This window comes from Crocodylus siamensis, chromosome 8, assembly GCF_052110815.1.
Source record: "Crocodylus siamensis isolate JL-2025a chromosome 8, ASM5211081v1, whole genome shotgun sequence".
Classification (NCBI taxonomy): Eukaryota; Metazoa; Chordata; order Crocodylia; family Crocodylidae; genus Crocodylus; species Crocodylus siamensis.
The window spans coordinates 1,718,678-1,862,856 of NC_143402.1; the positions used below are offsets into that span (position 1 = coordinate 1,718,678).

A 144,179-nucleotide genomic window follows, 5' to 3' on the forward strand; every position below is an offset into this window, starting at 1 on the left:
TATCAGGGGGAAAAAACAACAACTAGGAAGCTCCAGAGTGGCTCTTGCCCTGCTCCAGCCAGGCTGCATGTGGAGCCAGGTTTGCTTAGAGGCTAACAGGGAATGCTGGTGCTGCTGTCCCTGGCTGAGCCCAGCTCCACGTGGAGCCTGGCTGAAGTGGCTCTCGGGCTTTCCTCCTTCCCCAGTGCCCAGGGCATCGAGAAATAACAGCAGTAGTGGGTGGGAGAAAGAGGAGGGAAGGAAAGAGGAGGTCCCACTCAGCAAGGAGGGGAACGGAGAGACGGGATCTTCATTCGCTTCAGGGAATTAAAATGAAAAAGTCCCCACATACTGCTGCACCCATGCCTGGATCTCCCCTGGTCACCTACCACCACTGCTTTATGCTACTACCGTCTTCTCTTTGCCTCTGTAAATGGATCCCAGAAAAGAGAAAAAGATGAAGCAGTTTCAAAAGAAAAAGAGAGACTCAACTCCAGGGAGAGGTGCACGCTGTCGTAACGGTCAATTGGGACGTGCACGTGGTTTGCTATCATTGGGACGCTTTCTGCCCTGGCTCACACAACTGCAAGATGGAAACACGTTCGCATGACAGTGAGGGCAAAGCTCTGCACAGAAGCAACATGAAGGGCCAGAGCTGAAGCCCAGTATTGACTTGCCATCTGAAGGCATGTTTTAAAAAAAATGAAACGCTGGCATCTGAACACATCATCCATCACCTGTAGATGGAACAAGCACTAAACCTGAGGAAAGCATTACTGCTTCTGTGCAAATCACGGTGTTTTGTTAGTCAAAATGGTTGGGAGGGAGGGCCAGTGTTGCTGTGGGTTGTAACAAGCTGTCCCATTTTACCTTGACAACTTGTTTACAACCTGTTCCTGTCCATGGACAGCTGACAGATGCAATGCAATTAGCAGATGACGACAATATAAATGCAGCTGAGTGGGGAGCGAGGCGACAGGCTTGCAAACTGCTTCAGGTGTCTCCCAGCCTCCAACAGCCCTGCGAATGCTGCATCTGGGCATGGGCACGTGCAGGCATTGCCTCCACAGTCCCACAGAGAAGGGACTCCAAGCTCAGGGGAGCTGGACTCAGACTCGCTATGAACACAACCTGCACAGGGCTGATAACCAGGTCTCATGCCAGCCGTGGTGTGACATGTCTCAGTTGCACTCGGTGAAATCACTAAAACACCAAGGCAGTTTGTGCTGCATTTGTCCGGGGCCCGCCACAGCAGGAGCTTGCCCCTGACTGGTGCAACAAGGAGACATCTCAGCCAAGTCTGGCCTGCTGTGCATCACTGAGATGCCTCTCCAGTAGCTTGCTTACAGAAGCCCAGGTCCCACCGGTACACCATTATTCCTCATGGCACGTGCAATCACTGTATGTGGAGGTTCAGATCTACATGCAGCCAAGATGGATACTGCACATGAAGCTTGACTTGAAAACTCATCGTCTTTTGCTACTAGGAAACTAGGATTCAGGAGCAGGATGCCACACTAGCGAGAGACCAGCCCAGAAGTTGCACATCTGTAGCACTAAGAGATTACAGCCTTTCCCGAAAAGCCCCTAGAGACCTTTTGGTTACAGGACCCCCAAAGTTTGCAGTGACACATGATGCTTTTACAGGTACATGAAACAAAGCATCAGTGGGCCACAGAAACACAAGAACAGTGGGTAATGAGATCCTAGAGGGGTGTCAATGAAACAAACCTACCAGCAGCGATTCAGATGCACTAATATCCCCATCAACAGTTCCCAGTGAAGCCAGTCAGATCACCTGGCTGAAGCCCCCAGGTTGAGTAGACCACAGCTCCTTTGCCATGGGTTAAGCAGGTACAATCACTTTGTAGATGACCACAGGGGTGGTTTCAGTGGCAGGGTGATGCTGTAGCCAATGCTGCGCATAATGCTGAAGGGCAAGTGCAGTGCCTTGGCAGAGGCATTTCTTGGCAGAGACAAGCGCCGCTTGGCCGACAGCTCAGCTGGCTGAGATGCCTCTGCTTTTTTAAGGGGCACAACTGTTTCTAGAAAGACCATCCATCTTCATCCTTCACACAGTGCGGTGTTATTTCATCGTATGACTCAAAGCGTAAAATATCACAGAATAAAAGGCCTTTGCCAATTGTGTCTGCTCTTTGCCACCCGTTTGGACACACATTTGTGGAGCTGAAACCCAGAAGGGACCGTTCAATCTCCTAGTTCGAACTCCTGCATTAAATGAGCCATGCAATCCACTACCCTGGAGTCTGACAACTCCTGCGCTCTCAAGCCACGTTCCTGCACATGTAGAAAGCTTTTTTTTTTTTTTTTAAGGGGCTCTTCTCCTAGTACTTAGGAAGAGTCAGACACCTGCAGCTACTTGGTACAAATCACCACTACCAAAACTGAATGGGGCTAAGCCTAGCCATAAGGCAAAGTCCCTAGGGTCAGAAGAGATACCTGGAGTTCACACGCTAAGGTGACAGACCCCGGTAGTAAGGGTGCTGGAATATCAGGACCTAGGACCCCATTTATAAATCAATTTAGAGGGAGGATGGTGTTTGATATGCTGGTTCCCCCCATTTAGTGGCTGGAAGAGGACTAGGAGAGACCGCTAGAAACCCGTGGGAGCGCTGCACACAGCTGGAAAGGCTGCCCCTTCCTCTTATCTGCCCACAGGCTGGCAGGACTCCTTGCATTTCCCAAGCTGAAAGGAGGTGTTGCTGCAGAACGACTGTCCGGCTAGGATGTGACCCCAGGTGAGACGGTTGACTGGGCACTCGCTTTGCTTGCCAGCTTCATGAGGCTCAAGGGGGTTCCTTCACATGCAACCTGCCCGGGGCCCTAGTCCCCATGAAATTCAGTGAAGGAAAGCAGCATGGTTTTCCCCTTGAGGCTTCTTGTTTAAGCACTAACTCAATGGTATTCAGCTGCTCAATTCTTGCTCGTTCCCTGGGTGGGGTAGTAAGATGGCTGTCCGGCCTTCATGGAATAGCGCTAGAGGAATTACAAGCACGGGCCCATTAAGGGCCTGCAAGTGCAGCTGGTTCACTCACAAAGGGACTGATTTTTATGCAGTTTAGGAGGGCAACTATTGTTTCCTCTGCCTCCAGCCTGATGCAGCGCTTGTGCTAATGAAGCCAGAGCCGACCATGACTAGCGTGCAGCATAGGTCACTGCAGCCACATGACAGACCTTCACAGGAGATCTGTCAAGGGAGCCAAACTCCAAATAGCCAGTCTATTTTGGAAACAAATGAAATGGGATCCGTCAAGAATAACCCAAATTTTCTGCGGTAATGTCTTGCAGCCTAGGGGAACTGTGGACTGACCTGCACACCCCATGATGGAGTATAACACTGGGAACACACATATTGTGTCTTAATTTGGAACAGAGGTGGCATGTGATGCATCTTGTTAAAATACACCAAGCTTTGATTTTGCTTGAATTGCTCCTCGTACGTACCCGGTGGAGCTGGAACACAGCCTGTCCCTGTCTGGTGTCAAGCCTAAACTCATAAAATACCTGGACGGAGCTATTTAAGGCACTGAGGGAATTGAAGGCAGATGTTCAAAGAGAGACATAAAAAAATCTAGAGAAGTGTCAAAATTAAGAATCTGCCTCTGGACAAGAAACACTCTTGGGAAGAGCTCCACAGAACAACAAAACGTCCAGCTCAAGTTTAAGCCTGTTGTTTGGGACAGGAGTCCATCATTTCTCTGAGAAAAAGAATAATCAGACAGAGCAGTGTTTCTCAAACTTTTAGGAAGCCAATACCCCTTAACTTCTGAAAATTTTAATAAGTACCCTAGCACTCAATTTCCAGGGGATTTTATATTTACAGACTAAGGTATGCTATATGTTGGAAGGAGAGCTGTGTATATAAGGCCACGATATGACACATGTCTGATCTGGTGCAGCTAGGGTTGCCACCTTTTACACCAGAGGTGCACAACTCAAGTATGTATCTGGGTTAGAGGGGATGTAGGGAAAGTTCAGAGGGCTGAACACCAAATTATTACTGGGGAATTTCATTTTTTAAATTACGCCAAATTTTTTGCCATATTTTGAGGGTGAGAGTGTGTTGGGGTACCTGCATACCCCAGGTTGAGAAACTATGAGATAGAGGAAAAAGCCTTGTTTTGCTCTGATAGAAACAAAGAAGGCTGCCTGCACCCCGCATCCGCTCCACGGCACCTCATTCACACCACTCACTTAGAACAGAGCTACAGAAAAGTGCAAATGTAAAACAGCCTCAGCTGGCAGCGGGGTTTAATGCACTAATGCTTCCTGCCCTGACCTTCAGGTCCCGACACTCTCAGCTAGTCTCCGCTGGGGAATCGGAGGCGATGCAACACTGTCATCGGCATTAGGATGCTCTTCTCACCAAAGGGGACGACACGTCTCCTGGAGCCAGGTGCACTGACGTGGAGGGGAAGTTCTGCCTCACTGGCATCAAGTCCATGCTGTTATTCTGGAGCCCGCAGCCATTGCCCTGGGAGGATTTTGGAGGGGTCCGATTTCCTCCCCGTCTCAACACTGCACTGCTGCAAGCCAAATGGAAGCATCGTCGGGTTTAAAACAAGATAGATCTGAGATACAGAAATCATATAACCGCACCAAGTGGCTTACAATGGACACAGATCTGTGTGAAATGCTTCCTGGCCCCTTTCCCGCAGTGAATATAAAGAGAGAGAGAAACCATTGTACCTCCAAAAATACCGTACAGGAAGCAGAGGCTCCACACTAAAAAACCCACGACAAGCCACGCGTTAATGCTACCATCCCGTCGCTTTGTCCGACAGCTTCACTAACTGCACCTGGCCTATAATATCCACAGGTGTAATGAGCTTTAAAATGGCAACAAAAATATGGAAAACAAATGGTACCCACCAACGTTTTAAATGTAGCAGTAATATTATCCATGAAGGAAGCACGAGATTGTTTCACAGCAACTCGGTAAACACAGCGTTTTGGAGCAAATATTGCTCATGTAAATACACCAGGAAAACACACAAACAAACAGGTGCCTTCTGCTGGCAAGCACTCGGGAGATTTCCGACTACATTGTTGTCAAGGCATTTAATAGGGTTCCACACTGATACAGAAGTAATCCGGTTTGGTCGCTATGGATACAGAACATGCCTGATTGGACAGATCTCCTAAAATGTTCTCATTTACCCTAACGAGGAGGTTTCATTTGCTAATCCCCTCAACTGGTGCTAAGCCCAACTAGGGCACACTTGACCAAGGACATCAGAGAGACCCGACCAGTTAGCTTGCAAAGAAGCTTGAGTAAATACATGAATGGAGACATAAGCACTTACATCCAAGTTACTCAGTCCTCTCTTATCAGGATAAAGTAGCAGAAATTCAAAAAGCAAATTTAAGAAGCAATGGATGGCAGTGTTACTTTCATAAGATACGGGTGAGCTTAGTACCCTGCTTAGCAAATGCCTTCACAAAGGACTCTTCACAGCGTAAAAGGTAACTGCATGATGCCTCGTTGAGTAACACTACGTTTACACTGTCTTCAGAAAAGGGGCATATAGGAAAGTCGGACTGGAAAGGACCCCACAAAGTCATCTAGCCCAGCCCCTGCTCAAGGCAGGATCATCCCTGACTAAACCATCCCAGCCAAGTGTCTGGTTCAACTGATTTTCAATTTTTCCAAGCATGGAGATCCCCTAGGTAGCCAGTTTTAATGCCTGACCACCCTCAGAGTCAGGAACTTCCTCACCTCCAGCTTCAGGGGTGTAGGCTGTAGTTGTGTTGGTCTAAGGACATTTGGGTAAAAAGCCTTGTCCGCCCATCTCCAGCTTAAATTTCCCCCGCTGCATCTTGACTCCGTTGTTCCTGGTCCTGTCCCCCATGGCCACAGAGAAAAGTCCATCTCTATCTTATAATCATCCTTCAGCGATTTGAAGACCGCAGTCAAATCCCTCCTCAGGTTTCTCTTCTCCAGGCTCAATAACCCTAGCTCTTTTTGCCTTTCCTTATCAGTCCAGTCTCCCAGGCCCCTGAACACTTTTGTTGCCCTACGCTAGACTATTTCCAAGCAGTGTCCATGTCTTTCTTGAAGTGAGGGCCCAATATATAATTAGGCACCAGTGGGTTTAGGACATTCTTCACCACTAATCATGGCAAGACCATTAATAAACACTTTGGGGCCTATCTTGAGTATCTGGCACTGGTCATATGCTGTTTGTTGAACAGAGGGCTTTCCACCATGGTATATATGCTATGCTCCCACCCCAGGAACTCTACTCTTAGCGCAGCTGTTCTGCATTTTGGAGCTCTCTCCTTCCCTGAGATGGGATGGGAGATTTTATATCGCTACTGCTGCTGTGAAAGAAATGCACTTGATCCTATGAAAGCCGAGGGTTTCAGCTGCCAACGGAAGCTCTCCAGAGCCAAAGGGCAGGCAGAGAACTGTCTCCAGCTCTCACAAGTCTCCTCCTTTCAGCTGACAGCCCCATTACTCCAGACGAATGAAGCCAATTGGAGAGACAGCTTAGCCCCTTCTGCTAACACCTCCAATATTAAGAACGAGAATCTGAGATGTAGCATGGCTTTCCAGGGGAGGCGTAAGTAAATAAAGCATCACAGGTTCTCTGCTTACGTTGCATCAACCTGAAATAGCTGCATTTTTCATCCATAGTTGTTGCTGTTCCCAAGCACACTGCAATAGCTGGGCCCAGAATTTAAACGTGTGGCTTACAGTGCCATGTCCAGGAGGGTATGATGCTATCCCATCATTTGTTAACGGGACAAAGCAATAACAGCAGCTGCTGTTTGGAAACCAAGGAAGAAGAGTCCAGATGAATGCTGTGAATGTAAATACCCTTAATTGCTGGAAGGCAGGCACCTGCCACTCTTAAAGGGGAAAAGTGGGCAGCTGCAAAAGCCATTACAATATCCCTCCCCATCTTACCCAGGTTAGGCTTCAACTAGCAGCTTGTTATTGAACATTGTTCTCACTGAAGTACTTGGGCAACAATTGACGGGAAAGACAAACCAAGCCAGGCATCCGCATATTGCCACACCACCTCACAATCATCTCATAAAGCCAACCTGGCTGAAAAACAAAGGCTTACTATCCTTCCCCTGAAAGCAAGCCGCAGAAATCTAGATTCACAGCTGCTGTTGTCCGCAGGGTCTTCAAAGCTCCTCTCCAACTGTGGTAAGCAGCCCTGAACTTATTTTCAAGTGTGAATCTTTCAGGTCACAAACATAATGGGAGAGAATTCCAGATGCCAGTAAACCCTTTCATTTAAAGACCATCTAATCTACCGTGTTGGGCGTCCAGCATCGCGCAGAACTACAAAATGATCACAGTCCAATTTAAGAATTACAGCTGCCATTCATCAGTTAAAGGAACCCATCACAGTTGAACGAGCAGTTCTTTTCCTGCTACCTGGGCACTTTCGATGTTCAGACAAGAAAGCTGCTAGGAATCTTTAATCCGATTTTGTTAAAGGCACTGTCTGCTATTAGCATCTTCAGAACGTAACGGTATCAGAGACAAGATGCGACTTCAGAAAATGGCACCTATGGATTCAGAAACTAAAATGTGTTTGATGCTTCTGAAAAATACTTGCAACTTCTCTTTCTCGAGAAAGATTACCTTTCCAGTGCTGATGTGACTGCCAGGCAGCTCTCAGGGGTTTAGAGATGGCACTGTCCACTAAGACTGACGATCGGCCTCAGCAAAAGTGTGCTATACATCTGAGCAAGCAAGAGCAATGGTTTCACGTCTTCAGGCTCCCATGAATTTAAAAAAAATACCCCACCAAACGGTGACAACCTATTTGATCTCAGATGGCTCGAATATGTTCCAAAAGGATTTATTCCGAATTGTACACAATATCATCTGTAATACACTGACACAGCTAGCCAGAGCAAGCGCACATTTTTTAGCCAAAGTGATGAAATACGAAACTTTGACAGAAGTAAATCTGAGCAACAAGTGAAGTAGATTTGGCCAAGTTATTCCGTCAAAGGAAACAAATGCTAACAGGTAAAACTGTGGTTAAAACATCATTACGTTGCCAACAGGGACCACCTATTAATAACTTTGTTGAGAACATTATCAGGGTTTACATGGTTGCTGGTAATAGGGACCATAACAAAGCATACACTTTTTTCTGCCACCGGGATTGTATTAATTAATACCAAATTCCTGTGGCTTAGGCTGGGAACGCCAACGTAATTATGCAAGCATAAGGTTTATGTAAGCATTCTAAATTAACATTGTTAAGAATCGTAATGGATTTTCATTCGATATAAAACAAGTGCTTGGAAAAAAAATACAGTCAGTAGCAATTTGTTATGCTAGAATAGGCAAAGCAGAGCTTACTCTGTCGTACACTTGAACCGCGGAGCATTTAAGCGAGAGCTCACTATGAGCCACTGTTCAGATGCAATTTCTGCATTTTCAGTTCTTAAAACTAAAATGGACATGTCTGGCCAGAGTGGTTTCCTGAAAGTAGGTCAAAGTACCCATTCAAGATCACTTGTGCATTGGTTTCCTAGCAAATTAATCTACCCACACAGATATATGCAACATGTCTCCTGGCAACAGAGAGGCATAAGAAGAAAGCTAAATACATTAATGAGGTAGCTTAGACCGAGTAACTGCAGTTAAAAGTTTTATTGAACAAAAGAAGGTAAAACATGGTAGTCTGAGTTCACTGAGCAAAAAGCAGCTCTCCCGCTGAAGCTGCACTTTGTGCTAAATAACCTTATTAACTGAGACTATACAGAGGACATGGAATATGCAAGTTCTCAACAGCAAAGGAGAAAAGGTAGATTAAATTTCATCTGATGGAACAATTTGATCAAATTTAGTGGCTTACATTAATGTCTCTAGCCCTTATCTATCCCAATTCAGTACAGGAGTACAACTGGATATACAGCTGTATTGAATTCCCATTTGTTAATCGTTTATGCTCCCCTTACAAGTGGAAGCAAATACCAGGGGTGAGAAAAAACAATGAACTAAAAAACATTAAGTCATCTGTCTGAATCGAGTCGGGGGAAAAAAAAGCCTTTGATGTTATAAAAAATCCTGGTCTGCACAGGGTCCACTCATACAGCATTAATATTTTTAAAATGATGATTTGATTTCTCCTGTCTGCCTAAGAAACTCCATAAGCTCTGAACACACCCACAGAGAAGGGCAGGTGCACAGATATGTCAAAAATACTCTGTGAAAAGAGAGGGAGGTAGCTCAGGCCTCTTGGCAACCTTTTCTCCTCATTCGCGCGGGTGCAGGCTGCCTCCCTTTAGTATCTGCAGTTGAAGGTGAAAGGAAGAAAGACGCCGGGATCTGAAGTTGGGCAAACAGTTCCGTGTTGGTTACAGTCCCTGCCAATTTGATTTATTGGACTTCCTAATGTAAGTGGTAAGGTACCTCACACCCAGCACACAACACTGAAAACGTACATAGTTCATACATTTTATGCAGACGAGCTCTCATTTCTCATTGTGTTAGACATTTGGCTCTGTGGAGTACATTGTGGTGTTTTTGTCTTAACCACTTGATAAACGTTGTAGGCCAAATAGACAGCACGGGTAACGTCCAAGTCCTGTGTTTTTCCCAGTCACTGTACCACTGGCTGTAGGCTAAGCCTAACAGATACTACTGAAGGAACATAATAGACTCCATGATGCAGTGCAAAGGTATTACTACAACGTCGTAAGTCAACAGATGTTTTTAAGGTGCTGAAAGAGGAGATTCTCTAGACGGTGACCCTGTGTTGTCCTCTGGGGGAAAAACAGTAAGAGTGCAGGCTCGAATACCGCCAAGTGATTCGGGCAGATCAAAGACCTTGTGCCACTCATCCTTTTCTGGGTCGTATTTCTGGACTATTTCCACCATACAGCGATTATTCCATGAGTATCCTCCAACAACGTAGATTTTATTTTCAAAGACGGCAACTCCAACATCACTCTGCCCACGGAGCATAGCAGCAATTGGAGTCCACTGGTCTAGGGTTGGTGAATAATATTCACAGCTTAGAACATCATCATAATCACTGGTCCCTCTAAAGTGATTTCCACCGATAACATAAAGCTTGTCTCCTACAGTACACATGCAATGCAGGCCTCTGACCGTGGTCATCGGAGCCTTCTGAGTCCATTTATCCGTGTCAGGGTCAAAGCACATGAGTTCCTTTTGGAAAGTATCATGGGTAATTCCCCCTAAAGAAACAGACATTAGTCAGTGATCCTGACCTTTGAATAAACAGTCACTGCAAAAATGCAAGCTCTGTCCAACTGAAATGTGTATAACTGCTGAAGCGATGAGCTACTTTAGGAAGAAGCATGCCAAGCGTAGGACTTTAAAAAGCAGGAAGAAGGCACTGGGGGGTGGTGAAGTACTCCCAGACCCCGCCGGCAGGGACCCTGCTTGGAGTGGCTGCACTGGGAAGGCCATGACACTGCTCAAGCACACACAAAACACAGCCCATGGCCTCATCCCCATGCTCTTCACTCGTATCGATTGTCAGCCAGCATCCATCTGTCTGCAGAACCGGCACTGCAGGGACCTGTACAGGGGATGGCAGAGGTCCTAAGATGCCGCTGAACCCTCCCTATGAACTGAGCTGAAGAAACACACGTTCAGACGATCCCCCTTTATTCATGCATCTGAAGGAGGCAATCTGGGCCTCGAACAACGCTACATAGGTAAGGTTGATTTTCAGAAGACAGAAAATAACTGCCTTCCTACCTGACTCTGTGCTTCCTGAACTGGCCATCTCCTTCCCATTTAATTGGGTTGCCGGGGTTAAGATTAAAGAGCCAGCCACAGCTTGGAGAAATGCAGGTGCATTTCACTGCTCACCATCCCAGCTACCACTGAGATGTGCACTAGTGTGTCTTTTACTTGCTTTTCCAACTGACAGGCAATGGCCAAGTGTGCCTGAGTGACCCCAGAAATCCAGGGGGTCCCATTACCATCACTTTGGCTGTGCTAGTGGACACAAAGAGACAGATAACTAAGATACCCTTCAAAGCATGCAGAAATGCGAGAGGCAGTCCATCTGCTCCTGATGCAGCTTCCTACAGAATGTATGAACTTATGTAAGCATGTAAAAATTAGTCTGAAACTCAACCGGTGAACACGAGTTTCCATTTCCATCCACTAGACAGATCAGCTGCTTTAAGATGATGCTTTCCCTTTGACTTGGGTATTATGTAACAACATCACAGGTATATAAGCAAAAACTCAAGTAGAGGGCTAAAACCTAATATTAATTTGATTTAAAAAATTATCTTGCAAAATGGCAAATCCCTTATTTTGGCCAACAGCCAAAAACTTCCAAAAATTAAGAAACTTCCTAATAATAACTCAACCTATTGAAGCCAGCCTTTCATGTCCAGGCTCAGTCTATGACTATCAAACCAAATGTCCCAAAACATCTCTCAAGTTTTTGGTCAAACAGCATTGTTAGAGTGGTTGTAGACAACACAGTGGACAAAATGCACAGGTTTCAGCTCCACGGTGGTCACAGGAAAGAATCGTGCTACTGAGGCCAATGGAAATTGTGACTCAAAGGTACACATTTAGAAGGAGCACAAGGCAAAAATCTGGGCACAGAGTCTAACGCACTGCACTACTTACAAAACACGTATGGGGTAAGAGGAGATCATGTAGGGACCATATACTGATTTGGCATGGAAACTTCTTCACTACAGAATAAATAACTGGGAGGTCTGACACCTTGCTATCTCAGGATATTTGCTGCTCCACTATTAATTAGAGGATGAAAGTTACTTAAAAAAATAGTAAAAGTAACATACTGTGGCTGACCTTAAAATATTTCCTGCTGTACCTAAGATCAGTAGATAATGCTGTCTCTTTATTCATAGCATTATCCCGACTTTCCAGCACTTACTGAGGTAATCAAGCCAAAATGGACAAGTTTTTAATAGCTTCTTCTGCATGACTGAACCATGTAGGTGTTTGAGCACAGCTGTCAGAAAAATCCTACTCTGAAGCTTAAAGCATGCAAAAGTCTGCAGTGCAATTCAAAGATGCTTAAAATGTGAGGATCTATTAACAGGGGTAACCATCTAAAACTCTTTTTTGGAGGGTGAGAAATATATGTTATTTCACCAGTTTTGTACGAAAGACATGCAGCATGCAGACATATGACATGCAAAGAATAATTCCTTTTGTTTTCCTTCTGCCTCTGTAGGAAGAAAAGCTGTGTAGCTGAGCACACCGCGTGGACACATTTTGTTCAAATACTTATAAGAATGATTTACCTGAAATATACATTAATCCCCCATACACTGTTCCTGCATGGCCATAGTGGGGCTCATTCATTTTTGCAACATAGCTCCATTCATTCATTCTTGGATTGTAACATTCCACTGTGGCTGTTTAAAAAAAACAAAAACCAGAAAGAATATAAAAAGCATTAGATTTGTGTGTCGCAATTTGATTTTGAGTTAACAATAGATGCTCATATAGTCATAAAAAGGCAGCATATCAGTGAAAACTGTTAAGGATGGAATAAAACTTCAAAGGTATGGTCAGATACTACGTCTAGTTAAAGGCATCACTAAACTTCAATATTTCTGTCCTGCAGGAGTAGCAGAAAAGAACTTTTACCCGTGTTTCGCAGTACAGGTGCAGCTTTATCTGCCACATCTCTCGGATATCTTGCTGAGGACACACATTCACGCGCACACACCCACAAACACACACACAGAGCAAAAAGAAAAAGGAAAAATAAAATTAGATGCAACTGCTTTTCTACTTCTTCCTCTGATGCCAGGCTCTTGTCCAACTAGAAATGGTGCAAACGTGAAACATGTCTGCTTATGAGAGGGGATTTGAAAAGATTAGAAAATCTTAAGCCCCTCTGTCAGTTTTTTTTTTCCCCAAACACATCTCCTCACCCATGCACAGATGATTTCAAAGCAGCTTGTTTCTTTCCAGCTCTGTATTAAAATGCTTTTATGCTACCCAGTGATCACCTGCAAGGACATTGGGCAGACTTGATTTACGAATTTAACATCCCCTTTGCAATGACAGTTACCTGCTACCGTTACAGCCATATCTTGCGGCATGGGGCCCTTCACAGACACAAGCCCAGATGGCTTTCAGGATTCAAGCTGTAGCAGGACACGGAGCAGACTCCTACTGATATCAGTGGGCAGCCACGTGGGTGAAGGCTACCCTCGGTGCCATCGTCTCTGGGGACTGAGGCCTAATGAAGCATTTCAATGGCGCAAGGATCAGGGCAACAATACAAATGCATGACTTGTGAATGTAATAGATGCTTGGGAGGACACTGCACTGTATGATAAAGAAACTACAATTGCGTTTCCAAGGAGAAATAAGCTTGGAGAAGATGCTGGCTGAAGACAAGCTGACTGGCTCAACAATGAAGTTCTAGATTTAGATGGCCAAGTAAAAGCCACAGAGGTGGGCCTAGGAGAAAGGCATGAAGGAAGTATTCAGAATAGCAGCCTGAGAAGAACAACAGGAGACATGCCCAGGTGCTTCTGGGTGTTACATATCCCTTAGTATCGTGATGCTGCAGCACAGGATGAAGATGCTGACAGCCCATGCTGATGCAGCCCTGAAGGAAAGTTATACCTCAGTATTACAGTCCCCTCTTACAAGTACCACTTTCAAAATTCACACGCATGGGAAAAGAAATACACCTGGTTGCCGAAAGGTATTACGCAAATCCAGGGTTTTGTTCAGATTTAGACAAGTGCTGAAAATCCCAGCCAGGTCTGTCTCTCCAGCCACCTGTGTGATACACAGCTATTAGGCTTGTGTGAAGCGGCTAGTATTTGCTTCGGATTCAGCCGATTCGGGAGGCAGCGATTCGATTCAGTGTCTCAAATCACTGTCTCAAATCAATTCTTAGTATTCATGGATAACTCAGTGCCATAACAATGAGTACAAGGACTATAAAAGACAGTTTTACAAGTACACAGACTTTTAAATAGACCAACCTATAAGACAAATATCTTTGTGAAAGCACCTGAGAACTGAAGGCCAGATTCTACTCATGTAAGGTCCCAATATACAGGACACGAGGCTCCCTAAATTGAAGTTAACCACTGCCGAATGAAGAGCCTCTCTCTCTACTCTTAGAGAACACGATGTGCCATTTTGTATCTCCAAGCAGTCACAACCCTCGCTCTATACAACATCAAAGATAAAACTTCCAGCACAACAGCATCTTGGACAAGTGATTCAGCTGAACTTAGGTGCAGAGACACATGGCTGTCTGAGGCAGGTGCTATTATATTCCCCGGCCTGCAAATACTGGTTTGCACTGAGCAAATGGTTATGTCGAAGGGAAGCTGACAGTGGTACTGGATGTAGGACACACATCCCAGCATAACTTTCTCCACTGCAAACTTATTTTGGACTGCCTTTGAAGTAATCTCATGCCAGGGAATAGCATTTCCTCTGCACATCCCATTTCAGCTCCATTTATCCTCTGAAGTAGATTATGAATACTCGAGATTAAGTGCGTTCTACATCCACGTTCTTAAAGGGTAATTTATCAGATATCCTTCCAATACCAGGTGCCTGATGCTTGCTGCAGCCCAGAGTCCTCTCTTACATTTCTCATGCAAGAAAAGACCAAGACTGATGGCTTAACTTACGAGTCTGAGAAGGATACAGGTCAGGAATCCATAGCTGCAGCATGCAAGATGCTCAGATTCACAGGTATGGTTTTGTAAGTCAATTTAGGTTTATGAAAATGATGAAATACCAGGAACCTTAGCCTAAAATTTTTGTTCTGGGGTTTGTTTGTTTTTAGCAAGAGTCCCCTAAATTAATTGCTGCCAATGGTACCAACTCTTTTTGAGGAACCTTGCAGGATGGAAAAAAGTGGACACCAAACTAATTTGTAAATGGAGGTAATTTATGTAAGCTGTAGCGTGCCTTGCCAAGTCTCCAGTATAGAAAAGGCAGCCTCAGATGATTATCTCCTAATACTCAAATGATTAAGATTCAAGTAAATCAATCCTTCATAAAAACAGCTCCATAATAAAAATCCTTACCTGCTGTTGTACCAAAATTAAACAACTCTGTGACTCTGTAAGCAGCATTTATAGACCATGAGTGCACACATGCTCTAGCACAACAGAGCCCAGCCTTTTGGGCAGGCTTGCCACAAATTAGCCCTGCACACTCCCATGCTGCTCTGATCCCCTTCTTCAGTCTGCTGCTCTGCTTTCTGCTCCCTAGCCTGGCTGCTACCATGCTTCCCTGTAGATCTGTTAAGTGCCACACATGGAAGCTGCCCGTGCCACTTATGGCACCCCTGCTCTAACAGGTTTCATTTTCATACGGCCCAAAAGAAATGACTCTGTTTCGTGATGGCGCTCACTTAGATGCACCAAGATTTATGAACTGTACACCACTGCCAGGAGACCCATCAGTCACCCGTGTCAATGCAAGCATCAAAGACGTGACTAAGCGTGAACACATTAGACTTGGCGCCAGGCGTGCAAGTGTCCTGGACAAAGATGGATAGGACTCTTTAATTCCTAAAACCACTGCTCTTCTCCTTCTGAGCAGAGCCACCACCCTTCCCCTGTCATTCCTCCACCAAGAAGGCACCCTGTTTCTGCCTATTTCTATGGAGACTACCGCCAGAAACAAGGTGTGCAAAAACTTCCAAGAGCAGGAAAAATGGGCCTGAGTTGTCAGTGAATAGAGTGGTCCTAGGTGTACACTGGTGGATGCCCCCTGCCTACCTTCGACTGGTGTGATCTAATTAGGCATGCCACAGTCAAACAATATACATTAGTCCTTATTTCCTTATATAAGCTAATGCATCTAGGTGCACAGGAACACCACCTTGGCCTTTCAGGATTACAACTTTAATAGTCGGGGGGTTTTTTCCTTTTAAGTACAAAATTCAGTTTTGCTCTTCCTAAAATATAAAACTTCGAAGGCTCTTGGGGAAATTTAAGTATTAGTAAGTGATATTTATTCAACCAGGTTCTTAAAGACTTTGCACTTCCCTATACAACTTAATTTCCATCTTATTTCCTCAAGTGCAGTTGATTTCTTGGGGTTCTGCCACAGTCATGTCAGCCTTATATTTATTGCACTTTGCATGACTAATTTCTAGCAGTTGTGCCAATATGAGTTATTTGTAAAATTTTCACTCAATTCTCTACCCAGACATTATAGAAAACACAATTTTCTCATTATGTCTCTTTATTTAAAGTTGTCATAGTTAATTTTCTTGTTAATAGGATTTTAGGTTGGTTAACTACTACAAGCCTTTGAAACAGAATTATCTGCTCAATGGATGAAGGCATCCCGAATTGGTAAGCATGGGATGGAAAGGGCATCGGTGACTAAACTGATACCATCTGGAGCCAAAAAACATTTTTTGTTCGTATGGTGCACACATTTACACTCTAGACTGCCATGCAGCAAAGTCCAACCCTACATGTTGCTAGGGTTATTCTTACAATTTGCCTACTTTTTAAATGGACAAGAAGGTAGCTTAACCATTTACCTTCCAATCAGCATATCAACAGCACCAAGTTTATCAGTCCAGTTAACTAAGTGAACAGTAAGTAGGGATTATCCCTTATAGTTTTCTCCCTGCATTTTCCTGCATGCTGGAGGGGGGAAATATTTTTTAAAAAAAGAGCAAAATTCTAGAAAATCATCAAGGACAAAAGTAGCCAATAATTTACACAAGATAGAAGCACAAGTAAAAATTCAGCTAGTTGCCCACCTCCCCTCGTTCTTTTTTCAACCCACACAGCAACAAGTCCCATAGGCGGAAGGGGAATGGGGTAGATTTAAGGCATAGAAGAACAGGTAATTTGTCAGGGAATGCCTTACAGAAACTACAGCCATAATCAGGTTATAAAACTTGAACTATTTGAGAAAGAACCATCCTCAGCTCGAGAATTCCAACTTTCTGGTGTGGTACTACACTTTCCGATCAACATTTACACAGTTCACGTTCATTTTGTGGGGAACACAAACATCTTGAAGATCACATCTGAAAACCTTGCATTGGCTCCCACTCAGATTTTTAAAATTAAGTTTTCTAAAAGATTCTTTTTTCACTTTAATTGGAGTGTAGTTACAGTCCTTGTTTTCCATGCATGCTGAGTCCATTACTGCCTCTCAAAGGTCCCCACAAGAAATTCAGATATTCTCCTCTCCTTACATTGCATCATGACTGGATATCAGTGTAGGCTGACACATCATCACACAGTACAATAATGCATATACAAGTAAGCCAAAATCCCAACTTTGTGGCAACACTACACACAAAATCATAGCGATGGGAGAACTCCAACTATGTGGGATTGGCATTTTTTTTGGATAAGCCAACAGAGCTTTCGGGGTACCTGACAGGCACCTCAATTTTTTTCTCCCCCTTCTTTCCATACCCTTTTTCTCACACTTTTTTCCAGGTCCATCTCTACCTCGTCCTATAGGACCAGCTCTCTCGAGCATGCTTTCATTCTGCTGTCCCTTCTCTACCCTTTCACCAGCCACATTCCACTTCCACGCATGGCCCAACTCCAATTAGGGGCACAACTGGGCACCGCCTGGGCTTTTGGCATTTAAAAAAAAAAAAAAAATCAAGTCCTTACAGAATCCCTTTGTAATTTTAGAGAAAGTGAGGTGTTAATGCCTTGACCAAATTCCAGTTCAAGGAACTTTCCCTGTGGGTTTCAAATGGGTTATTTTTCCCCACTCCGTGTGGATGTGCTATACTCTTCTTCCAGTGTTATGCATGTTAAATAGCTGCTACTTTACCACTGCTGAAACAGGCACATCTGGCTTGGAAAGCAACACCTACGCAGCTCTCAAATGTTAAAGCTTCTCAGAAGTGTTTTGAACGTGTTGGTTAAAGGACCCCAAAGCAGTGGTGTTTTTTGTTAAACTGGTACGGAAGGCTTTTTGACAAAAAAAGGACATTTATTTTAATAACTCTGACCCACAGGCCCTGGACCTGAAGTATCTGGAAAGTTATCCAGCCTAACAAGAGTAAGCTGAAAGAATTCAGTATCTCTGCAACTGGCAGCGAAAGTTGATTTTTATTTTTTTATTTTTTGGAAACTTGTTGTTAAGCTTTTACATTCATATCACATACAACAACTAAAAGGCTGAGATGAGTTTGAACCTAAGGGCAAATTCCATAATGCTGGCCCAATGCACATTCAACCTCTTATTTGAAAAGCTAAGTTTTTCATATTTCACAGGCTTGGGGAATTTAGCTAGATTTCATGCCTTTAAGCGGTCAGCTTTCGTGAAGGGAATAATGAAAGTGAAAAAAGCATGTTGTTTGGGCAATTCATGGGAGGAGAAAACAAATTGCTTCCAAATCAAAATCCTAGAGAGCCAGAAGAGCAAACACTTACACAGTGCTTTCCATGCAGAAAGAGCCAAAGCATTTTACCAGCTGCGTGGAAGTCTCATCACCAGTTTAACAATCTGGAGTATCTTTAAAAAATGTGTGAGAGCAGGTAAAGCACACTGCATGCAACTGAACTGCAGGGAAAATTTAGGGCAGGAGAGCCTCAAGTAAACTTGCAGGAGAACATCACACCTAAGGCCTGCCCTACACACAAAAAAACTGCACCAGCTTTGAGTAATGGTGTTATTGTACACCAGCTAAGCGTCACCACTTTGTGCAGTAGCAATCTTGTTTAACCCCGGCTTTTACAGGTTCCGCCGGCATTAAAAATATATCAGCACAAACTAAACTGATAGCTGATTTTTAAAGAAAGAGATCCCAAGCAAGCTGAAGTGATTTAGTTAAACTGATGCAAGTCAGGCTGGTAGTAGTGTGCAAACAAGCCTAGTCTTGCAGTTAAATGCCAAGCAACCTTGCACAATGAGTGACCAAGATGTTGGCATTAAGCACCCTCCAAAGTAAGCTGCCAATCCAATAACATCTGGCTCCTTCAAACCTCTGGTACAAGGTCCGAGTTACTCCCGAGGGTCATACACTGAATTCAAACCAACTCAGGAGGAAGCTACATGTTCTTTGTAGCAGCTCCCACGGACATGTCCGAGCGCTTTGCCTGAAAATACAATGAGACAGTGGGCCCCACTACCATTAAGGATTATTCAACTATCCCAGTATCCAGCTGACCCACGTTACAACTAGCAGTAGACACCCTCCCCCCACAAACGAAAAATCTAAAACGAGCAAAAAGCAGATGACAAAAGAGCTTAGCTTTTCCGGTGAAACAAACCAGCAGATAGAGATCAATCAAAAGATCATTTTGTATTTTAAACTTTGCCCCAAAAAACAATTTATACAGAACTCTTCAGTAAGGAGTGTAAGCATCCTATGGTCTTTTCAACATAGTCTATTTTCAAACTGGTGAACAAATTGCTCTTAGAGCTTTCGGTATTCCCCTTTAAAATTATAGGGAATTATTTTAAATTAACTGACCTTCAAGTACCTAGAAGTATGCTTGGGGTTATTCACAGAATAAATTAAACAGGTTTTAGTTTAATAACAGTAATCTCATGTATAAAATCTAATTAGTATATCAGATCCACCACTAAGACTGATGCTTTAGCTGACTCACAGGCAGAGATTGATGTTATGACTGCTGTTTGCATAGCAGACCAACAAGAGATATTTCCTGCCCATGGAAGATCACGATACAACAGTTTGTATAAAAGTCTAATTTTTTTAAGAACATTTTACTGGTCAACATAAACTGTTTCACCACCTTCACATCCAGCCTCTCCACCATCAGGACATAGTCGACTAGCACCTATTCCCATAGCCCATGATAAGCATGTGCTATGGGGGGGGACACAAAGAAAGAGGACACCTTTTTGCAAATTCACTCATTGTGGAAAAGAAAAACGTATACATTCCACAACTCCATCACAATGCAGATGTGTTTTTAACGCAGGAGGGAAATCAAAAACTGCCTCACGTGGCTGCCGGGACAACAACGTGACAAGTCACATGGACTGTCCTCTTGGAATGAGCCACCAGCAAGGAGCTTCTAGTGAAGATAAGCTGTTCTGACACTATTTACACAAGATAACAAATAAAAAAAGAGAAAGGACTACATTGTTTTTGCACAGTATGTGCACTTATAGAGCCTTAAGCTTTTACCATAGTTTGTATGAAGGTAGATAAAGCAACAAGTTGCTGAGCACTATCAATTTAGCCATAAATCATGGAACTGTTGTATAAGAAAGTCAAATTATTTTAAAGTTCATTTTATAATATATTTTAAAAGCCAAAGAAGCATTCTAAATGTCACACTTTATGCCTCATTGGACAAATCAATTCTACTACTCAAAACTGAGTTAGCTTCATTAAAATAACTGAAAGTCTAAAACTCTAGTTCTATATACTAGGGGTGTGTGAAACAGGCCCTATTAGATTCGGATTTGGCCCAAATCGGGGACAGCGATTCAATCCGTTGATTTGGATCACTGTCCCTACAGCAATTCGGCTGAATTCGAATCTGAAGATTTGATGCTGATTCAGAGAATCAGCGATTCAGACATAGACACAGCTTTAAAAGTTTTTTCTACATACCTTGAAGTACAAGGTGCAGCTTGTGAACACTGTGATGCTGGGGCAGATGGAGCATCCCACAGGGGCACAGGGGGCCCTCCACGTGCTCAGCAGCAATCCCAGAAGTGAACCAGAAGTACTTCCGTGGGGTTCAAAAAATATTTAAAGCTGTCTCTATGCCTGAATCACAAAATCTTTCTGAATCTCTCTGAATCGATTCAGAAGGTTCCAATTAGATTCGGAGAGATTAAGGGGTCCTCTGATTTGATTCAGATTCGGAGAGTCGGCCACCGAATCAAGCTGAATCTCCATCAAATTGAATCGGGGACCAAAGCTCTGCACAGCCCTACTAGATACCTCCCAAAACAGAAGTCTGTTGTATGAGTGGGAAGTGTGCTGCATATATACAGATCTGCAACATTCAGATAGTGAACAAAATAAAGATAAATAGATCCTGGATGACAAAACAATCAGTTAATTTATTCAGTTTAGTAACAAAGACGATACTTCAGGACACTGGCAAACCTACTGCAGTCTACTGAGTAAAAATAATTTTAAGATCTCACTACAAAGATGCATCTTGCTGCCCAGACTGTTGAGGATGGGGATGTAGGAAACAGAGATATTATTATGCAACTCAGAAGTGTGGAGCTCAATCCTGTATCTTACTGTATTGGTAATACACAGATAGACGTTAAAATTCAGTGATGGCAAGGATTTCTTTGGGTGGTAACTTTTATTGGACCAACTGTGTAGCTGGGATAAGACTTAGACAAGCTTTCAAATGCAAGACCTTCTTCAAAGTTCCTAAGAAATCCTTGCCGCTCATATAATCTCTGGATCATCACAGCTACACTGCTCTTCCGTTACCAATTCAGTAAACACACTCGGAACTCTTCATAAACTATGACCACCACTCATTTTTGGAGGAAACGCTAATTAACAGAGGTCTCACACCTTTGATGGACTAAAGCTGTGGCTAGAACATGTCTGAACTGCTGCAGCTGCACGCAGCCACGGCTTTCCAGCCAGAGGGTGCTGCAGGGAGCAGAGGATGTCTCCGGAGCAGGTGCGGGGACAGCCAGCAGCAGGAGTCTGATGCGATTCGGATGCTTCAGCCCCAGACTCTCCTACCTCTCTCTGGAGGGGAGAGGTAGGTCCCCCACCACCCCAGAGGGCTGGAGTAGGCAGGATCAGGGATTACAACTCAGAGGTTATTCAGCCTGCAGAGTGTCTTCCCATCCATTTTAGGGAAGGGAAGAGTAGATCACTGTGGGAAGCTGGAGGACCTATTTAGTTTTTGTTTTTTGGCTTAAGTAATTAAATTATGATTTTTGGCATGAAGAACAAAGGTGGGGGAGGAGAAAGAAGTGATGCAAAATCACCGATCATCATGAGAAGTAAGATGCTTAACCATGAGCCTGTAAATACACAACAGTCTAAATATGTTCTGACAATCTCCATCTCACTGATTATTTATTAGCCTGCCTTTAAACCACAAACACCTTTCAAAATACTGAAATTCCAAAGTAGCCACTGCAATTTCAGTATGAAATTCACATTTTTTAAGTTGCAACTTCACAGCTTTCCTTTAAATAAAAGTATTTCAAGGAACATCCTGATCTAAATAAAAATGCGTTGAATTATTTTTATTTTACACTGTAAAGGTTACTAAATCATGTGTTTATAAAGCAACTGCTATACATGGAAACAGCTGTTAAAAAGTTTATGTATATTGGCATGCTAACGCATCTTCAATCAAATGCAAAACCCTTTCTTAAAAAAAAGTTTTACAAACTCAGTCTAAGATTCCACAAGCATTTAGTGATAAGTTGTTTTAGATCTTATTAAAAGATAAGGATACTGGATACTACACAACTAAATTAATGTCACTTTTTCCTGTAAGTTATATTCTGCATACCTACAATTACTGAATTTCCATAGCTTACAATGGAAAGAAATATCTTGGAAATGAGATTTTTTGCTGACAAAAAAAAGGGTGCAGGGGAGGGAGGGAGCCAAACAGACAACCACTCATACATTCCAGGTAACACACACTTACCTAGTTCACCAGCTGCATTTCGACCACCAACTGCATATAAATGTCCTTTTAGGGCACTTAGGTGGAAGAAGGTGCGCTTTTCGTTTAAAGATGCAACTTGCATCCACTTATTATAACGAGGATCAAATCTGAAGACTGTGTCAACTGCTGTTTTTCCTTTTGTGTCATAATTGCTCTGACCACCAACTACATAAAGAAAGTTTCCAATCACAGCGATGCCATGCTGGTATCTTGGTGCATCCATGGGAGCTAACGATTTCCACTCGTGTGCCTTTTCATCGTACATCCGTAATTCTTTGCTGACAACCAGCTGCTGCCTTAAAACTCCCCCCAAAGTTACTAAGTGAGTACTATCTGATCGAATGGCAGTTCTCTCTGACTGCATAACCGGTTGCATGTATGGCATCATTTGGTAGTTGCTGGCTTCCAAAAGCAAATTCACACAGGTATTGTCAGTTCTCATGAAATCCACTGTTTGGACATAGTTAATAAGGTCCTGTGGGGTCATCAGTGGAAATCTGATGTTCTTCATTAGCTTTGCAGCATATTCCATTCGAGGCTCCTCATACCGTAGCCAGCGACACGCAGCCTTGAAGAGTTCGAGTTCAGTGCAGTGCTTAAGGCTATTACTTGAAAGCACAAAGGCAAGACGCTCAAAGGGGAGTTTCACAAATTCACCTGTACTTAATAATGCAGGGAAATTCTTCAGGATGAAGTTGTTAACGTACTTATCCACTTCCGTGAGATTGTACGTGTTGGCGATCCTCCCAACCTCAACACAATTTTCTAAAGAAACCTAATAAGTGAACGGAAAGATGAATCAAAACCACTTTCTCCTAATTTGACATCTGCATGATAATACACAATTTAATGAATGCTATAGAGAAACAATAGTCGCACCATCTTGCAATACTCAAAGTGATTCACAAGCAAAAAAATATTCAGACCAATGTGTACATGACTGTAGAAAGAGACACAGTAACTTATCTCCAGTTTGGAAGGAAGGAAGGAACGAGACAAGTAGCAAATGCATGTATTAAATACATCAGATGTGCTATAAAATGATGATACACTGTAGGTAAAATGCTCTAGAATAGTGAAGTGTTCTGTTAACACTTTTGTAGTTCAGAATTGGAAAATGTGGTAAAAGGAAAAGTGACTAATTCAAAAACTGAGTGAATCATCATGTGAATTGGCCTCAGGAACTCAACACAATCCAGTGCCCAGACTGCTACATTATAACTTACTCATTAATTTCCTTGGCTATAAAAACCCTTGCACTTGGTGAATTCTCCTCTATTCCTAACCTTCCTTTCAAAACCAGTACCCACGCCCACTCAACAATTATTATCCACTGTTCTTTAAGATATATTCATGTATGCATGATAATAACTGTTTAACCAGGAATAGATTAAATATTGTCGTTAAGAACTTGGTGATCAGACAGGGCACACCTTGTTCTGAAGCACAGACATATCTAACAATGCAAAATCGCCTCCTCAATATAAAGTGCCTACAGTAAAAGGAGATGCTGGCGAGGTCTACAATAGCGCACATTTGATGTAATCTATTTTTAACTGCTTAGATATATTCTTTATAAAATATTAATTATGCACCATAAGCAACGTATTCAGGATCAGTTCATTTTAAAACTTTCTAATAAAGAACATGTGGCAACTGGGAAAACTAATTATGCATATGATTGCAGCCATTCATTACCATGTAGTTTCCTTTCATAAAAGCCATCAACCAAAGGTGATGTTTTAACACAAAGCATCACACTGCAGTTTCACTTTCAATAAGTCGCTTAGTTTCATCTTCCCTACTTCCACTTCCCAATGCCTACTGTCAGCTCTGAAAATGGCTATTTGTCCACAATAGAAACAAGGAGCTGTCTTTGGACTTGGCTTATTCAGGGAAGGGCTCTTCATCTCTTTGCATCTACCTCTCCAAGCAACACCTGTGGCTTCTCAAACTGTCCCAATAAGCAAGTGAGTATGATGGCAGCCTAGTAGTTACAGTACCCACCTGGGACAGGGGTAAACTCAGATTCTAGCTCTGAAAGCACTTCCTGTGCGTTACATTAACAAACACAGATGATCCTGGCAGCACGGCCTGGAAGAAGCCCAGTATCCTCCTACCAAGTAAGTCTACTAACCACTTGGCTGGAGTCATGCCGACTCTTGCAGTCTCTGGCCAATGAGTCTTGCATCTTTTCTGCAGCGGTCCCATTTTGACTTGAAAAGGAGTGGTCAAAACTGCTCCCAATCCAGCATGACCTGGTGGTGAGTGTACTCCCCTGGGAAGTGGGAGCTGTGGGTTTGAAACCCCTCAAATCAAGGAAAGAATTAAGTCTGGGTCTCCCTTATCCTGGGCAAGCACTCTAACCATGAGACTAGGGCACCAGCACCCACTCCTCCACTCCTGTTTTAAACTAAAGGAGTGAACACTGCTCAGTCCTTTGCAAGAGAAAGCACAGGTAGGCACCTTTAGCACTGCCTCCCTGCATCCCTGAGGGAGAAGTGCAGATGTGGCAGATTTGTGACTCACATCCCTGTCCTCAGCATTTCCCAGATGATTAACTCAAGGTGTCTGCACAGCAAGCTTGCTGACTCTGCATGGCTCCCAGGACAGCACGCTGGCTGGTCCTCACCCCAGGGCTGGAGGAAGAAAACTTGGACACATCAGCAGCTTAAAAGACTTGGAAACAGGCCCACAAAGGCTGATATTTTGGAGCCTCACTCATCATTTCTGAATGCTTGGGGGTAGGAGGACTGCAATGCCCCAGGTGAGTCCCAGAGGACATGGGCTTTCTCCAGGACTCTCTTCCTGTCAATAATAAAAGAATTATATTGGGAACTTAGTTGCGTTTACTCTTCTCTTTTACTGTTTCAAGTGGAGGGGGGGTCTAACCAATGTGTAGGTTATTTCCAAGTTATAACACTGCCATTCAATTATCCAAAAACTCTGCAAGTCTAGTTGCTGCAGCGGTGATGGTAGCTTTTGTCCATTAGGATCCAGTTTAAGAATAATACATCAGTTCTCACGGGCCAGTGGGGAGTCACCAGATGATAACCTTCATTCATATGCCAGGATGCCTTCACAGAAGTGAAAGACTCCATAGTCTATTAGCCTCCAGGAATACACATCTCTGTAATCGCTTTTTAACTCTATAAATATGTGGCAAGCTGGCAGGATTTACACTAAATCATATATACATGGATGAAGTTTTTTGCAAGTCTTTGAAAAATGTATAAACTCCTTTATGTTAAAAATCAAGTATATTACTCTGTATATCTTGTAGACTCTGATGTTTAAAATTACAGCTCTAAATTGATTGATTACTTGGTCCAAATTGAATCTGTTGTAATGTCAGCATATGTCAGACTCTGGAGCATTTTGATCAGTTATTCCCAACCCACATTCATGGACTTGTGCAAATTTCTGTGCTTGGGTTGCTAGCAAATGAATTCCCTCATTCACTTCCATTCTGATTAAAACGTTAAATGTTTTCTTAAAAACTACTTTCCTTGCCAAAAGTGCAATTTTTGTCAATTTTACTGCACACTGAGATAGCTATCAAATTACCAGGCTACATTATACTGCCCAGAATAATCCTAGTTTGATTTACAATTATTGTTTTCTAAAATATAACTTGGCTTGAAGATGAAGAAAAATGGCTGACAAACAGCAAGAAATCTAATAATGACTAGCACAAAAATGTTCAAAAATTGGACAAGTTATGGTACAGAAACGTAATTTTTCAGATGTTGCTTAGATACAAAGAAAGATATTCTAGCATTTCATTTAAATGGTAATTTAAGTTGCTTTTCATTTTCTGCTGGTCTACTATACCTATGATACACACAAAACGTTAGTTCTGCATGACAGCGAAGAGCCTGACGCTCATTATCAGGCAAAGGAGTAGCCCCAGCAATAGTCCTAGCACCCCCTTTGGAGTTAATGGAAGAGCTGAAAGGCAAACAGCCTCCAACAAAGTGCAAGATCTCTTTTGCAGAAGAGCTTATTTCTAGCAAATATATCTTATGCTAAAGCAGATAAAGGCTATAATTGGGCAAACAGATAAGCAACCCCACTGAGAGGAGTGGAGGGACAGTTCATACCAAGTAAACATTTCTCACTTTTGAGGAGCACTGCTAACAGCAAAATAGTTTGTTTTATAATGTTAACTTCCTACCAAGGGGCTGAAACTTTCAGTAAACACTGGGAAGCACTTTTAAAAGGAGCACAGCAAGGTAGCGGCGGGTGAAGGGCTGCAATATGTTACTGAGAAAAGTAGTTAAAAGCTGGAGAAAGAAGTCTTCTCCCTTGCTAAAGTGGCAAGAAGATCCTTTCACAGTTGCATGGCTTAGAAAAGAGAAAAAATGGTAGAGAGCTCCAACAAGTACCAAAAAGGGGGCGGGGGGAGGGGGAAATCGTATCCAGGTATAGAAACTAAAGATGGACAAGGGAACAAAAGAACAGGTATGAGGGCTCTGGGGTTACTAAAGAACAATACGTGATAACTGGGGCATAAAAATCTTAAATCCTCAGGCCCAGATACTCAATGTACTTAATGACCAACTCCCACCTGTTACAATAGGGCAAAAAGCAGCTAAAACCCTTCGATGCGGTATACCTCTGCACTGAACTTAGGATCATGATCTCAAGGTCTTTTCCTCCCACTTTTTGTTGGGGCTGCCATGTAAAGGTGGTCTATCCTTAGCCAGATAGACCACTTACAACAGGCATTTCCATCCCCTAAGAGCTGTCAGCTTCAAAGACCACACGGTTTTGCTGTACGGCTCGCTCACCTGGCACAATGGTTAGATCTCACACTCCCACCAAACCACCCAACCATCCTGCTCCACTTCAGGCTTCCTCACCCCGCTCCAAGCAATCCTGAGAAGAAAAGCTCCTATCCAACTTTGAGACCTCCTTCCCTCATTGAAAGTACTTACTGCAATGCATAAAAGACCTATCATTTGTTTCATTGAAGGGAAGGCTAAGACGATAGTTTTCCTGGTTTGAGGAACACTCTGTTTAACTAGAGGATGATGCATCACCTGCTTTAATACAGCCTATGTTTGAGTAATGTAACTTTTTTAGCTAGATTTGTCATTTTGTGCTCTGATTCAAGCTGCAACAAAATTTGCCATGTGTACCCTGTCATTCAACTCAGCCCTGCAAAATACACTTTCGCAATTTTAACTGGCTATATACATTTAATTTTATATCTTTAACCAGCTCTAATTAGTTGCAACATTTCTAGAAAACTACAAGCAGTTAATACCAACACAAGAAATACTACAGACATCTTACTAAAGCTGTATTAAGGTTTTTCAGTGGGGAAAGGGACTGGCTTCTTACAGGATCTACAAACCTAAAAGGAAGCACTAAAAGAAAGCCTAAGTATCACAATTAAGGTATTTTTTTGTCATTAGCATACATTTATGATCATCCTTTTATTCAATGTGTGTTCCTTTTTCTTTTTTGTTCTCCCTTGCTCTTGGTAACCGAAAAGTTGATTTATTCTGGCTTGGGTTTGTCCAAGTCATACTGCAGTCACTGCAGCACAGACGTACCCCAAATAACTACAGGTTTGCCTTGGAGATCTCCTGCCTAAATATAGACATGCCAACCTTGCTCAGCTTATGAGATGTGGAAAAAGTCACAGGCCAAGACAGCTCTGCTGCAGAGCAGATCTACGCAGATTATTAGAACAGTGAGCTCCTTCGGTTGCTGACAAGTCCGATGTTACAGAGTAATCCTCAAAAGCAGATGTAAAAAAATAATTTTAAAAATTATTTGGCCATTGTTTATATTTGAGTTATTGCAATTTTAATTTCACCTTTAACAAACTTTAAATAATGCCCATACAGATCCCAAAAGGTATCCTGACATGGTATGTTTAATTGTGCCATTGGATCATTATTTTTAATCGATTTCATGGAATAACAAACTGTAGAACTGCCCGATCCACTTCCTAGTTAAAAAGGATTACGGACATCTCAGCTTGTAACAGTCTTGCCTTTGCTAGATCCACATTTCAGAAAACAGATGCAGGTCATAAAATGTTATATCTCACTGTTTTTACACAAAAATCAGCTCTCACATTATGTTTATACCTGGCTTTATAAACATTTATTACCATTTCCCTACACTGCGTTATGAAGGCATGTAGTTACTTCGTGCTTTGCATAAAGTGACTAATAATTAATACATCCTAGATCTGTTAAAAGAAAGGTATGTTTCCAACAAAGGTTAAGTCGGTGCTACTTTGCATGCCTCGCTCGACTCAAGAAAGAACAGCAGACTTATGAGAAGTGCAAGTTAAGAATGGAGTGAAACTGGTATAACGTGATGAACGTCAAAGTTAAAAGTGAAGTTTTGTCAAAAGTAATGTATTATGGGTAATCTTAGGAATGAAGAGTAACAAATACTCAACCACTGCTCTTTATGCAAATCCCTCTCCCTTTCATTCTAAATGCTTTTGGCTAGCTTTTGAGAAGTGTATGCAGACAATTAACATTAAGGCGGCAAACATGCTTAGGCAGTTTAATAAACTAACTAGACACAAAGGAAAAGAACCTGAACAAGGAAAAGCTTTTCTGAGAAAACATCCTAATAAGTTTAATTAGAGGACGAGACAGCCAGTTTAACAAGGGGGGAAGTAGAGTCACCCTGTCTCAGAACAGCATTTCTCTTGTTCAGCTACACTCAGAAAAAAACATCAGTTATCCCATCTTTCTTCCAGCAGAAGCCAAACCTGAACAGATTTACAAAGTTCCCAATTGTTAGGGTTTTTTTAAATAGTGTGGTAAGATGAGCGAGAAAGACAGAAACATTCAGCCTGCAAGCTGAAGGTCTTTCATTCATCTTTACATCAGGCACAGCCCGATACAGACAGCTTTCTACCAATTTAAACGTTTTATTTGAAGGTGCAATAAAGAGCATTTACTAAAGGAGTTAAATCAGTATATACAAGTTTATACTGGTATACAGTATCTGTATACATGGTATAGCTTGTCTCTAAATTAGGAGAGTAGTTCACAGCTGCACCACTGCACTCCACACTAAGTGTGCTGCTTTAACTGTTTCATGCATTGGCGGCCTCAGGATTAACGACACCAGTTTTTAACCAATGTGTAAAACAGTGCAGGCACCCTACAGGATCCAGGTCCGATTTGTAAATCTGGAAATGAGCAGAAGTGTTACACAGCAAAGCCCTGAGGTCTGCAGGATCAGTAAGAAACATTCAACATTAATCCTTTGGTTTTAAAGAACCTTACAAGAAACGTGCAGCTGAACTGCTCAAACTAAGTATCTGGAAAGATTAAAATGGGTAATTTAGATTCTAGAATAATGTAGGGAGCAAGCTAGAGCGAGATAAAAAGGAGAAGATATTTTCTTTATTTGTGTTCCTGGTTCGTGTGGTTTGTGTCCCTCCCCCCCATTAATCTTTTCCCTAAGGGCCCTTTCTCCAGCCCCACAGAGGGTTTCCAGAGAAACACAGTACAATATAAGCAGCATTTCTTTGAGTTAAGCTGAAGGATTCATTCAGCTCCCATCCTGCTGCTGTAGGGCAAAGACCTTTGTGGTTTAGAAGAAACCACGCCAGAGGTTCTGGAAAAGCAAAAGCAGGTAGTGGGACATCTTCTTACTCCAGCCAGCCCCCCCCAAAGACAAAGCAGGGGAGGAAGGCAAGGAAGGATGCCAATGCCTGGTTGAGTGAAAGAGCCAAATCCAAGAAAAAACCATCTCTTTTGCAGGGACATCTGTTATTCTGAGGAATGGATCCCCAAATTTATTTGAATACAGAAATGGGGAGCCAGCCTCTACAAGTGACATCTGGAGTAGGGGAGGACAGAAGGGGGTATGAACCTCTGAACCCCTCAGCTCTCCTGCTGTACTTGGAAGATGCAGTTCATATGTTTTAGTCTGCAGTGAAAAACAGCCACAAAACCAGTTATAATAAAAAAAAAAAAAGTGCTGCCTAGACTATAATGACGCCATTACATAGCAAGGTTGGTAACCACGCTCAATAACATTCAGGATGGATATAAAGTGTTATGCTAGCACATTCCTTAAAAAAAATAAAAAGCCTTCAAACTTATATACAAGCTCCAGGGTAGATAGGGTCATAATAGAAAAGAACCTAATAAAGTATCTACTTTCAGAGTTAAATCAATTTCTTGTGTCTAAATTCTGCAGGCAAGCATTCCTGTGAGTGTGTGTACACACACACACACACACACACCTCTATTGCCATAACTAAAAGGACAGACTGAAACACTAATATCTTTCCACTTAAATAGAAGCTTAGCAAGCAAATAAAAGCAGTATCTTGTGCATAATGTCGGTTATATGCTCATAAATCCTGACATAAAATAATTAACAGCTATGAGACAGGAGGGGATTGGATTGAGAATTAGCAGTATATTTTCAGGACTCTAGAATAAGACAATGCTTTCCCCTCAGTACCATGCATCAGAGATGGAGCCTTTACTATTTTAACAAGCTTGTATAGGCTGCTCCACTGAAGAGCTGGTGGTGGCTTTTTGTACCATTACAAACCAGTACAGAGAACAATGAAGAATATTTTAACTCAACAACATTTAAATATGGAAAAAACTCAAGGGCACATGCACACCCCTACAGGAAATTTGTCAATGCACTCTTAGCCACCAATGCTCTTCCTACTTGCTCACCATGCAAAACATCCACTTTTCCTTGGTTCGCAGTCGCTTGAGTAAGTTTCATCAGCAATGACCCTGTGCCTCATGGAAAAGAGAAACTCAATTCCAGTTAATGTCATTGTATTCCCCTTTGCTTAGTACGCTGTCAGAATTTGCACTATCATAACATGCCCTTAAGTACCAAATTATTCTTCTACCTAGCAGGACAATCAATGAGATTTTCCTGATGTTTGTTTCTGCCAATTTTGTGACGAGCCAATGTTTCAAATGCCAAATACTGGGGAGCAATCTGAAGGAAGGCATGGAAATCAACTTTGTGCTTTGTAGACATCACCTACATACACAGAATAGAGCAGGTCTCTGAGATATAAGATGCAAGAATTTGTCAAGTGAAGAACACGGGTCCTTACCCGACTAGCATGTCATCGATCAGGTCACAACACAGTCCAAAGAGCACCTCTGGATGAAACAGAATAAGCCCTCAAATATTTGTTTTGCACAACCTATCACCAGAGCTCCCTCCCTCAACTCCTGTAAAAAGGGATCTCGGAGCACGCCTGCGAAGTCCAGGCAGCAACTAGTCCTGCTCCTGCATAGCAATGGTGCCACTGGAACCTGATCAGACCCTCTGGGGATCAATGCAAAATAAGAGTTTTAATAAAAATCCCAGGCGCTGTTGGGCCAAGGATAAGCTGCAAACCCCTCCCCGAGGCAGTTCTGCCTGTTAGCCAGAAGACTGCTACCCTGAGACAGAAAGGTCCTTCAACTTCCGTATCCTTGTAGTCACAAAAAAGAGGTGTTTTGTTTTGGGGGGGTTTTGTAGATGTGCTAGTCAATGTAGCAAATCCCAGGCATGGGTCAGTAGAAGTTGTGGTCCCAACATGTTAACAGGTAGGGCAAAGCCTACCAGAGAGCCTGGGATTTACCTGAACTTAGCAATATGATCACCGTGGGATTTTAAGCAGGAGTAACGCCTGTTAAAGAGCAGCCTTTTCAGTGCAGAAATGGCCAATGTGTTTTCAGAGACATCTCATTTCCCAGCTGCAGACACAGCCTCTGCCTGCCTGGAGAAGAAAGCGTTTTAACTTTGAAACCCTTGCACTGTAGATTCTCCTGCCACAGGAGGTTTAAAGAACAGGGGCAACTAACATTTTGGGGGGGCTGTCCTAGGCATCCTTGACCCTGCTTCAGTGCAGGGAGATGAACTAAAGAGCCTGCCAAGATTTCTTCCAGCTTGGCAGTCCTACCATTCTCTGTTCCTCCCACCTCCCATTTTAAATAGTCTTCCTTTGTCTGTGCTGAGTGCTGGCAGTGTGAAAGTGCCTGCAATGTTTTAAACATGCCATTCACATTTCCACTGCAGACAAGCCCATGATGAAGGAACTTCAGGAAAAAGGGAAAAACCTTGCCTGTCTTGGGGCACCATGCATTTAGGGCTTTGTATTTAGCCATTAGTGCTGAGAACATACGTTCTATTGTATTTCACTTTTGTTATGGCAACTCCAACTAAATAAGAACACAGGATTACTTTGTAAGCTGCAAATATGCTGTACCTTGCTATATCTCCAGTGTACATGTGCACGAGCTATACTTTAATTAAAAACTTTAAAGGTGATCCTATGGGCTTAAGCTCTACATTTATCCCCATTTCAATAAGCCTTACTTGGTGGGAGAGGATGGAGTGTTACTAACTTCTATAAAGGTTCCTCTCTTATAAATTGTTATCAAGGTCACTACAGCAAAACATTCATCAGTGTAAATTCAGGGTAGATTTTGTTCCTTTATACTGTGAAAAGATACATGGTAGTCACCACTGAACTTCATCTAATTAGCATTATTACAGCATTCCCTAACTAGTTCCTGTACCCAATATACTATGCTTTGTTTAAAGGATAGTTGTATCTGCACTGATTCATAAAGGACAATGTTGTAAATGACCATGTCTAATTACATGCTTCATTCTCCACAAAAGATCTTATATAAAACACTTAAGTTAGTAGTTATTTCTTTGTATAACAAATAATTAATTACTGCAACTGAAATCAAGGTTTTTTATGCTAAGATACAAATACAAGAGCCCCAACTAAGCAATCCAGTAAGAAATTAATCAGCAATTGTGTGACTTCGATGTAAGTTTCTAGTTCACATTAAGCTTAAAAATGTTTGAATATGGTATACATGTAACCAAAGGCCTTCTTTGATTAGAGATATGTATTGAAGTTTTGTTTTCTGCAGCTCCTTTAAATTTAGAGTAATAATTAAATCCAAACACAAAGTTATCTGCAGGAATACACTTAAGTTCCTTATGCACAATTATAATACAATTGCTGTACCTTAAAAAAATATCAGAACTTTAAACATCAGATGAAATTTGTATCAGATCAAAATGTCTTACCCCAGATATAAGAAACACTTTACAGAAGTCCAAAACGGGTAAAATCTGCAAAAAACTGGCAGCTTCAAGAGTGTCCTGAAGGTTGTCCATGTTGAGAGAAAGTTTTGCAGTATAAATGAAATCAATAATCTTCTTTAAACCTATTTTGTTCACACCATGGAGCTTAATGCACATTAAATCTTGCTCCTTCATTCCACCTAAGAATGATAATGAGATAAATTAAAATGGGTATCCAGATTAGATAGTTTAATGAATTTCTGTTTGTAATATTAAAGAAGTTATATAAGCTTAACTTAAAAAAAATGTAACTCTTTAACTGAATTTAGTTATGATGATATTACCTACAACAGTGCGCAAAATTTAGGATGTAGTTTAAATACCGACTGGAATATTTAACAACCGGAAGTCCAAATTAGAATAATTTAAGAAATAACCATACATATGCAGGGTCGGATTAATGTATAGGCAACTAGGCACATGCCTAGAGTCCTGAGCTGCAGGGGGGCCCTGGTCACCCCATTTGCCTCTCTTCCCCTCCTCTCCACTGGCCTTGCCCCTGCTGCAGCTGCTTCCTAGCACCAGGGTAGGAAGGGAGGTCTGGACGGGCCCGGGGTCCATGAGTTTATTTGTTTAGGGCCCGCTAAAGAATTAATTAGGCCCTGTATATACATATGACAGGAATAAAAGCATTACCTGTGAACATAGCCTTGAAATAATCACTAGCTGATGCCATCATAGCTCTATGAACAGGAAAAACTTCATCACCATCTCCTGGTACTAATGTCACATCACAAAGCAAGCCTTCTATTCGCAGTTGGTCAAAACCCTACAAAACAAAATAGAAATTTGAACGGACTATTCAAACAGAAGTGACAGTACAGTAGGTTGTTGCGTTTGCTTTAAGTAAATTTATTTCATTTTCAATACTTACACTCCCTGGTAATTATTTGAAACATCAGATTAAGTTCTGGATTTCCATTCTATCACAATCTGATGTCCTTACATATACACAGAAGTACGCACAGACACTTTTTTATAATGAGGTAGGCATAGATTTTTTGGATCAGAATCATCTTTAAAAAATACTTATCTTAGACAAATGCAGGATGCATGTCTGTCCCAGGTATATTTTCTGTTCCATACTGGTCTTTTCAATGTACTGTACAGCCCAAGAGTGTGTGAGATGCTGCAACTTGAGGTTAGGGAAGGGAAGAAAGGGCGAGTTTTACCCAACTAGCATCTTGGTCAATTTTTATTATCAAGGTTTATAATGTAAATCTCCCCAGTGTATTAGTATTTCTGATGTAGGTCCCATTTGCTGAGAAGTCAGAGCGCCCAACAACAATAAACTGGATCTCAGATTATAATGACACCTTAAGAAAGGGTTTCTCAGGACAAACCAGCCTTGGGTATATTTAAAGATTAATCATCACTGGCTCCATTCATGCAGGGCAAGGACTAGCACCCTCTTCCTTTATCCCAACACAGCAATTTTTTAGAATTTATAAGGACAGAAGAATAAAATAAGGTATGTAAACAACCTTTACAAACTGGACCAATCTTTATTAAAAGTCTTGAAGTAATTTTTCATTTTTTAAACAAATGATTATATAATGCAAAAAGGCATGAAAAAGCTCAGTATTGGGAGATTCTCTTCTCCCCCCACCCAGAGAAGTGCTATAACCACTACGTTACAGAGCAATTTTTCTCTTTGCTTGCTTGATCTGGCCACATGATGCTGGCATGCACATCTGTCAAGAAGTCCAGCTTGAACAGAAGAGGTACCCAATGGTTAGCTGACTCTCCTGGGAAGTGGGAGATGCGGGCTCCAATCCCTTTGGAGTGAGGGAGGTGTAGAGCCAACGCCTGCCACTTCTTCGTGGGCAACTGCTCTAACTGGTCCCTACCAGGCAAAAGCAAAGCAGCACCACAACCACTCGCACGGTCAGCCTTCAGCTGCCTCCGGGTATGGCAGCGAGTTAGGCATATCTGAAGAACACCCAATGGAGCGGGTGAAGCTCTGTCTGGGAGCTTGGGGTCTTCCCATCTCCAAAACGGACCCAACAACTTGGGCAGGTCACAGAGGCACCAGGACATCTTTAAGCTCCAAACTATAAGCATGTAGTGTGATTTCTGACTCCCGAGGCAGGGTCAAACTGGACCACTTTTGCTGAGTTAGCATTTTGGACAATCCACTAATTATAAACCAGCCCTTCCACTACTTTCAACAACCAAATCAACGCATTTCAGTGAATCCCATGATGTGTCCCTGTAGCCTTTACACCAAACCTTCTGAAGCTAGCCCCTGGAGATAACAGACATTAAGGGTAGAAGATTCATTCTTTTAAGAGTAGAATCTAAAGGGGAAAAAGCTCTGCTAGTCTTCAAACAGAGCTACCTGCTGCAGTACTGGCTGCCATACTTGCAAATGAAGTAAAAGTCTCTCTGCTACAGAACTGATGACTGAAGTCACTTTCTGATAAAACTGGGAACTGAAGACACAGCAACCTGCACACCACCTTTCTGCTTCTCTGAGGGCCCTTTATAGCACTGAATCCACTGTCTGACTGTGGGGATCTTTATAGCTCAAGATGCCTTCCCATGGGAAGGTAATCAATTTACCCATGTCAGTAACCTTGGTTCTGCCTCGAGGGAAATCCTTCCAGGAGGTTAACTTTGGTTTTGTAAAAGCTTCAGGAAGAGGCGATTTTCCATCAAGTGACTCTATGGCACTGCCTTGCATCTCTTGGAGCTCACTAGAAACCCTTAAGAGACTTGGAAATAAAGTTTAGAACAGTTTGCTCTATCCCAAAGTGTGGAGGACAAGGAATACCAGATGGAGGAAAATGGCAACTACTGGTGCTCTCATTATAAGTCACAGAAAAGTCCTACTTCGGGTTTGTCTGAAAAAACCTTGTGAGCTATTTATCTGCACTATCAACAAATGTTAGAACAGAAGTGAATTCTTCAGGGAATCATCCCATGTGAGGCTATGAGAACACAAGCAAGTTGCTATGACTGGAGCCTCCGGTGCAAATTTATAACCCATTAACCACATACCCTGTCTTCTGCGGTAAATACAAGATAACTTATCCCAGTTCCACTGAGGAACAAGCTCTTCCACACAGGGCAAGAGCTCATGCATAAGCCATTACTCCCAAGTAGTTAAGATGTTAAATTACGCCCCCCTAGCCTGTTCATGTAGACATGCCCTGAGTAAATTTGTACTCAGAGACTGACAGGACTGTGTGGGTTTCGGGTTTGAATTCTAGCAGAAATCAGAACAAAGATGAGGCACTTTGTACAGTTTGGCACTTTAGAGCCTCAGGTGTCTGTGAGAGGATTAAACTTATCAGCCAAAGAGAAGTCATTACCATGGGAGTTTGGGTGACCTACCCGACAAAAGCAGAATTTAGTCCAAAGAAGGCAAGAGCCCAGGTTTAAAGAGTTGTCACCACCACAAGAGTTAGTTTTGGCCAAACCACTTCTCCAAGTGGAAGTAGATACAACGTGAGCACTTATTCTAGAGTTGTGTGTTTCAGTTTAATTCATTTACACCTTGCACCAAACTGTTCACTCCTACACATAATCACTGCAAAAAAACCTCTCCTACTTAAAAACAATCAGAGGTGATATGTTACCAATTCACAGCATCCCCAACAAGAAGTCTGTGGGTGTTTCAAAACATATGAGGGAGCAGCAGGCATGTGAAGATGCTGTACTCAGATTCCAAGATGCCAGAGGTACAGGCCAGGGTCTGTCTAGCAAACCCGCTTTATTGCAACCATAACAAATCAAAACAAGGGTTTACAATGAAGGAGTCTCTCATCTGTGGAGAAGGAGGAGGGAGAAGAGCCTTTACCCTGCCGGAAGTCGTTGAAATACAGGCATGTCTGACCCCTTCTTTGTTAGGGGGTAAGGATACTTCCAGTGATATTAGTGAAAGCACCTGACAAATGTACAACCCTGTCTAGGCAAGTTGACCTGAGACCTGCAACCCATCACCATCCTCTAGAGCTGCTGGGACTCAGAATTCTGCTCTAAGCACATACTCCAATTGCTGGAACAACTGAAGTGATTCTCCTCTCTGAAGCAAGGTTTCTAGGCTGGAAGGCTGGCAATAGGAAATGCAGGGCATGAAAAAGCTTACAAACTCCATACACTGCCTTATAATTACAGTTTCAGAAGGTTTTAATGTACATCAACCATTTTTTCTTCTTTACACTTAATTCTTGGGAGATCTTTTTTAAAAGTCTTTGAACACTGCTGTTGGTTATCCTACTGCAAACACTAACCCAAGTTCATAAAGCAATTAGCAAGTTTAACAGTAAGCGCACCAATCACTATCTGGTTGTGTAAATATTTGCAATAAGATAATCCTACACTTCAAGGTCAGTTTGCTTTAGATAGTAAGGAAAGGAAAGTCAAAGTGAACACTGCATATCTCAAGATAAACGTATTGCAGGTAAGACTGACAAGTTAAGACTACCAATGTATTCATCTTAAATTAGATCCCTTAGTTCTGAAGAATACACCCAAGAGACAAGTATATGTTAACAGTTGTGTTCATCTATAAGAAGGGAACAATTTTTGAAGGGTGCTTACTTCTGACATTTTAAAGTTAAAGCCAGTACACCCTGTACTGCATCAGGTACAGTTGGGTGTATAATGTGCAATGTACATACTGAAAACAATATGGTTTAAACCAAATAAGTGAATTTAATATAATTATTTTTCTGTAGCTGCACATGCCAGACAAGATAAACTAAAAGCCATTTCACACACATATGCCTGCAGAAGATAGGTGCAATGATTATTAAAAAAAATAAATGAGGTGGCATATTAACAGACCTCAGAGGATAATGGAAAAATCTTTGCACCTGGAGAAAGTGCAGGAATCCCAACAGTGACTTTATGCATGGGTCAAACACTGCATTGTCCAAAGCAAAGGGAAGGCACAGATTGCTGCTAAAACAGCATTAATGGAGAGCAGTGTGTGGATGGATTAAATAATGAAATTGTCCTGCCAACTGATACGCGTGAGCTATAGGAATGCAAGGAGAAGAACATGGAATTCTCCTTCTGATATCTTTAGCAAGGTTCAGAAAGGTGAGACTAAAAAAAGGCAGCTAAATAAAAACTGACTTTCATCAAAAGAAAGTGAAAGCCCAATTCTGTAAACTTCAACTTGGTAGATAAGGCTAACAGTGAAGAAGAATATAATTAGAGGAAAATGTCGGGTTGTCCCAACAGCTGATGTGGACCGAATTTTCAAATGGTAAAAGAAAAAAAACAAAAAAACAAAACTTTTTTCATGACAAAACGAGATTTCTTGTGTAGCAAAAACTCACTGGGATAGGCACGGGCGCACACGCAAGTTACCATGAGGTAAACTGGGACATGAACTGGGACACTTGTCAGCAACTGCCTGTGAAAATCCTACCACCCGTTCTCAGGACAGGTACAATACCACACGTGGCAATACACGGTGCTACTTACCTGTAGTACCACAGAACTGTGAGTGTTGCTGGTGAAAAATCTGGTGGTCCCTGTCTTCGAAGACTGTAGATGGGCAGACACGCCCATATCGCTGCTACCGAGAGACACTTTCATGTGAGGATCTTCCTCTTCCACCAGAGATCTAAAAAGATTTTAAAAAACCAACCTTAATTCACATCTGTTTCCATTAATCATTGGTACACACTGAAACCAGAGTGGGGGGAAAGTTCTTCTGATTTCGGGGCGAGTTGAATCATGTCCTTATGATTCCTGAAATCGACCCAAGGGGAACCTGATGCGTTTATGGGTTGTGGATAGTTTAAATACGTCAGTGTCCCTTTTCAGCTTTTCAATAAAGACCAGTAAGAGTTTTGATAAGCAGTCTAAAACAGAGCTAATTCAATTTTAAAAAGAAAAATATAGAATTGGATACTCCCCTACAAATTTATCTCCATTAGAATTTCAACTCAGTTTAAGATGCTTTGCACTCTCTCAGATTTGTGCATCAAATGGCCATTTGAAAATATTGATGCAAAAGGTATTCTTAGGGGTTTAAAAGATTAATTTTTACAGATTAAGCCATCTTGATTGATTATGGGAGAAAAAAAAGCGATAAGAGGTTTCTTATATAGAGTTGCACACAAGCTTCAGACCACATCTCAGGGACATGCAACTCAAAGGGGCTTTCTGGATCAACTAGTCCAGCCCCCTACTTCCCAGGCAAATGGATCAAACAGCCCTTTTCATACAGCGCGACGGTTCAGACCATCTGGGGACATTACTGCCTCTGAAAAAATATTTGCCAAATATTAAGTGGGAATTTCTTTTAAAAAAAACAGTGTTTTAAATTGCCACAATGCTGCTGGCTTGCTCCTTTCATCTTGTGATTTCACAAATTTATAAAAATGTGTCTGACATCCAAGATCTATACTTATATAAATGCTGTTTTATTTATATTTAAATAAAAATATACAAATGCAAGGGTCTAAGCACACAGTTTATATATAGTCCAAGAAACAACATATTTTGGTTTGTAAAATATCTGGGCATTACAACTTTAAACTACAATTAGCTAGTCTCAGTATCTGCTGATTTGTTTAATGTAATAAGTTATCAGAGCGCACACTGCAAGCTTCCATAGCAATCGGATGCACACTGCATGCTTCTACAGCAATTTGCAAGCCTATTATTAACTCACAGAACACAGGATGCAAAAAATCCCTTTCTTAAATCAAGCATTCATAATACATAACCAATGTGGATAAAATTGCTGCAAATCTCAGAAATAAAAGCAATATACAGATTATAACATGCAGGTAAAAACATTGGCCTCCAAACTAGTTTCAGAAATCACTTAAAATGTCATTGCCACAAGCCAAACTGAACTTTGAAGCTCCAACTTTTCATATTCCTCTTTCCTTGAGGAAGCCCAATTAAGAAAAGAAAAGGGCTTTTAACAAATTCTCATCAGCACAGCAGCTTCAGGTTGACTAATTAAAGCAGTTTCTGAAACTTCAGAATTTTTCTGATAGCATTAACATGTGTTCATTCAAACCCATGATTATTTTTTAGAACCAGCCATAAAGCAGATTCAGGACAAATCATTTTCATCACTAACAATGCACATGGGTTTGAAACAGAGAGATTTCATGTACACAGACGTAACACCACCACACACTGTAGGAACGCGGGCATGTTTAAAGTCAAATGCAGTAACCTAATAATTACACATTTGAACAAATTACAATAAGTGTGAAAGCATTTCTGCAAGGAAAACTGTACAGTCAGTTTACAATTAAGAGAAGTTAAGATTTAAATCCCACTGAAAAATTTCTTTAGAAATATAAAGCAATATTTCACATTGAGTATTTTGCTCAAAGTTACACTCCAAAGTTCATATTGGACATACAAACAGTTGAAACATTCAAGGGAAATGAGTGCAGCAGTTTCTAGTTTGGTGATCTGTAACATTTAACAAGACACTAAGTGAAACAGTTTTCAGTTCATGACTTGAACATTTTAACAAGAAACCAAGCAAACTGGCTCTGTCCTGTCTGATGAGACTGAGTGATAGGTGGCTTTATTTGCCAGCCATAACTTTCTATGCCACATTTCTCAAAAAGAATGGTCTTTTTTTGGTGTAGCAGGAAGGACAAAGGATCATGAAGATTCGATTTTAAATTACATTTCCTTTCACAGAAATGTAGCCATTTTTATTGGAAGCTGAAGATAACCATAGAAGCAGTGACTTTCAATCAACATTTCAACTCAAAGAAAGAAGGTTCACACCTCCCATACAAAATAACTAGAAAGACAGGTAGGAACACTTCCTTGCCAAAATTTTTAAAGGGCTTTTAAGATTTTGGCAATAATGCACCATGCTGAACCTAGACACTCAGACATATGCACTATGAGGTTTGCAACAAAGGTAAGGCCTTGCCCATGAAAGCCCTTTTTTTTCTCTTTTTCTGTCGTGATAGTAATAGTGGAAGCATAATTACTAACAGGGTGCTGGTGAGCATTACCACATTTTAATTACCAAGACATCCACATCCATTCTTCATAGGCTTTAAAACAGGCCATAACAACAGTTAACTGTTTCCACTAATCCTTCCACCATTGCTAGCACAGCTGCAAATTAAAAAAGCAAACCTAACCACAGTAACTCAACCAAGAGATACAATAATTTGCACCCAAGGTGTACTACTAGGGGATTTGCTTTCCCCCTCCCCAAGGTTTAAAGCATGCACTGTGTATTGACATGAACATAACAAATGAGAGCCGAGCTATACAAACAGTTTACTCTCTTTACAGCAAAATTCTCTTTCAAGCTGCAGAGATAAAGCAGAGCAGTCACTTCATTAACACTGGCTATATTGCTCTACTTTGATAAGGATTTATTTTATAAATTGAAAAAGTTATCTTTAGATTTTATCTGGAAACTTCTGCTTAACCATGTTCTGATCTTTGACCTTTGTCCAAATACTTATTTGAACAGCACACGGGGCATGCGTGAGTGCATGCGTGTTTAAGGGAGGGAGCTACAAGGATTTCATCTTTTTGCCTCCTAATTTTGAGATAATAGCCAAATATAGACAAAATAGAGATACAGAACAAAAAGCTCTCAGTTTAAGCTCTTCTGAAGACAAATGCCTTATTCTGTTATTCCACAGACCAGCATTCTCGCATGTTCATTTTATACAGATGCAGTTTGCAGTATGTCATTTTGTTCCTATCAGTCATCTCCCCCTCTCTCTCTCTCTCTCTCTCTCTCACACACACACACACAGAGTAAAATCTTAAATTATAAAATGTAAGCTTGAACACTAAAAAAATACAAAAGTCAAGGTTTTAATATCAGTTTTAACTTGGGCAGATCATGCTAATATGTACATATTACTCTGGCAGATCATGCTAATATGTACATATTACTCTTTGAGCTACATTACAGGACCCTAAATTTTTACCCTCTGGAAAGGCATTTGGTGACCTATTGGCACTACCAAATTACTTCCTAGAATATCTCTTGGATATTAAGGAAACAAAAAACACCAGCCAACCATAAGATATATTTTATTACTTCCCAAGCAAATCAAGCTCATTCAATCAGAACTGTATCTTAGTCAACACTTTCTATCTTCATATAGTTTCACCTGAACTTCCAGCCAGTCATTTAGAGTTTCAAAAGTTAGCTCTCTCTGAGCTCCTATTCGATAGCCCCTTCCCGTAGCCTCACACCAGAAAGGGGAGGAGGCACTTGAGGCACCTCTTGCAAAAAGACCTTAAATGCTTCAGAAAGAATAAGTGCTCTCTCCATTGTATAGACAGTGCCAATAAAAAACTGGAATATGCCCAAGGTCTAAAAGTAAGTTAATACCAGGGACTGGAAACAGGCCCCTGATATCCTCATCCACAGTGCTCATTGAAAAATGCTGCTTCCAAATGACCAAGTCCCCAGCCCCAACCCTGACAGCAGCAAGTCTTTTTATTAACATGGCATTAAAAACTCATCTCTGCACACGGTGATAATGCTCATTTCCTAAATGTTTTCAGTACCGATATGAGTACACAAAGTAAAGGCAAAAGACACGTGCCATAAGGAAAGAAACATTTAGTTTCTTTTTTGTTTCAGATCGAGTCAAAATTGAAACTGACTTTAAATTATGTCCATTAACCAGGTTTTCATGAAAGTGATTTTTTTGCTACTCATTCCTGAAACACATGACTCATCCAACATTATAGAACACTGAACTGGTAAAAAATATGAGGTATATATAGTTCAGGCACTGTTACCAAAAGCATTTTATTTGTATTCATTAACACTGGCCTGCCAAGCCCTATAATTAATTAGGTAATAATGAATGTAAATATATTGACTGGCGCTTTATAGTAAGTACAGTATATCACGATTAGGCACAGTAGCAAAGGAGAAAGCCAATTCATTTTCTAATTAATTCTATTGTTCTGATCAATAGAAGTCATTAAATAAGAAGTACAGTAATAGCATTCTTTGATCAGGATAAAAAAGTTGATACAGGCAAAGCTAGAGCAACTGCAATAACGTACAACAACAATTTCACAACAAGTTGTTACAAATGTGAATATTAACACTACTTTAAATTAAATAGAAGTAGTCGGGGCGGGGGGGACACGACGACACACCAGGCAGTTTTCTTCAATTATTAAAAGATTAGGAGAATGCTGTGGTTAGATATGGAATGAATCTAGGAAGTACCACAGCAGATGAAATCAGTGCTTCATTATTTAACAGCTTGACCCAGCAGGAAGGTACCGATAACTGTGTACGAACCAGCTCACAATTACCTGCTTTGGGGCATGACTTCTTAAAAAGCAGGGTTTGGTCCCAGCTAATATAACTGAGGACGTTCATATTTTATGTAAACATCTAGCCTTTCTATCTCTTCTAATGGTTATATTCTAAGTCATACTCTGCTTTTCAACATAATTCGATGTCACCTTGCTTTTACAGCAGGGGTGCTCATGTCCTCTCTCAATTTGCCTTGTCTGTACCATTCACTTTTGGTACCTTTATCATGTTTCCTTTCACTCGTCTCCTCTCAATCTCAAATCCTTTCGATCTCATCCACCTGCCAAAGATTACATGGAAACCCTTTTAGAAGCACGAGTGGAACCGCAACCAGCCAAGTTCTGAAATTTCTCTCTAAAGAACATTTAAGGAACAGAGCAGTTGAACAGTGATGGGGAAAAAAATCAGTTCCCCTTCATCAGTTTGGAGGGTAATACTGCAGTAGTCTTTTGACAATACTGAAGCACCCTAGAAAAAGCAATCAAATTCAAATATAAGGAAGAGAAAGTTAAAAGTAGCTATTTAGACTGTCATTCAACACCTATCTTGTCATTGTTTGAAAGACATAATAAAACTCAATGGCTCTTAACTATCAGTTAGATGGTTCAACATACAATTCCTTTAAATCAAGCCATAATGCCCTGTACAAATGTAGCTAAAGGAACTACAAGTACATTTAAGACTCGACTTAATTGGTAGAAATAAAAAAAAAAAGTGCCCAGTGTCCCAGTGAGAGGATGTAATGAATTTCCAGTTTTATCATCACCACCTCCAGATTCATATGCTGTCACCCCCTAGCACAAGACTTGGGGAGAGGTTATAGTTTCAAACAATCCAACCATCAGAGTACAGGATTTGAGATACAGTCTGAAAAAAAAAAAGACACGTTCATCCTCCAGGCAGACCCGTGGGTTTTGCAGGTCTACTCCCTACCTTAACACCATACAACACCTCTTCTGCAAGGATCCTTGCCACTTGCCTTTTCTGATCACACTTTCTACCTGCCCTTACTAGGAGACAGCTCCCCTTAGCTGTCTGTTTTAACAGCAATGGCATGAATATTCAAAAGGAAAGTCTAATCTCAACCATCAACCAAGAGTTTAAATTTCCTAAAAAGCATTTGTGGGTTGACTATGCCCCACTTTATCCTTTCTTAATCTTTTCTTCACTGAACTACAAAATCTTCTGCTCTTCACATGTATTACCATAGTTTGCACGTCTACCTTTCCTAACAGATAGCAAATCAAGTGATAAAAATGTTACCCATTTCTCCACCTACCTATTCACTGCAACTGGACATGGAACTAAATTGGTCTGAGTTCCCAGTGCTGCGTAAGACATTTCTAGAGTATCTGACCTCGCACTAAAAGTATCTGCATTTGCAGTAGCATTATTACCTTACCTTTACTCAACAAACTCGACGACACTAAGATACAGCAAAATCTTAGCTTAGGTGCCACTGGATAGCAAACGTATCTTCTGTATCATTACACATTGGAGTAAGAAGTCCCATGGAACAGTGAAGCACTCCCTCCTTGAATTGCCTAGGATCTGGACAAAACCCAGGCTACATTTTCTGATCTCCTATCCTCCTGTCTCTTGGTGAGTGCCCTTGCTGCCAGGCTACTGGCTCTGTTTGGACAGGTCTCAATCTTCTGTTTGGAGCCACTCCTCTTAAAATAATTAAACACTCAATGAAGCGAGGGCATGAACCAGGTGAGTGCACTGGCAGCTAAATTAGTTTGATGCCAGACATGCATGATTACATGCAGGTGCAAGGCACTGAGTACCTAACCCTACCAACAGCCAAGTGGTCAGGATGTACTTGACCCAGGATGCGGAAACAGATCTGGGCACTTATCTGGCCCAATTCAGACCAAGGACCTTGTTCTCCCTGTCCCCAGGATTTGAATACCAGAATAGTCTCTACTTTTGCTGAATCTGGTACACTTCCATACAGTCTGTTTCAACAATATGGCACTTCCTAAGAAAAAACACTCTGACCAAAATAAACACATAAAATCCTGAATCGGCTTCAGCTTGGCTTGTAGTTTCCAAGGGTGGATCATACAGCATGTGCTCGATGCCAAATGCTGAATTCACAATGACCATTTTGAAGACTTCTCAAAATTAGTTCTGTGGAGAGAGAGCACATCAGACTAAGATATTCTGCCATCTGGCTTACAGGCATGTATTTGGTTGTCATGGGTAAGTGAAATTCAGTTTTTATTGCTTTCATCATAATCTGCTGTAGTACAATTAATCCTGGGTATTGACAGCTCAGCATGTTAAAGTTAGAGTGAAGATGCAACTTTGCCTCCTGTCTCCAGTTTCCTTAAAAAAAAATAAAAAGGGTGCATGACTAGAGCATAGAAGTTGATTCTTCATTAAATAATTACTAAGTATGGATACTTGAAGGTGCACAGGTGACAAATGTGCGCTTCCCTGCAAGTACAGCACGTTCGACAGCCACTTGAATATCCGGGAAGGTGGTCTGGGGAGGAGGGGAGGTTAACAACCCTGTGAAAACATGCCCAATTTTCACCATCGAGTTGTAGAGCTATGCAAGTGCCATTTGCACAGATTCTGTACAGATGCATCAGAACCTGGTAAGTAGTCTCAAAAACTCCCCCTGTTCTGAGCATGCTGCATCCCACATCGTTCTCAACAGCCAGTCGGAGATACAGGCACCATCCCAACAGTGGCCTTCATCCCAAGACTGGGCAAGATTTTTCCTGCAACTGGAGTCCCTGGGAGCCACAGCAGCACTTAGCCTTCTTGCTGTGCACTGCTGCTCTCTAGCATCTGACTGTGAAGGGTTAGCCAAACATCCTCCCTGCCTCACAATCAGGCAGGGGGGCTGTGGGAAAAGCAGAATGTGATCATGTAGTTAGATTGCACCAAAATGCACGCAAATAAAAGGGAATTACAACTAAAGGTGGCTGAAACAACCTTAAACCTGAGATTTCCTCAATATCTGAATTCTTGACTTGAAATACTAATGTTCTACCGACATGTGTTAGATACTTAAACTATACTTTTAATACAAGTAATTCTAAAAGGTGGATTTCTGCATGGTTTACGGATTTTTGGTCCATCCAGAAAGCACATGCAATGCATGGCATACTAATTAAAAATGTAGTAGAAAGTACTGATGGTTTTCTGAAGTGGGTAGTTGCAATTCTTATGCCGCCCTCACTGTGGCAACAACAATTATTTCCTTATGTCTTGTTCTTCCTATGAAATTATGTTCACTCAAATTCCACATCACCAAGGTAACTATTAGATTTGTTAATTTGTACATTCTGGTAGCTAAACTGCATTTATTTTAGAATACAATACATGCTTTTTCTGACACCAACTGCTGAAATCTTAACAAATTATCTGTATCACTGTTCCCCTCATATGAATGTGCATATTCTTCAGTTCATTTTTAAATCATGATTTTTGATAGTATATAGCATAAACTTTCCAAAACACTACACAAATAGCATGTTCTTAACTTTGTACAGCTCTGTATCTTGTTTTTGGAAGGATTATAACCTTATTTTCTTTGTCAAATTACTCTCCAATGAACCGTGACGCCAAGCGTTGCGGTCAATGGTAAATGGCATCTTCTGAAATTACTCCTGGCATGTGCCAGCACTATGGCATTCATCAGCAAAAAGAACTGAATTTCAGTCTCATATGAAGCTCTTCCTATCACAACACCAATCTTTATTATTTTATGATCTAACCAAAAAGGCTGGTATATTAAGGGCCTACATTATGTATAGCTCAGCAGATGTTTAGCTAATGAAACTATTAACTTAATGAAAAGGCTGATTTAAATATAATGAACCTTTCATTTATTATAAGAAAATACAGCAATATTTTACTTGCTGCCCTTAGCCTGCCAAAAATGATTTTTAAGTATTGAGTATTGTAATGTCTTCCCATTATGAATAGGTGTTTTAAACTTCATGACTAATGAATTTAGGAACTCCCCTATAAATTAGATGGCTACCTAAAAGTTGAGTTAGTTTATCTGTTATAGGGTCAGCATTGTAAAATTAATATTTTATCATTCTGATGTTAAGGGGTTTAATAGTGGTATAACAAGGCATAGAGATGAACCATGTTACACAGTGCACTGCACTTCAGGATTGTTTTTTTTCTTTTTATGTCCCCATTCCCTACCCATGTAATTTAAGGAAACATTTTACCCAGGCAAGTTACTAGACTAAATATATTCTACAAATTATTCCTCCTGCCACTTCCAAAATAATGAAGTCCTGTCTGTTTATTAATATTATTAAATTGGAGTTTCTGTAACAATTCTTCTGTAGCAAATGAACTCCAATTAAAATGGCTGGCATTATGGTTTGCTAAAATGCCTCTTTATAATGAGAAAAAAAATCTTACCAATTTGTAGAAGAAATAAAGGCTTTCTGGCACAAATATACGAGTGATTTCATCTAGAAAAAGCTAATTCTTCTCTGACACGAAAGAGCTCTGACAGGCTGACAGAGCAAGTCTAACTCAACTTTAACAGATCAACTGAAACTGTTAGCTAATAAGCACTTGATACTTCCAGCTTTGTTTTTGGGGCCCACTTGCGCTGGCTTGTAGCCTAAGAGGCGGCTCCCCCAACATCTCCCCCCATTGTTGAACCTGCAGAATTAGGATGAACAGAAGAAGCATTACATGACCGGAAATCATGTAGAGCGACCCATGATATTAAAATGTCAATGAAAACAGACATGCATACTTACAACGCATTTCTGATGAAGTTCCCATAAATCAAAGGTACTCCGTTTCAAGCATTCCACGTAGTTCTGATTGAATACTTTAAAAAGAAATGTTAACCACTTCTATAAGCGCACAACAGGGCCCCGATAAGTCAAAGAGTTCTGCGAGACTCATACACAGGACACTGTTGTATGTCACCAGTTATAGAGCATGGCCCTGGTATTTGCCCAGCTCCTCAAGTACAATTCCTTCCTCTTCCTACCTAGACAAAAACAGGCAAGTAGTGCCGTGGTGATGTTTAATTACTTGAGGAGCTTCCCAATGCCCAGCAACTTGCTAAGCAGTTATGAGTTATCTGAAACTTCACTGACAGATCACCGCTCTTACTTTGCCTAGAATTTTTCAAAGGATCCCAACAGCTCTGTGCAAAAATCCCATTCACTCAGAACAGGATTTGTGAGTTCACTTACCCAAAAAAGGCCAGCTTTTTTTTTTTAAGTAGATACTGCTTGGGGACTCCATTGGGCTCACCAAAAAAAGAATGTGTGTGTACTCATACTAACTAGCAGTAGAGTGATTCACTCGTTAGTACTCATACTAACAAGGGAGCGATTCACTCCTGAATCCATGAAAGACCAGTTTACACAAAACAAGAAATCCCCAGACAAATGAAAAGGCAAATACATAAAATCCAGTTGTTTTAGTTCTTACGCTAATTAAAACTTTCAATGATGTTCCAATTCCCTCTCCTGATTGAAGTGAGGGGTATTGATCTGTGGGAGAAGCAGCAAAGAGGTAACCCAAGGAGCGCAGTGAAGAGTTGTGGTTTCTGCTACCAGGGAAATGAGTAACCTGAGAGAGAGAGAGTAAGAACAGGGGAGCTGGCATGCACAGGAAAAGGTCCCTAGGTACTCAGATGCGAAGGGACAGGACACACTAGCAGCAGCCTTGCCAATTCTGATCTTAAAAAAAAGGAGCAGAAAAAAGTCTTAACCAGCACTGGCCCAACTCCTCCTTTGCTTCCGCCCCTAACTGAAACAGTTCCTCCTGGCTTTCACAATAGAAAACGTGGCAGAAAAGTCTGTTAAGTGAGTAATCTGTTTAGAGCTGAAATTAAAAGTGCTATAAACATCACTTAATATTGCTTATCACAGGGCTCACAGATGAACCTTGGTTTTCCCTACTCCTCACTTATGGGGCAGGAGGGAATTCATACAGGGTCCAGCTCTCGGCTATTACCTAAGTGACCTGCAGAATAGGAGTCGTGGGCATGTTAGTAAAACCCAGGCGATAATGCACAACCTTTATAAACCCACAAAAGAAGGAAGTCAACAGAATTTAGAGAGGCTTACAGAAGTGCACAGAGGTTTAGAGAAAGAACTGATAGGAGAAAGACTGGCTAGCCAACACCACCACCCGACAGGCTCTCTGACCAGCACAGACCACTCCCCGCCTCCAGTCTGGGTCTTATAGTAGTCGGCCCCGCCCCTTCCGGTCAGCTGACTCACCAGGTGTGGGCCCTTAGCTCCTCCTGGTCGCCCCTAGCAACCAGCACCTGAGCCCATGCTGCTGCTTTTCAAGTAGCAGGCACCTTAGTGCCCTGCTACAATGGCCTAGGGGTCACTGTAGCAGGGCACTAAGGGGTGCCTAGAAAAAGGACAGGCACCAATTGTTCCACCCCACCGATGAAGGCAGAACAAGCAAACAGGGTTTGTGCTGCAGCAGTGACATTTCAGTTTAAATACTGGGAAGCACACTTTAAGGACTTCTTAAAATGAGGTTATGCAGAAGAGATTTGTTTGAGGATTTTCCGAAAAATCTCCGTAACAGGCCACGTGCTGGGTTTCCTCACTGGAAGAGCAAGGTTCACAGTCCCGCCCAGGAACACTACTTGCGTTTGGTTCCCGAAATAATGATAGTGTCAAACTCTGATAGCGCCAAGTGACCGATACTCCACTCCTCTAACCTGGTCTGCAGTTCAGCAAGAACGTAGTCTCAACTCAAGACTGCTTCTCTCTGATACGGCCCCTTGTGACCAGCACCTCTCCCAGGACCACACAGTGTGCGTGCACACCGCGGCAGGGGAAGAACTGCTGGGGGGAATTGGATAGGATGCTGAAGAAGCTGGAGGGCATGTGCACACACAAAGGAGATAGACAAGTGAAAGCAAGGACTGGAGACAGCCATCCTGCAGGAAAAGAGAGAGGCCAGATCCTGGAAGGCAGAGGGAAATCTCACTGGGACAGCCCTATTGTATTGCTAGATTTATTATCCAGAGTTTATTGGCATTGCAGCCGTGTTCTCGGTAGCTATGTAACAGTGGGAATACCCAAGCAATGAGGCAGGCTGCTTTTGGAAGTTGTGAAATCCTCATCACTGGAGACAGTCAGGGCTGCCCATCGTCAGCACTAGTGCAGACATAACGATATGCTCAGATAGCAGCTGGAATGACTCAGGTTTCCTGCCTTAATGCCAGCAGATTCAGGTCCAGAAACGACTGCCGTGAAAACAGAGGGAACAAACTGCAGTGGATAATTCAGTGATTCTCAACCAGGATGATGCAGCATGAAGGGGTGCTGCCAGACCTTTTGAAGCAAGCAGTGAGGAGATGGTGATAAGAAGAGGTTCAGATGTGTCCTTGCCTGGCCAACCCCCAGTCCTTCTGCAAGGAAGGAAGTGCCACTCTGTTCACAAAAGCTGGGTGAAATGCTTCAAGTCCAATGCAGGTGCCTTGAGTCCAAAATGGTTGAGAAGCATTGGGCTACTTCATTTAAAGAGAAAGGTTTAGACTTTTGGAGGAAGGCGTTATTAGGCAGTTTTCTTCCCATTTGCAGGGGTGGGGGGGAAGCTTTGGGGCAGCCACTTGTTTAAACATCCCACAATTTAAATGGAAACAAAGAAAAAATGGACAATGCAAAAGGAAGGAAATGAGTGAGGCTCCAAATGGTGATGGGGTTTAGAGGAGAAGCATTAAGCAGCAGGAGGTCACTGCCTCCCTCTTGCATTTTGTGCACGATAGCTCTATTATGCAACAAAACTAGCGCAGAAATCAGCTGCCACAAACCAGGCATGGCCACATAAGGAATGAACCTCTGGAGAAGTAGTGCTGCCTCATGAGCCTGTGTAGATGCAATCTCTGAAAGCAAGTGCAAAGCAACAGTGCTCCTCGGGTTTCTCTCGAACACAAGCACCAAACCCAGAGGCTGGAGACTAGGACCAGAGGGTGAATCTGCTCCAAAGATCAAAGCACCTTTTGTCCACACAAACAAAGCAAACGCTGACTTCAAACCGGTTTTACACACTTCATAGTTTTTCACCCACTTACGAATACTTAACTTGACTTCAGGAGCCCCGTGCCACCTCTTGATTCTTGTCTCCTACAAACCTAAACTGACTTAGACATTTTTGCCTTATGTCTAGATATTCAGATTACTGCATGCTATTGTGTTTTAAGAACAGTGAGCTCAAATAACATTTTGTTAAACTTATAATTAGACTACTGACCTTGCTGGAGATGAACAATACTGAAAGCAAAGCGAATGCATAAGCTTTATAGCTTCTCTACCAGATCTCATCCATTTTATTACCCTTCATATAAAAAAAAAAAATGAAAGTCACTCAACAGCTCCACTTTTTAGATTAAAAGGTCAGCAGAATTTGCTGCGTCAGTCTATTTTTGGCCTTAACTGCTCTGAAGGCAACTCTAGCATTTGTATTTAGGCAGTAGAATTACAACACCATCTGGGAGAACGTCTCACATCCATGGCGATTCCAAACCTACCAGTTATGAGACTTGGAGAAATGATTAACTTCATAGAGTCAACAAAATGGAAGAGAGGAAACAGTTCTTGTAATCTTTAATATTTAACAAATAACCATTAAAATCTTCCCGTGTCTGTCTAAAGCTGCTTACATAAGTGTCATATTTGGCCATACAGATACTCCATGATAAATTTAGAAATCACTCTTTCCTTCCTTGCTCTCCTTTTTTGTCTCAGATCATTCCCATTCTTTCTACCAGTGTCTACATGGACAACAGCTTGTTGAACCCTCGCTACTTCTTGCCAGCTGGGTTTTATAAGAGCAGTTGCTTTATCATTTCTCAGCCACAGCCTGTTAGGCTTTTCTAAATAACATATTCAGGATTTTCAAATATTTTCCACAAAATCATAAAGAGTTGAAAATGTAGCCCACTGGAGAGTGGAAGTAAGTTACTTGCAATGCCTTGAACACCATGCTTCTGCATGTTAAATACTGCAAATCTCTGACCAGCTGTTTAGATAAAATAGTCGAGTGATAATGAACTTGTTTGGTGAAGTCCACTGATAGTTTAGTAATACACCCACAAAATATGAGAACAACTGCAGTTCCCAGTGCAGCTGCCTATGGGTTTGGTCCCCACAATTAAAACTTCCCAATGTTGGCCAAGTGTTACATTGCCCCGCTTAAGTTTAGGGAAAGCCTGCATACACTAATTTCAGACAGTTTTGTAGGAAGAGCTGGACACAGACAGACCTTCGTAGATTTGCACACAGTCAGCGCACAACATTTTTCTTGATTCTAAGCAAATGCCAAATCTAAACTTATCTGCAAAAAGGACAGCACAGCAGCTGTGACTACAGCCATTTACCAGAATAAAACTACCATCTTTTCAAGGCAATTCCATGAAGTTGCTCTGGGATGTACCAAAAGAGCATCACACTGCACAGCAACATCACAACGTGCAACAGGATTCAGATGTTTTGAGAACATCGATACATAGAATAACCGGTCAAAATATGCCCCTAAATATCACTAGCACCAGCAAGCTTCAAGGCATCAGCGATTCAGAGTTTTATTGCATGTTATCACTATAAAGTTTTATTTTACATTTTTCAAGCTTCCAAAACAAAATCATCCACAGACGCTGAAAAGAAAGTTAAGACTTCTTTTTTGTTTTTTTGGGGGCCGGGGGGGGGGGGGGGGATAGGACAAGACATGAGCACAAATAAAAAGGCTAAACAAAAACCACCATGAAGAGGTGGAGAATTGCCCTTTATCCTTTATTCCAAAAGGAGTTTGATCTAGTATCTCACGATGCCCTTGCAAGAAAATTGGAGGATTGTAGACTTAACTCTGAGACAGTCAGATGGGTGAGAAACTGGCTGCAGGATAGGACCCAGAGACTCATAGTGAAAGGATCTGTGTCGTCCTGGCAAGAAGTGGGAAATGGTGTCCTGCAGGGATCGACGCTGGGTCCAGTACTTTTCAACAGCTTTCTTAACGATTGGGATGTGGGGGAAGAGCTCACTGGCCAAGTTCGCAGATGACACCACATTATGAGGAAGCACAGTCACGCTTGAAGATAGGCTACAGGTAAACGTGGACCCTAGACAGGCTGGCAAGTTGGGCGGATCACAACCTGATGAAGTTCAATGTCAAGAAATGTAAAGCACTCCACCTCGGGACGAGCAACCTCCAACACACCTACAGGCTTGGTGGCACCAAACTGACCAGCACCACGAATGAAAGGGACTTCAGGTAATAATAGACCACAGTATGAATATGAGCTGGCAGTGCGATGCTGTAGCCAGCAGGGCAAATAATACCCTGGCGTGCATCAACAGATGCATCTCCAGCAAAGCCAAGAAGTTGATTCTTCTGCTCTGCTCTGCTCAGCGTTGGTGAGACCACAGCTGGAGGACTGCATCCAGTCCTGGGCACCGCACTTCAGCAAGGACGTGGGCAAGCTTGAGAGAGTTCAAAGAAGAGTCTTACACAGCATGCCATGGAAGGAAAGGCTGAGGGATCTGGGACTCCTCAGCCTGAGGACGAGAAGGCTGAGAGGGGACTTGGTAGCAGCTTACCAATACATTAGGGGAGTGCATCAAGGACTCGGTGAGCAACTGTTCACCAGGGCACCCGAGGGGAGAACCGGGAGTAATGGACATGAACTCCTGGAAGACCGATTCAGGCTCAACATTAGGAAAAACTCCTGAGGCAATGCAATCACCTACCCTGGAAATCTTCAACTGGACATTAGACAGTCACCTTGCTGGGGTCAGCTGACCCCAGTTATCTTTACTGCCTGGTGCAGGGAGCTGGACCCGATGATCTCCCGAGGTCCTTTCCAGCCTTACAATCTATGAATCTTTAAATAATATATACTATTTTTTTCATATTTCAGTTGATTTAAGTATTCTACTTATTGTTATCATGAATTTCTGGATGGATTTTCCCCCTAACCACCCATATGCTAATTTTTAGCTGAAATCCTAAAACTAGACAGAAAATCATTGCTTAAAAGGGAAACCCTAGCAAAATTCACAGAAGAGTAGCTGCTGTGGTGTGAATATAGGGTGACCCGTCTTAAACAGTCAGCAGGCCATCAAAATTGTTACTTACTGGACATGATTTTCTAACACAGATGGCACGGAAGAAGGTCTCTTTAGAAAGAGCTAACTTGAAGAACTAGTTAGGGAACTGAGGAACTAGTCAGGGAACTTCTGGAGAGACTGGATGTATTCAAATCAGCTGGTCTGGACGATCTCCACCCCCAAGTGCTGAGAGAATTGGCTGCGGTCATGGTGGGGCCCCTGGCACGGCTGTACGAGCACTCGTGGTGCTCAGTGCAGTGCTGGAGGACTGGAAGAGGCCAACGTGGTTCCCATCTTCAAAAAAGGGGAGGAAGGAGGACCCAGGGAACTATAGGCCAGTTAGTCTTGCCTCGGTCCTGGGGAAGCTTTTTGAGAGAGTTATCCTGGCGCATGTCCACGAGGGGCCGGGGGGAGGTTATGCTTAGGGGCAACCAACACGGGTTCACTAGCAGCAGGTCCTGTCAGACCAACCTGGTGGCCTCTACGACCAGGTCACCAAATTGCTGGATGCAGGGGTAGCAGTGCACATCGTCTTCCTGGACTTTCGGAGGCCTTCGACACTGTCTCTCACCCCGTTCTCATTAAGAAACTGGGGGCTGTGGTGTCGACACCCACAGTGAGACGTGTCGCCAACTGGCTGGAGGGCCGCACCCCGAGAGCTGTGGTGGACAGATCATTTTCCACCTGGAGGGACGTGGGCAGTGGGGTCCCCCGGGGCTTGGTCCTCAGGCCTGCACTGTTCAACATCTTCACCAGTGACTTGGACGAGGGGGTAAATAGCACCCTGTTCAAATCTGCTGATGATACTAAGATGTGGGGGATGTGGGCACGCTAGACAGGAGGAATAGGCTGCAATTGGACCTAGACAGGTTACAGGGGTGAGTGGATGAGAATAGCATGGGATTCAACACCAATAAGTGCAAGGTGCTGCACCTGGGGAGGAACAACCAGCACCATACCTACAGGCTGGGGAACTCCCTTCTCATCAGTGCAGAGGCAGAAAAGGATCTTGGAGTCATCATTGATGCCAAGGTGAACACGGGCCGGCAGTGTGGGGATGCAGTCAGGAAGGCCAACCATACCTTGCCATGCATCCACAGATGCATCTCGAGCAGGCCCAGGGAGGCGATCCTCCCCCTCTATGCGGCACTGGTCAGGCCACAGCTGGAGGACTGCGTCCAGTTCTGGGTGCCGCATTTCAGGAGTGATGTGGACAACATGGAGAGGGTCCAGAGGAGACCACTCGCATGATCAGGGGGCAGCAGGGCAGGCCCTACGAGGAGAGGCGACAGGACCTGAACCTGTTCAGCCCCCACAAGAGAGGGCTGAGGGGGGATCTTGTGGCCTGTTACAAACTAGTCAGGGGGGATCAGCAGGCATTGGGGGGGTCCCTGTTCCCCCGAGCACCGCCAGGAGTGACCAGGAATAACGGTCACAAGCTGGCAGAGGGTAGATTTAAGCTAGCTATCAGGAGGTGCGACTTCACGATCAGGGCAGCTAGGGTCTGGGACCAACTTCCAAGAGAAGTGGTGCTGGCTCCTACCCTGGGGGGCTTTAAGACGAGGCTTGACAATCACCTTGCTGGGGTCATCTGACCCCAGTACTCTTTCCTGCCATGGCAGGGGGTCGGACTCTATGATCTGCTCGGGTCCCTTCCGACCCGACCAACTATGAAACTATATGGGTGATCTCCGGTACACTGATTACTTTACATAAGCAAACCCTTTTCATTTATATTTCCACTTCAAATTTAAACATATGTATCTTGTATAGTATAAATTACACCCAACATCTCTAATAGTGTAATTAATGGCTTGATAGGATACAACTAACCAAAACAAGAAAATACACCAAAAACAGCTGAAAACTAACACTGAATTACTCTTCATTCTGCTTTTCTATATGGTAAATGACTTCCATTTCTCCACTGCAATTTCCTGACTCCAGACAAAAATATATATGACTTGCATGAGCTACACTAATTTGTACACCTTTTGATGACAAGGTATTTGCATAATCATTTAAGCTACTTTATTTCTCTTAATGCTACCCAGTCCACCATCAAAACCAAACTGAAGGGCTCATTTTTACCAAAAGAAAAAAAAAGTCAACAAATCTCTGTAAAACATAAGAAAGCCAGAAGGCACTAATTTTATAAACTGGATATTTTTCAAGTTTTTTAATATGACTTATTTTTAACCAAGACATATTGAAGAATTATTCATTCAGTTAAGTGCGTTCATTTTTGCAGAACAGGTTGCAACCCTTCTGGTAACCAATTAAGATGTGCCAAGATAAAAAAAATCCTCTACTGAAAGCATCTTCGTGATTTCTAGTTAAAAGCAAAACTGACTGATTGATTGGTTTTACTGTTACTGATGACAAGCAGTTCTTTTCAGAGATGCAGTGTGGTACTTGACTCTCTCCAGTTGGTCTCCCTACATGTCAAAGGGAGATTTGCATAAGTTGGGAGAGAAGAATATAATGGTTTATTGGCTTTGGGGAAACTTCTTTTGCAACATCCCAATAGAAACTAATTTAAGTGACGAAGGAACCTAAGAAACATTTAACCAACCAGACCACTCAGTCAGCACCAATATATCTCCCCCAAAACAGTATTTTGTGAGCAAATTAACACTGTCTAGCAAGTAGGATCCCCACTCCAATGCATTCATTTTAAATAGACTCAATGTCTCTGCACGTAAATATTTTATTGCATTTTTCAAGGCATCCCTAAACACTAAGAAACATCCTGTTCTTCATCTATAGCTGTATTCCTTTCTCTGTGGCTCTCATGAAAACTGCTTATATGACCAGACTAATACTACCTGATGCATACTGCCAAGAGCAGTCAACATAGAACAAGCAAGTTTAAACCTATGTTCCACAAATAAGATTACTGGCTTGCTTCAACAGCTCTAGTCTTCAGATTTTAGCACAAGTCTATGTTATCCCCTTTGATGCTTGGAGAGCAAGACTAGAGGCATGAAGTTAAAAGTAATTTTAAATAACTCCCCTCCCCCACATACACACACACATGCATCTGTAGTTCTTTTAATTCGTGCACTGAAGTCAAGTGGTTTTGCATGTAAAAATGCCGCTCATGTGACAGCATCCCAGTTCTCATTCTACCAGATTTTAATTGCGATACATATGCCAAAAGGACGGCTCACTGAAAAACCTCCAACTCTTTGTCTGGTTCAACAAAAGGGCCAATAAGTTACTCAGGTATATCTTCATCAAATGATATTTGGACCTTCATCTGACAGTTTGAACAATTTGCTCCTCCTGTTCTACATGAGTTGAAAATATTTATACAGATTGCGTGCTGGTTCTGCTTTAACGATTAGCGACAGAAGCATCCATAGCATCACCAGGCGGCAAGTCGGGGTCATGAAACGTGGTACACGCTCTCCTTTCCAGTACCAAGGAAGCAGCATTTTGTCCCTGAAAAAGTCCCAACTAGCGTCCCTAAAGAGCACAGAGCTCTGCCTACCCCAGGTTACAAATCACAGGCTCAACTTGAAAAAACAACTTCACAACGCACGCGCTGCTCCTTACCACCTCTATGCAAACCGATTCCAGCCGGGGGCTCCCTTAAATTGCTCTCTTTATACTGCTCCTGCAGCCTTTCAAACTAGTGTCAAACCAAGTCACAAATAAATCTGCTCTAAACTGACCCAGACAGAATATACAGGGCTTTTCTGGGTGGCAATAACAGTGATCCCTTTTTACTCGCATGGCAACTTTCGATCAAAACGTTGTATGTGCTCATAAGCTTTAGACTCCATGTTTTTAACTACAACAGAATATGGTGTAACAAGCCCATTTTACATTGATCTGGAAACCAAGGCAGGAGTTAAGTGCCTTGCCCTTAGCAAGGAGTCAAAAAATATAATGAACTATAGGTGCACTAACCCCCTTTCTTTTGCTCTAGCTACTTGGTAGGCCATTTGGAAACCAGAAACAGGATGAAATATTTGGAGTCAAAGTTAACCGTTCTAGAACAACTGAAATGTGGGATATTACACTTCACCAATTAGAAAAAAATATTTTAAAAACCTTAAAGTAGGCAGCATATTTACCTTTTTGTTATAAAGTTAATATAAATTAGGATTATCACTTCACTAGATGTCAGAGTTAACCAGTTAGAGAAATGCGGGTTTGTTCAGATTATACCTGACTGCAAGTAGTATTTAGGAAACATGGAACTATATTTCTAAGAACAATAAGGAGTCATTTTAAGTCAGAGGATGCTTACATTACCAATACTTATGTTTCTACTCTCTGCTTATTCTTTGGCATGGTATCGGAAAAGGTTAGGTCTGCTTACACATACACAGTACTGCATGTAAAAGAAAAATGCAAGCATGGAGATGTAGACAAATATGTCATAATATCTTTCCAACGAACATGAGTTTCTATCACCTTTGTATCCTTACAACTGGATCAGGATGCTATTTTTGGAATCGGACATATCGTCTGATCAAACTGGTTCCATTTTGTAATGCTGCTCTCCGTCTTTTTAACGTGCATAGATTTATATTACATGTAAGAGTCCTGCTAATGCCAGCATTGTACCAGTGTAGAAACATGTGGGCTTAGACAGTTAAACGCTAGCAGTACAATACTGTGAAAGCTGCTGTTCTCATATCCCACATGCTTCAGACACGCCTGCTGTAAGAATAGTGAAGTGTTTTTACCAATTTGCTCCAAATATTTTGAATACATTGGTCCAGCCAACACCACATACCAATGCAAGATGCTGGAGCACACAGCCAGCAAGGGGAACAAATCAGAGCAGACACATGAAGTACGTTAACTTACTCTGCACGAGCAGCAGGGACCTCTGAACAGTTTAATTTTTGAAGTCTTACCGTCCCTTAAATCTCATGATTTTGAAAATCCACCAAGATGAATACCAGACAACACTTAACGACAGTTTTCCCAAAATTGATTTAAAGGCCTCAAAACTACTACTTTTTTTTTTTTTTTTTTTGGGTGGGGGGGAGGCACAAAGAAGGAATGGGAATTGCACTACTGTCTTGGACAATGTCTCTCTCATTTAGAGCCTCTAATTAACTGAAATAACATTGCTTTGAGGTAACACTACAAGCTTGGTGGAAGTCTGATAAAACATCTGCAGTACATGCAGGAAAATACACTTCAAATGAAGAGACTATATATTGTGTGTCATCTCTCACCACGTTACTTCTCAAACAAGAACAATAGGAATTAGACGTACTTTGCCTCTTACGAATAGTGACTGACCCCACAAGAGAAAAAATATTTATAGTACCTATAAACACATCTAGGCATCATAATATATCCCCTTAGCAGATAAAGGCAACAACTATATACAATAAGGTTTGAGACAAGATTTTTTTAAAATCCAAATATAGACCCAAAGCATTAACACGATAGCTAAGGCACTACTGAAGCTAAGAATACTACTGAAAAGTCAGCTGTTTTTATTACGGTGATTTTTTTTTTTTTTTTTTTTTTTTTACATACCATACTGTCTGCAATATGAAATGCACTTCAATATGAAAATAAGCATTCCCAGTGTAAAGAAAATTTTGTGACTGTACCCTTCAAAAACCAAAACAATGAAAAAAATGGTGTATTTGATATTTGGCTTTATTTCATGCTTCTAAAGAAAAAGCCACCTGTATACACCAATACAAAACTTAAAGCAAGAATGCAAAGTTGAAATAGAAGCTCTGCCTAAACAAATTCAGACAGGCATTTTATGCATGTTGAAATACATGTACATGTATAAAAACCCTATGGTACATATACGAACTGCATAAACAAATATACGTGTCACACAAAAGGTAAGTTCAATGATGCTCATTTACTGTCTTCCATATTAAGAAAACAAAGATTGAAACAAGCTTCATCATTCAAGAAGTAAAATACCTACCAAAGTACACAACAATAAATCAGGTGGGTCCATGTCTGATATCTACGTGTAAAAAAGCAGGGGGGAGTTATCCTTTCCTATGAATGAAGCCTGCCTAGACACTTAGACTTCTTAATCCGAGATCTGTGTCACAAATTGACGATAACATGAACTTTCCAATGAACATTTATATATATTTGGGAACATGGTTCAGGCTGCACAATCTCTCTGCATTTCAACGAAAAAGGAAAGACTCGACACAAAACATCCATCATGGGAAAAAGAAAACAGGGTAAAAACTAGAGGTTCTATACAAAAAGGGAAAAAAGAAGATCAAATTCTGAGTGCCAATGTCATTAAAGATAGAACAGGGTATTTTGCCACAGGGGAGTCTCACGAAAGCAATCCCACCTTATTATCCTCATTTCTCTCACTTACATGTATGCTGGAGAAAGTGGCGATGACCTGGATGTTTTAAGCACAGGAACTGGGAATTTCCAGATAGCAGGAGAGCTCGTTTTCCATTTCAATGGCATGTTGTCACCACGGTACTACAATAACAGTAAACAGCGTTTCCATAACAGACTACCAACTAGGACTTCCATTCCACACTCCTGACACAGCAGTGGCTGCTGCTAGGAACAAGCAAACGATTCTGCCAATGCCCTTAAACCGATGCTTCCAATCTGTAAAATAGGGCTGTGAGGCATCTCCTTTTAAATCCTGCTGTCCCCTAAAGCAATATGATGATTCTATCCTTCTAACTCAACAATAGTGCCACCTCGTTAGGGAAGCGTTGACTGCAGTATATGTTTAAAAAAAAAAGAAAGAAAGAAAAAAAAAAAGACTGCACTGAGAACACCAGCACAATGCAGCTTTATTTAATAAAAGCAGCTAATTTTTAAAGAGCTTTTGTAATACTATTGTTCTACCTTAAAACAGGGACACTGCAGCATTGTGCTACATTCTGCTCTTATTAACCTGATTTCTGACCAATGGTAGCAGGAAAAAAAAAATGGGTTTCATATGAAAATGAAACAACATACCTACTCAGAATACACTTGTCATCCTCTGAACATTCTTCTTTTGAGCTGCAACAATACAAATGGGATATAAATCTCAGCATAGCCTTAGGCCACGGCTAATAGAGATCAGTGACTAAATTCAGCAGCCTGTTTTCCTCCTGTGCAAGCTCTGACCAAACAATACAAGAATGCCATTATGGAAAAAGCCCATTGCAAAAAAATAATCAGTTCTTCTAATCCATAGTTAGGAAGGCAGAATAAAAGAATAAGTATAAACTGCTGCAGATTCCTGCATGCTCTTCTAACAGCTTCTGATTCAGGTTGCTCTCATTTTCCTATGCTTATTTCCAAGGAGGATGAGCAAAAATCTCATGCATTTTACAACATGCTGTGGGAACACAAATATCACTCTGTCTTCTGCAGTAGAGAAGCACAGAGTAGCGTGCTGCTAATAGCAGTCTTGGAGGGACGCTATCAACAATCTAATTCAGTGCCCCCCCTCTTGAACAGCTCACAAATTGCCTGAAGTACTGACGAAGCAGCCGGTCATGCAGGTGTCCATCAGGGACCACTCTGCAGCTCCGTGATCTATTTGGTGACCTCCAGGAGCTGATGACCGCGAGAGATGTTTAAAAGGCAAGCTGCTAAGAACAGCAATTCAGGCTCCACGCATAAGAAATGCATGTATGTAGGAAAAATGCAAAAAGCAGCAACTAAATCTTATCCACGAAACTGCCCAGTGGTTTAAAGGCATAGCACAATGCTCATTTAAAAACACAATGTGAGCTTACCAGCATCATAGATTAAACCAACACATTCAGGAGACTGATTCTACAGATTCCAGATTCTCTTCTATACATGGCAGGATGCACTACACCAAGCTAGATTTTCTACCCCATGGCTTTATTCTACCCCAGCACTATAAACAGCCTCTTTAAATACACCAGTAGAAGCTGGAAACCATGCCGGTATTTGCATTTCTCACTACTATACGAACCAGGCATTCTGTCAATTAAAAAAATTAAATAAAGAAATGTAACAGCACTGCTGAGAAGGGACTGTCAACACTTCCAATCTGAAGGTTTACTTTCAACTTTGTAACCAGACTGTAGGCATTTGTTCTGGGATAACACTTAACATTGCAGGATTTTTTTTATTTTTTTTTAAGTGTTCCCCTAGAACTTAACCAGGAAGTTTAAAGTACAGGAGCTTAAACACAAAACAAGATACAAGCTTATAAAGAGGTGCTCATCATATCATTTAACTCAAAACACAGTTTATGCTTCTTTGACATGCTGTTAAGGGACTAATTTCTTAGTACAGTACACTGAAAAAAAGATTGATGCTGCTGACACATGGCTTAAAACTGGCAACGACTAGTTCAGGGCAACTACAGTACTTCCTAAAAAACGAAAAAAATGTCATACAGGTGTACTTCCAGCATATGGTGCTGTTCTTTGCACCATGTCATCTTACAGAAAAACTACAGCTTTGCAAATGGTAAAGGATACAGTTTCAGTGGACGGGATCCTCACAAGAGTATAGTCATGTATTGGCATGCACACAAATATGCCTACCTAGCGTGTGCATTACAAGCAATGCACGCAGAAATCGTCAACCGACAGACTAAATCATGCCCTAGCTGAACCCATAGTTTAAAAATATGTTATGGTGAAAAAGTAATTGGATCTTGGCCAACACGCAGATTAGAACCAAAACAGAATTCACAAGCCAAAAGCTACACATATAGCCTTAAAACACAATGGGATGATACAGTTAAATCCTACCTAACGCCTAGTATAAACAGTCTAAATGCAAAGAGATTGGGATGCTTCCGCAGTGCCTGAAACAAGAGGGCTGCCTATAAAGATCTTGTTTAAAAGACCTGCAAAGATTAACAGAGACAATAAACAGACTAATTGTTTTTTGGGTGGTTGTATTTTTTTTATTTATTTTTTTTAAACAAATCTCAAAATGTCACCTGTGTCACTGGCTCAGGCAGCAGAAGTATGCTCATTAACAATGCAGCCAGTCCCCTCCCTTGACTCACATTACAGTAGCAATGAGGAGACCAACCTATTGCCAAGGAGCAAGACTCCATGGGTCACTTGAAAGTACGCATCCCACAAAGGTAATTCAATGCACAGAGCCATATAAGAACTTCATTAGCTATCCTGAGTACTTTTTTTCATTTGAAGGTAACGTAGTCTAATCAATTATTGTAAATTAAGAGAGAATAGGATGATTTTTATAGCACAGCTTATTGGCGATAGCTTTATAATAAACAATTTAGCACTTCTAAAGCATGTATATTCCCTCCTCTACTTAAACTCGTCTTTTAAATGCTGAGTGCACTAGTTAAGCCAATTAATGAAAATGTGTAGTCTGTCAAAGCAAGTTTTAGGTCTTGCTAGAAATAAACACATTTTTCAGTAGCAAAGTGGAACTACCTACTTACATAAACTAAATGGAGGCAGCGCGCTGTTTTTTCCCCAAGGTTTAATCATCCAATGCAAAGAATAGGAACAAATGTACACAAAACTGTTTCTCTAGTATCAAGATAGCTCAATATATTATTCAGCAACTGGAATCATGAAGTCACAGATTTCAGGGCACTGGCATAATTAATGGCGAATATGCAATCCTTGACCCAAACAGGAGCCTGCCATAAGAGGCAAACATTGCTTTTGTACGTAATATCTGAGGAAGCAAATTGGAGAGAGTCCCATGGAGGACAATGAAAATGGCTGTGGGGCTGGGGGACAGGACTGGTGAGGAGAGGCTGGGGGAACTGGGCTGATTTAGTCTGGAGAAGAGAAGACCAAGGGGGGACTGAACAGCAGCCTTCACCTCCCTGCAGGGGGTTGCAAAGAGCATGGAGCTGGGCCGTTCTCAGTGGGGGCAGAGACAGAACAAGGAGCAATGGGCTCAGGTTGCAGCAAGGGAAGTTGAGGCTTGATATTAGGAAAAACTCTGTAACAAAGAGAGTGGTGAAGCACTGGAGGAGGCTTCCCAGAGAAGTGGTGCAGTCTCCATCCTTGGAGGTATTTAAGCTCCAGGTAGACAAATCCTTGCCTGGCATGATGTACTTGGGGCTGGTCCTGCTTGGAGCAGGGAGCTGGACTAGATGTGACCTCCTGAGGCCCCTTCTCACCCTCATTTCCTATAATTTTTAAGAGACTAACAGGAAAAAGCATAGGGAAAGTATGCAGAGTGCAATTTTCCACACTGTTGTGCCAACCACTTTCAGCACAAACTGCAAATCCCAACAATTCAAGTCCTGGATTAATCTAGGCACAGAGAACTAGGAGTGGCTATGGTTATGGATGTTATGGCAACAGTGAGAGGTATACCTCCTACTGTCATGCACACCCTGGGCTAACAGAGTATTAAATATTTACTGGATCGTGAAAATAAAGGCCAGTAACATTATCAAAATGGAGCCCACATATAACAAAAGTAGCAGGCACAATAGCAGTCAAACACAAACAAGCACCAGTCAATGTCAACATTAATTCTGTAAAGAGAAATTCAGAACCACATTTGTTTTTCTGGTTTTCCAACCAATTTTTTTTTTTCTTAAAAAGAGAGAGAGAAAAGTCAGCTTTTCCAACCCAGCTTTCCATTTTAAACCTCTTACAGAGTACAAGAGTCAAAAAAGGATTGTAAAGTAGTTCACTTCCAACTAAATCTAGAAACCCAGCTTCAAATTACAATTTGCTTTGGTCTTTTGTGTGTTTATAACTATTAAGTTGCTGAACTGACACATGAATTACCACAAAACTAAACCAGAACTAAAGCTCGCAAAGCATGCCCATCAAAAGTCAAGAAACTCAAAACCTAACTCGTTTCAGGACCATCATAGTTGGTTCAAGGCACATGCCCAGAATCTGGGAGACCAAATAATGATGTGCAACAGTTAGCATCAGGGGTCCTAGTACTTTTAGTGTTCACACAATGGCTCCCTTATCCACCACTTCCCTGCCCCCTCGAACAGGACCTTCCTTTCCCTTTCCCTCTCCTCCATCCTGCAGACACCTTGGGGCCGGGGAGAGTTGCTTTTGAAGGCAAACAATAAGTACATTGCCTTGACAACACCGACTATATTACAGTCAGGCAATAAACCATTTTTTAGGTTACACAACTGGAAATGTTAATGCTGCCCATGGCAAATTAACTCCCGCAGTTGAGCCTGGGAATTGCTGCATAAAGCAGAGCCCTACTAAAATCAACGGGACTGCGTGCATTCTCCTTGCAGTGACTCCATGATATGCAAAACCATTCATTTTAAACTATGAGAGTGTGTGTGTGGCCATGTGAACTTGGTACTTCTTCTCTTACAATTACAGTGCATCAAGAGGTCCCAGACAAATGCATTACAAATTACTGCTCTTTCATTAAGCGGGGCTTCTTTTTTAAACCAGGAATTAAATAATAAAATAGTTGCAGACTTTTACTGAGAATTATACAATCTGCTTTGGATAGCGCACAGCCTTTCAGTGATTCAAAATACAATCAGAGAAGAATTTTTGCAAAAAAAATAAAAAAAATCCCTCTCGGGGTAACAATGAATGCAGATGCCAGTACATTCTTAAAACAACTGCGTTTCTAGACATCACTAAGATGCTTTTTTTTCCTGAAAATATGGCAGAAGGAAATTTATGACAGTTATCTTTGAAACATGATTAATTCTTTTAAACAGTCTTGGCCAGCCCAAAGAGAGTAATGAGGAAGGAACTACCATGACTGGAGAAGGGTAGGATGGGAACAAGGAACGCAAGAAAAAACAGGTTTGGAGACAAATCCTACTGCTGTCACAAGGCTATAATGGGACAAGCGCTGTCTCTATAGCAATGCAAGCAGAGCTACTTCCAAATAAGGGAAAAAAACCCCAAATCCTTAAAAATTAAGTAAAAGCATCAGTCCGACTTCCATTCAAGGCATGCATCACATGTTTAACACAAAATACTGCAGCTTGTCATCCACCCACTCAGCAGTTTTCCCACAAACTAGGAACTTGCTGCAGTAACATTTTAGGATGCACCATTTCAGAGAAAGCGACTTTGTATGCACACACATACAATGAAGCCCTTTATCGGACTAGGAAGCCTTTCCTTCAAAGAACAGAGCCGTTTCTCCTTCTTCGCTCCCTTCCAAGACCTGTCCCATAGGAAAGGTTTCTTTGGGGACTTTCTCAGCTAGGTTTCAGACCAGCAGACTATATGGCATACAGCTTGACTAAGATGCTTAGTTTCTAGTTGTCTGATGCACCTGATGACGTGAACGTGAGATCAGGAACGCTTGTGCTCTACACATATCTTATTTAGTTAGTCTATAAGGTGCATATCTACCCTGTCTTCTGCCTGGTTTCCAATCAGCAAACCCCCAAGTCATAATGGACTGTCCTGTTACCTTATGTAAGAATTGCCAGATGGACACGACAGAAAATGACATCGTTGAAAGGGGTTAAATTAAGGGAAACCACGAGCTTTGTTTGATAGCTCTGGGAATATCTGAAACATACTCTAGACAGCAACACCCAGATGGTAGAAATCCCATTAACAGCAGACACTCAGAAATATCATATTAAAAACAAGCAAAATATTGCATGTCAGGTACCCACATACCAGAAATGGGGGGAAAAATGGCAGAGCACTATGTTTCTGGGGGGAGAGTGCTTAGGAGAATTAAACAAGCAATACCGGATGTATTAATACAGAACATGTTTTGTAACCGCGCGTTATGGTTAGAGAAGTTATACTGGTACATTTCCTCAATAAATATATTAAATTGAGAGAGCAAGCTGTTGAACCCAAGTAGCTTATTTTCTTAAAGTTCTTGCTGTTACTTGAGTTTTATTTTGCCACAGACATTCAAAAGCAACACAAGCCCTCAGTTGAACTCTCTACTTCGTCTTGTACCTAAGTAAGAGCAAACTGAAAAAAATACCTGCAGTCAGTAGCACAGTTAGCCCCAGGCATGAGCCCGGGGTGCTGACAGAGCAGGGGTGCACGATTCAGCAGCTATGGCCTCCAGCAGCTAGAGCAGGAGGGAGCAGCTGGGAGCCAAGGGGACTTGAGGTTCTGGAGGAAGAGGGGGAGAATGAAAGAGAAAGTGGGAGCTTACAGCCAGGGGGTTAATCCCATCACTGAATTACACTGCTGTTGAGCATGGCTTTCGGCAGAGCCCTCAAGTCCTCCAACCAGCATAACCCTGGTTAAGGGGTCCTGCCTACTCCCTCCTGCTCTGCCCATACTGCAGCGGCCCCCTGGAAGGTACGCCTCTTCTGCCCAGGGCACCAAAAATATGGGTTACACCTCTACCTCCCCAGTCGTGCCCTCCAGAGGTTATACAAGGTTTTCTGTAAGAGGCCGTCACTTTTGGATCAAACTTCATAACCTCTCTCTCAAACTGCTACGTAATCAGATTGCACCACAGACACAATCAAAGCCTCTGTTTCACTCTGGCACATTCTCTTCTGTAGGAAGCAAATGCATAAATTAATTTCCACAATACTCTAGTTTTTCTACCTTTTTTTATACAAAGACTTAGGGAAAACATACATCCATTTAACTCTGCTGGCTATATGTGGCTGAGCAAGAAATGCTTTTGCTTTGCATTTATATTAAAATCACTGAGAATACTATGCTCATCTTCAAGGTGATTGTGTGCATATATTTAACAGTTTTCAAAGACTTTTGAACGCACAGACTTTGAGCACAATCACAGCAGCCAGGTTGGGCCAATTATTTTTAGCAGTGTCAAAGCAAAAGTTGGCTTTATTAGGTCAATCTGTGAACTACAAAGGATTTTTTTTTTTAAAGTAAAAACTTCTCTGCAGCTGTTATGGTCTATTGGTCGAACCATTCCACTGACTAAAACATGCCTGAGCACATTCATCCAACAGACCAGAACGATTTGAAAATATTAAAGAGGTTGATGATTAAGGAGGTGAAGAAAAGGGGTAGATGGAGGGGTGCCAATCACGAGGGATGTAAATATTTCATCTACTATAGACATAAATAGTTAAAATCTTGTCCCATAGTTTTTCCTTTAGATGCTCATAATTTACCTGACCTTAGTAGTTTGGCTGAACTCCATAGCTTATTACTACTCTCACCTACTATAATGCATTTTGGCTATACTGAACTAACATGGAGATCAAGACCCAACTAAGGAAATACTCATGCAAAACTAATATGGAAGAATATGGCAGATTAATTGCATTAATTTCTATGGCAATTAAAATAGGTGATCAGCTATTTCAACAGAATGGCAACAACTTACTTGTTTTAAACAAAAGAATTACCTTTGCCAGTTGTACCTGTAACCCTTATCCCATCTGCAACACACCCCCACACTGGGTAGACTAGAGGAGAACAAAGCTACCATAACATACTGCATCCAACTTCTCTGCTGCACTCTTCTGGAGCTCTTCCATGTTTACTGAGGTTTTTAAGTCGTCAATATAATGCAGTGTGCAAAAAGGAGTATGTGCCGATCAGTTTTACTTACTCATTTCAACCAGTCTTAGACAGAATTAGGTACAGATTACAATGGAGCAGCAGCTCTGCTGTGTTATGGTTAAGCCTGCCTCTGTGCTGGTATAATTGTATACCAAATGCTTGAACAGTAGGCATCAGACCAGAGATTTAACATTGATCCAACTTCCTTATATCCACCAGTACAGCTAGAGCCTTCCACAGGCCATAACAGATGGCAGATTTTGCCCACACCAGACAAAGGATAGGTTTTACTCCAGCTAACTCAATATTTCCCCTATTACTTATGCAAAATGTATTTATTTGATGTAGCTGGTTACAGTCATCTTGGGCAGAACCGAAATCTAATCTCAATCTCTTCTGCTAATCCAGACAAAACCATTGTGGCTGCAACTAATCCAGTAACACGCTAGATTACATCATCTGGGTGCCAAATGGCAATGGACAACACAGCAATTGTTGTTGCATTTTAAACGCAACCAACCAAAGAAGCCTCATCTGCCACAATTTTGCAGTCCATTCTGTGATAAAAGTATCTATCAACCCTACCTCTAAAGAGAACTATAAACCAGCTCATGGTTTCACCGAAATAGCCTATAGATTTTGCTGTCAAGAGGCCTTGATTAACTATTACAGGACCAATTGCAAAGGCTGGGTTAGGGTTTCATGCACCTCTCCTGGGAGATAATGACGGCATAAACTAGTAGGTATCCAAATCAGAACCACTGTGTTATGCCTGGATAATGTCTGATAAATATGGGCCAAGAATAATGTCCTGAGAAGCCAGAAACAGTTAGTGATCTGTTCGATAAAGGCCACCCAGTCCTCTAACACCACCCTTGAAGGGCACTGGTTCCATGTTGCAGCAGACACAACTCAGTACTGATGGAGAGAAGCTGAAGTCATCTCTAGAATAAGAAAAGGATGAACATTACATAGGAGGACAAATAAAAAAAATGAAACTCATTTAATCTTAAATGGTTTCCCACTCTCCTCCCTTAATAAAAGCCTCTGTCTATACACTGTAGGTGGCTGAAAAGTAGAGCATGCTTAACCCCTTCATGTTGGTAGGAGGCAGAATTCTCTGGTCTCCCACCCAAAAGACTCTTCCCTACTGGGAAGAAATGGTGAGAGTCTACACTAAGCACATCCCTTCATTCTCATCCCTGGTCTTTAGTGAAGTGCTCAATAGCCTCTACCTTGCTCATAATGTTTGAAAGCTCCTTGCAATGTTGAGCTATGCATTTTCATCCCTTTCCCAACACTATTTCCAGCAGTGGCAGAGAAACCTAAGAGAACCAGTTAGTTTTCCAAGTTCCTCCTGCCTGGAAACACCACCCCCCCCCAACAGGGTTTTTTGCAGATTGAGAAATATTCCCATCCTGTGCATGTACATAAGATCATTTCTGCAACCATAAATACTACGAACGTGCATAAAATCTGAAAGTTTAGATTTTGCAGATGCTGGAACCCATTCAAAGATGTCCATTTACTGCAAGAAAGTGAATTTCACAAACATAGCTTATGAGGGCTGAAAAAGTTTTCAGAGTAGTAGTTATTTCATCAAAGAAAATAGAAAGCCATTGAATATATCCATGCTACACACAATCAGGCGTGACTTATGCCTCCTAGAATGGTCTATGAGTACATAAAAAAACATTGTTAAAACACTTAAGAGACAAAATATTTTATAGCTGAACCAATAGTTGCACTGTTAAATTAATGTTTAGTTTATACAAAAATGACTAACCAATTTGCTCTTAAATAAAGAAATAATAAAGAAAATCTAGTGAGGTTTTAATTTGTTGTAGTGTTAAAAATATTAATGTGGAAATACTACTGTTTCAGGAAAGAATTAAAATGGCTCAATTTATCCTGAAATGTATAATCACAAGCCACTTTGAATTTATTTGTCTTCAAGTGTCAAAAGGAAGCCCCAAGGAAGGAAAGAAATTTAATTCATTAATTATGAAAGCAACAGGAGTAAGAGCCGTGATTTCTCTGAAAAATTCAAGGGGGTGGGGGAATCAATGTTAAAACCTCAAAAAGAAAGATGCAAAGCAAATGATTAGAGCTCCAGAAAGGAAACAAAAGGGAAGGCTGGAAGAATGGAATGATTTAGTTTGAAGAAGAGAAGACTGAGGAAGGATTTGACAGTATTATTGTTGCAGCCATGACCATCCAGACTGCACAAGAGAAATGGGATGCTTGTCAATATTCATTATTGAACCAACTGGATAACTGGGAGAGATGTTAGACAGGTTTCCAGGCACAAAAAGGTCCTTCCCACAGATCTGGGAAATCAGCAGGTACTGCTTAAGCTAAGTGTGAGGAAAAACAATTACCTTGGTTTAACCCTATTATGTAAATGAAAGCGGTCACTTAAAAGGGAAATGGGTAGTAAACTGGTTAGCAAAGAACAGTCCTCAGAAGTAGTTACAGCTGAAATAGATTAAATAATTATGTCAAATTACAACACCATTTAAACAAGGAAATGGACCTTATTACCTACAGAGCAGCTTAGCAGAGCGAGCAGGTAAACTGAAATGAACCATAAGTGCCATTGTTTGTGTTAAAAACTCCCTGGTTTTCAGTGTCCAGTAAAGTCATGGGTTTTCATTCCCAGAAGGTGGGGTGCAGTTTTTGCTAGAGAGCCAGGGCTGTGAGATCAGAGATGGAGAGGCCGGTCGGTGAAAGGTGCTCTCACACCGGCAGTATTTTCCAGGATCAGGATCATGGCAATAAATGTGTAGGATCCATGGACCTGGATGGTTTTCTTGCCTGTTGCGCTGATTGTGGGCCCAGTTTTGCATTTATAAAGTCTTTAAATAGAAAAAAAAAAAAGCACTTTTATGAAGAAGAACCTGGCAATCAATTTTTCTGTGTCCACAGAGGACAGGAGTAATAGTCACAGATTTAAACTGGAACAAGGTAGATTTAAGTTAGATACCAGGGAGAATTTACCAAGTCTTCAGGCAGTTAACCAGTGGAACAGATTACCTAGGGAGGCTGCAGCATGTTCCTCTTCGGAAGTGGTCAACTGAAAGTTAGACACGTCTGTCTGGGATAGATTAGACGGGCAATCCTGTAGGACTTGGAAGGTATCTTCAGAGGTTGCCTAATCCAAGCCCATTTTTCCATGATTCTTTGAATTATCAGCCTTTTTAGACTCAAGGCACCCCCTCCATAACTTCTGTAAATCAACCAGCAGTGCATTACAAAAACTAACTCATTTATTACAGTGCTTACCTTTTTGCAGAGGGGCCAGGCAGGGACAAGCCTGAGCTTGCATTTATCTGTTTATTTCCTCACAACCTCATGGCACCCTTGAAAAGATCTTGTAGCATCCCAGGGTGCCAACAACACCCGGGTTGAGAATTACCGCTTTAAAGTTTCAAATAAATGAGCTGCATCCAAATTTGTTATAGTGAAAAATGAATTCATTTTCAAAGGCAGATTTTAGAAGTAACGGTTTCGGTATTCATTCAGCAGCCTGATTCTAAGTTTCAAACTGCACATCTTGCATCCTTTATTTAGTGAAAATGACAGCAAGTAATTAATGATAACAGAAAACCAAATCAGTTCAAGTTTCCTTGCATGAAAGAACTTCAAAGTAACATGAAAAGTTGTTAGACGTGGCAGTTTCCAGGGACAAAATTATATTGAGATTTTAATAGCTCTCTGTTGATTCCATGAAAATGCAGAATAGTATTAATACTATGATGCTTGAATCTGCAAAACCAGAAAGATCTGGCCAGAACCTGTGCAACTGAAGTGACTATATTTTAAAAATCTTACCCATGACAACTTCTAAGCAAAAAAAAAAAAAAAATTAAATGGCTTGGGAGTCTATGGCCTAATTTCAAATGATTAGGGTTCTTAGGAGCTCAAGTCTCACTGAATTCTAAGCAACTTTTGCAAATGACACTAAGTGCTCTTGGAAATTTCCCCAAAGCCTATAATTTATACCCTCAGTTTCCACTGATAAGTCGCCATTAGAGAACACAACTGAACAGTCTCAGCCAAATGTCCTTTGTCTGGTTTTGCAAGGACATGGGATTGATTGTGTCATACCTCACACCCTCACCCCCGTCCAACTACCACACTCAAGTACGGAAGGTGGGGATTTCTCCAAGCTGGGAAAGAAGAGCATGCTGCGACCCTCAGAGAACCTGGAAGCCAGAAGAGAGGTACAAGTTGCACAGGTGCAGATCACTTGATTTATGTGATTGTAGGACACAAGACATGGGTTTGAAATCCTGCAGACATAGAAACCACAGATGGGGCTGTCCTTCGGCAAACTGGTACTCTTCCAAGCAGAGCTCCAACAGCAACTCCTGGCAGCTGCTCATCTACCTTGAGGTTTTACATGGTGTCCCTTCTCTTAAAGTCCTAGTCCACCAGCATATGAATGGAGCTTTTAGGAGCATTAATGTTACTTTAAAGAAAGTCAGGACAGGAACGAGACAAGGCAGAAGGGAAGCTCTATTAGGACAGAGGAAGCAGCAGGGAAGATCTGTGCTATTTATTACTCAGGTTCATACTTGGAACAGGTATTTTTCTGATTGCTGAAAAATTAACAGCAGTGAGCAGGACTTCCCCTCCTCTCTCTCTCTGACCATCTCCTTCTGCTACTGCTCTTACCACCATGGTCCATGTCTTTGCTAGGAAGTGAAATGCATTTTAACCTTAAAGCTTCTTGGAACTGAAGCTAGTGCAGCATGTATCGGTTGCTAGGAAATAACTCGCATAACCTCACTTCTCCATCATCTATAAGGGGTACCTTCTGGTTCCCACGTAGAGTCTAAAGGCCTTAAATTTGACCATAAATCCCTAATGACACGAAACTTGTTTGCTTTGAACCACCATTTCTTACAGAAATGCAATGTCAAAACAGCTGCAGTCGTGGTGAGGCACCTCCACTGGAACCATATTCAATCTGAGCACATGCCAAAGGAGCTGAATGCCCCAGCTAAGTCCCCCTCACCCATTTATTCAGAACCAGCCAAACATACCGGCATCAATGTCTCATTGCAAAGCACACCTCCTTCCTCAGCTTGTATGCAATGGGGAGTCAGTGCTAGAAATGGTCATGCTAAGAATTAGAAGTTGCAGGACCAGGTTTGATAGCTGCAGGGAAGCCCTGGGTTTACTTCCATTTGTGCTGTTACACTTGCATTTTTAATCTGGAGTAAACATGCCTAGAGCTCTGAAGATCTGCCCTTGGATTTAAGCAATACATACTGCAAGGCTCTGCATGAACTAAAAAACTGAACACACCCCAAAGTGCCTTCCCCATTAACGTCATCCCCAAACACCTAGGGAATTAAGTAAAGAAAATCATTGCACCTCTCTCCATCAAGCACTTATCTTCCACATTTGTACCCCATGGATGACCAACATACATTTGCTTCCTCCCTTTCATTCACACACACTGTTATAGCAAATGCACAGCTTTAACTCTTGCAATGTCAGTCTTCCAGGATTTGATGTCTGAGGTATGCTCACTGTTAAGCAAACTACACAGAATACAGGGAAAAAAACATTTTAAACAGGAAAAGAAACATAAATCAATCTGAGGGGAAAAATGAGATGTAATCCGTATACACAGAATTTGCAAAGGGATGGTCCCTGCAGTCAGCGCTCTCAAGAATAAGGCATTTCAGAGATCGGAAGATTGTATGTTATAAGTAAATGTAGACTGTTAAAGGTTAAAGTTAAAAATCTACAGTTTTGTACCAATATCCATGTATCCCAGATTTCATAGACACTCGGGCTGGAAGGGACTCCAGAGGATCATTGAGTACAGCCCCCTGCCCCAGGGGCGGGAAGATCTCTAATAAAGTTATAATAGTCTTTTCTACAGAACAATTATAGTTCAGCACCTAGCCCAGGAATCCCCACTGTGAATCTTAAAGCAGGTCAAGAGGAGGCAGGTGAAGGGAGGGTAGCAGATAAGCAAGACATAAGGGTACTCGGGCGAGGGGGGGGGCGGTGTAAGAGACTGCAGCTGTTCAAAGCAGGCTGATGAACCAGCACAGGTGAGGGAGCGTTCATGTTTCAGTGCTTCTTTCTGTGTTTGTGCTGAAGGTGGCTTATTTTGTCCAAAAAAACAGTGCTCTCTATTGATTCCCTTTGGTGTGAATACTAGTATTATCCACCACCACCACCACTTATAACCTCAGATTAGAGCTAGCTCCTGTCTAAAACATAGTCTAGAAGTCCCTGGGCCTGACCCTGAAGGTGCTTAACTCTTCGACTGCGTTTTACAGACAGATAGCTAAGAAAGTACATCTGAAAAAAGAACCAGCCTTTGAAAGTGGCTGACTCAAACCACAGGGTTGTTCCAACTTTCCAGAAAACTCAGGGGTTTGGCCACAAGATTAAGAAGTGTAGCTTTTGATGCCGGCTGATGAACATTTAACCCACGCACAAAGGCATTAAATCCCTAATTTATGACCAAATGTCAGTATATAACTAGGGAGTCACTACTGACTCCACAATCCTGCACGGAGTCTGGAAATGGAGTAGTACCAAGTTTTATTTAGGCACATTACTGTTTATTCCACTGTGAGACCACTAATCCTAGCATTATCTTTGTCATTCTTTGTCGCTTGCCTTTTATGTATAACCTCTGCAGTAGCTGGAGCAAAGATTTAGAAAACTGGCATTTGCCCTAAAAGTGCTAATCAAATTCTGATAGCCTTAAAAAAATTCTGTTTAATACACAGTGAAAAGCCCTGCGCCCCTGATACTCAGTAGATCTTTTTATGCCTTCTAAGGCTGTGAGAACAACCCTTTGCTTGCTTTGCTGCAAAACAGGAAGGCATAAAACACAAAATTCCAAAACATAAGATTACAAAACACAAGCATGTACAATGAACTATACAAATATACTGCTAATGTACTCCTAGAAATATTTACTGCCAGTTCAGGGTTCTCTCAATAGAAACTTACACAAACACTTCCTTTCAACAACACAGGCTACAAATCTAGACTAAGTTAAAGTTATTTAAACAATTACATCAACACCAACAATGTAGACCTGCTGCTCAATATCAAATGCTTTAGATGGTTAACTAAAGATTTCCTTTAAAAAATAATTTGGACCATATCAAATTAATTTGTAGCACACGGAAAATGGGATTTGAATACTAGTTTAATACTAATCTTAATTCATGTGAATTAATATTAATTTATCTGACATTGTTTTCACTCGCTCCTATATACATTTCCTTATACTTAGGGCACATATACCTAGGAATCCCCACATAGCTTGAACATTCATTTAACACATATTCAAAGATCTGCTTTGCAGTAAGATATAGTTTCTGCATTACCTTACTACTAACTCAAGACAACTTGCACCTCAGCTGCCCTCTGAACAGCCTGAAACACTTCAACTCACTTGTAAGGTAGACAAGCATTAGTGTTAATTTTCCAATTAGGAAACAGGCAGAGTTTTGAGGACTTACCCACTAGAATACAGAAAATCTGTACAAAAGCCCAGGGAAAAGTTAAGTCTCCCAGCCCCAAGCGTGACAAATTTGCCATTCCTCCAGTCCTATGATCCAATTAGAAATCTAACTATTTTAACCACAAAAAAAAAAAGCTTGTTATAAAAATGAACACAAATTCCCTCATGCAGGAACTGCATTTTGAAAGAGAGCACAGAGTATGTTTTTGAAAACTCTCCCTTAAATTTAAAAGGCCAAATTGATCCAGCTTTCTTTAGATCAAAATGTTAATGTTTGAATAAGATTAGGTGTGCCAAGCCTCCTTTAAAATGCAACTATGCATAGTATTTTTGATACTATGTTTTAAGTGTCTTTTAGAAAAATCAGTTATGCCACCCTCTGGTGACTATGTGAACTACCTTACTAAACAAAGCATCTCTTATTTCATAAAACCCTATTTTAATGAGGTCAAACTCTACCAAGGGTTTAAAATAGGACCTAGTGGAAGTGGCAAGACATTTTTCCTTTAGATCTGATCAAGATTTATAGACATTAAAGTAGTTTACTCTTCTCCTATAGCATGGAGGTACTTCAGTTGCTTAGCTAACCTTGCCCATAATAGGTGAAGCCTGCACCATTGAATTTTAACATGGGTTAGCAGTGCCAATGCTTTTGCTTGTTTTAGAGACGATATGGAACTGACATTTGGGTGACATTTTTTAGCCATCTGGCTGTTGATTTTAATAGGCTTTAATTATAATTATACCATTTTTCCTGAGATTTTAGTAAAGAGGTACGGGGCAACTACACTAACACAGCGCAAGGAAATAAGTAGCAGAATACAGTGCAAAGAACTAATTCGGATCTCAGAGGTTTTTTTAAAGGGTAATGCACTGGGAATCAACTTGAGTTTTCTGCGAAGCTGTGCAACTGATTCACTCCTGTTTTATACAAACTACTTAATTTCCAAGGGTTTTTCTCCCTTGGCTAAATGGGGATAATGCTTATCTTTGTAGAGTCATTTACAATTTGAAGATGAAAAGTGCAGTGTAAAAGTGCTAAGTACTTTTAACACCTCTCTACACTGGGAGATCTAGGACTGAGGATTAACTCTAGTAGATTATGCCCAAGCACCCAGCCCAAGCATCATTAATGCTAATCTAGAAACATGAATACACTGGAGTACAGATAAAACTGCGAACACCTTTGCCTGTTTTGTATCTGAAGCTAAGCAAGCTAATATTGGTCAGATTAAACTGCAACACCGTGCCTGGAATTTTCTGGTTGTTTTCGCAGTTTCTGCAGAAGCTAAACTTGCAGTTTTTTGCCTTGTAGTTTCCTACAAATCTTTCCAATAAAAGCAGCATGGCATCTTCAGCCAAACAAACAAGCAAGCAAGCAAAAAGAATATTTGATCTGACCTCATTTTCTACAATTAACTTTGAAATGAGTCCAAAAATTTGTCAACACTAATAATGTTTCGTTACTGCACAGTTCACCATAAACCTCCGACAATTCTTGGTTTTTAGGTAAAAGTCAGAGCCTAAACATTTTCCTCTCAGTTGGCTTCCCCCCACATCTCATTCCGGCCTCATGTAAGATGGCTGTTTCTATCAACACAGATTTTCGTGTTCATCTTTGTTCAACTTGATCTAAATTGAATAAGATCAAATTTGTTTAATAAACAAGCATGTGACCAAGCTCAGCTACTAATACAATAGTGGCAGGCTTAACAATGTGACACTCATATTTTAAGAGGCATGAGTAAGTAAAGTTCTTAAATGGATTTCAGGGCTGTTGGTTGCAGCCATGTTGGTCAAAGGACACAGGCAGACAAGATTCATTGTGTAAATGTAATATCTTTTATTTGACCAACTAAATAATTGGGAAAAAATGTTCTTTACAAGCTTACGAGCAATTGGAAAAAATGTTCTCTCTCCAATCTCTCAGTTCTAATCCTCAAAGGGAATTCACAAAACACCTTTCATAGACGAGCCTACGAACTTCACTTCATAAATCTACTGGATATCAAAACTCATGGACTAAATACAGACATTGGGATTTATGGCACATTATAACCTGCCTGCCATCTGATAACCCCAGGCAACCTCTCTACATTTTACCAGCAACAGTCTATCACCAGGTCTACATTTCCACCTTTCCCCGGCACCTACATATCTCAGACTATCATCTTTTATCCCCTCTGACTTTCCCTGCTGCACACTTGCATTTTCACAGACCTGAATTATGCATATTGGCTTAAGCTTCTACCCCGCCCAGGAGAGCATACAAACACCAGTAAACTCCCACTATGGCTGAAAAAGGGCGTTTGTGCCCAAAAGCTTATGAAGAACAATTTTTTCAATTATTTTGTTGGTCTAATACAAGATCTATCACATTTACCCAAAGAACCTTGTCTAAGTGGATTTCAAACATCCCAATAAGCAGGGGTGTCAAACATATGGCCTGCAGAGCATCTCCATCCAGCCCACCGGAGGACACTGGAAATTCAACCCTTTTTCCTTGGCTCATCCCTGTCAGACCCTGGACCCTCACTGCTGTGACAGCCACTAAGGCAGCCTTCATGCCTCAAGTTGGATCCAGACTGCAAGGAACCCCACAGTCCAGATTCTACCCAGGGCCCCCCCTTACTTTGGCACCCCTGTCAGTAAACATGCATATATTTCCATTAATTATAGTATTAAAATATTGGTAGTATGAGTTTTTGGAATGACCTGATGTCTTCCCAAAAAATTGGAAGACAAGGCCTAGTTAAGCAGACAAGTTCTTTTGATAAACCTGGTATCTTTTATTAGACCAACTCAAATAGCTGGAAAAATTCTTCTCAGCAAGCTTTTGGGCACAAACACCCTTCATCAGGTTAAGGAAGTGTCTAATGCAGAGGTGGACAAAATGCGGCCCGCAGGCCAGATCTGGCCCACGGGGCCCCTAAAAAAAATTTAAAAATAAATATTTATCTGCCCCTGGCTGCCTGTCCTGTGGCCCTCGATGGCTCATCAAACCTCAGTAAGCGGCCCTCTGCCCAAAATAATTGCCTGCCCTGGTCTAATGCATTCTTATACTTGAAACACATTCGTACATGTTGAAAAAAATAACATCTTGGCTCCTATGGCTATTGAAACAATTACTTTGCACATAGACCAGAAAAAGTTCACAACATGCAGTGGAAAACAAGGGCAGCAAGCTGCAATTGGAGGAGACCTTACTTTAGGCATAACAGCTTCAGAAACAATGGTGCAATGATAGATTTTTATTTAACTGTAATATGCTGAATGGTAAAAAGAACTATAACAATATAATGTTACTACTGCATTATTAAACTGAGAGGAAAATAGTGCTTGCTATAAGGATGCACAGGTTCTTTTCTTTCAAAAGAAAAAGAAAGAAGATAATTTAGGGCAAGCATAATATAACCGCTCCAAATCAAGGAAGAAACACTGCTGCATACTGCATAAGCTACAATCTGCAAAAATGCTGTCCTATGGGCCTGGCCAAGGAAATGTTGCAGTGATCAGCCTTGTGACACCGAGTGATTGCTGCTGCTCCAAGACGGCCGAGTTGTGCAAGCAGAAGTATATATTTTCAAACATTCAAAAGTATTTGATAGCTGCATTTTTTTTAACAGTTTAGCAAAGCACCTAACTCCTCATTAGGGACTGTTGAGCTAAAGATCAGTTGTCAAGGTCTAGCCAACGTTTTGGCTCAGCAACAAGAAATTTAAACTCTCATTCAGTCCGCTCTTACATAATTCAAGTCTGAAACCACTTGATAGCGGAAGCCACAGGGATGTCCCAAGCGATCTTGCCATGGCATTTATAGGAAGCAGAGAAAGGTAGCAAGATACTTCTAGGTTTTCTGCCCAATAACGTTTGTGATGGTGTCCAGGTACTCAATTCCAAGGGATTCAGACAAAGCAATCACACTTGGCTGAAAAGGCCATAGATAAGTACGCTTCGAACATTTTAATGCTGGAACCGCTGCCTTTTCAACGCCAACATGTTTGTTACTGTCTGTGGAATGAAGCCGAGACTACCACCTCTCCAAGGAGATAGGAATATTTGCCTAACGGTCTTCAGAAGCACCACCCTCTTCTATGGCTCCTAACTATTTACATGTAGATTTAATACACCATTATAGTTAATACGCACCAATGGCAGGCAAAGAATCATTAGCTCAAAACCTCACAGCATCACATATAGAAAAGCCTTCCGAATTTGCTTCATGGTCTTGGTCAACACAATACAACAGAGAAGGGATCTCTCACTTCCAACGCGCTTTCCCCACCAAGCACATTTCCACCAGAAATTACATTAACTAGTCAAGATAAGCTTTATGAAATCAGACTGCTAAATATGATCTCAGGAATGTAACTGCAAGAGGAGTGAAACAAAGGAAACTACATCCCTGTGGTTAATAGCTAGGAATTGGCAGGTACCTACAAACAGTAATATAACATACACTCATTCTTAGCTCCCCCCCGACACACACACACACACACACACAACCTCACACCAGCATTTCTATAATCAGAAAGTTTGTGATTCACGACAACAGGGAATAAAAAGGATGTAGCAAGTAAAGGCAAAGTGCAGAGAGGAAAGGTGCTTGCATTCCTACCTCAGCTGATCATCAACACCTTGCTGGAGGGAAAACAATTGCTGGCAAAAAGCACTGCATCTTTTACACAATAAATTATATTGTATCCCGGAATGAACTAAATCCCTATTGTTATCCTGGAAGGAACTTTTGGCATTTATGAACGGTGACAGTAACTGATTCAAGGAGAAAACTCTAATTTGTTGTGAGGAAAAACCTCCTCTTCAAAGCCTAGTATACAAGTGGGCTAAAACAACTTGTTAAAATAATTAATCCTAGAGATCACAAGTAATTAATAGGTTGCCCTGGGACCACAGCTAGCAAATCAGATACTTCAAAGCAAACAGTTTATCTGCAAAAATCAGAATTTAACTACTTTACTTGGCAATTCTCCGACAACAGATAACATCAACAACACAAAGCCATAAGGAAACTACATTTCTGATGGTCCTTCAGGCTATAATGATGTTATCATGTGATGAAGAAATATAACTGAAAGGGCTCAGATGCTCATTTGGACATAAGTACACACTAATGTATTTGCAATTTTCATTCAGAATTCAGACTCTCCAATTTTGCTGTGCTGAAGTTCTTTTAACAATCAGCTGTGAAGTGGCTCAGCGTCCTCAATGTTATCTTAATGTAAGTGGTCTCATAACCTGGGAGTTTTTATACAGCTGTAGGACAAAGCCTCTACCGTCCCTAGATCTCACCAGCATGAATACAATTATTCCTACAGTGTGCAGAGTAGATAGATGCATTGCCTAACTTCACATTAAAATGACAGACTCATAGACAACGAGGGCTGGAAGGGAGCTCAGGAGGTCACATTTCGTCCAACCCCCTGCTCAAAGCAGCATGAGTCCCAACTACATCATCCCAGCCAAGGCTTTGTCTACCTGGGTCTTCAAACCTCCGAGGACAGAGATGACACCACCTGTATGGGTCACCTCTTCCAGTGCTTCACCACCCTCCTAGGGAGAAAGTTTTTCCTAATATCCAACCTCAACTGTCCTTGCTGCAAATTGAGCCCACTGCTCCTCGTTCTGCCACACTGAAAACAGTCCAGCTCCATCCTCTTCAAACCCCACTTCAGGTAGTTGAAGGCTTTTTATTACATCCCCGTGGTAATTACCATGCTCCAACAGACCCCAGCACCTCGTATATCAGCATCCCTGCACTTAAAAATGGTGGCGGGGGTGTTTTAACTAAACTCGTCGAATGAGTTAAACGATGAGCTTTAATTAAAGCACCCCCACTGCCGTTTCTAAGTGTGGGAATGCTGATGCAGGAAATGCTCTGGGTGCTTTAATTAGTGCAGTTCTCAGATGCATTCTAATTAAAGCGCCCCCTCCGCCTACCCCGCACTCCTGGAGCACGTATATAAATGCCCTTAGTCTAGAAATCTTCTCTGACTGCCCCCCCCTGCATGGCTGTGAGTTGCTGCTAGAGGCCTGGTGAGCAGAAGCAGACCAGGAGCTACAGCTGCGAGCTGCAATTCGAAGGCTGCTGAACCAAGACAGGCTTCTATCCCTGCTCCAGGGGCACGAAAGACTCTGGGATACTGGAGGACTTCAACCGAGGCAGCACATCTGCAGGAGATGGCCACACCTTAATGGAACGGGAACTGGGTGATGTGGATCAGATATAATCGTGCCCTAAAGTGCCGCAACTTTGAGCCGCATCACAAATGCTTAAAACCACTTTATGGTGTTAATATGTGGACTATCCAGGGATTAAGAGCTCCAGGAGTTGCCCAAAATTACCATGCAACAAGGACCTCACACAGATCCCCTGCTAATACCATCTCAGTATCCTTGACTGTCAGCTATGGTCCAATTACTCAGCCTGCCAGAGGGCCCTGATGCAGAACAATAAGGAAGTAGAACAGGAACCCACTGGTGTCCCAAGCTACAGAACCACTTCTTTACCCCCTTAAATCTGGACATGGTGCAAGCTTAGAAAGGACACACACTGTGGCAGAAGTTCAAGCCATGTTTCCAAGGGCAGTGCAGCATCACTCGCATCATCAGTTCACAGCACTGGGTGTTGCAATCAAAACCAATTTACTGGTTTCTGAATACAACTACATCTCACTCTGAAAACCAATTTATGAGATTGGTGCTCACTAAGGTAGGAAAGAAATGATAACACCCTATTACAGAGGTTGATCCCCATGAAATAGTATCCCCGTTGTCCCCGCAGATTCCTCCTGGTCATTTTAGTTGCTTTGGCTTCTTATGTTCAACATTCGATATTCCTGCATATATTCAGAGACAACCTGTCCTGCATTTTCAGCACTGATTTTTATATGGTGGATTCTGTGCAGTCATCCTCTAGTCTAAGACATGCCCTATTCCACATCCACATCCTAGCAAACTACAATATGAATCACAGACATCTGGGAAGTGTTCTACAAACAATGGATTCAATAGAAGGATATTTATAGAACAATGCAAGCATGAAGAAAGAAAAAGACCCACACTTTAATGTATTCCACATGATACAAGTATCTTTCTAATAAAGGAACAACTTCTGTGGAAAGCTTTTGTGCTAGCTTTTAAAGGAAGTCCATAATAAACTTTAATTTGCACCATATGGAAAATTATTAGGTTATTGTATTCTAGCCAGGGAAGGAAGAAAGAAAATGAATCCGATCCATTCAGAGACAGTTTTCCCCACCCTCTTCACAAATGGGTCAATATCAATATTTATTCCACCCTCAACTCCATCTCAGGTCATAAATCATGGTTCAAAAGTTACTTCAAAAAGCTTATTTCTAGGTCTAAAAAACTGAGAACACATTTTGTTTATCAACAAAGAGCAACCCCATAAACAGAATACAGGGAGAATTTAAGAAAAGCATGCCGCTTTTACTTTCGCAAAAATACAACCGCTTTTATTTCAGTAGTTCTTTAGCTCATCAACTCTTTGCTAACTCAGACTAAGCTGTACACTACACGGATTTCTTGCTGTGGGGGCAAGGAGGGGATAAAATACAACTTGGCAACGATCACTAATGAAGCTGGCTATAGTAAATTACAGAACATTTGTTAATGACTGCACGCTATGCAGCAGATACAGGAACAAACTAAAACAGATTTTGGCCTACATAAATCAAATACAGATTTTTAACTGGAATATTAATTGGTTTTAATTAATTGGTAAATACATGGTATTTTTGTTGTAAATACCAACAAGCGTTATTTGCATGCACATAAACACAGTGTCATGCTTACTGGGTTAGCTGCACTGCTGTCCATCTCACCAAGTATACCCAATACGCTATGCCTCTGGCCTTTACTCTCCTAAAATTACACCCTAGGAGAACACTAAGGGCCAGGTCCTGGATTCCAGCCTTCCTGGATGCTAGCTGAGTTTGTAGCCCACAAGAGCATCCCTTTGCATGGCTGAAACTAGGCAAGTACAGTAACTCCAATGATTTCAAAGCATTGTGTATTCTTACCCAAAAAGAGTCCAAAGCAGGAAGCACCAGGGTAAAAACCCCGACATGCTTGTTCCTTACCTAAGCTTAACCCTCTCTATACACAGCTGGACCCTCATGAGCTAATTCGCCATGTGAGCTGGAAGGAGCAGCCTGTCCTGTTTATGACAAGTCCGTCAGTCTCTGAGAATGTCAACTCAGCCTCCCTCCCTCTCAACCGAGCTACCCCTCTTAGGGTCTCTGGACCTTTCAGTCACCTTTCACTGCAGACCAGCTTTGCAAAGAGTATCCTGTTCTACCCTGAACAGTGCCAGCCACCGGACTCTTAACTCTGACTTACCTGCCACTGATTTACCTTTCTACTCAATTCTTTAATAGGCCCTTTTTACATTAGTCTTACCACTAGGCATACAACTAGACAGCAGCAGAAGATTGAAAGGACAGTTGCATACAATACTGAGATGGGACACTATAGACATTTCCCACTATGTCATGGAGTAAATATACCAACCATAACAAGCAACGCAAATTCAAGCGGGTGAGACAAGACGGTCACAGTAGGAGAACAAAAGAGAAAATAAAAAGAACAAGCTGCGTTTGATTGCATTACAATACAAGCACCATGTCAACGGAGTTGGAGCAATTGGCAAGTTCAGCTGCACAGCCATATTTGTTTCAGCAGAAATTGCTCTGACAATTTGAGCCCTACACTATGGAAAGAGCCAGCAGGATCTCTGCAATTGTCAACACTATTGTTTGAAAGACGAGGACGTGCACTAGCCTTCACTGACAAAGCACTGATACTGGGCAACAGACTTTTCCCCTGAGGGGAAAGAGGCTAACACACACAGCAAAATCACCGTCCAAACTCCTGATGCATTTTTTTAGTTTAATTTTAGTCATAAAATATTTAAGAGAATTTTGATAACCAGCAAGGACGAGTAACACAAATTTCACATGCTGAGGTGTACAGTGCTCTCTGGGGAACCAGTGTGTGATCTCTATCCAGACTGCATTCAGACTGCTGGCTGACCTCAACAGACTTCAGCTAGACAGGGAGTTCAGGTGCAATGAAATCTGGAATTACATCTGAACCAAACTGAAACAAAATTAGCTTTTGAGTACTAAGAGGGTATTTTCTGTTTAGAGCTCTCCACCTTCCTTTGAGCCAAAATAATTCAGGTACAGAGTATATGGTATGTATATAAACTTGGCTATCAAAGCAGCACTGTTTTCTGTTTCGTCATACAACCAAAATCCATTAGGATGGAAACAGCATTAGTGTGACTAGCCAACCTCAAAAAGTCTCCTGCGGATTCACCACTAATTCTTTGGGAATCTAGAAAAAAGGAAAGAAAATGTCATCATACTCTTGCACAAATAATGCATGGAACATTTATACCTAAATGAAGAAAATTTTCCACAAACACAGCTGATAACACACTGAACTGTAAGCACTGCAAGTAAATGAAGCAGAACTATATGAAAGATAATGAGATCCTAAATGCTGTCAGCATCTGGGATCATCATAATGAATTTTGTTTTTAGAAAAAGCAGAAACAAAGAGAGAAACAGATTAATAAAACCTAAATTTGGAGTTAGGCAATTGGCAGATTTAAAGATCTCCCTAGTGCAGACCTGGACTTCCTATAGCAATTCTCAAGTCCAAGCCTTAGGATGAAGAAACAGGTCACTTACCAAAACCTGTTTGGTTAGTTCTGGTTAATGCTGGGAAATGATAAAGTAACTGTGACGCCCTGAATAAATAATTCACACCCTCATACAAATCCCTACAGGGCAGGGTCAGCAATGTTTTCTGGTGGTGGGCTTGGCTGAGTCCAAGTTAGGCCAGGGCTAGGACCCAGCTGCTGCTACCACCTCTCCCTGCCATTGACCACAGCACAGGCAAAGCCCTCTTTCTGCTCAGGCCCCTGCTCTGCAACCTGAATCTGGCCCATGGGATGTGGGTTGCCAACCCCTGATACAGGGTATGAAGCAGCCAGTTTTCTTCCCTCCTTCCCCAAAAGACAGTCAATCAGGTTTTTTTCAGTTTATGTTCCTAACTTAACTTTCTTATTTAACCAATGCCATTGCAAGGTTGATATGAGAAACACTAAGTTTCTCCTCTTTAACAAAAAGCAGTTGCCCTACAAAAGTTAAAAGGGACACATCAAGACAATAAAAAGAACTATGCAACACTGACTAGGAAGAAAGGAAGGAAAATGAGCCGTCATTGCTATTCTGCAAATGAGGATGTTAGCAAGCAAACTGAATGCCGCAGAAGAAAGTGGTTGGTATTGAGGAGGTAAAGCTTGATTTACTAGAACCTGAAAATTAGGTAGCTCATAACATAATTATCTATGAACAGTTTTCTCACCTTCTTTTTTTAGTCACATCATCATAGGAATGGCTAAGTAGCTGTTTCTTTTTTAAATGCAAAAGCTGCTGATAAATACAATTAACAGCTGATGTGATTACCAGAAGTCAGTGTATGAATTTCACTCAGGCGCAAGGAGATTTGTGCCTGCGCCCAGGGAAGTAAGGGAAGCAAAAGAGTTGAAGCAGCAGAATAGAAACTACCTCTGTTCACTCCAAAATGCAAATGTTCCAAGTCAAGATCAAGTATATTAGTGAAAAGCTCCACTGGAGTGGAAAAGCAGAATATCAATGACCCTGCAAGACAGAAATTTATGCTATTGCCAAAATGTGCTGCAATCACTTAACTTTGTTCCATGAGCTGTCTTAATACCAAAGCTTTCTATGGATACTAGAATACCAAGAAATCAATCAGAGCGTAGGTCATGGAAGCAGGAGAAGGGGCAAAAGTAACTGGATAATAAAGATGCAAGTTTATTTATTGCAACCATCACTTTCAGAGTAAAAGAAAATGAATTTAAATCAATGCCTGAAGCTTGCATGTCTGATCTATTCCTCCAGATAAATCTGAATCTTACCATATATGGTGAAGGAAAGCTAAGGAGAAATACTGGTAATAATTTGGGTTGTGGTTGAACATGTGACCTGAACGAATGACAGCTACAAGCATCCACAAAGGAAACTACACTCTAATGTTGTCAGGTACACTATACACATAAATTGCACCCAAGTAGCTTAAAATGCCATCCAGCAACACAAAGAAGAGGTGACAAAATCATTATTATTTATCATTTGCCCAGGCACAGGTCAAACAAGAACTACGAACTTCCCTATTAAAATGAAACTGAATAGAGGGTTCAACACACTAAGTTGTGTGGATGACTTAGCGACACTAAGCCCCCTAAAGCAAATGGTGGGAAATTCTGCTGCAATCATTAGCTTCATAGAAAATTTAATTTAGACAACTAACATCTTCGCTTCTTAATGACAGTTACTGAAACACAAAGGATTATGTCCCCCCCCCATACTTCATCCAGGTACAATGAAGACTGAAAAATCTAGTGCTTCTCTCTTACACAAGATACTCTACAGAAAGGTACAACACTGAAGTAAATGAAACGATCAGGAAAGAGAGATAAAACAACAAGGCTGAGCATAAATTAACAGCAATGAACTGGAACTGCAATGGAGAATAAACAAGGTACATGTTAGAAAAAGTCAGACTGGTTCCAAAGTGTTCAGCCTCAATAAATGGGAGGAACAACTGAAAAGAAGCTGCTAGAATATTATCTAGAGTTTCTCCCCTTCTAGTACTGCAAAGATGAACATAGCTCTACTCCATCTCTAGATTTGCAGTTTTCCAGGAAGGGTGTGGGGCAACAAACCTAAGAAATTAAAAGCAAAACAAGACAGAAGAATTCACAACATTTGTATTTTAAGACTATATGAATTCCTCTCTGGCCAGGTCAGTGACAATCAAGCAATAATTATGAATGGACTGATAGCAACTTCCTACCAGGTGAGCAGCTATAAAGACACTAGTGTGTAGGCATCCAAAAGGCAGATGTAAAACTAGTAGGTTAAATGATACAAATTAAGGAACTTGACTGACTTTTAGTTTTTTCACTCACAGAATTGCAAGCTTTTTATTTCAGGAAAGTCACGTGCACTGTGTTTGAGGAACAAAGCAGCTCACAAAATGAATCAATATTACAGCTTGTGCTTTATTTTATAAAATGTGTATTGGTTTTAAGAACTTCAGTTTTCCAGGAAGGAAAAAAAAGTGAGTTTTCAGGTTGAGAAAGTGACAACCGTCCCCGAAACAAGCACTGAGAAAACTGCATGAGTTCAGCTACTTGCATAAAACATACCTGTCGTGAAGCACTGCTGACATCTCCCCTCTGAGCACAGAATGATCCATGCCTTCAAGGTTAGTAACTCCCCTGTTGACCAAAGGAGATAAATTGTAACATACAATTTAAGAAGAGCAGTTACCCTAATGCCTGTTTGTCCTGATGGAACTAATTAAAACTGCAGTCACACAGCTGAAGACTCATGAAGCCCATCTATTGTACTGTTATGAAAAATGAGGCTTTTGTTTTAAGTAAAGCACAGAGACACAAAATGAGCAGGATTCGCTGAATGATTTGTTGAAGCACAACATTGAGGACTATAGCTTAGTTTGGTCTTACAAAGCTCGCGCTCTCTCCTCCTCGCACACTATCTATGTGGTCAAAATCTTATTTCAGAAACGAGGCAAAACAAAATGTTAATGGAAAAATTCCTCAGCTCCAAAGCATGTATAAAATACTATTCCAAGAACTAGCAATGTCTCAAGTAAAAGCCAAAATCTAAACAGAAATATAATAACAAGCCACCATATCAGCCAGCCAGTTGGAGGGGGGTGGGGGGGTCATTATTGGCATCTACCTCTTACTCTGAAAGCCATACTCATTTTTAAGTCTCCATGAATAGATGAAATAGCTCCCTGGTTGGCAGGGAAGAGATGCTGAAAAAAAAAGAGGACTCTACACACTGCTGATGCTGTCCCTGGCAGAGGTGGGCTCCCCTCACAGCAGCTGCCACATGCACAGAGGGAGCCCCACAGCCACTCCTGCCCACCCTGTGGCACCATGCAGATTCTTCCTTCCAGCCAACAGGAGAGATGGGGCCACAGAGGGGGAAGCTAGGGGAAGAAAGGGAGATGGACGGGGGACAAGAAGGGGAGTCAGGCAGGAAAGAAGGAACCTGCATGCCCCTGATGCTGTCCCCAGCCAAGCTGGGCTCCCAGCACAGCTGCTTCCTGTAGCAGGAGGCAGGAGAGGCTCTGGGGCTCCCCCCATGCCTGCATCAGCAGGGGACAGCAGCAGCATGGCATAGGTCCCTCCTTCCAGCTCCTGCTCCCAGTCAGTGGGAGATATAAGAGACAGGGGAAAGTGGGAATGGGAGCCCAGATCAGCTGAAGACAGCAATGGGGTGGGGGGGCTGGGGCGGGAAGGGGCACAGTTACTGGCAGGACGGGGGCACAAGGGATGAGAGTCAAGCCGCCTGGTCCCCATGCTGCTTGCCACCTCCCCACCCCACTATCCCCACTGCCTGGCCCTCCCGCCTCCACACTGTTGCTTTACCATTGCAGTGCAAGGGCGGAATAATTTAAGATGACCCTCCAATAATTAGATATTAGACATGGAAAATTATAGCAAATTTATAATTTTCCATGTCTAGAATCTAACTGGCAGGGGGAGGTGTTCATCTTAAATTTAATGTGGTCTTGGATTCAGGTAAATAAAGTGAGATGCAGGAATGAAAGCAGTTCTTTCATGTGTTCCAGAGTTTGGGTGAATGTCCAGATATCTGAAGATTACTGACTTTCCACACAAGCCAGGCTGGGATCAGGACTTTCCTATACCCCATTTCTTACATGGCAGTCATTAGTGCTTCCCTCTGCAACACTGGGAGAGGCTGAAGCTGACACTAAAGTGCCACCACGCACCTTCAGTTTCTCACATGCTACCTACCTCTTATGTGCAGAAGCAGCTCACTTTAAAAATGCACATGTTCGCATAAATCCCATTCAAAACTTACCCTAAGCATCACCTTGGCTACAGTGCCTTGAAGCCATGTGAAAATACCAGACAGCTGGTATACTCCTGCTTACAGCTGTTGTCCCGCTAGTTTCTTGGGCTGCCCATCTCCACCTGTTGCCTCTTGCTTTAAGCTTTGATTGCAAACCCTTTCAAAGACGGGAATCTCCTTTTTAGGTCTGTGGTGTCAATGACAGCATGATGCTCGACTTTCAGCTGCGTCTCCAGACAACTGTAATACCAAACCAGGCCTCTTTGGAGCCTGAAGCATGCACAACTGCACTCACGCTTGACATCCACACAAATGGTCAGAAATTTTGCAAATAAAAAACCCTTTGATTCTGGACAGCAAAGATGTAAGATTCATGCTTGCCATGAACAAGCACATGTTTTAAGTTGTAATATAGCACTTAACATGCAACGAAGAGGCATGAGAAGCAAATCATGCAGCAACAGGTACACCCTTTACAATTACTACACCAAGTTACACCTTCAATTACAGCTAAGTAGAGAGAATTTCACCCCACATACTAACCTGCATTCAGACTGAGAATTCAACATATATAGTTAATTCACACTTCTGCTTTTAAACATGATGCTAACAGAAATTAGCTGAGAACAAGTGATATTTCAGGAAGTAAAATTAACAGAACCGAGTCCACTGAACCGTATTACATTCTACAGACCCTATTTAATATGTAATTTCAAGCAGCTGCACATAAGCCACTACATTGCAAAGCTGTTTTGACTGGGAAAGCATGCAAATTTCTGTCTCCTGCCCACAACCTGAAGAATGGCACTTTGTCTCAGAAAGCCTGTCAAACTTCTCCACCAGCTATACAGTTGGTCTAATAAAAGATGTCACAAAAAATCCCCTTGCCTTTCATATAATTCTTGGACCATCACAACTACAAACAAGACTCTAACGCTACTACATCGTATAAAAGCAATTTAAATATGCAAGTTGTGACAAACAGCACAGTGGTCAATTAACACAAAGGACAGGAGTTGGCAAAAAAATAAAGTTAATGACTGATTATTACTGACCTGCTGCCTGGCCCTCATTTCTTACTATGTGCCTTGAAATCATCCAGTAAAGTACCGTGTAGGTTCCATGGTCCAAAACATTTATCACATGGTAGCTATATAACAGTCTTGCATTTAACAAAATAAGACATGGTATATAGGAGCAAAATGAATCTTCAGAGTTGTTTTATAGGCAAAAGAAAAAATCGTATCCACTTTCTGCAGCAAGAGAACCCTGTAAGCTCAACATTACTCTCGACAAATCCAGCTGCTGTGTAGCATTTGCATTTGGTCTGGCACAATACACTCCAGTACTGCCGAGTTAAAATTGGATTATTTTATTGTCTAAGTAAGTAGGCCTCTCTCCCCTAAAGGATCTTGGCTTTCAGTTCAATCTATGCCTGAGGGTTCAGACTTCATGATTTGAACTTTACACAGCAAGTCTGACAGGAAAAACTACCAGACAAACTAAGTTCCTGCTCTGCTTCTCTGGATAAAGGCAGGGTATCATTTTAAAGGAAGGTTTTAAACCTCTATTTCAGAAAAGAGAACAGCCTGCTTGTTAACACAAAGCAAACCATAGTACAGTAGTTTGAGCTGCATAAAAACATCCCATTTAATATCGTTTCAAACCATGCTATTTTGCTGAAACACATCCACAAGCTCCAGCACACAGCACCAATGGAAAATCCTCAGATACCATCTTTGGGCAAACAAACAAGTTACAGCCAGGGGATAGGGCTTTAGCATGTCAGCTGCTTCATTTGCAAGCCAGCTCTTCCACATTAAGTGAAAACTAAGTTGCAGTAACTTATTCCCCTTCACTAAGAACTATTACACAAGGCTCCCCAGAAACATTAGGACAGTATACCTGGCCTTTCCTTCCAAGAGTTTAATGTCTGATTTATACTTACCAATATCCCATTAGTCAGACTACCTATCCTATTTTTTGCCCTCCACTTATCCATCACTCCTGCATTGGCCAGAAAAAATAGGGTTTTCTTCTGCCTTTTCATCCTTGACACTGAGTTTGCAGCATGGCATCATACCCTTCTACAAGGGTGAGGGAAGAAAACTGGAGCTTGCCTGCTGCTACAAGCTGTTGCACATGCCAGGCTTTGTAAGGAGAATGTCTGGACTCTTACTTCTTGGACTGTGTAGTAGAAATCTCTACTGTATACCGAGCTTTTCAGCTGAGATGTATGCATCTGCATAGTTATAATTTAACTACATAAGTTAAACTGAGGAATAAATTTTCATGTCTTTATTTGCAAAATAAAGTTTACTGCATGTACAGAAAAGAGCGGAAATCTTAAGATTTTCTACAGATTTTGTGGGCCCTATGGCCAAATTTCATCAAAATTTAACCAGAAACATACTACAGAATGAAAGATGCACACATTCTCAATACTTTGAGCAAAGTAAGTCAGGTATGTTTACTCATTAACTTAAGTAAGTTGATGTAATTTCAGGTACACTGAGCAAAGACCACATTGCAATGGATCCCACACACAAAGGCATGGGATCTTTCCATTTAGACAACTCTGCTGGACTAAGTCAGCAAAAACGGCACAGGGGCAAAGACAAAAATACCCATTACACCCATCAGAACAGGACTAATGGGAATTGGATGTCACTGTCCCACACTGGCAAGGAGAAGTAAATCCTGGTAACAAGCCAGTTGCTGACTGTCAGCTATTCCGTTAAGAGCATACAGTTACTAAGATTAGGAAAGGACAGTATAGCATATTATTCCATTCAGAAGGAAACTGAATGGCTTAAATTCCGTTAGTCCTTTCGTATTCAACTTGCTGCATACGCTCTTAATCTGATTACTGTAGTTGCAGCTGAAGTATCTACAGCTATTGTACAAACCAGTCTCTGTAACACACGAGCAGACGTTAAAGACAACAATGAATCCCTTTTCCAAGTGTTTAGCTCAATAAGCAAACCAAAATTATAAAAGAACTGATACATGGCTTAGCGTGCTTTTTAACGTCAGATGTTTTATTAGCACAATTTTAGGCTAAGTGCCATTAAGTTCACTCTCACAACCTGGTTTTCTAAAATCTGAATTTAGAAACTAAATTGTACTACTTCGTGAGCAGTAAAACAGCCACAGATAATTATTTTTAAACACACATTTTTAAAAATCCTTTCCAACCCAAACAATTATGCATTGCAATAGTATTTTTAAACCCAATTTTGTTTTTTATTTTGAAGCTCGCTGACTGAATGTTTTTGGTTTGTAAAACTTTTTTTGCAGTTTAGATGTCTCAGAAAATGTTTTCTAAATAAAAAAAATAGTAGTAATACTCACATGTAGATACCAGTTTCCTTCCTAGATCCAAGTACTTTTAAGCATTATCATTATTTAACAGATAGCAATACCATTGCAGAGGTTAAATCCAAGGTTACAGAACAAGCAGAACTGGGAACAGGTCCCAGGTTCTCTGACCCCCACCAGCATTGAGATCAGCCTTACAGCTGCCCCATATATATTTCATCCCTGTGCACCTTGACAGAGGTTCCATAAAAATTGGTGATGAAAGCCAAAAAGATATTACCTCTTACTGCAGCTATTAATGCTGCCCAAGACTGAAGAGCCTCTCTGTATGCAAAGCCAAAGCGATTCCAATGGCTGGTGTCAGTGTCTATAAGCCTTATCCGCTATACATCTCATCTTAAAAATCAGAGCACAACCTGACCCAACCATATGGTGTTAACAATGGAAAGCTGACTGTGCTGTTGCTGAAAGGCCTTAATAATGGCCATTACCATCTGTGTGCATCAAATGCAATCACCAAAAGACAACTGATCTGAACGGAGATATCTCAAGACTATTCTCAATGTGTCTATTATGAAAACCGACATAATTAAATGCAGTCAACCTGTGAGCTGCAATGAAAAAGAGCAGCTACAGATCAATAAATTTATCCTGGATCTTTTAAATACAGCAGTTACAGAAACCTAGAGTCTCCTGAAGGTTATGGAACACTTCAATCCAACCCAATCACAGTATATTCAAATTTCAGTGTTCAGGCTCACATTCCTGACATGTTAGATAAAAATTTAACTATGCTCCAATTTGAATAAGCTTACCAGACTTCATAAACTCATATAAACATATTATATTGAAAGTGCACTCATTTCACCACCTGCTTTTCCAAGCCCTAAACATGAATCCTCCTTTTGCTGTGGGAGCAATAGCTGGTACATACCCACAGACTTGTAAAGAGCTGTCCTGACCAGAGACTACCGGACACAGCTCTACTTCCTCCTCCTCTCCGGCTCCTAGGAAGCAGAGTCAGGGGCATGTCTAAAGAGCTTCAGATCTTTGAAGAACAGAAGCTGGAGGTTAAGTTTTGAAAGCAGCCTTCCCACACCCCAGGGAAACAGAAGCTGGTGAGTCAGGACAAAACAAGCCAGAATATTTGCTTTTAGCCAAATTGAGTTTTCAGCATGACCTCTGGGTGTCAGCAGTCTAATATTAGACATTCCTGCAGACCAATTTTGGGAGCTTGACACAGATGGCTCTTTCTGAGCAGCAGTCATCCGCTGACCGGTTACGCTAGTTTAAAAGGATGCATGGATAACAATATTGCCCAAATTCACAACTTGAAAAGAAGCCAGAAGGACAGTCCCTGAAACAGTCCTTTGCACAAAGATAGGTAGCCTTCTCCCTTTAAACAAGGACTTCAGGTGTACAGGAGTAAACCACCTAAGCCATTGCTGGACACATTTCTGCAGTTTCCTGCAGAGGGAGCTACACAGGAACAGATGCTGATTGCCAGCAATTCTTCTGCATCCAGAGCTTCGACAGCCGCACCCAAAAGCTGCATGGAAACCAGAAGCAACTCTAGAAAAAGATGTAGGAGAATGCTGCACAACTGGTGGAAAAGGAAGCCTGCTTTGGTTGATCCTCTGCTGAAAAGGAAAGTGGGAGGGGTGATGGAGATTCTCTGCTAGGAAGCGCTGAATCCCCACACGCCTTGCTCTGCCAGGCAAAATTTCAGGGTGCAAGAGCACTGTCTCCCAAAATGGAGGTACCAAAAGGAACAGACATACTTTAGCTGTGCTTCAACTTGGAGACCACCCATTCTTTGCATCTCTTCCTTGCAGCCTATACTGATGACTTTGCTAATTGGGACACAGAGTCTAGTCTTCTTATGTATTTCCACTGCTAGACATAAAATCGAGGTTCAGTCACCGTATTTGTCCCCTACTCTTTCCACTGTCTGCCAGCTGTGGCAATTCTTCACGGACCCTGACCCAGGGACAATGGGCCAAGTGCACAATGCAAATCAAACCTCCCCAACCTGATGGTCAAGCCAGTTGCAGCAGTAGAAGCAGAGTTTCCCTCTGCTTCAGAAAGAACCCGGTGGCTAGCCAGGGCACTGAAACAAAAACAGTCCTCAGACAACCTTCCTGGACTGGCAAACAGAGCCTAGGAGGAGCTAAAAGAAAGCAGGCTGCAAGCCAATGCTGTCTTGATCCAGATTTGTTCCTTTCTTGACTGAAAGGAAAAAGGGAGTGAGGCTTATTGTTTGCAATGGCCAGATTTGAATTCCGGAATTAAGAAATCAAGTGTTAATCTAATTTAACACTGGGAATGGTTTTTGTTTTTTTAAATAAATTGGTTTCTGAAGCAGAACCACGCATAGTATTCATGAAAGTGTGCATAAAGCTCCAGAAGAGGGAAAGGCACAAAACACAATGCTTAAATCAGTCCTCTTTCTTTCCCCTGGATACAAGGAACAAAAAGAGTCCAAGCCAGACTGAGAACGCATATTGCACAAAACAGACTCAAGCTAAATGAGAAGTACTTACAAGTCTAAAGTAATTATAACAAGCTAACGGGAGATATGAAGGCAAATAAAATTCCCAGTGCAGCTTTAGGGTTCCTCTGGCAACAATTAGTCAGCACACAGTCAGAACAAAAGGAAAAGACTGGAAGTGGCTCTGAATGCCCGATGTCAAGAAGAGGTATTCAAGACTTCCCCACCAGGCAATACTTCCCTGAACACGCCCAGAATAAGGGCACCTTGCCTGGTGGTTAGAGACACAAGAACTCACATTCCAAGCGGAACTACACAGAAGCAACCTTTACGATGCACTGTGCTTACAGGCTAAAAAAAGCAAAAACAGTATTGCTGTTCAGGGACTGTTCTACAAAGACCTACAGTAATGTTGCAAATGGTAGAGTTTTCAATTGTTACACTAGGATTTAACAAAATTATTAATGACCTGTGCCAGGAAACACTGGCATTTTACTGGCTCAAAGGAAAGAGCTACCTGATGAATCAATATTCCAGCATGGTACAGGGAAACCAGTACAGGGATGGAGTTATTGTATTAAACAGGGTCTCAAAGCCCCAAACACTTGCTAGCACTGAGTGATGTGGCCGTTCTCTCAAAAGTAATAGTTAGGAATGCGACCAAAATTCTGGATCTAAATTTAAACACACAATTCATTTTACCACAGATGTTCTGCACTTCCTGCTCTGAACGGCAGCATTCTGGAGGGGAGGCAGGGCGCAAAGTCAGAAATTTAATATGAACATTTCTACAGAATTTTACTCTGACAGATTTTTATCGAACAAGTCAGAGGCCTGCCTGTAACCAGAACTGGATGGGGTTCACACATAAATTAACAAGACCCTAAGTGCAGAGGAAGAAAGCGTTTCTCAAGATACTGAATTCATTGATGCAGCATTGCCACTGAGCCTTGGTGGAAGGACTTGGTTATACAAGCATGTAATTAGTTCTGCTCAGCCTCATCCATGGAACCAGCTCTGTGGGTTAGTTAGCGCTAGTAACTATAGAATAAACAGGGTTAGACTGTTAAAACTATCCACCAAGGCTGCCTGACTTCCTACAGAAGGGTTACAGTTATCACTAGCTTGTTTAGTGCAAATCTGTTTTTCAGTTTCAGTTCAGCTGTTCAACATTCAAAACAAGCTCTGCCTTAAATTACATATTTTTAATTACAGAACATATCCCAAGTTCACATCCTTCCTGAACTGAATGAGAATTTGAAGCAGTTGCCACAAGTGGGAAGCACAGCTATTGTAAACCAAAATAAAAAGAATAAATTTAACTTTTGTTTCTGTGACACACAGGAGCGTTTTGTTTTTACACACACTTTAGTACTCACAAAGTGTCTCTCCACATCATCTCTGAAAAGCAGAATTCTCTCCTCTGCTGTTCATGCACCTGCAGTGAAACAAAAAAGAATTGGAGCAGAAAGTCACAGACAGTCCAGAAATAGTGCTCAGTCTCCCAGATCCCACAAGGCAAGAAGTATGTCCTAATCATTCATACTCAATCTGACTTTTCCATCTTCCATCAACTTGCCACAGTGAAACTTTAGAAATAATGTGCAAAGGAAGTGGAAAGTGGTTTCTGCATAGCAAGTAACAGCTAGACAACTGCTTTCACTGCTGCGGATAGGGATTAATTATGAAAATTAATCAAGTGATCAAGCAGACCATATGCCCTAGATTTTTCACTATAAACTCATAGTTTAACCCCACTGCTCCTGACCCGGTTTATCCCAAGAACAGTTTACTAAAATGGAACTTGCGACTTAGGATAGCAATCCTTTATCTTCAGAGCAGAGGGAAAAGAGCTCTATCTGTAACAGCATGATCACATTAGGCACAACTGAAAACAAAAGGAATGAGTTTTTATGAGCAATTTTTACCATATAGACTACTCATCATTCACTAAATACATAAAATAAAATTCATAGCAACATTAAGCCACCTCTCATGTCTCTAATCTGTAAGCTTAATAATTAGTTATGATGAAGATTGATCCTAATTTTCCAAGTTCATCAACTCACATTTAGTGAGCCCTCAAGCAAAAAATGTGAAGCAGTTTTACTAAGTAAAGTCCATAATTTCAATTTAAAATCATCAGGCAATGTTCTACTTCACACAAGAGGAACTATTGCAAAGTATAACACATAGTTCAACGGGACTAAACTCAACAGAAACCTTTGGGAGAGGTTATTCTCTCAATAAATACATTTAATACCCATAAATGCAAATAAAAGTTGTATTATGCATACATGGAAGTGCAAAATACCACCACATTACAGACTTCTAACATAGATCAACCTAACTATACCATAATCCTGATATCAAACCTATACAACAAATTAAAAATCAGAAATTTCCACAACTCATTAGGCATTCAACCAGTTTGCAAATAAAGTGTCCTATACAAATAACACCATGCAAAATGGGGCCTTTTCCTCCAGAGGAAACATCGTGATCAATGCTAATTCAGCATCTTAAATGGGAATGTCAAACTAGACTGGCTACATATATTAGAAAGAGCTCACATGCAAAAATGGAAACTACAAGCATTAATTCACTGTGTTCTTTACAACACCTACAGCATACTATTACCAAAATGGTATCACACAAAGATTCCTTTAATAGCATCTAAGTTGCCAGCTCTTACTTCTGTTGCAGCTGTTAGAAGAACAAAGTGGTTTTCTGCTTCTCCTGTTGTTGCTGCACCTCAGGGCATGCTATTCCTTCAAATGAACTTCAGATTCCCCTGTATCAAAAAGAAGTTGCCCACTGAACAAACAACACTCCTAGTATCAAACCTCCTCAACATAACAAAATTATTCACTTACTTGCTAAAAGGGCAAGATACTTCTCTAAATGATATTCCCACACTTACAGCTTTAAAACAGGACACGGACAGGAAAGGTCAATCTAATTATAAAGAAAACCATAGCTGAGTTGCCCCATTCATTCCAATATGTTCCAGCAGTCATTCCAGTAGTCACTCAAGGCTTATGAAGAGATGCCTGGGGACAGACATACAGCTAAGAGCAAGGAAATGCCCATTTCCAGCTGTGAAGCCCACACAGCTGGCTCAGCTCCCCCAAAAAGGCATCCAAGACAAGAGGGGAAGCAGGAGATAGACCCTCAAAATGAAATGCAACTATGGAACACAGCTGGAAATAAATGGACACCAAGCAAATCTAAAAATCTGAGGTGAAGAAAATCCTTATGGCTGAAGAAGAGTATTTGTGCCCAAAAGCTTGCAAAAAACAATTTTTCCAAGTATTTAGCTGGTCTAATAAAAAAGACACGACATTTACCCAAATATCCTTGTCTGAGATGAAGCAAGGAATTCTATATGCATGGCATACTAGGGAGAGTTACTGGACAAAAAAACTAGATGGAAAATCAGACTGGGCTGCTGCTAGTGACTGGAAGGACTGGGTGTGAAACCAGGCAAAGCACTCGCTGTCACGGATATAAGGACCTTAGCATAGAGCCTTTACAGCACAGAGCAACCTTGCTGCTAACCCTTGCTTAGAGGAACCTTAATAGTCAAATAACAAGAAAAAAGTTTAAACAAGGCAATTTTTCAGCTTCAGACAGATTTTAAAGTCTCCAAAGTTAATGACAGAGCCACTATTAAATCCTCTGTAATCAAGGACTCTATGTCTCGCATAGTTTCCTCCCCAGCAAACTACTGTGAGAATGTCAAGCGTGTGCTCACAGCTGCTTATTATGCCCACAAGAATGAAGACCAGTCTGGGCACCAGCGTAGTTTCAGATCTCTCTTCCAGGCAAATCAGAAAAACGGGATAGCTCATTCCTCAGACTCCTCAAGTTGCCTGTCTTTCTTGGTTTTTCACAGTGGGCCGCTGCTAAAAATGTTCTTTACATCCCACCTGCCATCCTATATCTTCTACATATGCATGCGCACATACACACACGCACACCCCCGAGCAAGTACTTAAACTTGTAAAAAATTAATAGACAAATTTTTTTCATGCATAAACAACTATTTATTCTAATGAAATTCAGCATGAAATTACTATTAATTTAAAAACAATGGGTTTAAGGCCAGCAAGACATTGCCTAACATTTTACAGGCAAGTTGTGATACTTTGTAATTCTTCAGTTGTCTGTGCCAGCTTTCCATGAACTTTTCTACTTAAGTTAAGAAGATATTTGTACAAAGTATACACTTTAACAATGGCATGGGGGAGACCCAACAAAACTTAGCATTATTCTTAGACACTTGTTTCATCCTCCTCCAGTTTCGTAACACTGAGCAACAAAAAACAAAAAAAACCCATTTTCAGAAGCTGACAGAAGATGTAGCTTAATGAGGTTTGGTATTTCATTTTTAGGTACACTAGGAGTCTTTAGCTATCTGGGCATTCAACGACTACCTGAAACGTGTCAGGTATTACAGCAACATACAAATGTTGGGCTGTGTAAGAGACCATTAAAGCACGTCAGTCCATATATGACTCGCATGTAAACACAACAGCCCTTTCAACTCAGCAGCATTTGTGAAGAGGTACTCTACAGGGACTGGAAACCCAGTGGACAGTTTTTCTTGGCAGCAGATGCTTTTGTGTGTGTGTAGAATTTAAGCTTTCATTTAATGCTATTTATAGATTATAAGGCCAGAGGGAACCACTACGGGGTTTAGTCTACCCTGCGCGCAGCGGACCATTGGACTGCACTGAATTAATTCCTGTGCAAACTAGAGCAGATCTTGTAGAAAAACATCCCACCTTGATTAAGAAACCTCAGTGATGGGGTGGGAGGCTGGAAATGGCCCCAACAACTCTTAGTAAAGTGTTTCAAAGGTTAATCAGCCTCATTGTTGATGTACTGGTTCATTTCTAGTCTAAGTTTATTTAGCTTCCAGACACTGTACCTTGTTATATCCTTGCCTGCTAGACTGAAAAACCCTCCATTATCAAGCCTCTATTACCGATGGAGGTACCTTACACTGATGTAATCAGTCCTTAATCTTCTCTTTATTAAGCCAAATAGATTCAGTCCCTTAGTCTCATTATAAGGCATTCTGTCCAAGCCTTTAATCATCTGAGGCTTTTCTCTGAACCTTGTACAAGTTTTCAAGCTCCTTCTTGAAGCGCAGATGCCACAACCAAAGTGTTCCCCTACCAAGCACCACCAGAACCAGATACAAAGAAATATAACACTGTAGTGCCACTCAATAACCTTATGGTGCTATTCAGTAGTCTCTTATTTATAAATCCAAGGACCCTTGGCCATGTCACCATGATCCGCCATGGCAACTCAAAGCCCTTCTACGTCCCTGCTTGCAAGAACAGTCCTCTGCCATGAATATGCATTCGGGGCCTGAAAGCAGCTCTGCTATTCTGAACATAAACTGCATCAGCCCAGCCTTTGCAGAGGACATCAGTGCTTCTAGCTTTCCACCACCTCTCTGGGTAACCTGCTCCAGTCCTTCACTAACTACCCTCCTAGTGAGAAAATTCTTCCTAATAGCCAACCTCAATGTCCCTTGCTGCAACTTGAGCCCACTGCTCCTTGTCCTGTCTTCTGCCCCCACTGAGACCAGCCCAGCTCCATCCTCTTTGCAACCCCCTAGAGGGAGGTGAAGGCTGCTATCAGATCCCCCCTCAGACTCTCCTCATATGTATGACATGGGACATCTAGCAATGTACACTGAATTGTTAACATGCTTACAATACTGTTATCCTTTTCTATACCATATGAAACTCGAGGGCTTTTTTTAACCTTCTGAATGCTTTAATTAGCCTCAGGGTCATCTGTCCCCACCACCCATCTTCCACTGAAGCCCTGGATGCCAGCTGTGATATGCTAGACCTACTAACATTGCTGAGAAATCTCTCTGGGGCCTGGTTTGTACACCTTGCTCATGTAAACAGGGGGTTAAAACCAACTGCCAGATTTGACACTGGGAAGAGAATCTCCTCTCTTCTCCCCCCCCACACAATTAAACTGGCAAATACGATTGGGAGCTTGCCTTCTTCTGCAACAGAGATTATAGCCCATTACTTAGGATCATCTTGGCACTTGCTCAATGAGTTCCCTGCCATGACAGGGCCAAGGTCATCTTGTGTCTCCAGCTCTCTTCTTCTAGCACAACATACGGGTTCTCACGGTACTAAAGACCCCTAATTTTGCATAGGATGTTTTGTGGCTGTGAAGTGCAGGACTGGGGATGGAGACGGATGTTCCTGTGGACCTTTTCGGTTGCCTGTCATCATAGGGGAGTGGGCTTAATAACCCAGAAGTCCCTGGTAGCTAAGCATTCCCAAGAAGTGGCATAGATGAAGAAAGTCATGCTTTGAGCAGGGAGCCGAACTAAATGACCTCCTGAGGTCCCTTCCAGCCCTAATTTTCTATGATTCTAATTGCCAATTTGGCTAATACACTGAGAGTCTGGACTTCTATGTGCAATTATAACTGTGCAAAGACTGTATATTTTTTTCTAATAGTCTTAAAGGGCTAAAGTGCATACTTCACAGTTATTTTTCACTCTTAATCTTAATTGAAGTGGATAACCGAGGAGACCGAGCCCCTGACAAATCAGTGCAACCACAGCAGAGCATGCTGCAGGTTCACAGACATCAAGTAAAGCTTGCAAGAGCTTATACCAGATGGATAATCAAAAGAAAAATCAATTCACTAACAGACTGAAAGCCAATGAAAATTAACCAACACAAGGATTAGGTAACAATTTCTCCTGCGTTCCCCCGCCCCTTTGGCAAAGTAACACGTCCCAGAATTCCAGGATTTTGGAAGAGATCACACCCTAACAAAGTGCGGAGAAAGCCAGAAAAAAAAATAGTACATGAAACCACATAGGTAAGAGTCTGGATCCCGAAGAATACTGAGGGTTTTCTAACAGGAGGCACAAGGACAAAACTAATATTATGGCCACCTGTTTCAGAAACTGAGAAATTAAGCCCCTGTAAAGTTCCCTTCTCCCACCCCATTAAATCTCCATATAACAAACCACTTATGAAAGCCACCTGCTGCCACACATCAACCTGTCCCCTGCCTCAACTGGGGACTGTCTCCTGCCACAACTAAGGAATGTACTACCTCCCAAATGTCTGTGCTCCTCCAAAATCACATCCTAGGAAAAAAAACAAAACAAAAGCACATGCAAATATAAAGACCTTGTCTGGACTAGATGGTCCTATATGAAGTAATCTGATAGAATTTGAAGGTCTCCAATAGCAGAAAATTTTAAATCATTAACAAGATACAATATGTTCTAATTTGGCGGGGGGACAGACCCTGACAATCCCCTAACAATTTTAAAAGGATCAGGCTTTTCACATACATCTATGTTAAAAAGAACCAAACAAGGAAGAATGAGTCTGGAAGACAGCAAGTGTCCTGTGCCATGAAGCTGGCCAGAATACAGCTTAGCATACACACTGTTTTCTGCTTTACTGAATATCTAAATAAGTTGTCACAAATAAGAGAACTGTAAATGAGTTCTTGTGCTCTGTTCCTTCCTTCAGTTGGAGTAGTGAATACAACACAGACATACACATTTTGTATAATACTGTACATCTAGACGCTAAAGGTCAGATTCTGGGCTTCACAAAGATCACTTTGTCCCTCCCAAGGAGCAAAGTGACCTAAGGACCACCCGAAAAGGACAGCTAAGAATCTAGTTAGGGCTGGTTCAGGTCAGGGCAGCTTTTGGTCCATGACCTGCTTCAGAGGGCGAAGGAAGGCTGGAGTATTATTTTGATGCCCGACTGACAAATGATACCACAGAAGCCAAGTTAAGAGTTCCTCTGATTTGCACTAGGAGCTAGTTTTGCCCTTACACATTTCTCAGTGCCACAGAGATTCACGCCCTAAAACCATGCACATTTGTCCACTGATACACAACAAAACAGCTTTGCATTAAGAACGACTTGCCACCAAAAGGTGACTTGACCCATAGTAATTGTACACCCTTGCATAATTGTCAAGTATGGAAGCCTAATAGCAGGCATTAAACACAAGCTCCACTATATTTGTAAGCTTATGTTACAAAAATGACCAATGCAAACCGATTCAAAGAAAAATACGAGATATGCTTATTTGGATGAAGGTTTTCCAACAGTCACAGAACTGTAATGGATCTGGTATTTATACTTTACATTAGGGACAGCTCACATACCAGCAGGGCTCCTGAGAGGCAAGGAAATTTAGGAGCAAGGCTAAGAGGGGAAGGCACAGCCTGCAACACCATCTGGGGCTCCACAGACCTGTTGGGCATGATCACAGTGGCAGGGGCACATGCAAGGACTGTGCTGTCATACCCCTGCTCACCCTACCACCACCACAGCCAGATCCAGCCTTAGGGGCAGGGTAATCTTGACACCCATGCTTATCATTAGTAGAAGCCAGGCAAGATCCCAGAGTTCAATTGCTTATTTAAACTACACAAATACTTTCCTCAAAGCAGTGCAATTAAAACATGTAACTAGCTTTGCTCAATCCAGGAGCAAAGAATTTAATCACAGTCCAAACCAGATTCTAGTCAGCTACTTGAATGCAACTGTCCATTTATTTAAATGCATCAATTCATATTTATTTGCCTTGTATAGTTCACTTACCCAACATTTGTTGCAAACGTGACAACTAAATCCCCATCAAAACTATGCTATGCTGAAACCCGATATTTGGAACATACATTCCATGTAACAACCCAAACGAGATGATTTTGTCTAAGCACGGCATAGCTTAAATTTTCCAGTGCATTACTAGGGCTACGCAATTTTTAGATTAACCGCTCCATCAAATCAGCCTATTCACAGCTTTTTAGAGCTCTTGCCATAACAATGACACTTATTAACATTCCCATTGACGAGAAGACTAAAGATGTGGCTGGAACATTTAGCAACACTCCACTGCAACACTGCACTCCACGGGCACAAAACCTAAGGCCATCAGATCCCGGCATAAGCCTTTTTCACACTGACACCATTACTAATATAGCAGAGAGTCATTCATTTGCATTGTGTGAGTTGTACACAAAAACTTCCTGGTGACTTGTGTTTTTGGTTGCCTCTTTTTGGTTACCCAGCTTGAAACACCCAATTCAAAGAGCAGGTGTTCAAAAAAGGCAGACCGTTTTAAAGGGACAGGTTTTGATTTGAGCATTTCAGAAACCCAAAGAAAAGAATAATTTACAAGTTCCAACCATAAGGATTCAGCAGGACTAATTTCTAAGCAGTTAGGAGTCTGCAAAAAATTAAACGATAAAAACTGCAATTTTCAAGAGCACCAAAGGTTGAAACAAGGTTTCCTGGAAAAGAACAGACCCCAGCTTCCAGGTCAACCTAGACATTTTCGAAAACCTCACATGAAGTCACCACCCATTTGCAAAGATGGGCCAAGACTGTTCAGAATTTCATTTAATCCATAATAGAACAAGGATTCAAATACCAAGCACCAGACAGTGCTGTAACACAGCAGGAAGTATTTATCATATTTCAGCAGTTGTACAGGAGGCACTCAAGCTGCTGTGAGGAGCATAAGAAGAGACAAACAGCAAGTTTCCCATTGCTATGTGTTTCCAAATGACTCTTTTCTGGAAAACAAAAACTGATATACTTGCATCTTCACTTTGTTGATGCTAAATGCTAAATTCCTATTTTCTTCCACAGCCTTAAAATTCATTTTTGGACTGGTACATCCTTAACGCATATGCAGAATTTCATACATAATTAAGAAGCATCCATCCCCACAGGCTTTCAGAATCAGTGAAACCAAGCGGGGTCATTTAAAGCTAAATTAGAGTACCCTGACCTAATAAATGACCCTTACTGCCACAATCTATACTGCACAGGAAGGAAGTGCACAAACCGCACAGCACAAATTCACCACAAAATACTATTTTGTTAGGATATACCTCCTTACAGTCTAATGCCAGAGAAGTCTTGACTACAGCAGCAATGTAACTAAGAGTTGAGACTACGACCACAACAATGCAACAGAATATACAACATGCTTTATATTATAAAGGTACCACTTCTAGTTCAATAAGCCTTAAGACACTTAAAAGGTGCTTACTTTTTTTTAACCAAATCGTGAAGCAATTTTCATCTATAAAATACCAATAAATTCCAGAAGAGATATGATCTAGGCAGTAGCCGTGTTGGTCTGAGCACAAAAGGCAGATGAAATCTTTGGGGAGAGGCGACATCTTTTATGAGACCAACTAAATAGTTAGAGAAAAAACTGTTATTTGCAAGCTTTCAGACACACAATCCTTCCTCAGGCAAAAAAAATAAAAATTAAAAGTGGTGAGAGATATGAACAGTCAGAAATCCCTCAGGATATACGATGAGCCCAAGACTGACAGTAGCTGAATCAAAGACCTGAATGAGTACATTTCTCTTTTCTTCTTCTAAAAGTGCCTATTTGCCATTTCATACAGAATTCCCATAAGATGTGTAAGATTCCAAAAAACTGTTTTAACAGAATAGAAAGCTATCCTTGTACTCCCAATAAGATGCTTCAGAATTAATAGCTCACACCACACTAACAAAAAATAGAACATTGTGAAATGTATAGTATGAACAGCATTTACTGTACCCTTCACTGCTATGCAGAAGAGTAATAGCACTTCTGTATCAGACTACAAAGCTGCTTACACAGTTGCATTATATTAATTCAACCTAAATTGTACTGAGCCTTTTTTTTTTTTTTTTTTTTTTTAAAAGAGATGCATATGCTCTTAGCCTTCCACCTCTCTCGCTCTTGTATACCAATATACAGGACTGTATGTCACCATTCCCAAGGAGTTCAGGCTAATTTTTGACATATAGAATAAAATTCAAGGAAGAGAAAAAGAAAATTCCATCATACGGGGTAGTAAGCTATTATTCACAGTGAATGGTATAGTTACAGACCTCTGGGGTACAGCATTTCCAAGAGTTAACTATTGATTTCTGTAGTTATTTGAGTCTGGTCTCCATTCAGTCGAAAAATGTAACCTCCCTCTCTGCCCAGAGGAAAAAGTCATTTTAACTTCTTGTAAGTCTGTTTTGTCCACTCTACTGCACACATCTCAAGCACTTCTAACACATACCTATAGCTAGTAATGAGGCTTCAGGAACAAAGTCTCATCGAGGCAAAATAGCTAAGTCACTGAGTCTCAATAGCACTAGTTCCTTGTTCATCTGGTGCTACTTAGATATTTCCCCACATCGCCATGTCTCCCAAACGAAAGCAGACAAGACATTTCTTATTCACTGCTACTTTATGTAAGCCTCTGAACATTATAAAGAGCACAGGAGTTGAAGTCAATACAGTAGACTAAGGACACTTTTAGTATGCTAACCCTTTCATTTACCAGCAAAAGGAATCTAAGTGGGTGAGTTTGCCAAAACAAATCCAGGTCAGAACCATATCTGTGTAGGACAGAGGTTATAATGCTTAATCATGCAAAGTTGCATGTGACTTTGGTTGAGTAAGATATCTCACTGCCATCTTATGGAAGAATGTGTCAGGGACATTCACTTTTTACTGGGCAGAAGCCACTTTTGCATTTGGAGGAACATCGGGCTAGTCACCAAAAAAGAGGCAGAGACCAATGAACTCAGAAACAGTTTACAAAATGTACATCTGTACAGGGAGCAATTCTCCTCTCCAAGGCTAGCCTTCATTAACAATGACAGGAAAACAGTTTATTCTAGAACTTTTCCATTTTCACTCATTCACTTGAAGTGCACTTAAACACCAACATCACCCGTTTTCACTTAACTTTTGAAAGGAGGTATCTGTTGGAAGTTTTATTTTTTCAAGAGAAGTTTGTTTCTTACAAATTTGGATCACATCTTTTATTCAATTGCAGTAAGCCAGATCCACTTCCACCCCACCTTTTGGTGGCAGAAAAGATCACAGTCCAAGCCTTTAAGTAGAAGAAACTACCAACCTAGAGTGTCAGGATGGCTCTGCTCTGGAAAAATTAACAACATGAAACTCATCCTTTGAATAAATTGCCATGTTATTCTGGTTGATATTCTTTGTTGGTATACAGTAATGGTGAAAGGTGGAACCGGATTTTAAACTCCTTAACCTGCCAGGGCTGGCTGTTTTGATGAAGAAAACTGAAATGCTACAAAAATAAAAGTCAAGAGAAGCAATTTTAACTGTCAGCACCCCTCTACTCCGCTATTCTGAACACATTATATGCACTACATCTATGCTAAGCAGTATCAGGCTGCCCTTTGACAGGCATGACGTCAAGTCCTTTATGAAAGGCTACCAGCAATGAAAAGCCAGAACAATACTAGGCCTTGTGAGATGCATCTGGCATGGCACAGAACAATAAAGTCAAGACAAAGATGGTGTTTTTCCTTAACCCACTCGCTCTTTCCTCTGTCCTGTCTCTATCATTTTGTTTTCTTGAGTCCCAGAAGGCCCTTCATAATCTGGAGTTATCGCCCAACCCTCCTCTCCTTTATTTGGCAACTTTCTCAAGCCAGCCACTTCCTCCTGAACTCAAGACACAGAGTCTTCATCACTTTTTCCCACATCTTCCCAACTGAAGAGCAGGCCACTAGGGTCATGCTACAAAATATCTAATTTCTTCAAAGGCAGTATGAAGATAGCTGTTCACTGTTGTTTCACTTGTGATGGAACATCTTTTATTTTAGTAAGAGAAGCTGTAATTCAGACAAACAAGTGGAGCTTGCCAAAGCCTTATCAAAAAGATTTGTTTCGATTTACCTGGGAAAACATTAAAAAGGCAGCAAGCAGCAGAAATATAGACATGCTTTATCTGTAAGGGAAGTAGGGCTCTCTGTACATATTTTCCTAAAATTTGCAACAAATTCCAGTGGGGAAGATCAGTCACCTGCCAAGCTCACATGCACAGAATTAAACATTCAGTCTTGCTCAATTCTACCTTCCTCTCCAAAACAGAAAGCAAGCTTCCCCTTTCCAAGTTTCACTTTTCCCAGGAGCAACTTCTTAAGGTGCAATTTTAACTGCATCCTGTATTCCCAGTCATGCCTGAATACATTTGTGAAGTTACTACAGCCTCCTCTAAAACCCTCCTTAAAACTCCTTTGCCATGATACCTACAACCACCCCCCACAAGAAAAAAACCTGACAATAGCTACATCTCTGATCTACTGAGACTACTGCCTAACATGCTGGCCTGTGCTACCTCACTTCTGCCTGGTGCTCCTCCGGTCAGTGTGTTTCTATCTGTTGGACATGTCCTGTTTAGAGAATAAGATCTTTAGAGTAGGTTCTATAATTCTGCCCTGTGCCTGTACAGCATCTAGCACACAGGACTCTTGATTCATAGCAAGGACTTGTAGGCATGATGGCAATATAAATCAAGTCAAAAAGGCAGTAACAGCATGAGTTCAGTGCTCTCATGCACTGAACTCACCAGGCCGCCTTCCTGGGCGATTAAATCTTTGGCCATTTAAAAAAAACCTTGAAATCCTAAAATAAAAAAGCCATAAAGTATACCTATACTTAAAAAAGACTTCAACTTACAGAAAATCAATGGAATTTAGTACCTCAGCAGGAGAAACTCAGATAAGACAGCATGTTTACTTCTGTGCTCATGCACGCAACTCTGTGTGTGAACACACAATGTTTAAGCTGTGGGATAGCCTTGATTAGCTTGTGATCAAACTCTGCATTAGTTGCTACTGTCATCTGTTAATCCCAAATTTCTTGAACACAAATCAGGCATTATATATATAACTTCAGTTGCTTCTAAGTTTTCAAGGAGTTGTAGCAATTAATGCTTTCTAGTCATTCTGCTGAAAGCTCAGCCTCTAGCTTAGCCAACATTCTTATCCCTCCAAGGAGCAGCCAAGGGTTTTGCACTAAACCAAGAGGTCATACAAACCCATAAAGGAATAAATTTATCAATCTAGAAAGAGCAATTCAGAAACAACAAAGTCCCTAACCTCTGGATTTGGGGCACAGTAAATTGGAGGGTGAGAAGAAATCGCTGATCTAGCAGTTTAACACAAGACCATGCTTTCCTGGAAACTCCAGGGCCAAGGTCTGGCAGCATTTTTCCCCAAATACAAGCCGCACAATTAGAGACTGTCCAAATTCAAATGAGATGAGACAGCCAGGAAGTAAAAGCTCAACAGTTCACCATTAGAGTACCTTCAGAAACTTTAACAGCCCTGGCCTAAATCAGCATTTCTCAACTCATGGGTTGCGACCCAAAAGTGGGTCACAAGAATATATGAAAGGGTTGCAGGGAAACTTTAAAAATGGATCGACAAACTTAAAAAAATGGATTGTCCTTTAAAAGGAGAAAAACATGGGAAGCCGTGGCCTTTCCCTCGCAGGCTGTCAGAGTTCCAGCCTGCAAGGGGCCACTTGGAGCCCCCCCGACCCACACTCCATTCACCCACCCCCTGCCCCACAATGGTGGTGCTGGAGCCTGGGGGCAGTGAGTTGAGAGTGAGGGGCACTGGGTTGGGACTGGCCATCGATGTTCACAAATGGGTCCTAGTACAAAAAGGGTTGAGAACAACTGCTCTAAACGACTAATCTGATTGAAACCCTGAAAGCAAACAAGGAGTTCCAGGCAATTCTAGTGGTCAAATATATTGACCTGATTTCTTAAAGCCATCTGGGGTAACCCTGAAATTCTTTTACAGTTCACATTTCCAAAGCCTAAAGTTTCTAAATATGAAAAACACAACCAATGTGAGTTAATGCCTTTTTATATGCAACACTGGGTCAGACTTCAAGAAAGGTTTACTTTAAAAATAGCCATTACAAAAACAAGCCTAAAACAAGCTAGACAAGTTATCAAGTTTATTTTCTAAAAGATGTTGACATGAATGTAAATGTTTGTCTCTCAAAGTATTTTTAAGAAACAAAACACTAGAGACATTGTATTCACTGTTCTTTGTTCACATTTGCTTGTCTTTTTGAGCACATAACGTACTATAACTGTGATCAAAGTATTTAAGAAAGCTATTAAGAAAACACAGGGCACACAGGATATTGTCACATCTATGTTACAATTACCTACTTAATTTTAAAAATAAATTTCTTGGCTTATGAAAAAAAGTTACTCACCAATGGTATGTAGGAAGACTACCCAGGCAAGAAAGTGATAAACTGTCAATTTCAGCAAAGTATAAAATAATTAATTTTCTTTAAAAAATTCAGTTATATAAGAGTAGATCACAACAACAGTAGATAAGCTTCCAATTACAAACAGAACATAAGGGTAGTACTGTTTGGACTAATATTTTGGGTAATTCAACTGCTACTCATAGGCCCCATAAACAAAGAGCAATGAAGACCAGTCACCTTTGCTACATCTACTCACAACCCACAGGCAAGACTAAAATGACCCAGAATCACATCAGTTTCAGAGCACTGCAGCTGGTAGGAAAACTTAGGAGCCATGAATCCCAAAATGGGAAACTCAAAAAAAAAAAAAAAAAAGAAAGAAAAAGAAAAGAAGAAATGTTTCTTAACCCCAGCACCTTGCAATAATCAGGAAGCTTTGGGAAAATCTTAACTGTGGAGATCCACCCTACTCAGAGCTGCCAGGAAACAAAGCCCCTTCTCCTTGCCTTGGTGTGGAGTTTCAAGTTTCTCACGGTGGTCTCTAGTCTGGGACTTATGTGAAAAAGACAGTCCTCAAGCAGGTGAAGGTATGGGAAGCATCTAGTGCAGTAATCCCAGGAACCTTCCCCCTAAAAGCCAGTTGGTGTGAGGAAGTTCAATGACAAGAGCTCTCTTGAAAAGCCCAGATCTCTAGTCCCCGCTATTTCCTTTCAGTCTGTAGGTAATAAAGTTAGGACTCCAGCAAGGGTATATCACTCAGTAAAGTTTTCAAGCCTTGACAAGTGCTATAAAAAAGGGGAAGTGAATGCCAAATTGTTTATCATCATGAACACATCTAAATTCATGGAGATAAGAATACTACAGTAATGTACGATTTTAAAAAGTGTGTTCCTGTTTACAAAGGTCTAATTTCTGTGGCAGAAAAAGTAAAATATTCAGCAGTATTTTACATCAACATAAATGTTCTCTGACAAGACACTGCTCAGAATAATTTAAGTCTCCAGAATCCCTGGTGGAATTCAAGTGAAAAGATATAGCTCAAGACCAAAAACAGAACACTTGCAACATACCATACAGGACTGGAAAATTTACCAGAAAGAAATGGACTGAGTGCCATGCACTAGTTTTATTTGGATGTGTTTCTTTCATTGCACCCTGTTAATTTAGTAGAGCTTCACCTTGTTTTTTTTTATGATCTGAACTGGACACCTGGACTGTTCTGGTAAAGCTAAGTTGCAGTCAATGGTACGGAGAAGTCACCACACTGATTTAATATATGTTAAAGCAACACACACACACAACACACTATTATAAATACTGTATATTAAAACAGCATATACAACGGTTTTCATATTATTAAGTCCGGGTGCAGAGATGCAATCTTTAAGTAATTCGTATTAGTAAAATTGGACCGATAATGAAATAATTAAATTTATTACTCATTATCTAAATGCCTTTGCTTTTCACCAATTTTCCTCAAAATACTGATAGTTAAATTCACAAAGGGATTTAGGTGCCACAGTGCCAGGTATCACAGTTCACCATTCATATTATATTAAATACTCTGTAAAGCTGAGACAGGGACTCAAGTCTCCCGTGTCCTAAGGGCATGCGCCATACCCAATAAACTACATTATGGTCCCATTAGTTATAGTATTGTTATCTAATGAACCTTTTCTGCAAAGCTGAATGGTTTCAATAGAAGAATAGTTAGAGCACTCTCCCAGGAGGTAGAAGATACAAATGTGAAGGAAGAACAGGGAACCAAGCCTAAAATCACTGGAAAGACGCCACCATTTACCCTTCCAGGCATGTTTTTCAAGGAAAGCACTGGCTGCTGCAGCACTGTGTGGAGCCTGATCCTGCAGGTGCATCTCCTGCATGGTCTGAGCATCCCTGTGCCTCAGAAGCAAAAGAACAACTAGTAGAGTGCTCCTGATCAGGATGAGCAGAAAACAGCTGCCTAATTGCTTGGTCCTTACAAAACTGAAACAGTTGTGAGCATCCCCTAAAGAAGAACTTTAGGCTTTCAGGGCATTTTTAGACGTGCTCCAGGAGGCATGGGGGGCGAGGGGTACTTTAACTACTGAGCCGTGCTAATTAAAAGCATCTGCGCATCACATACATCAGTATCCCCGCACTGAAAAATGGCAGTGGGGGGCTTTGAACTAAAGCTCTTTGAAACAGCTTTAGTTCAAAGCCCCCCACTGCCATTTTTCAGTGCGGGGATGCTGATGCACACGGCGCTCAAGTCTGTCGGAGCATGTTAATTTCCATACTCCAGTAGACTTGATTAATCAAGTCTGCTCCGCCATGCTGGATTTCCAGCGTGTCAGAGCCGGTTCCCTGCACATGTATAGGAGCCCCCAGGGAATGAAACTGGTAAGAAGGTAGGTGCCTACAGGATGGGGGCAGGCATTTTGTAAAGAACACAAACTTTAATGCCCAAATTCTGGCTACACTCCACTTCACACACCTTTTTGTATCTTTAAAAGGTAATTGTGGGAATGTTCCATTAGGAAGCCCAGAACTAAACAGCTTCTGCTCCTACAGTTCCAGTCCTGTTTCTCCTACAAGTTTTTTCCTATCACTAGAGATTTCTCAACTAAAGCGCACACCCTATAGCAGCTGCACAATTTACAAAGGAGAACTTAAAACAAAAGCACCAAGAAATCATATGACCATACTATGTCATTAGAGTCTACAAAGCACTGCTGGTTCTTTGAAAGGAAATAAAAATAGTATGTTCCCCATCGCTGAGTTTAGAGCAAGAACCTAGACTAAGAACACAACTCAGGCACTGAATACCCCCTGAAATCTCAAACATAAATTTTTTCTTTAAAAATAAAAAAAAGAGTCAAACTTCTTAAAATTAGCAGAAGAGAAGTTTAATACATAACAACAGTTAGCTACTCCAACACCTCTGAAAGTCATGAAGTGTTTGTTCTCTAGAAGCCTTTCTAAATGTTTTTCAACAGAAACAGGAAAAGGCATCACATTACATCCTGGTCCATCCTGGAAATGTTTATCCTTAAAACACATAAGATATTCCCTCCTACTCAGCAACCTAGTGATCATCACTCCTCACTGTGGCTCTCCAATTAACACACCTACTGAAAGCTCTCTGCCATCACCCATATCAAGTCTCACAGTAAACAGGACTTTGAGTTGAGCAGCCAGTCCCATTTCAGGAATATATTTCGTTGTTATCTTCACCACAAAAATATATACCTCTTTACATTGCAGTAGCTACTTTGGATTGAAATGCTACAGGAAGAAAGGCATAAATAGCTCATATTTCAATGTAGCTAGTCAAGCTCAAATCTGCGGGGCTAACTGCTATTATCCATACTGCATCCCAGGGCTATTGTGGCTATGCTACTCCTCCTGGTCTTTGAGTTAGCACAGAATCTCTCCACACAACCCTGACTTGCACTATACCCTTCTCCTGGCCTACGCAGTCTTTCCTTCATTATTATTTTGCATGAGCACTGACACTTATGCACAGCCAGTTTTTCTTGCTGAAATGCAGTCAGTTACAACTTCTTCTTGCAGAAGGCATTTACAGTCTAGGCCTGCAATAAGAGCAGCTTACCACTGGTACCACCGAAATGCTCGTGGTAGCAGGAAAAAAAAAATCAATTGTGTTGCAGATAGGATTGGGTGGAAAAGGAGAAGCATTCAGAAGGTTGCAAGAATAGGCAGGAACATAATTATTTTTTTTAATTTATTCCAGGTGTAGAATTAAGTGTGATTTAAATACTTGAGGGCAAGAGAAAGGTAATATTTCAGAGGGAATAAAAAAAGTGAGTGGGAAGCATCCCTGCCACTGAAAATAGCCCCTACGCAGAGCTATAACCAATAACCTTTGCACCCATCTGCAGTCCAATTTGGCTTTAAGGGTGCTAAGGTTTGCCTTCTTGAGCCTATAAAGCAGGACCAGGTCTCTGGACCGTCAGGCTCCACCTTTTGGTTATGCGGGTTTTTAAAAGAGCAACAAAACAACCTGCTCAAATTGGAAAACATTTTTAAAAACTGGCTGGGACAAAACTACTTTGAACTCATCGGTGAAATCTGGTTTCGGGCCAACACCGTTACTATAAGTAGTCTTGCTTTCAAAACAGAGAAGCATCTTAATTTGCCTTCGTGATTCATTGAAACTCGCTAAACTTTTAGAGGACAGAACGCATCAACAAAAACCACCGCGACTTTAAAAAAGCCAGGCGAATGCCACAAGGAGTCTTGAGGAGCACAATTTAAAAATGGCCCAAACTTTACACCGTACAACCCTGCCCTGGCACCGCCTGAACGCAGGCAGACGGGGAGAAGCAGGGAAAGTGCCCCAGAGTTTCGGCCAGAGGTGGCAGCTCACCAGGCGGAGAAGGAAGGGGCTAGTCCGCTGGACACCGGCCCAGGGCTCCCATCGCCAGGCTCCTGCAAACGAGCAGAGGGAGAGGTCAACATTTCCCCCCAGCACTGCTTCACTCCCCGCCCCCCCCCCAGGTAAGGGGCCAGAGCCACCAGCAAACCGGGAGGCTCACGGGGTCGCCCCACGCTGGGCCCAGCTCCGTCCACCCTGCAGCCCAACCAGGAGTTAGGGACACCCCCCCTCCCCTCCCCCACGGGCGGCTGCTGCCCCAGTCAGTGACTGGCAGGGGTTGGGGGGCACCACTGCCCTCACCCCCCCCCTCTCCTGGGGGGGAGCCCCAGCTGCGGGAGTCGTGGGACCCTGACCCTAAACCTACTCCCCCCCCTTTTTCCCCCTCCCCCCACCCCCGACACGGATACGGACACAGACGCGCGGGGAGGGCTCACCCGTGGGCCCGGCCCGAGGCGGCGGCGGGGGCCGGGGGCACGGCGGGGGGGGGCGCGCGCGGCGCCGCTCGTAGCTTTTCAAAAGTCGGGACCCGGACGCGGCCCCCCCCCGCCCCCGGCACAGCCCCGCCCCCCTTCGCGTCACCGCGCCCCGCCCTACGCGTCACCGCGCAGCCCCGCCCCCGCGTCACCGCCGCAAGATGGCGGCCGCCACGCCCCCTCGCGCCTGCGCAACAGCGCCTCACGGCGTGCCCGCCCCGTCCGTCCTCGAGGGGCGGGATGGCCGACACGGCTACCAGTTTATGAGGCGCGGGCTGAGACACCACCACTAAGTCCTCACCTCTTGAGCAATTCCATGCTGGACTCAGTGCCTTGTGCCCCTTCCTCAAGGCGGTGGGGGGCACATGTAGGCTGCATTTCACACCTTCATGCCCAGGAATCACCTTTTCTGTCTGTGTATTTGCCACTTCGCCAGGCTGGGGAAGGCCTGACGCTTCTTGGCGTCGTCGATTTGGGGCTGGAAGGGGCCTGGCTTGTCACCAGGGGCCCCGGTGTGGGCCTTGCGGTCACCCCCTTGGCACCCAGCCATGCCCTGGGCATGGTCCTGTAGATGTCCCGAATCAAGGACCGGTGGCTTTCAATGGGAGGTTGATGTGGACTAGGAAGGCCAAGCTCTTGCCACAAGCTGTGCAATTAAAAAGGTGGTGTTACTGGGCCACCTCAAGAGAAGTGGCCAAGCTAACAGGCCCCCATTTCCTCTGCCCCAAGATGGAGGGACCCAGAACCACCTTCTGCATTAACAGCATGAGCCAATTAATGGATCAATTCATAAAAATTGACTGCTGATGCAAGAAGTAGGTGCAAGAAGTAGACTGGGCTGTTTGTACCGTGCAGAGCATTAACGGGGGGTTGCTACCAGGTGTGATGGCAGAAGACTATCGGGCAGCTCTTCGCTTACGCAGGATGAATGCAGGGCGTTCATTTTTTTCCCTCAGTTAATCACTGGGGAGAAAGAATTAAATGAACTAACAGTGAACAGGGAGGAAGATGTTCGCTATGAGATGGCTGCTCCCAGCGTTTCTCTGGAATGACTTGACTACAGACAGTCAGGAAGAGACAACCAAGCCTGTTTCTTGCTGCTACGCCTTGATGCAGATATCACCCTGACTGGTCATACCGTTTCACCACGTGGAACTTCACTTTTAGGTTACATTTTACTTGGGTGTAGCAAGAGAGCAGGCAGCAAAGGAAATGAACGAGGGGCGTAACAAGAGCAGGCAGCAAAAGCAAATGAACATGGGTTGAATGAGGCGCATAAGGTGAGAGATGTGGCCCCATTTCTTTTGGCTTGAATGTTACACTGTAGAGCGCTGAATAGCTTTACTGTTCTGCCAGGGTGCCCAGAGCTAAAAATAAAAGCTATTTGCAGTCACTAAATCAAAATAGACTTGCTGCTTTTGCACAAGCGAACACAACATTTTAAAGAGACCTCAACTGCTGTTTTAAACTTTATGGTTTCAAGTTTAAACCAACTCCTTTAAACTCTCCTGGAAACACTGGAGGTAGAAGTCACTGTTTTCCTCCCACCACTGCAAACCTTCGCTGCTTCAGCCCTCCCCAACATAAGGGCCAGAGCTGCTCCACTCTTTCATTGGCTAGTCACAAATGAAGTTGCAGAGTTTAAGTAATGAGCAGTCTGTGCACCAAAGATGTTTGTGTTTTAAAACAGGATTATTAGTAAGTAAAAATAAAATAGCAGCTTGGTTGGACACTGTTTATTGTCTTAACTGGAGTGTGTTACTACCGGCAGGTTCAGAGTTGCATCATATGTACAGTTTCCTGTAGCAGTCTTGGCACTGTCCAGCCTAGAACCAAAGGGTCTGCTTCCTTTCTTCCCCTTCTGTGGGGTTGCTAGTCCTCATCCCTCTGGTTTGGTGACTATCACTCCTGTTCCTTTTATATCCCTTCCTCTTGCCCCACTGCTATCTCCTCCACCCCCTCATTTGGTACATAGCAGTGCAGAAAGGTTTTGACTATTTAAAAAAAACAAAACTCATATGAAAACACCCATGCTGAAATTAATCAGGTTTCCAAGGTGTAATGCGGCGCAGATTTTTTGGTATGCAATTGGTAATTGTAAAAGGATGGCAGCCTTTAATTTTCAAAACACCTCTGTAATTTAGCTTGGCAAATTTGCCAGACTTGCACTGAAGGCAAAGCAGAAGGTTTCTGCAAAGATTGAAGAAAACTGTCATACTGTTCTTGAATTACAGGTCATTAAAATTACCTTGTTCTGAACTTGACTTTTGTCTAATTTTTTTCTCTCTCTCTGATTCAGCTTATTAAAAACTAATGCATTGGCTTCATGTAAAGAAAATGGATTATAATTAAGCAAAGCTAACAATTTTTGCTATGGATTGTTTGGGGTTCAGTTCTGCCCCTATGGCATCTTTGTTATCAGCTGAAGTAAGATGAAGCAGAATAGCCAATTCATCACTAAATCTGAGGTAGCAGAGACTAGTGTTATCTTTGCAGGTTAAGGCATTTTCCAATCCCTGTCCTTGAAGAGTGTACCCCTTGCATGAGTTAGTATAAACATTTACTAATTTCAAATTGTGGTGGTGCAGAGCGATTGTTACTGAGCATGAAGGCTCCCTGGATACTTTGCAACATTGAGGATGCAGGCTGCCATCCTAATCTTGGGAATTGCTTATTCAAAATGTTCTGCAACAATGTATAGTTAATGAAATGTAGCATTAAACTTTCTCTTTTAATTACTAGGAGATCACTGTGGGCCTTTTAAATAAGCCAGTAACTTTCAGCCAGGGGGCCACAAGATCTTTTTAAAAGGTACACAAGGTGCCACACAATATTAGCACTACTAAGTGTGAAAACACCTACACACGATTCACAAGCACCCTGTTTGAAAGTTGTGGGCTTTCTTTGTAGTAGAATTGCTCTATTATTTTCCATCATCAAAACACAAGTGAAAGCTAAGAGCTGATATTCTTACAAGGCGTACCTGAAGTCTAAGAAGATTGAGAAACACTGAAAGAGATTGTAATTGTAAATCACATACACCTATGGTCCTAGCACCAGGGGTAATTCTGTCCAGACTCCTTTCATCTAATGTAAATTGTACCCTCATTGTACAGTTCATCTGGTCAAACCAGTTCAAGTGCCAATAAAATCCAAGCAATTCAGGATGCAGATAGAAGCCAGTGGAAATGTAACACATTTGCTGTGAGCTGTGTTGTAGTGTTATGAAGCCGAATTCAAAGATTTGTTAAATAAATAAGGAACTGAGTTGTATTAAGGCTCAGTCACCTATAATTAGATATGTTCACAGTCACTGATCCTACAAGCATTTACTTAAATGCTTAATCTGGGCATATTGGAGTAGTCCCAATTAAATCAAGGCGATGGCTTATATGCTTCAAACTCAGAATGTACATAAGTGCATTTGTGCTTTATCCTAAACAGGGTTCTATGTTGAATAGGTCTCTGTATTCAGAGCATGGTAACAAGTGAGTTAAAGGAGAGATCAGATGCCAACTTGGTTTTATTCCATAAATAACAAACTTTTCACTGTATTAGCAATTTTTACAGACTTATCTAGCAACATGTGCGATTTGCTTTTCCAGCAAACGTACAAGGAGTACTATATGACAGGTTTCCTGAAGCTGGTTTGTTAGCCTGAAGTAAAGAATAACATGTTTGCTTAGTGAACCTGGCTGGCTCTAGTATGTTCTTGCAGGCTGACATCTTGTCCCAAAGGCCAGTGCTAGCTGCCAGACGGTGCTGGGGAGTTTCTCAGCAGCAGACCATCTGGTGCAATTCTGTGCCTGACATGCCATCCTATGCATGGGGGTCCAGGCTGTGGATCAGTCCTCCTAGGCCAGCACAGCAACAGGGAACAATTCCTTACAGAGCTGTTACTCAAGTCCTCTTCTTGATGATGGCTTATCCTCTTAGAACAGGGTGCAATATTTGCCCTCTTCCTGCCCCCTCCAGAAACATCCAAAATTTCGATAAAGATACCAACTTCCTTAATTTAGGTAGGTCCCATGTATACTCTGCTATTCTGCTGGATGATGGAGGTGTCTTCTGTGCCATGCATGGGTTTTCCATAGCATTCCAGATGCTAGATAGACAATAAGACATTCAAGAGGGAAGGCCATGGCCCTCAGGAGCTTGCAGTCTACTCTAAAGAATTGAACATTTCCTGCAACAAAAAGATAACCTACAACCAGTCCCCTTATCCTTGTGAGCACCCAGAGATACAAATAGGATCCCCTCTTTGCTCCCAAGATGGCTGAATGAGAGCACTGGCATTCCCGTCTGTTTCTTCATGGGTGGGCCAGTGGGTATTAACCTCTCTACTACAGCAAACCTCTTAGAGAGCAGAGCCAGTTTACCTGAGGCCACAGAGACCCTACAAGTATTCCTGCAAATCTAACTTGATCCAAATACATTAAAAATACCATCCAAAAATAATTGCATGGTTGTCCTTGTGGAGTTAGTGTTTGCCTATAGTTTGGCAGAAGACAGGATAGATTTGCACTTTTATAGACTAACTCAATCACAGATCAACATAAGCTTTCTTAAGCAGAGGGCTTACTTCATCAGATGGAAGGAACTGCAGTAAGGCAATGATGATAAAAGCTAGGGAAGCAGGGAGGAAAGAGGATAGGACACTCCTGAGAGGCAAAGTAGGTAGGAGAAAGAAAAACAAGGCAGTTAACCCATGGAGGTACATGGGTTTTATAAAAACTAATCCGGTAATGCAATAAGAACCCACAGTCTCTGTTTGGACCATACGTAACACAATCCAGCCTGTGGGATATTTCTTGTTTCACAGTTTCCTGTTCAAGTTAATTTTAAAACTTTTGTTGTCTAAGAACAGGCACTCTGGTCAGCAATGGAAAGTCCAGGGAGGTCACAGTGTTTTGTCACCAGATAGTCCATCTTTCTGGCACTGATGTCACATTGGTGTTCATTTACTCCTACAAAGTAGGGATTGTCCCATATGTCCAATCTAGACAGCAGAGGGGCACTGTAAGCATGTATACCGCTACCTGACATCGATACAGGTGCAGGTAAATGAACTTCAAATGTTATAATCCATGTTATTTGATCCAGTGATAACGTGGTCTGTGGTGATAAGGGGGAACAGCTAGCACCCAGGCTGGTGCTTTGGTGAGAATAGGAGTTAGGTAGTCTGTTGTTGGAGAGACGTTGCTTGAGGTTGGGGAAGCCAGGACAGGTTCATCTTTCATGGCTACCTATTCTGTCCTCGCTTACAGGTGTAAGTGACTACAAAAAATAGCCAAACGGTGAAAAATCCCTGTTTCATCTTCCCTGCCCTTTTTTCCAACAAGTAATATGAACAGACCTGAAACAATCCAGCCTTAATATTACAACCGTTTTCAAACAAAAATGTACAAGTAGCTCTTTACAGTAATTTCAAATGCAAATTGAATATTTCAAAAGAGGGAAGCAGTAAAGTATTAAAACAGAGAATAATATTACTTTAGCCACTGAATGTTGAATAATTGCTCTCTGCAGAGGAAGCAACATATTCAGTATACAACTGATCAAAACTTTATCAGTTTGGAGAAGCAAATGAGATGAGATGTGAGAGAAGCAGTAAAGACAGGCAAACCTGAGAAGCTCATTGCAGAGAGCATAGTCCTGAAGTATCATTCAGTCAGAAAAGATGATGTTCAGTGTGATATGAAATCAAAATGCCTCAGGAGTCTGAAGTAGTTTAAATTAATGAAGTGGCTACAATGAAAGTAGCTGACCTAAATATCTATTTCATATTTGTATTCATATATTTATATTCATATTTCATATTTGTATTATACATTTTTATTCTTGTCGGCTATCATACTCATCTGGGATTTTTCTGCAGATTGGGAAAATGGATTCAGTATTTATTTTAAGTGAAACTAAACTGAAGTTTTAATATTAATTATATTGAACTAACAGTTAGTAAGGATTAACATACCAGTGGGTATAGTGTGTCCAAAACAATTAGCTTATTATATCAGTTCTACCCTATGCTATATGCAGCACAACTGAGTGGTGATCAATTAATCAGTTGCTTTCCAGTGTGTCTATTTGTGTGTCTGTGCATCTTGAATGTAAAGCAAGTTGTGAGCATTCATAAGTTTGTTATAATCAAAAACTTAATCTTATCAACTCTTTTATGAATACAAAATTGAAAGTATTTCCAATAGGGACCTCACTTACGTTAAGTTTAACAGTACTATTTTGAAATCCTTCTTTGTCCATATAAGTATTAACAAATAAAAACCTTTTACTGAATGGCAATCTGCCGGTTCTACTATGTAATCTTCTCTAGGGACTGCACTAAAGAAAAATGTACGTTGAGATTACTACGGTCTCATTTGTCCAGCTTTTTAACCTTATGGTAAATCTTACTTTCCTGTCAGCTGATTTCAGTGAAACAGATTTTTAAGCTTTAAATACTTTTAATTAGTTTGCTTTGTTGTCAGAATATTGGTGTCTAATGACCAATGAGTGGCTTTCAGTAGTTTTAATGAAGAACCATTTCTGGATTTGTAGAAAAGCTGGCAGATTAAATATTTAAGGTGCTTCACCTGCAAAATTCAATAGCCTGTTTCCCTTAAAATGTGCTTGTCTTGATAGAAACTCAATGTTGAAGTTCCTTCCTTTGTGATTTCACTTGTGTTTTTAATGGCATAGGATTCTTTCTTTGAATTTCTGACCTTCCTTTCTTACTCACTTTGACGGCTTTATAATCATTGATTTGAAGTCAGAAAGTGCACAGATTAAGTTTCTTCTAATTTTGGAATTCTGCAGAATTTTGAAGGAAGATGTTACTCTGGTGTTGGCTGAATATAATACCCTTCTCGGTTCATTTCCAGGCATTGTTACTGGTTTATAAGAGGTCTTGTATAAAATTTGGATCCCAGTTATTTGAAAAATAACAGCTATTTCCTTGCTCAGCTACAGAAATCAAGGTGTGCTTGAATTACCGACCTGAAAGTCCCTAGAACTCCTCAGCACAGGAATTCCTCCTACTCTCAGTGAAAGGACGTAGAAGACGAAATGCAATATCTCCATTGGTCTGCAATGACATGGTGCAAATCTGTTTATAGAGGGATTTTTTGCTTGAAACAGACTTCCGTTTCACTTCCTGGGTATGAGCTGTTCCCGGCCGTGCCCATATCTATGTGTCTGTGCAGCACCTAACACCACGGGGTCAGTATTCTGGCAGGAATCTCTGGGGGCTTCTCTAATATCAATAATTAGAGCAATAATCTTTCTGATTGAGTCACTTTATGAAATTAATACAAATACATGTAACCTTTGGGTTGCATTAGCTAAGTATGCATTGCTTTGCTGCTTACCTTTTATATATGCATTTTGAGATGCTCTTTATGAAGCATTTTTTAAGCTGAAAAAAAATCCTTAGAATAGTATCAGTGTGTAGTTATGAAAATGTAACAAGAGATATAGTTTTTTTTAAAGATAGGTAATCTTCTTTTTATCTAAAGAATTAAAACAACTTTGCTTTTGTCTTCCTTTCCCCTGGGTCCTCTCTCCCTGCTCATGTTTTTCCATGTTGGAAAAAGAATTAAAGATTTATTTTTTCTTATGAAAATAGCAACAAGACAATGGTTCCAGCAATTGTTCTCTTTTGCATTAACATTACAGAATTCAGCTACACGCATTTGCAGTGAAACATCCCTTTTAATATAATTTCCATCAGTGACTCTTTTACTAAAATGTCCATACACCAAGATTCCCAATACCCAGTACTTTGTAATTATTTAATGAGTCAGAAAGCTGCCAAAAAACACAATCTCACTTACACATGCACAGGTGCAAATAGCTAAAATAATAGGTCGATCACTGTTTTCAGAATAAGACTTTTCTGTTCTAGGTTAAACAATACCTATGATGCTCTACAAAATTACTTTTCACTGGCAGAAAACTATTTTCATCTCACCAGACTGCAAGTTCATCTGGCTAGACAGTGCATCATTGCATGCTTAGATGCCTTTGTTCCCTGGTGACAAATTATATTCTATTCTCATGTATCACTGTGGACCAGCTTTGAGATTGTGGAAGGAACAATTCTTTTCTTAAATCCTGCTGCTCAAACATCTGGAAAGTCTTTTTTCTTCTGAATAATAAGCCTGGTGTATGGCCACAGTTCTGACTCTGGCTAGCTGGACAGGGCAGTAAGGGAACACAAGTTTCCTCCTTACTCCTGTGTTGGCTTCTCATCTTGCAGACTGGGAAGAGCACTTTCAGAGGCTGCTATTTTCTTTTCCTGCAGAGACACTGGGTACATACAATGCAAGTGTCCATCCTACAGTGTTGACAGACGATTCATTAAACTACCTATAGGTGTTTTCAGAGCTTCCACATTGCTGTTCTCACACAAGTACAACAAAATAATATTTAAAAGAAGATGCGACTAGGTTGTGGCTTTGCTATGAGTCCCGAGATAGTTGTTGCATGATTGCACTGGCCTAGAGGGCCCCGCCTAGCAATAGGTGGACAGAGCTTTTTTCATGTAGGAGGAAGTGCTGCATCTTCTTTTAAATATTGTTTGGCAGTACATGTGTGAGAATAGTAACATGGAAACTCTGAGAAGCCCTACAGATATTAATAAATTGTCTATGACCACAGTATCTATTCAGGATGCAAACATACATTTATATATAACTTTTAAGATCGAAAGGCAGTCATTAAGGACCAGATCCTGCTTGCCTCATGCAAACACTTCTCATTGATTTCTATGGCCCAATTCATGGCAGAGGCAAGCCAATTTGCACAATGCTGGGCAAGTTTGAGTCAATGCTATCCATTCAAGCTTGAGTGGAAGAGCTGTGTCATCTACCCAAGGTCATAAGAGCAATGTAGGCAGGTAGCTTCATATTTCTGCTCTTTGAATGTTAGTTGAGAACTGTGCCTTCTGCTAGCGATCAATAGTTCTCCTATCCAAGCAATCTGTCTTTAAGTCCACTTACAATTAAAAGATCACACTGAATATAAAATAAATTATTGATTACTGCCTGGAAACAAGTTACCAAATCCATCTGCAAACAAAAACAGATCAATATGTCCAAGTGGACTAAATACAGTATCAGTGCTTCACCAGTCTTCCATTAATCTCTGTTGATCCAATAGTTAAGGGGTTTAATATGCATCATACTATTTTTAAACCTGGTCATAGGGACAGTGAGAATAATAAGAGCATGTTCAGTATACATGCTCTAAAGGGGAGAGTTTTATCCAGAGGTCTGAAGTGGCCACACATTTCTTCAGGGCACAATGAAATTCCTCATCATGATCAGCCTTAAAAGAATTAAACTCACACACTCTTACATACAAGCAGGAGCCAGTTACAAAGTCTGAAACAGTGAATACAGCCAGACTAGACTGCAACAGAAATAACTTGGTATGCTATTTCTTGTGATACTCAGGTGATCTTAAAACCAGATTAAATCACTGAGAAAGTACATTCTCTTTTAATACGTAATCACTGTATCAATAGAATCTAATGAAACCAACACATCTGATTAAAGGAGATACGTATTTATTCATACAGTAGAACTTGCATGGGTACAAGTCTTAAATTGTTCAAATACAAATGCACTTTAAGTTTTATAACACTATCCTGCTGACCAGGAAAAGAACATGGACTCTATAGTGAAGCAACTGAGGGTAACGTGAAAGTAATAATGAGTAGATTTAAATAGTCGCATGTAAAATAAACGAATATCACAATAGCATCTCAATACTTGCAACAACTATCTTCCAAACATTAGTTACAGACTGCAAGTGGGAGCATATGTTTTAGACATCATCCTAAACAACACGCATGCATTTATTCAAGAAATAATTGAGTCACTAAGGAATAGAAACTATAGTACAATTAAGCTTATCCTTAGAAATACAAAAAGATGCAGCAGCAGCAACAACAACATAGGACAATGGCATTAAACTATACAGAGGTGGAAAAGTTAAGAAGTAAAAACAGTACCTAAAGGTACTGTAAGGAAATTAAAATCCTTAGACATAACACAGGGCATACTGAAGCAATCAATCATAAAAATACCACTACAGGAATGCATACCTCTAAATACAGTAAAAAAGGAAGCAGAATTCTAAAGGGGGGAAATCACTATGGTTCAAATAAGCAGCATTCTTTGTAGGTGTCAGCAAAATTGTAGCTAAAGGGTGACCAAGTGATATAATTTATCTGGACTTTCAACTTGCTGTTTCGGTTAAAAGTTTGCCCCCAGCTTATTGCCAGACAGAAGCCACCTGGCTCTGGACTGGCTGCACCTGTGCCTGGCTGCCCTCTTGGTTGCAAGCACCTGAGCCCAAGATACAGGCTCACTCCTTTCAGTTGCTCTTTGGTGCTTTAAAAGTTGCAGCTCCTCCTGCTTCTCTATTTACAAAGCTCGTTTCCCTTCTCCTTCTGTAGTCCCTGCATCATCTAACCCAGTGGTTCTTAATGAGGGTGCTCTGGCACACCTGGGCTGCCATGAGATCCTTTCAAGGGTACCACCCAATGTTAGCACTGTTAGGTGTGCAGCCACGATTTACACCATAAACCCAGGGATTTCAAATAGGAATTCACAATGTTAATCATATCATAGAATCATAGAAGTAGGGTTGGAAGGGACCTTGTAGATCTTCAAGTCCGACCCCCTGCCTGGGCGGGAGAAAAACTGGACTCAAATGACTCCAGCTAGGTAGGCATCAAGCCTCTTCATAAAGACCCCCAGGGTAGAAGCCAGCACCACTTCCCTTGGAAGTTGGTTCCAGATCCTAGCCGCCCTGACTGTGAAGTAGTTAAAAACATTATAACCTGTCTGAGCTCTTTAGACCAGAAGAATTGCTCTATTGTTTTTCTGTGGTTAAAAACTGAGTAAAAATTAAGAGTCAGCATTTTTTCAAGTGATGCATCAAATCTAACAAGATTGAGAAAAAGTTGCCTAACCCATCACCTCTAGCCCAGGCTCCTGTATTATCTAGCCTCAAACTTCTGTCCTGGTACCTGTGCTTGCCTACCACCTACTCCAGATCCAGATTCCTAGTTCATTTTCACAACTAACCTTCTGACTCAGGATCCTAACCAAGGCTTGTCTTCAGACTTCTAATCCTGGACCATGACCTCAGCTCTAACCATTACAGATGACCATCACAACCCAGTCCCTAAGGCTTTCATAAAACCCAGCAAAGGGTTTACTGAAGAAACTAAGTCATAATGAAGTGAGAAGTAAAATTCATTCCTGGGCTAGAAATTGAGAGAATTAGAAAGCAAACAATGAGTATCAGGGGCAAAAAGGTAAGTGTGGGCTATTCCAAGGTTCTTCACTGGAGCCTATTTCGATAGATTTACTAACAACTCACGTAAGAAGACTGAAAGTGGTAGCAACATTTCCAGATAACAAAATTATTTAGGACACATCATGACTAGTGAAATCCATAAGAAATTTCTGAGGGCTTGCATTAATGAGTAGCATGATGGTAGGTAAAATTCTGAGACAAGAAATGCGATATAATACTCAAAAATCATTTGATCTATGTGCACATCCACAGATCAGATATTGCACAAATTAGTCAGAGGACAAAGTACCATATCCGTAATCCCTCTGGTTCTGCAGACAGGAAGAATTATAGTGTTGAGGAGTTTTTAATATGATTTTCATTTAGTTCAACTGAAATGCATCCATCTTGGCAATGAATAATAGCAACCAGGCTTCAAGGGCACAGTTCCTATTATCTCTATTGAGTCCTGGCTAAAATTTTCTGTGCAAGAGGAAACCTATCAGCCTACTTTGTTATACAAAACCAGTGTCCTTCAGCAGGACTCTCAAATAGTAGCAGGAAGGAAGTCAGAGCACCTCCGAAGTAGGGGAAGGCCTGGCACAGAAACAAACATGTTGATGCATACAGAATGCAGCTGGTTTGGAAAGTCATGATGTAGACAGGGACATGGCAGCTCAGCTGACACTTAATTGGTACCTGGTGCCTTATTGACTGGGGTAGGATTACTGAGGAAAACCTTTACATAAGGATGGTCTCTGAAATAATCTGCCTTTTCCTCAACAATCTCCAGGCTTGTTTTCTTGCCATAACTGGATTTTTAAATTGCAACATGAAAAACTCCTGTTTGCTACTGTGGTCAGCACAACGCAAATCCTGTGTCCTTACTCTGATCAGACCATGACTCCTAGCAAGGTCTGGAAGTTCAGTCAACTGGTGATTCAGATATAGTATAACAGACTGCGACACAAACTAGCCTGACTCCCATTCAGGTTACAGCCCTACTCTCTACTATGTTTGCTCCCCTTCTCCATCTCATTCATTCACACCTGTGTCCCTTCCACCTTTCAGTGACTACATGCTGGCTTCAGGGAGATCCAGGAGGCTTGCATGGCATTAGTCAAGGCAATCCTGCCTTCTCTCATATAAAAGCAGTAAATTCAAAATTGTTTCAGTCATTGAGACTTCCCTTTTTGCTTCTTAATGCCTGTGAATGTTCAGGGAACATTAAGGTTTGGGTATCCTTTGAATACCAAGGAGTGGCAAATATAGAACTCCTATTTAATCAAATCTGTGTATGCTCCCCTCCAAATTCTGTATGGAGCTGCTGCTTTGAGATCTCCCACTCACCCTTCCCCTTTCTGACTGTACCCCAGCACCTTCATCTTGTACAAAATCCCTAGGATAGAAAGACACCACAGATATGTGATATATAAGGCAGGTATAACAAATAGAAAAGGATTCGTTAAGCACATGTTCTCAGGTAGTTCTGGGGGCCCTGGCCAAGTGGGCCCTGTACTTGACCAACAAGGAGGCTCTGACCGGGAAGGTACCTGGAGACTGTGGAATCGCTTTCCTCTCACTTGTCCATGCACGTTTCCAGGCAGAGCACCAGTAGGTCACATCTACCGGCTCCTTGGAGGCCTTCGAGGACTGGTGGGTGCAGCCCAGGGGGCTCTGCTCAGAGTCCCCCTCAGGCACACTTATCTTTACATTTTGACCCTTTGACACATGCAACACTCCTATCCTGTCTTTTTTCATTAGTTGTCCCAAGAATTTAGTTGTTCCATTCATCCATTAGCCCCCATAAAAAGGGGCTGCTAGTTAGCCAGGTGGGCCTTGCCCATGATAATCAGATGGACAAATAGAAAGGCTGGTCTGGGGCAAGACTGAGCAATACTTGATGCTCAACTTCAGCAACATCTTTCTTACATAGCTTTTCCATCAAAGTCCAGAGAGGTGCTATTCCATGTGAACAAGGACCCTGCGGTCCTGTATGTGGCCATCTGGTACTAGAGATGTATTTCAAGACGGGTGAAATAGGAGATATGCTGTTGATTAGACCCATAAAGCTATTAATGAATAACTTTACAGCAAGAATACAAGCTGGGGAGAATTGCAAAGTGTCTATATTTTGCCTAGGAATTATAGAGTTTAGGAAAGAGTGCCTGGGGATTTTATTACAACTGTGCACAGTGCACAGCCCTGTGTGTAACTGTTCAGATGTTATTGGTGAGATTACCACTATGTTGTCTACTGTCTCGAGACATCCAAAGCATCCTGACTGTCTTCTTGCTAGACATGAATTTGTCTTTAATTTTAAGATTCACTGTGCTATGTGTTTTGGCTGAAGTCCCCAGCTCCTTTCAGAGATTAAATGAATTAGCACAAGGTGAGGTCTGTAAAGTACTGGCTTGCATTATTGGCACAATAATTATAAGTGATATCCAACACATTAAACACTGAGGTGGATCAAGTCAATCACTTTGGAAGCTCATTACCTAGCAGTGACTGCAGTTTCTATGCCATAGTGGCTTTTTAAGCATCAGTTTTGGAATGATGAGATGTGTTTGTCACAGTGAAAAGCTATCAATAATGTGTATTTGTGGGCCTCAAATACAGAATGCTTTGTTTGCAATCAAAGGTAAAATGTGTAGCATGTGCCAATGCCTAGTAGATTGTACTGCACTTTGATGAATTGGAAAATAATTCTCATTCACGTATTGAGCAAATATTTTCAGAACCTGAACCGTCTTCTTTCTACTGTGTTGTTGCCTGGATTTTGCAGCGGCACCTTGGGTTAGCCTGATGATCTGAGTTAACATGCTCTGAGGTTTTGGAGGCTTTACTAGACCACTTACTCCTAGTTTTTCATAAGTCTACTCCCCAACAATGTTGCAGCAATAGTGAAAGAGCATGTAGGCACGTAGAGCTAGAAACAAATCAAGGCTCAGCAGTGGGACCAAGAGAGATAAAGGAAAGTGGTTATGTAATGCTTTGGTTAGTAGTGTATGTTTTGACATAGACCACAGGCAGGGCCATTCATGAAATGTAAGGATGATCCCATCTACATAGGTAAATTCATGATTCCTTGCCACTGTACAAATAAGCAGGGATATTAACCTGTCTTGGCTAAGTTTCAGGGTAGGCTGTACATTCTAACATGCCTAATTACCTTGCATAATATCCATCTAGTAATAAGTGTCACCCTTCTAATCCCCTCCTTATCTTTAGCTCCTTATCTACTTTGGAAAAGGGGTGTTTGACGTACAGCTAGCTGTTGGGTTCCTTGTCAGAGCTTCTACAGGCAGCAGGCAAGAGAGCCAGTTCTCCTCCCGCTTGCAGTAGTGCTCTCTCTCAGTGGGCCCGTGCTCTTCAGAGGCCACAGAGTACTGGGACCCAAGTAGCTTGTGCCTTGCAGAGCAGTTTGAAAAAGATAGTGATTTGCAAAATCTTGGGGTGGAACAGTTACCACATTTTTTAATTTCAGTGAAATTCAGGGAATTTGGGGGGGCGGGATTCTATCCTGGGTTTTGCCTAGCTCTAGTCCCTTAAGGCAAGTTAGGGGGTTGTGATATTGTACCATTGTCAGGCAGAAGAAAGGGCTGCTTCCATCTAAGATGGAAGAAGAAAAGAAGAAGCTGTTCTTTCTTTGTCTGTGTGCTTTGCTGCTGAGGTTCTGTTTATAATCCTTCCCAACCACTTCCCTGCTGCTCAGCTGCTTGCTGTAGATTTAAATGGTCAGTTCACATGTATTGTCCCAGAATGAGCTCCACAGGGCACTGGAGTCAGTTCAGCATTGGCTTGGGGAGTGGTTTACATATTTCAATTTATCCCCCTGCCAGGCAGGCAATTTCTCTCTCCCTCCAGTGAAGAGAGATGGGCCCAGGGGACCATATTATCCCCAACCATTCTGTAGCTCTGGCTTCAGAAATTCTTGTTAGAAGAGCCTGCTGATCTGTCAGAGCCAATGTAGATTCCCTGGCCATGATGGAGAAGCCAGTCCTAGGAGCGGTGTTTTCAGGAGGGGAAGATTCTGATTTACCCAGTGCCTGCAGGCTTCTTGTTCTCTTAAATCCCAGCTCCACTCCTCCCCCCGTGTCCATGCATGGTGGGACTGCATTTTAATATTTTGTGTATTTGGAACTCATAAGGCTTTAGATAGCAGCTATAGACCCTCAAGGCCTGTGAAATGAGAGAGAGCGAGCACTCGTGAGACGTGACGGTGGGAGGATGTGCAAGCAGAGTGGATTGAACACAAGCTTCTACGCGCACAGATGTCAGAACTCAGTGGGATCCTTTTTCTCATTAGCACTGACCTGTTTATCAGAAAAGGAAACCATAGCTTCCCCAGCACAAACCCTGCTCAGCTACATTTTGTTGCTTGATATAATTAAGGTGATATTACAATGGCTTCACTTGTTTCCCCCTGTATTTTCCAGTCATTTCTATAGCATTTCATATTAGAGTCCATTAAAATCCATGATTTGTCATGGGGGGCTTCCTTGGTTATCAACTGGGTGGGATTTATTTGCATATCATACCTTCCTAGTCTTGCCACATCTGCTCTGCCACGTTACCTGCTACTATGATTTCACCAACAAGCACACAATATTTGGTGTTTTTCTTAGAGCTCCAGACCCCTGGGACCACATCGCCTCAGCTTAAAGGATGAGAAAGTAATTTTCTGGCCCTCATGATGGCAGTGAGGATCTTGGCAATGTGAACTTTAAAGGCTCAAAAGCCAGAAGCTAACATAAAAGCAGCCAACAGCTCTTGTTTTCTTAAATATCAGGTAGGCCAGTCTCATGGGTGAGGTATATTGTTTAACTGTGTATTGTTAAATTAGATGATGAGATTACTGTTACAAATGTCTGCACGCTTAAGGTAATAAAATGTGTAAAGGTGAGCAAGCTGCATCTGTGGGTGTTGAATTTTGCACCCGGGGAAGCTGAACCTGCTGGCAACAGAATTATTAAGCTCAGGCTGCAGCTTCACAAACCTATTCTATAAGTGACTGTGGTAATTTCCACCCCCGTCTCTGCGTTCTGTGAGCACTCAACAAAATATTGTTTCTGGTTCTCTTGAATGCCCTTCCTGGTTTACCACTTGCTTATAAAATAACCGTTTGTCCTTTGAGGAGAGAGAAAAAGATGGGGAAATTCCCCATGGTTTTTCATCAGTAAGCCTAGGGTATAAGAACACACATTTCTGACTCTGCAAAAGCTTTTCCTTGATGCCCCGAGTTATTGACAAGGAGGTTTGCAAAGATAAATGACTCCTGCTGCATTACTGCGCTTCCATGCTTCCTGGTGGCGTTGTTGACATTCAGGATTCTAGGCAGGTATAGTGGCTGCTGTCTCCTCTACATTATGCAGGTCCTGAGGGGTGGCAGGAATTGCATTTTAATACAGTGAATCTGAATTTTAATTGAATTGCAGCCTGCAGCAAAGTGGGAAGATGGTAAAACCAAACACTGGTGTCTCATTGTATATTTTATGTGCTGCTGTTCCCAACTAATTTTAGCTGAAGTAATTGAATGCCTTTATACCAAATGGACTGCTCTGTCTCTTTAATTTACGTCTCCTTGTGAAGTGGCAAGTGTATATTTATCAGTTCAGTTCATTCCTCTGCAAATATGGCAATAATTTTGCTTTCCTTGTAGGTCATTCACAAATAGACTCATGGAGACAGTTAATATTTTGGATGACATGTTGACTCCAAATAATGTGTCCTTCTCTACCTGTATGTTATTAAAGCCAGCTGCAACATTATGATGCATTTTAGCAGACCAGTTACGCTTAAGAAGCGTCGTAGTCTTGCCTGCCTTACACTACTGCACCAATATTGATAGAACCAGACTACTTAAAGTTTCTATTTAAATATAATCTATTAGAACGAGAAAAAATGCTCAGGAAGTCTTATCAGTGTAAAGGTGCAATTTTTATAGCACAGCCTGTGTCCGGAAGGAGCATGGTCCTCCAAGAAGATTTTATATATACATATAAGCACAATACTAGCAGAGACCTTAGCTCGCAGCTTTTACCTGTCAGAACTCTCCAGAAGACTGGTCCTGCTTTGAGCAGGGGGTTGGACTAGATAACCTCCTGAGGTCCCTTACCAACCCTAATTTGCTATGTTTCTACATCCCATGCAACCAAAAATCCAGTTTTAAAATAGTGAATTAGCCCCAGAAATAAAGTTCTCCTATAGAGGAGAAATAACAGCATGGTGCTAGTTCTCCTCTGGGAACCTGCAGCATGTTCTGCATGTCCGTGCTGTGGGGTAAGAGCCAGAACAACTGGATGTTCTAGTCCTGTGGAGCTGAGTGAGAAGACATAGTACCTTCCAGGGCCTTTTCATGGCTCCCATGTCTGTACCACATTTATTTCCACCCTTACCTGTGATAAGGGGCAGTGTGTGCCTCCATTGGATCTGGTAGATATGGACCCAAAGACAGAGGACCCCTCTCAGGGTGGCTCTGACAGGATGACCAGCCCCACCCATCCAGATATCATTAGTCAGGCACAAAATGTCATCTTAATCTCTTAAAGAGAAGAAGATGCTTAAAAAAGAATAAGTGCTGATGTCCTGTTGGTTTGCCTCTTGATTTACAGGACACTAGTCAAGCCCTTTGAAACCAAGAAGGCTAGCCATTTACCTTTTTTTAAGAAAAATGAAAGCTGAATTTCTTACATAAACCCATGACTCCAGGAGCTGGGGCTGTAGGAAACATGTCAGCTATTGAAAGAATTGGTTCCATCTATCCAGAGATGCTTTTGGATGGGCATGGAGCTAGAGGGCTGGTCCCATGTGCACTCAGAGAGGACATCAGAGAACTCTGTGAAGTGAGATTTTCACACTGCAAGTCCCCTTCTGTAATACAAATGGAAATGCAGGCAGACTAAGAGATGGCAGGGGCAGAATCCGGCCCCAGATGCTGTCTCCCCATGCTGCACTGCTCCTTAGAAAGAAATAGAGGTCCTTTTTCCTTTTGCACAGCTCAGAGGCTGCTGCTCTATCCTAGTATTTCAGAGTAGGAGTTAAGAGCCCATAGTGGGGCATCAAGGCCCCAATTTAGGCACTGCAGGCATCTGTACCAAAGAAGATCATCCATGCCCAGGAGAGCTCACGGTGTAGGTGATATTCCAGCAGGATACAACTGAATGCCACCGACAGCCAGGAGAGGAGGAGGGGGAAATATTAAAAAGGCAGAGAAGGCTCTTCTGCTGGGCAGCAGATTTCTCTGTCTCTCTCCCCCTTATCAAAGCCTTGTGGTTCTCACCTTACATATTATTTACAGATCTTAATCTCTCTCTTTCCTCTCCCACCCTTCTCACAGTACATTCAGCCTCTTCCCCAACACCACAAAGTCACAAACAGCATCTGCCCTGGGTCACTGCTGCTGGCAAGTCAAAAGCGCTGCTATTAGAAAAGTTAACCACCACCCTTCTGCAAGCCAGGGCAGTATCATGGGAGCTAAGTAGTACTGTGCAGTCCCAAACAGGTGAGCCTCTCTGTGATGGCTGTTAACATATTGGATCTAAGCATGCCTAAGTCTTTCTGTTCATTGCCTTTGGTTTGTGACCCGTTTCTTTCTGTGAGGATAAAAGCTAGATGGCAGCAATCTCGGCACTGACTGATTACGTTCTCCATTCCCAGCATTTCTGTTACTGAGGCATCCAAAGGGTAAATGTGGCCTGGGTGCCTGGTTCTCTCCTGTATCCTGGCTGGACACAGCAGGACCAAATTCTGCAGCAGTCTGCCACATGCAGGCTCCCAGGCATCACATACAGCTCGTTAAGGGAGAAATCAGCAGTCTGCAGAGGGTTCTGCCTCTTGTAGAGCTGCCATTTAATTGAGAGCCTGTTAATTGAGACCCTGACTCTAACTGCTACAACAACAGCACATGTTGTCCTGTGTTAATAAGGCCTGGGAGATGGAGCAATAGTTTGTGCATGAATTAATTTTCACTTCAAGCACAGTTGTTTTCAGGAAATATCCCAAATAAAGTGAAAATAAAAAGGTGGGGGTGCAGAATGGCAAAGGGACATGTTTTAGTTTGAACTCCAGGAAAAGTGAGCAAACTTAAAAAGAAAGCAAAATTTGTTCTCAGAATCACATCAGATGTTGTAAAAACTATCTGACACTTCCCCACTAGTATCTTAGCTCCCATGTACAACAGAATAAACAAGCCTCGGCGATCAGCACACATACATTGCTTGTATCCTTTCCTTTTAAAGGGAATTGGTCCCTGTGCCTGGAGAGACGTCTCTAGCACCTTGCAGAGGGGGAAAGACGTGGAAATGATTCTGGGGGAGGGAAAAGTGGTGTGGGAGAGGGGAAGGAGAGAGCTAGGATGGGCCAGGAAATTGATGAGGGGGAACCTGGCTCTCGTGTGGAGACAGACAGCTGCACCTGGTTGAATTCTGCGATTGTAATGTGGGCTGGCAGATTGTCACCTTCTCACCAGTTTCTAGCTCCTCAGTCAGCTGATATGCAGCTGATTTGAAAGACAGTGGCTGTTTTACAATTACCCAGAGTGCATAAAAGAGCCTGAATGAAAAAGATAGACATGCAGAACTTTATAAATGATACCATTGTTTAACAATTTATATTTCATGCAACAAGTGCTCAAGCTCACAGCACAGACATCAGTCAACCTGGACATGAATGCAAAGGCATTTTATTAATACGTTATATGGTTCCTTTCCTCCTCAAGGGCTTCATGCACCATATACCACTCACTGTATACGCCGTCAACCCTGCAGAGCACTGAGCACCCTTGTCTTCCACTGATGTCAGCAGGGGTCACGGTGTCCAGCACCTCATGCAGATTCCCTACATATGGGGGAGTCTACCCGAGACGCTGACTAGGGAGCTCTGGCCAAGGATACCTGAGTGCAGCCCTGTGCTCTGGATAGGTAAGCAATGCAAGGCTCAGTGGAGGACACTGGCAGAGTCCTTTTGCTGCGAGTTGTTGAAGCTACCCTTCCACACTTGCACAGACAAGCTGTCCTGTAATGCAGCCTTAGAAAGGCATCTGAAGAATAACACACCACGAGCATTTGACAGTCACTGACCTTCATTAGCAAAATGCTCCCATCAACAGAAGCAAGCATTTCAGCTCACTCCAGGTGACAGTGGGACACACAATTGACCATGATGGGACGTGTGTTTGCCCCTCTGCACTCTGATTGTTCACTGGTCTTTGATCCCCACCTGTGTCAAGCCACTCTCCTTTCACCTAGACCAGGAGGAGCTGACTCTTTTAATGGCTGAAGAGCAGAAGTGTGCCAGGAGTTTTTTATGTATTTCTTTTGTCCCAAGAGCCTGTTTTTTACATCCTAACAACTTTATGCAAAGTATTACATGTGCATCTAGGAGCACTGCTTAGTTCTGTTATTTCACAGCTTCAGCTGCCCCTACATATTACTCTTAGACCATGTAACCACTTGCAAAGTGCAAGAGAAACAGCTGACCTTAACATTCTTGGAAGCCAGCCATTATCCTTGCTGTGTGAAATCTGGGTCCTGCTGACAAGCATCCTGTCAAATCTGTGTTGCTAGGCAGCAATTATACTTCAAGCAAAGAAACTTGCAGATCAAAGATTCCTGCCCCTTGCTGTGTTTTGCCACTCTTGGGTTTGTTCAGCCAAAAAAAGCACTCGTACAAAATGGTCTCACTACCTTTTCATCAGTAAAGAGGAAATAGAAAGAGATGTTCCCTTGCAATTCCATTAATTTCTTTATTAAGGACAAGAAGCAGACCCAGTGAGAAACGGGCGGGGACCAGAAATAATCTGTAAGGCCGAAAATGCAACAGGCGAAGCAAGAACGTTCCTGAAAAGAGATGCTCATGTTGCAAGGGATACAAGAAACCTGGGGCGCTGTGACAGTTTCTGAAGGCTGTCACACAAGTTGCTCACTCAGACACAGGAGCAAGGGTCCGAACCCTACTTTAAAATATCAGCAGTAAAGTACAAGGACAGAGAGACGTGCACACAGGAAATGCAGCCGTGCTTCATATCTGACCGAAGTATGCACGTTACCTACTTTGCCCCCTGTACGTTAGGGACCACTTCCTACTGCACTGACCTCATGTGACACGAGACAGTCACAGAATGACTCATCCTGCACAAGCTTCGGGCAGACTGATTCCACCAACGTGTGACTTTCACTGGGGCTGCCCACCAGTCACAAGACTTTTACAGTTGCTTTTCTCCCTTTTGGGTGCTCACCTCTGATGTCTTTATAGATAGCACTAGCCATCACACCTGCCTTCAGCCTGGTTCTTGTGGGCCAGTGTTTCTCAGCCCATGGGTCCAGACCCAGAAGTAGGTCACAAGAATATATGAAAGGGTTGTGAACAAACTTTAAAAATGGATTCTCCTTTAATGAAAAACATGGGATACTCTGGCTTTTCCCTTGCAGGCTGGCAGAGTTGCAGCCTGCAAGGGGCTGCTTGGGGCCTCCCCTGCCCCACACACTGTGGGAGCTGGGGGCAGGGGGCAGTGGGTTGGGAGTGAGGGGCACTGGGTCGGGTTGAAAACCACTGTTGTAGGCTTAGCCAGCCAAACTCTCTCAAGACAGGCTCCACATTCCCCCTCATCCATTTCTGAGCCCGGTGCCTGGCACTGCTTTCTTTAAACCTGTTTGGAGGTGCAAGATGCAAGGACCACTCTGATGAGGGGGAAAAAGAGACCAGTTGGGGGTTCTTGTCTCTGAACCTCAGAGCAGGCTGATCTGAAGAGATGCAACCAGCCAGCTATGGTCGGATGCAGAGAACCAGAGACGAGAGTCTATATATGACCCTGCAGTCATCTGTCTGCAGCCTGTTTGCTGTATATGCTGCTGAGAGCAGTTCTGTGGCACAGCTGAGCCCTGGTCTTCTGAGCAGAGTACTGTACTGATATACTGTGCTGCTCTCAGGACTGCTTTGCAATGCTCTTCACTCCACTTCTCTTTGAGAAGGAAGGTGCGGGAGAGAGAGAGAAACAGAAGCTGCTTCTATAATGGTAAATGCAGCTCAAGGGTTAGGCTACCCCTCGAAATCAGAACGGTGCTAACAACAGGCTGCACATCCAGCTCCCACCAAGAGACAGCTGAATGCTATTGCCTTAGCGTGCCGGGGACTGAAAGGGCTCGGCTTTATCACTAGCACTGTGGGACACAGCCTATAATAGAGCAAACTCAACCTTTAGCACAACAAAACTACCCTGGGAAGACGGGTGCCAAGTTCAGACTCCTCCAGTTCCGGGGTCCCATTGTTTGTAATACATCAAGAGAACAGCACACAAAAACTGCCCTTTTCCATTCTTCTGCAGGCTTAGATTGGAAGTCATTTAAGCATCCATGTCAAGTTGTAGATTATAATTGTATTTACAGGCTTGAATGGACCTCTGGCCAGCTACGCCTGTTATTTCAGCATTTTGTGCTCACTCAGGGGTGTGAAGTTACTGACTCTGCTCTAGAAGAAGCAAAGCTATTGTTCCGCTCTTAAGTACAGCCATTTAGACGCTGTGACACTGAGCAGTGGTTTCTGCCTTCATGTCCCTCTGCCAGTACAAGAAATGGTGTGAAATAATGAGAAACCGACACAGAAATCCCCTCCTCCTTGTGCTTCAGGGCTGGTCTGCCTACCAATAAACTGTCACTACATTTGCTACATTTCTTTTAATTCACATCCTAGAGTGTTTCAGTGTAAGCCTGTGGGTAGATGCTCTTTCCTTAACTTGTTTCAGCATTAGTTCGTGTGGAAATAAACTCATGTGCCGAGCAGGCTGGCAGCTCTCAAGGATTCAACAATAATAATGTACAATAGACTTAATTGTAAGACTTTTTTAAGACCTCCTGGATATTGAAAACAATCACAATCTTGAACATCTAGTTGAAGCTAATATTCAAGACCTGGCACAGTGTGTATTCGGGCTAGGATTCCTTGCCAAGGATGTGTTTTCACATGGCAGCCCCCGTGAATTACGCTTGGTATCATTTCTACTTGGCAAGAAGAATCCATCCCTCCTGGTGAATGATGGCTTGGCCTCACTTATTCACTCCTTCATCACCTCTCTTTCATGACCCAGGTGGACATCAAAACGTTCAGCACTTCGGAACTGGCACAAAACAACTCTGCACAGAAATACAGTCCATAGCAAACCCATCCACCCCATCTTCTACTCCATACATTGGCTCTCCATCGTATATCAAGTCAAGTTTGAGGTCTTGGTTGTTGCCTTCAAAGCAGTCCATGGCCTGGACCCAGGACAGCTAAAAGAACTCCTAAAGATCCAGGGTGAAGATTACGGTCCACTGGCACCAACGGGCTTTCCATAACAAGGGCAGAGCTCATCTCTGCAGGAGATGGAGATTTCTGGGGGGCAGTCCAAGACGGAGGACTAAAGGCCATCCTGCAGCTTCCCCCCCTCCTTTCTTTCTATTGTAAGTGCAAGGCACACATCTTGGACCTGCATTTCTAGCATGAGTGCAGAAAAAATTACTTAGTTCATAAAAATAACTGAAAAAACAAGATGCTTCATTGCACACACATCTCCCCTGGGGGTAGAGAGAGAGAGAACAACATATGACAGATGTCAGTTAGTGTCTGTTCTACAGTGGAGGAAAACATGCTCCCATATAGATCAAAATTTAAAGTTAGGCCCTTAGATCTGTATTTAGGATCCTAGATAAAAGCTTCCAGAAGTGCTGAGTCCCTGCAGCTCTGTTTCCACATGGAGCTTACTTACAAAGTATCTGTGACTGTCCCTCCCCTTGAAAAATTGGGTTCCCGTAAGTGGTTTCCCATAATGTGGAAAATTAGGAAGTGGCCTGCATAGCCCAGCCAAAGTTAGGAAAACTGTGTCTGCACAGCTTCCAACCTCAGGTCACTTACAAAACCGGCCTAATGTCTGTATCAAACAACGCTTTTTGATTTGAATAAATTACAGAGAAACAGAATTTAAAAAAATTACTGGATTTTTTCCTATTTCACAAAGACCCTAATTCTTCCCTGCACTTTGAGCCCTCTTCAGCAAAATATTTGAACATGTGCCTAATTCCAATTACTTCAGTGAGATTTGACCACAGGCTTGAAATGACATTAGAGGTTTCTGAACTGAGGCTTAAAAGTCTTCCCAGCCAGTGTCTCTTGCCCCTTTGAACTGGTTCCTCCCAGCCTTCAAGTGCATTGCTTCCTGATCAGAAGGTGTTTCAGATATTAGTTTACTTCCCCTTGGTTGCCCAAAGCAGGGCAGCTTCTTAACGATTCTCTAAAGAGAAATTCAACAAAATAATAACTACTCTATTTTTTGGATACATAGGCACTTTCTTTGCTCCCTTTGAGAGGCAATTAAAAAGCCCTACTCCCCACTCTGTTGCATACGTGCATACATTCCCAGATGTATTCATTTATTGCTTACATGTTGTTTTTTACAGTATTTCTGTTTTGGTAGGTTTTTCATATTATGTAGCCAGCCAGCAAAAGCTTTACCTTTGTAATGGTATGGGCCCCAGCTCTACAAATGCTCCTTCTTGGGATTCAAAGATTAGCCCGTCTTATCTTTGAATCCCAGGATAACAGAGCTGATGTGCATTACCTACTGTAAGTGGCAATGTTTTCCTGCTCTGCTGACCTGGGCTTGGATCATGAAAAGTGCTCCCAAAGATGCTGTAACAGATGTAAGGCTTCTGAACAATTACCCTAAACTTTATGGGGCAGGTCTAACAGCTATTTGGGCAAGGTCACACTGCAGCTTTGCTGGGGCTTTGTTTTGAGAGTTATCATGTTCCAGCAGTTCTTGGGTTTTCCCAAGGTCGTCTTCTTTTTCAGCAACTATTGTTTGGGTTAGAATAGCTTCTGTGAACCCCTGGAAGGATGCTGTTCTGAACAGCCTTGTGGTTTTCTATGCTCCAAGAAGCATATGCAGTCCAGGTTTATACAGACTTTTGGTTTGCTTTTCTGTTTTGTTTTGAGTCTTAACTTCTCTCTATTTTTGCTCTGGACTATGGGTTTCATAAGTACAGGGGTGACAAAGTCTGAACAATACTTTTGAGATGACCCCTGATTTTTTTAATCCAGATTTTAAAGTCTAAAAACATATTCTAGGCTAGTTGGGGACGGGAAAACATCTGTTTAAAAAATCTTCTGTTAAATAATAAAACATAACTAAATCCCTAAGTGCTGCTGAAAATGTTGAGGACAACCTAACTCCAGCAGGAATTTTTATAATTGCAGGGGATTTCCACAGGATTGAAAGAAGAATATTGCAGTGTTTGTACATAATACTTTGCCGATAGACTAAATTTCTTGGGTTCCTGCTTCTTATCCTTGTGAACAGGAATTGAACCATTGCAGCCTGTGGTTAAAAGAACAGTTAAATCAATCTGCCCAGAAAAAAAATCAGATTCTAAAATAGATTAACTTTACCCAACCTTGTGAAAAAGTGATAAGGTATCAATATTTGCACGTTTTCAAGTGACTTGCTGTTATGATGTACAAGGGAAGGAGGAAATGATATTGCCAAAATACATGGCCAGAGCCAGAGAGAGCCAGGCGAGCCAATACAATCTAAGGCTGTACCCTGTACTGAGCCCCATGTGGCAGGACGAAACAGGATGACGGGCTTCTGTCACATGAGGATGACTTGGTACCTTCCAGTCCACTGGTAACCACTGAGAATATGAAACGTATGCATCATGAATAAAGATTTTTAAATTAAAGGCCCATTTAACTTGCACTTAAGAGTCCTTAAAGAGCTGGCTGAGGACATCTCTGGCATGAAGACATTTGTTTTTTAACAAATGATGGAATACTGGAAAAATTTTGTGGAGCCCAGTAGAAACACCATCTCAAGGATGAGTCTACACAGACAGTGTGGAGATCTGCTAATCAGTCAATTTTTAATCCATTTCAGGTAAGCGATGGGTTCTCCATCTCTTGGTATCTTCAGATCACAAATGGATGCTTCTTTGGAAGACATGCTTTAGCAAAACATAAGTTCTACTTTAGTCAGACACTAGCTCTTGAGCTCAGAGATGACTGGGAGAAATGCAGTGATCTCTAATACATCATGATCTAATGGTTTCTTCTGGTTTTGTGCTCTGTGAACCTTTATGTGTAACCAGATTTGATGTAGAAAGAACAATAGTGATATTAAATGTGCAAAAACAGATAGACATAATGTGTCAAAGCCAGGTTTGTCTTTTCTCTGTGTTGTCTTTTGACATAAGCCTATAAACTCTTATGGGACAGAGGCTGCGTGTCTGTCTTTTGTGGTGTGAAGTGCACCAGGTGCCCAGTGCAGTGAGATCTCTGGGCCTTGCTGTTATTCAGGAGCAAGTGCCCAAGCACAGGCCCAAGAGCACACCTCTCTGGAGGCAGTTTCATGACTCTCTCTCCATCCTGGGTGTTTGTGCAGAGGGGGAAGGAGACACGGCCTGCAGAGAGAGTGAGGTCTGAGCACCAACAACTGGCCCTAGCCCAACCCTGCAGGGCTCAGGACTTGCACACGGGGTGCCAGTGCACCATGAATTTGGACCCCTTCCTGGGAATGTAGATTGTGTCCTTTGGGGACAATGTATTCTGCACATGATCAGGTTTGAGTGAATTCCACAGATGAATGCCCATCCCAAAAACATGTGCTATATGAGCTTGGGTGTTGTAGGTTTGAGCCACATGGGTTGCTGTGATGTCTTCTAGTTGCTATGTGGCTCCTGCCCATCTCTAATGTAGCCCTCCCTTGATTGCTCATCCACCACATCTTGTTGTTATAGAGATTAAGGGGCCTTAGAGTAAGCCTGAGTCCAATCAACACATCAGTGGGTTTCTCTCATACCCCACTAGTTTCAATCCATCCCCTAAGATAAACAGACCCTCTGGGCCTGCCTGGGCTCCTGCAGGGCACCTATAGCTTTAAGGGCAAACTGCGTGACTCCGTTCCTCCCCTACACCACACCCCAAGCCTCACGGGTATTTGCATTTGAGATGTTCCTTCCTCTTAGTCCCTCTCAGGTCTCTTGGACCCCCTGGGTCTCTCCACCCTCTTTTTCTCAGCTAGGGGACCTCTGTACCCCCACTCAGCCCCTTGTCTGGGCTGGTGGGTTTTCTGTAAG

General features: G+C 41.8%; 1 protein-coding gene across 8 annotated transcripts; it reads right to left on the bottom strand.

Annotated features, from left to right (window-relative positions):
- Positions 1-8,617: 8,617 nt before the first annotated feature.
- KLHL13 (kelch like family member 13) lies at positions 8,618-116,853 on the bottom strand. Of its 8 annotated transcripts, XM_090059235.1 has the most exons (12): positions 116,725-116,853; positions 116,282-116,343; positions 99,497-99,595; positions 98,181-98,239; positions 89,285-89,356; positions 39,172-39,313; positions 34,763-34,864; positions 34,366-34,498; positions 33,673-33,869; positions 22,579-23,374; positions 12,256-12,369; positions 8,618-10,185 (listed from the first exon to the last, which is right to left on the bottom strand). In XM_090059235.1, exons 4-12 carry the CDS (start codon positions 98,198-98,200, stop codon positions 9,698-9,700), a joined length of 2,064 nt encoding a protein of 687 aa, XP_089915361.1. In that variant the 5' UTR covers positions 98,201-98,239; positions 99,497-99,595; positions 116,282-116,343; positions 116,725-116,853; the 3' UTR covers positions 8,618-9,697. The 8 variants fall into 8 exon arrangements, with proteins under 8 accessions (XP_089915361.1, XP_089915364.1, XP_089915360.1 ...); XM_090059238.1 differs by lacking the exon at positions 89,285-89,356; XM_090059234.1 differs by lacking the exon at positions 99,497-99,595 and having other exon boundaries at positions 116,725-116,847.
- Positions 116,854-144,179: the final 27,326 nt, after the last annotated feature.

What these genes read in the sequence shown, in the direction of transcription:
- KLHL13 (XM_090059233.1), bottom strand. Translation starts at nt 61,527, where the DNA reads ATGCCATTGAAATGGAAAACGAGCTCTCCTGCTATCTGGAAATTCCCA. An exon ending in ACAGTTCTGTGGTACTACAG is followed by an intron (nt 34,865 to 39,171) that starts GTAAGTAGCACC and finishes CCTAACCTCAAG; the next exon opens with TTGCAGCATCTCACACACTC. An exon ending in GCATCCTGCATTTGTCTAAG is followed by an intron (nt 34,499 to 34,762) that starts ATAAGTATTTTT and finishes TTTGTTTTGTAG; the next exon opens with GGTTTTGACCAACTGCGAAT.